Source organism: Homalodisca vitripennis, unplaced genomic scaffold (genome assembly GCF_021130785.1).
Source record: "Homalodisca vitripennis isolate AUS2020 unplaced genomic scaffold, UT_GWSS_2.1 ScUCBcl_906;HRSCAF=3843, whole genome shotgun sequence".
NCBI lineage: Eukaryota > Metazoa > Arthropoda > Insecta > Hemiptera > Cicadellidae > Homalodisca > Homalodisca vitripennis.
Window position 1 is genome coordinate 1 of NW_025777031.1, and position 114,527 is coordinate 114,527.

At 35.3% G+C, this 114,527-nt stretch overlaps 2 protein-coding genes across 2 annotated transcripts; one reads left to right on the top strand and one right to left on the bottom strand.

Moving 5' to 3' along the window:
- Positions 1-37,770: 37,770 nt before the first annotated feature.
- Positions 37,771-108,174, bottom strand: LOC124371077 (secretory carrier-associated membrane protein 1-like). Its single transcript, XM_046829389.1, is given in 12 exon segments — positions 37,771-38,924; positions 46,103-46,285; positions 51,863-51,889; positions 51,891-51,993; positions 52,789-52,890; positions 77,169-77,325; positions 86,173-86,307; positions 90,893-90,971; positions 93,847-93,858; positions 94,662-94,808; positions 102,872-102,973; positions 107,974-108,174. Coding segments are annotated over 11 exon segments (1,101 nt in total). The 5' UTR covers positions 108,031-108,174; the 3' UTR covers positions 37,771-38,924; positions 46,103-46,105.
- A 2,033-nt stretch (positions 108,175-110,207) lies between these two features.
- Positions 110,208-111,001, top strand: LOC124371076 (the record flags this gene model as incomplete). Its single annotated transcript, XM_046829388.1, has 2 exons — positions 110,208-110,739; positions 110,891-111,001. Coding segments are annotated over exons 1-2 (478 nt in total), but the record flags the coding sequence as incomplete, so codon positions are not given.
- Between the last annotated feature and the right edge of the window lie 3,526 nt (positions 111,002-114,527).

Below are 114,527 nucleotides of genomic sequence, written 5' to 3' on the forward strand. Positions count from 1 at the left end.
TTCCATTGCTTTTAACAATTACTTTGTGAGTGTCTTCGTGATTAATTTAAATGTAACCACTGATAAGGATTTATCATATAGATCGCCATAGAATTAGTAAATCAATTTTCTCAAAGTCAAAATAGGGTCTGTAAAGTTTTTGAGTGGCATAAAATTATACCCACTGATGTTATTAAGTATGTTAACAGTAAAGTTTAAGTATGTCTTGCAGTGAAGATTGTTATGATTTATCTAATAGAGTCATGAAGGAAATTATTTATATGTACTAATGGAAACCATTAACATTTCTTTTTAATATGATGTCTAGAACAAGGTACAGTGGCATAGCAAAGGAGGGCCAGCGGGTGGGCCGCACCGGGTGACACCCAACCGGTCTCTCAACTGAATAATGTACAAATAAAAAAATAAATCGTTCCTGATTGGGAGACTTGATTTTTTAAAGTTTATTGTAGAATGGGATTTTACAGAATCTCTTCCAAATCTTATGATTGGACTGAAATTATTCATGACGCTTCATGTGAGAGGAGTTTCAGTAAATTAAAATTAATAAAAACCTATTTGCAGGCAACAGTGACCCAATCGATTACGAATCTTGGTATATTAGCCATCGAACACGAGGCAATACAAAATATAAATTTCCATGAAATTATTGCTTAGTTTGCAGCTGTCAAAGCTAGAAAGAAGGAATTGTAATTGTATAAACAATTCCTTTTCTGTCTTAGTTATTATTGTTTTAATATTTCTTCTATATTTAATATAATAAATGGTCCATAATCTTTATCATATAAAATTTATTGCTTTTTACTTTCGATGGGGTGACACCACCAAACTCCTGCACCGGGTGCCACCCAAGGTAGCTACGCCTCTGACAAGGTATATACCATAAAGTAACAAAGGTGACTCCAGATCACAAAAAAACGTGAAAAATTAAATGAATCTACCGGCCAATTTCTTTAGTCCCTATAGTAAGTAAAATATTTGAATCATGTGTAAAGGAACAGTTAAAATACATTTCTTATTGCTAATAATCTTTTTGTGCTGAATAGTTTGGATTTGTACCCAGTAAAAATACAATTAAAGCAGTAGAAAATATGGTCAATGAAATACTAATAAACTTTGAAAATAAACTGTCATCCTCTGCCTTTATTAATTTATGTAACAAAAGCCTTTGATTGCATTTGTCACAAGCTTTTGTTTAAATAATTGTTTGTCTATGGTATTAGGGACAGAGAGCTAAGGCTTCTGCAGTCATTACTTGAACTAATAGAGATCAAATGGTTGTCCAGAGGAATGACAGATCTAGTTTAAAAAAGATAGAAAGTGGTGTTCCACAAGGATCTGTCCTTGGCTCCCTATTTTTTATAATTGCTGTCAATGATTTGGCTTCTAACGTTCCTTGCACAACAATACTGTATGCAAATGATACTACACTTCTCAAAAGTAATCACCATTTGGATATATTATTAAGAGAAGAAAGCCAAGCTTTTGAAAGAGCTTTAATGCCGGGTCCACACCAAACCAACAAAACAAAAACTCCAACAAATCAGCAACACAACAAAACTGCAAGTTTTCGAAAACAGGAACTAATTGTCCAACTGCTGTCCACATTATGAAAACAAAAATCAGTCAACTTTGTGATCCCGATAGAAAATGTGGCGAGCTCGAAATTTGGAATTACAAAGGAACAATGAATTTATTTATTATGGCAGCTGGTTTTCTATTCCTAAACCAAAAAAAGAAAAAACGTTTTTGGGTTAGGCCGAGCTTGAAGAACCGACAAAAAAACTATGTTGAGGAACTATTGGAAGATTTAAGAAAAGACGATAGAGAGTATTAGTGGAGAAATGCGATGCAGCTTCAAAAACTTTTTAAGAATGACCAGTACTGATCTTGAAAATTCTAATAGAAATCATTGGACCCTCGATACAGAAGAAAAATACAAATTTTCGAAATGCCATTAGTGTAAACAGAACGTTTAGTGATTACTTTAAGATTTTTGGCAACTGGGGAGTATTACCCAGTAGTCTGATGTATCTTTTCAAAGTATCCAAACAGGCAATATCAGTAATAATTCCAGAAACCTGCGATGCTCTCATAAGTGCCCTAAATACATATGTCAAGGTAAAATTTTAACATTATTAATAGGTAGCTGTTAAAAAATAAACTGATTTTTTTAAAATAACTTTTATTTGGAATGTATCTGAAAATTACATGTATGACTGAGCTGATTCATTTGTTGTTATCCGCGTAGCTGGCCAGGATTCATCAATCTGAGGTGGTATGTTGATTCGATGAGCAAGACGGACTAGTCAGTATCTCGTAGGTTTGAACGCTGGGTGGGTTTGAATAAGGTTGTATGCCGCCTGGATTTGAGTAGGTTCCAACGCTAAGGGTACTTGCGCAAGACCGAATGCTATCTGGACTCATATAATTGTGGTTGTTATGTATCTGTAGAACTAGTGTGAACTGCAATTGGAGATCGAAAATGAAGGAACGGTGTCAATTGCTCTTGAGTTTCTGTGTTTTTTTTGGTTGGTCATATTCTCCTATTTCTGCTTTGTAGAGAAGATCATTGATCAAATGCTGCACAGTAGCTTGCGCATAAGGAGTACGAAGTTTTCGCACTTTTCTAGCAACTACTCACCAAATATATCAAAATCATCGGGTTGTACAGATGTTCCTTGCTGATTTTTTTTATATACTTCTTGTAGCATTCCATAAAACTTCTGCATTTTTGCTTCTCACTAGTGGTTAGAACTCTTTTCTTTGGTGTGGTAGATTTTGCTTTGCTTTTAAGCTTTGGTGTTTTTATCAGTAATTTCCTTTTGAGCCTGCAAATCTTCGTAGCTTTCTTGTAATTCTCCCATATTACTTGTACTCTGCTGACGCTAGCGGTATCATCGTCATTTGTTTCGGATTCTTTTGCCTCTTCATCACTGTCTGAATCATCACTTTCCTGTAAAAGTAAAGAATGTATGTTATTAAAAACTGCATAAAAATATATTAAAAAAATGTATATTAAAAAAAATATATAATAAGAACTTTCAATTAAATTTAATTTGTATTTTATTTCAGACTCCTAAAAGTGAAGAGGAATGGGAAAAAGTTAGCGATGATTTCAACAAGATTTGGCACTTTCCACATTGCATAGGCGCAATGGACGGAAAGCACATTGTAATCGAGGCACCTACATTCAGTGGCAGTGAATTTTTTAACTAATAAAGGAACATTCAGTGTAGTTCTTTTTGCTGTTGTTGACGCAAATTAATAATTTTCTGTATGCAAACGTTGGTTGTCAAGGACGAATCTCTGACGGAGGTGTTTTTAAAAATACGCCATTTTACAAACTATTGGTTGAAGGAAAACTAAATTTGCCACAAAAACGTGTTCTTCTTGGAAGGGACAAAAGAAAGTCCTTATGTTTTAGTCGCAGATGATGCTTTCCCCCTTAAACCATGCATTATGAAACCATATAGCGGCCATCAAGATAAGGGGTCAATAGAACGTGTCTTCAATTACCGAATTTCACGTGCTCGAAGAATAGTTGAAAATGTGTTTGGCATTTTAGCGTCTGTGTTTCGAGTGTTTCGCAAACCAATGCTGTTACAACCAGAAAAGGTAGAAAAAGTGACTTTGGCATGCATTTGTTTGCATAATTATCTAAGGTGTGTCTTGTCGAAAAATAAATATAATCCACCAAACAGCTTTGATGTAGAACATATTGATAGTGGTACACTAGAAGATGGCGCATGGAGAAAAGATCAACAAACTTTACAGTCGTTTTTTAATCTACAACAGACTGCAAGAAAATCATCTGTAGAAGCTATGGAAATAAGAAAAGAATTTGCTGAATATTTTATGTCTGAGCAAGGTCAAGTTCCATGGCAGTTAAAATTTTGTTAATCTATTGAGCAAAAGTACTGATTTTTTAGGGGAAAATGATTTTTTAATTGATTTAATGATTTATTATTCTAATTATTAATAACTAATAACAAGTTCCATGGCAGTTAAAATTTTGTTAATCTATTGAGCAAAAGTACTGATTTTTAAGGATAAAATGATAGAATGTATAATGAATAAATATAAGTAAATAAATAATGCATAAATATATGTAAATTTTATATCTAATAAATAAAAATAAATAAATAAATATCTACCTGTGTATTCGATAATCCGCCTATATTCCCACTTGGTCTTGGCTTGTTTTTATCTTTTAAGAAACTTAATAGTGAATAACCAAACCACTTCGAAACGAAAGTTTTACCAGCTCCGGATTTTTTCAATAACTGATAATTTCTGTATTCTCTTTGGTACTGGGTATTGATGTTTTTTATCTTTCTGTCTACTTCCTCTGAAGAAACATTACACAATATTCCTATTTCCTTTAAGGCGTCTGCCTTTTTATAACGATTTTTATAATCAGGGTGTCGGGCATCCCATAACAATTTACTTTCTCTATAAAGTTCGATTAATTTACATGTATTTTCAACACTCCATTTTATTGCTTTTTCCCGATGAAGTCATTTTGCACACAGCACGAGACAAACTGAACCACAAATTTTAAGTTTTGTTTTCTTCCTGTGGAAAGCGTACACACTAGACCAACAAAGTTGCCAGAAACACAAACAAAACAGCAACAGTTTGATCTTTACCGCCAGGCGACGGGAAAACAAAAAGTTGTTGAAAACACGAACAAAACAAAATTGTTGCCGAAATGTTTCGCTTTTGTTTCAAAAATGTTGGGAAACATTGAGTTGCTGTTTTGTTTTTCTTTTGTTGGTTTGGTGTGGACCCGGCATAAAATGATTTGATAAAAATTGTTGTATAGTAAATGACCAAAAAATAGAAAAAAATTTTCATTAAACCATACAGTTTACTAACATATGAAACCAGTTAAGTTAGTATTAGTTATACATCTTGACAGTAGGTTAAGTTGGGATTGCCACGTGGAGCAACTTTGTAAAAATTTGTGTTTATTCTTAGGAAACTAAGAAACTGCATATAAGTTGTTAACTGATTAATATGCATTTTTCAATTCCCACATAAAATATGGAATAACTATATGGGACAACTGCTGTAGTACAGAAAATGCTTTCACATGGCAAAAAAATGATTAAGAGCAATCAAGAATGTTTCTGATAGGGAGTCATGTTTATCAATTTTCAAAGAATTAAAAAAAGACTCTTCCAAACTTGTATATTTATTGCTGCTTGATTGACGTTAAGGAATCTTTAAATACCCTTCCTACAAGAAACAAACTCATGATTATTTTACTAGGAAAAACCATCTTCTTGACTTAGCATTAGTAAGATTAGAAAAACCAGAAGTAGTCATATATATATATATATATAGATCTTCATATATATGAAGATTAAATTATTCAATAAACTGCCTACGACTGCACAGGATGTGCCCTTGAAACAGTTCAAAAAAGATATAGATAATGGTTGAAGGATAATGTTTTTACTCCATTGACAAATTTTTTGGCCTGTGATATTAGTACATTCAGTTTTTAACGTCTGAATTTTAATAATATGTGTCTCATTTTAATTCCTATTGTATGTCTTTGTTGCTATTGTAAATTTTATTTTTAGTATTAGTATTCTAATATAAAACCACATGGTTCTCTTTGCTAAATGAGATAAATCTATAAAACAAGATTTATCTCATTTTATTGTTATTGTTAATATATGATTATATTGTCTATTAAACAATATATAATTGTAATTGTTAGTAAATATGAACAAAATAATTATAAACCTATGACTTTTTAATTACACTGTTTGTGTTTAAAGGACAATAAAAAAATTCTTGATTCTCTGGAGCTAAAGAGCTGATGCCCTGGCAACTTGGATTCAGCGTCCTATATGATGGGACCTCAGCCATCCTGTGGTACCTATCTCTAAATAAGAATCCTATAGGGCTGTCTCGAAATGGTTTCGCGATGAACATGAGAGAAGGTGGAGACCAGGTTTGAGAATGAGCAGAATAGTCCTACAGTCGCCTTCCACCAGGGTTGCGTCTGACCTTCTCTCACTAAGTAGATCTGTGTCTTCTCAGGTTATGGGTCTGATTACGGGACATGGTTACCTGAGGAAGTATCTTCACAGAGTTGGCATCCTTCAGGAGGATCCGCTCTGTAGAATGTGTGATGACCAGGATGAAACTGCCGAACACTTGCTCTTAGATTGTCCTACAATAGCAAGGGAGCGGTATTCTATCTTTGGTAGTATGGAAAAAGTTGGTGAAATTTCCCAGGAGGACCTGATTGGTTTTTTTACGGCGGTTTGCAGAACTGACAATGAGGGATTGCATCTGTTGTTGTCCGTTTCTTTCACTGTTTACTACATTCCATAGGGCTGTGCTTTTGTTGTTAGTAGATTCAATAAAGTATGCATTTGCATTTCGTCGTAGTACTCTTAAGTTTCTTGTTATAGTCCTTTTTTCCTTTCAATCATAACTGACAGTTGCTTTCTAAATAAATATCAATGTTTATAGATACGTATTTTCTGCTTAGTCTAATACTCGTGTGATATCCCACATTCTAGGCCTTTAAGACAGATAACAATATTACAAGTAAATTAATTAAGACTAGAGTGGCTTCGGACCTTCTCTCATTGAACAGATCAATGTCTTCCATGGTCATTGGTCTCATTACGGGGCATGGTCACCTGAGGAAGCATCTTCACAGAGTCGGCATCCTTCAGGAGGATCCGCTCTGTGGAAGGTGTAATGAGCAGGAGGATACTGCTGAGCACCTGCTCTTTGATTGCCCTGCAATAGCAAGAGAGCGGTATGCCATCTTTGGTAGTTTGTACAGGGGTGGTGAATTTTCCCAGGAGGACTTGAGAGGTTGTTTTCGGCGGCTTGATGAACTGCTGAAGTTGTAGACTGGTGGGCCTCATGGTGTTTTTCCGGGGTGCGCAAAAAGCCCTTAAGGCTTAAGTGCATGGCAGTAGGCCGTCCCAAGGGGGAAAAAAATTAGACTATTCCCTATCCAGAAATATTTTTAGAACAGTGCTAAAAATAGAATTGGATTAATTATGTATAAAATATTATCTCTGGTGATTTTGTAGTACTGGATTGTTTTGTACTTTCAACATATGGTGACAGATCTATACGGACTGTGGCTTTTTGCCTGTGTGTACAACAGAACTTGTGTACAATGTAGAAATACTGATAATTTTCCCAAGGGAACTGACAGTCAGCTATTTTTTTTTTAAGAGGAATTTCCACTAAGAGAGAAATTTGTGTTTACCTGATGTTACAGTGAGAATGCCTCTTCACCTAGATTGCACTACTTTTTGTAGTCTGGGTGTCTCTGATCAATCAATCAATCCATCAATCAGTAGGCTTTATTCGTGAACATCAAGTACATAATAAGGGTCAACAATCGATAAAACAAATCAAATTAAAAAAAATTAAATCTAAGTAATACATAAGGTTATGTCTCTCCTTGGGATGTTCTAGAGCAAGTCACAAATTCTTCCAGGCTGTAGATTGATTCTCTCAGCAACCAGGTCTTCAGTCTTCGCTTGAGAATTTTAGGATTGTGTTCTTTCAGCTTAGGTGGTAGCAGATTATAGAGTTTTGCTCCTGCATATGATGGTTTTTTGGAAAATAGAGATGTCCTGTGTATTGCCAGACTGAAGTCTTGAGCATGTCTTGTTTGCAGGCCATGAAGATCACCATTCGTAGTAAGTCCTTGTTTTGGAGGCATGTACAATGACTTCAATTGTATAAATAGCCACAACTGTCAATATTCTTAGTGTTTTAAATACCTCTCTACAACTATCTTGATGTTCGAGGGAAGCCATGATTCTTACTGCTTGCTTTTGAATGAGTAGGATCCGCTGAAGGTTCTTTGAGGACGAGCTGCCCCATAGAATCTTGATACTGTAGAGCGAGTGATAGACTGTCTTTGTAGTCAATTCTGTACTCACTGCCTTGGTTCTTCTCAGTACATACAAAGCGGTGTTGAGTTTTAAGCAAAGAGAATCAATGTGCCTGTCCCATGAAAGTTTGTCGTCAAGAATCATTCCAAGGTGCTTCGTTTGTTCAACAGTTGCAATCTTGGATTTTCCAGAGACTTTGTTCTTGTGTTTACCAAAAGTCATCTGTGTTGTCTTCTCTTCGTTAAAGACCAAGTCGTTTGCTATACAGTAGTCATGAGCCATGCTGACAGATATGTATGAGGCTATTTTCAAAGCCTCAGCTGTTTTGTTGTTGGATGGCAGCACAGTGTCATCAGCATACATGATTGTCTGAGTGTAAGGTTCCATGAATGTGGAGAGGTCACAAGTGAACAGAACGAACAAGACTAGTCCCAACACAGACCCTTGGGGGACTCCTCTTTTTACTTCTCGTGAAGCAGATTTTGTATTTACTGTTCTTCCATTAATAGTCTGTTTCAGTTCTACTATTTGTCTTCGTTCACTTAGACGGGTATGAAACCATTGAAGTGCAGTGTCTTTAATTATTAGAATGTCAAGTTTTGTTAAAATTATACTGTGGTCAAGGCAATCAAATGCTTTGCTAAGCTCCAAAAATGTGCTATTAACCTTATTTCCAGCTTCAATGCAGTCAATATTTTTTTCTACAATTTCTGTAAGAGCTGTCAATGTTGATTTTTCTGGTAAAAAGCCATGCTGTCCAGCAGGTAAAAGATTATTCAGATGTAGGTGATGAAAAAGTCGTATTAATACAACTTTCTCAATAACTTTTGAGGCTGTAGGTAATAAGGAAATTGGCCTGAAGTTTTTCATTTCACGTTTCTCTCCTTAGTTGTGTAGTGGATATGTTTTGGAAATTCTGAGCTCATCTGGGAAAATTCCTTGAGATAGAGATTTATTTACGTCTGTTAGAGGATGAATTAATTCAGAAGCACAGAATTTGAAAAGTTGTGAAGTGATGTCATCAATTCCAGCTGCAGATGAGGTCTTCATTGAGTTGATTATCTTGAGAATTTCTTCTCCATTAGTAGGCTGAAACGTTGAAAGAGGGTGGCCAGGTTGCGCTAGATGTAGAGCATAAGAGGAAGACTCTTCAGTTGTCCCTCCTTCAGTATTTATCTTCCACTTCATTTCACCAATATCTTTTCTTGACACTCTGTCACTGTTCACAAATTTCCATATAGCTTTGGTTTTGCTCGTTGATTGGGCTACAAAGCACTCATTAGCTTGCCTAGTTGTGCTGCGAAGTTTCAAGTCGTAGGTCTTCTTTTGTTGTATTCGTATCATCTCAAGCCGATCAGCCTCAATTCAATTCAATTCAATTCAATTCGTTTATTGCCGTTAAATAACATATGTTACAATAGGCTTTGTCACATTAGTCAATTAAATGGTAGCACAATGATACAAATAAAATAGCAGACATTTGACTTCAGTGAAAATTTGATGTAAGATAGCTTGTTGTTTGTCAATGTGTCTTAAGTCTTAATCTAAATATAACAATTAACAATATATAACAATTAACAATATATAACAATGAACAAATATAACAATTAACAAACATAACAATTAATAAAATTAACAATCAATAAATACAACAAATAATACAAAATATGAGAATAAATTATGATTTATAAATATTACACCTAAAATATTATGTCATCTAATGAAACATTGTAGCATTCGTCTAAACTATAAAAAGCTTTTTTTTTTTAAAAACCATTTCTTAATAACTAATTTAAAACTATTTACAGACAAAGACTTTACATTTAGAGGTAATTTGTTAAAAAGCTTTATGCCAATATGTATGTAATTACTTTTTGTCTTACTTAGACGTACAAATTCTTCATCAATAAGGTTTTTATTTCTGGTGTTATATACATGTTTACTGCTTCGTAAATTAAATTCTGCATAATGGTCTTTAACATACATAATTGATTGAAACATGAACACACAGGGTAACGTTAGAATACTCAGATCAATAAAATGCGGTCTACATGATTTAGTGCCCCCAATTCCCACTATACATCTAATCGCCTTCTTTTGCCATATAAAAACCTGTTGAGCCCCAGAGGAGTTTCCCCAAAGAGTTGTACCGTATAATATGTGACAGTGAAAAAAAGAGTAGTAAGCATTTAAAATAAGTTCCCTACTGGTACATGTTTTTAGTTTCCTTAATAAGAAAAGAACTTTAGCCAATTTTTTACACAATTGATTTGTATGTTCATTCCAACTAAGCTTGCAGTCTAGATTTATTCCTAGGAGTTTAACAGATCTATTTTCAGTGTTTTTAAGCCCAAAAACAATTCTTTCAGTCTTATTTTTATTAAGTAATAATTTATTATTTTCAAGCCATATGCAAGACTTTTTAAATGTGGTTTCACTGTCTTCGAGTAATATATTAAGATCTTTTCCTGCATTTAACAATGTTGTGTCATCAGCATATAAAGCACAATTACTGGATAAGAAACTTGGGAGGTCATTAGTAAAAATAATAAAAAGAAATGGCCCAAGTACTGAGCCCTGGGGAACCCCGTTTAATACTTTTTGCAGGCTTGATTGTTGTTCACCAGTTTTAACCATTTGATATCTATCCATCAAGTACGACCTTAATAGATTTAGCTCATTTTGCACAATACCGTAAAATTCAAGTTTTGTCATAAGAATATCGTGAGACACAATGTCAAATGCTTTACTTAGGTCCAACAAGGTTGCATGAGTATAATTTTTTTTCTTCGAATCCTTGAAATACATAGGACACTATATTTTCTATAGCATTGATGGTAGAAAGACCTTTCCTAAAACCATATTGACTTGATGATAGAAATCTATTTATTTCAAAGTACTTATTGAGTTGTTCCTTAATTATAGCTTCTACAACTTTTGACATAACTGGGACTAGTGATATTGGACGATAATTACTTTGAGAGTAAATATCTCCTTTCTTAAAAACAGGTATTGTAATGGTAATTTTCAGACACTTAGGATAGATACCCTCAAAAAACATCCAGTTTATCAAATAGGCCAGAGGACATAGCAAACCACTGTAACATTGCTTTAATACATAGTTTGATAAACCATAAAAATCTTCGGACTTTGAACTACTGAGTTTTTTAATACATCTTTCTACATCAAGTACAGTTACATCATTCCATTAAAAATTATTTACAATGTTAACATGTGTTGTTTCTAGCATTTTGTCTACATTTACAATATTGGCTGGGTTTGAATTTGGTATAATATCATTACAAATATTTACAAAGTAATCGTTAAAATTTTCAGCGGAGAAAGGAAAACTATGATTTTTGTTGCTGCTCTCCCTCCCCATTTCTGAATTTATGACCTTCCAAGCTGCCTTACACTTGTTGTCAGAAGTAGTTATAAAATTATCATTGGCTCTCAACTTTGCTATTCTAATTTCATACCTATACATTTTTTTTAATCTAGCATAAGCTCCTTTGTACACTGTGTTGGTTTTAGATTTGTCAAAATAAAGTAAAAGTAGATTTTTTATATGTTTTAATTTTGGAGTGTACCAGTTTTTAACAGACCGAAAATCTCTAGGTTTTGATTGTTTTTTATTTTTTATAGGACAGAATTGATTATAAAGATCAGAGACAGCCTCCAAGAAAAATTGAAAAGCCTGTTCAACAGAACAAAACTTTGACATTCATTCCCATTTAAAACATACAGTTCTCTTGAGCTTCAATAAACTGTTTTCTTAATTCTACAGCTTCAAGATTGAGCCTCTCTGGTTTAGGAGTTCTTAAAGGTCTATTGCGTGATGATACAGGAGGACAGGCTATATTTAAAGCAGCTGCTAATATGTCGCTAAAGTATTTGTATGCAGTTTGGGCATGAACAGCTTGAAATACCATTTCCCAAGTTTGAGCATCCAGTATTTGTTTGAGGTTTGTCAGGTTTCTTGTATTAAAATATCTGTGAATTGAAGTTGATGGCTTTTTAATTTTAGAATTAATTGAAATGGTAGTTAGCTGCTCAGTATGGTCAAATATGCAAGTATTCACCACATCAACTTTGACACTGTCCATATTAGTATTGATGCAGACTACATCAATGGAAGAAATTGAGGTTGGGGTCACTCTTGTGGGTGGCAGTTCAAGCCTACGGATGTCGTATGATGTTAAAAATTCTTGCAACCTTATTGTATCGTTATTTGTTGGGTCCAAGCTGTTAGCATTTAGGTCACCAACAATAACTACAACACTACTGTCACCACAAAGAATTGTGTCAAGCTCATTCCCGATCAGTGCCAGAGCATCAAGTATAGGAGTGCTGGGCGGATGATAAATTCCAAGAATAAGAAGAGGTAAATCTTTATCGGAAAGAAGTTTTATCCCAGTCATCTCACAGATAAGTTCTTCACTGTGTTCTTCTATGTCAAGACTTTCTACATGGTTATCAAGTTTTCTCACTCTTGTAAATTGCAACTCTGCCCTTTTGGTAGTTAATGCCTCCCATATGCTGTTACAAGGTTGTAGTCCATAAGTTTAGTAACTTTATTGTGGTTGGATCAAGTCCATGCCCAGTTAAGACTAGAATATCAGGGTGAGTCATGTTTAAAAGATGATTAAGTCGGTCAACTTTTTTACCTATCCGATCTACATTCTGGTGGAAGATCCTTGTAGGTCTCACTATAGGTGTTTTATTTTCTTTAGTTTTACTCTTAAAAAAGAGTGGTCATTTTCAGGAGAAAACCCACTAGATCCTCTTCCAGTAACTTCTTCCAAGTGTTCTTTTTGAGTAATTTTGCTGTAAATGGTGGGCTGTTTTGAACTGGGTAAGTGCCAAACTCTTTAATTGTTTTCAACACCGATTTCTACAAGAGGAGTATTTAGGCTTTTCTTTAAATTTAGTTTGTATTTACTTTTAGCCACTTGTAGAGAAACACTAAATTTGTTTTTCCTGTTTGTTCTGGTTGGGGATTTATTTACTTTCTGAGTTAAGGGTATATTATGTGTCTGTAGTTGGGTCTTAGCATGAGTGGAGTGCAGGATGGTTTTTTTGAGGCAGTTTTTTGGTTTGTTTATTTGCCAATGGGGTCATTAGGGCTTCTTCACAGAGTAACATACCTTTTGCTACTTCAGCTTTTAAGGTTTTAATGTCTTCCTCCAGAAGATGTTGTTTTGACTTCACTTCCGCTATCTCAATAAAAACGGTTGTTTTGTCAGGCACATGAGTTCCTGAGTTTGTATAGCTTGTAGATTTGTTGTCTGTTGTTATATGTTCTTTTAGGTTTCTTTGTAAAACATCTATGCTTTTCTACAAGGTGTTGCTGATGTGGAAACGATGCGGGGGTTTCGTTTTGAGCTTCTTCATCGTGACTGTTTTTGGATCCCTTCAGATGAACATGACTTCAGATTTTAGGAGTCAAGTCTGCAGCAGCATCAGATTTCAGATATTGCACATAAGAGGAAGGTCAACTGAAGGTAAACTCAACATTCTCCTTTTTAATTAAGTAATTATATTTAATTATATAATTAAGTATAACTCTAAAGGGCAAATGTTGTAGTGCAAAAAATGCTTTCACATTGCAAAAAAGGCTTTAAAATGACCATCAAAAATGTTTCTGATGGAGTCATGATAGAGAGAATCATTGTTTAAAATTTAAAATAAAGACTCTTCCAAACCTGTATATTTATTGCTGCTTGATCGATGTTATGGAATCTTTAAATACCCTTCCTACAAGAAAACAAACTCATGATTATTTTACTGGGGAAAACCATGTTCTTGACTTAGTATTAGTAAGATTAGAAAAACCAGAATTAGTCATATATGTATGAAGATTAAATCATTCAATAAACTGCCTACGACTGCACGGGATGTGCCCTTGAAACAGTTGAAAAAAGTAATATAGATGGTTTAAGGATAATATTTTTTTACTCCATTGACCAATTTTTTGCCTGCGATATTAGTAAATTTAGTTTTTTACATCTGAATTATAATGATGTGTGTCTCATTTTAATTCCTAATTTTTGTCTTTGTTGATATTGTAAATTTTATTTTAGTATTAGTATTCTAATATAACACATTGACACGTTGTTATCTTTTCTAATAATGTGTTATCTATAGAACAAAATTTATCTCATTTTATTGTTATTGTTAATTTATGATTATATTGTCTGTTAAACAATATATAATTGTAATTGTTAGTAAATATGAACAAAATAATTATAAACCTATGACTTTTTAATTACACTGTTTGTGTTTAAAGACAATACAAAATTCTTGATTGTCTAGGAGAAAAAGATCTGATGCCTTAGCCAACTTGGATTCAGTGTCCTATATGATGGGACCTCAGCCATTCTGTGGTATCTCTAAATGTGAATCCTATAGGGCTGTCTCGAAATGGGTTCGCGCTGAACATGAGAGAAGGTGGAGACCAGGTTTGAGAATGAGCAGAATGGTCCTACAGTCGCCTTCCACCAGGGTTTGCATCTGACCTTCTCTCACTAAACTAGATCTGTGTCTTCTCAGGTTATGGGTCTTCCTTCAGGAGGATCAGCTCTGTAGAATGTGTGATGACCAGGATGAAACTGCCGAACACTTGCTGTTTGATTGTCCTACAATAGCAAGGGAGCGGTATTCTATCTTTGGTAGTATGGAAAAAGTTGGTGAAATTTCCCAGGAGGACCTGATTGGTTTTTTACGGTGGTTTGCAGAACTGACAATGAGGGATTGCATCTGTTGTTGTTGTCCGTTTCTTTCACTGTTTACTACATTCCATAGGGCTGTGCTTTTGTTGTCAGTAGATTCAATAAAGTATGCATTTGCACTTCGTCGTAGTACTCTTAAGTTTCTTGTTGTAGTCTTTTTTCCTTTTAATCATAACTGACAGTTGCTTTCTAAATAAATATCAATGTTTATAGATACGTATTTTCTGCTTAGTCTAATACTCGTGTGATATCCCACATTCTAGGCCTTTAAGACAGATAACAATATTACAAGTAAATTAGACTAGAGTGGCTTCGGACCTTCTCTCATTAAACAGATCAAAGTCTTCCATGGTCATTGGTCTCATTACGGGGCATGGTCACCTGAGGAAGCATCTTCACAGAGTCGGCATCCTTCAGGAGGATCCGCTCTGTGGAAGGTGTAATGAGCAGGAGGATACTGCTGAGCACCTGCTCTTTGATTGCCCTGCAATAGCAAGAGAGCGGTATGCCATCTTTGGTAGTTTGTACAGGGGTGGTGAATTTTCCCAGGAGGACTTGAGAGGTTGTTTTCGGCGGCTCGATGAACTGCTGAAGTTGTAGACTGGTGGGCCTCATGGTGTTTTTTCCGGGGTGCGCAAAAAGCCCTTGAGGCTTAAGTGCATGGCAGTAGGCCGCCCCAAGGGGGAAAAAATTAGACTATTCCCTATCCAGAAATATTTTTAGAACAGTGCTAACAATAGAATTGGATTAATTATGTATAAAATATTATCTCTGGTGATTTCGTAGTACTGGATTGTTTTGTACTTTCAACATATGGTGACAGATCTATACGGACTGTGGCTTTTGCCTGTGTGTACAACAGAACTTGTGTACAATGTAGAAATACTGATAATTTCCCAAGGGAACTGACAATCAGCTATTTTTTTGTCAAGAGGAATTTCCACTAAGAGAGAAATTTGTGTTCACCTGATGTTACAGTGAGAATGCCTCTTTACCTAGATTGCACTACTTTTTGTAATCTGGGTGTTTCTGATCAATAAATCAATCAGTAGGCTTTATTCGTGAACATCAAGTACAGAATAAGGGTCAACAATCGATAAAACAAATCAAGTAAAAAAAAATTAAATCTATATAATACATAAGGTTATGTGTCTCCTTGGGATGTTCTAGAGCAAGTCACAAATTCTTCCAGGCTGTAGATTGATTCTCTCGGTAACCAGGTCTTCAGTCTTCGCTTGAGAATTTCAGGATTGTGTTCTTTCAGCTTGGGTGGGAGCAGATTATAGAGTTTCGCTCCTGCATATGATGGTTTTTTGGAAAATAGAGATGTCCTGTGTATTGCCAGACTGAAGTCTTGAGCATGTCTTGTTTGCAGGCCATGAAGATCACCATTTCTAGTAAGTCCTTGTTTGGAAGCATGTACAATGACTTCAATTATATAAATAGCCACAACTGTCAATATTCTTAGTGTTTTAAATACCTCTCTACAACTATCTTGATGTTTGAGGGAAGCCATGATTCTTACTGCTTGCTTTTGAATGAGTAGGAGGCATGTATGAGGCTATTTTCAAAGCCTCAGCTGTTTTGTTGTTGGATAGCAGCACAGTGTCATCAGCATACATGATTGTCTGAGTGTAAGGTTCCATGAATGTGGAGAGGTTGCAAGTGAACAGAACGAACAAGACTGGTCCCAACACAGACCCTTGGGGGACTCCTCTTTTTACTTCTCGTGAAGCAGATTTTGTATTTACTGTTCTTCCATTAATAGTCTGTTTCAGTTCTACTATTTGTCTTCGTTCACTTAGATAGCTATGAAACCATTGAAGTGCAGTGTCTTTGATTCCTAGCCTGTCAAGTTTTGTTAAAATTAAGCTGTAGTCAAGGCAATCAAATGCTTTGCTAAGGTCCAAAAATGTGCTATTAATCTTATTTCCAGCTTCAATGCAGTCAATAATGTTTTCTACAAGTTCTGTAAGAGCAGTCAATTTTGATTTTTCTGGTAAAAAGTCATGTTGTACAGCAGGTAAAAGATTATTCAGTTGTAGGTGATGAAAAAGTCGTATTAATACAACTTTCTCAATAACTTTTGAGGCTGTAGGTAATAAGGAAATTGGCCTGAAGATTTTCATTTCATGTTTCTCTCCTTAGTTGTGTAGTGGATATGTTTTGGAAATTTTGAGCTCATCTGGGAAAATTCCTTGAGATAGAGATTTATTTACAACATCTGTTAGAGGATGAGTTAATTCAGAAGCACATAATTTGAAAAGTTGTGAAGTGATGTCATAAATTCCAGCTGCAGATGAGGTCTTCATTGAGTTGATTATCTTGAGAATTTCTTCCCCAGTAGTAGGCTGAAACGTTGAAAGAGGGTGGTCAGGTTGAGCTAGATGTAGAGCATAAGAGGAAGACTCTTCAGTTGTCCCTCCTTCAGTATTTATCTTCCACTTCATTTCACCAATATCTTTTCTTGACACTCTCTCACTGTTCACAAATTTCCATATAGCTTTGGTTTTGCTCGTTGATTGGGCTACAAAGCACTCATTAGCTTGCCTTCTTAAGCTGTGAAGTTTCAAGTCATAGGTCTTCTTTCGTTTTACTCGTATCATCTCAAGCCGATCAGCCTCATTCCCATTTAAAACATACAGTTCTTGAGCTTCAATAAACTGTTTTCTTAATTCTTCAGCTTCAAGATTGAACCTCTCTGATTTAGGAGTTCTTAAAGGTCTGTTGCGTGATGATACAGGAGGACAGGCTGTATTTAAAGCATCTGCTAACATGTCGCTAAAGTATTTGTATACAGTTTGGGCATGAACAGCTTGAAATACCATTTCCCAAGTTTGAGCATCCAGTATTTGTTTGAGGTTTGTCAGATTTCTTGTATTAAAATGTCTGCGAATTGAAGTTGATGGCTTTTTAATTTTGGAATTAATTGAAATGGTAGTTAGCTGCCCAGTATATAGTATTGATGCAGACTACATCAATGGAAAAAAATTGAGGTTGGGGTTACTCTTGTGGGTGGCAGTTCAAGCCTATGGATGTTGTATGATGTTAAAAATTCTTGCAATCTTATTGTATCGTTATTTGTTGGGTCCAAGCTGTTAGCATTTAGGTCACCAACAATAACTACAACACTACTGTCACCACAAAGAATTGTGTCAAGCCCATTCCCGATCAGTGCCAGAGCATCAAGTATAGGAGTGCTGGGCGGACGATAAATTCAAAGAATAAGAAGAGGTAAATCCTTATCGGAAAGAAGTTTTATCCCAGTCATCTCACAGATAAGTTCTTCACTGTGTTCTTCTATGTCAAGACTTTCTACATGGTTATCAAGTTTCTCACTCTTGTAAATTGCAACTCCGCCCTTTTGATGGTAATCCCTCCCATATGCCATTACAAGGTTGTAGTCCATAAGTTTAGTACTTTTTATTGTGGTTGGATCAAGTCCATGCTCAGTTAAGACTACAATATCAGGGTGAGTCATGTTTAAAAGATGATTAAGTCGGTCCACTTTTTTACCTATCCGATCTACATTCTGGTGGAAGATCCTTGTAGCTCTCACTATAGGTGTTTTATTTTCTTTAGTTTTACTCCTAAAAAAGAGTGGCAATTTTCAGGAGAAAAACCACTACATCCTCTTCCAGTAACTTCTTCCAAGTGTTTATTTAAAAGATCTTCGTATGTTTGATTCTTTTTGAGTAATTTTGCTGTAAATGGTGGGCTGTTTTGAACTGGGTAAGTGCCAAACTCTTTAATTGTTTCACCGATTTCTACAAGAGGAGTATTTAGGCTTTTCTTTGAATTTTGTTTGTATTTACTTTTAGCCATTTGTAGAGAAACACTAAATTTGATTTTCCTGTTTGTTCTGGTTGGGGATTTATTTACTTTCTGAGTTAAGGGTATATTATGTGTCTGTAGTTGGGTCTTAGCATGAGTGGAGTGCGGGATGGTTTTTTTGAGGCAGTTTTTTGGTTTGTTTATTTGCCAATGGGGTCATTAGGGCTTCTTCACAGAGTAAAATACCTTTTGCTACTTCAGCTTTTAAGGTTTTAATGTCTTCCTCCAGAAGATGTTGTTTTGACTTCACTTCCGCTATCTCAATAAAAACAGTTGTGTTGTCAGGCATATGAGTTCCTGAGTTTGTATAGCTTGTAGATTTGTTGTCTGTTGTTATATGTTCTTTTAGGTTTCTTTGTAAAACATTTATGTTTTTCTCCAAGGTGTCGCTGATGTATGCTGATGTGGAAACGATGTGGGGGTTTCGTTTTGAGCTTCTTCATCGTGACTGTTTTTGGATCCCTTCAGATGAACATGACTTCAGATTTTAGGAGTCAAGTCTGCAGCAGCATCAGATTTCAGATATTGCACATAAGAGGAAGGTCAACTGAAGGTAAACTCAACATTCTCCTTTTTAATTAAGTAATTATATTTAATTACATAATTAAGTATAACTCTAAAGGGCAAATGTTGTAGTGCAAAAAATGCTTTCACATTGCAAAAAAGGCTTTAAAAATGAGCATCAAAAATGTTTCTGATGGAGTCATAAGAGAGAGAATCAATGTTTAAAATTTAAAATAAAGACTCTTCCAAACCTGTATATTTATTGCTGCTTGATCGATGTTATGGAATCTTTAAATACCCTTCCTACAAGAAAACAAACTCATGATTATTTTACTGGGGAAAACCATGTTCTTGACTTAGTATTAGTAAGATTAGAAAACCCAGAATTAGTCATATATGTATGAAGATTAAATCATTCAATAAACTGCCTACGACTGCACGGAATGTGCCCTTGAAACAGTTAAAAAAAGTAATAGATAGATGGTTGAAGGACAACATTTTTTACTCCATTGACCAATTTTTTGCCTGCGATATTAGTAAATTTAGTTTTTTACATCTGAATTATAATGATGTGTGTCTCATTTTAATTCCTAATTTTTGTCTTTGTTGATATTGTAAATTTTATTTTAGTATTAGTATTCTAATATAACACATTGTCACGTTGTTGTCTTTTCTAATAATGTGTTATCTATAGAACAAAATTTATCTCATTTTATTGTTATTGTTAATTTATGATTATATTGTCTGTTAAACAATATAATAATTGTAATTGTTAGTAAATATGAACAAAATAATTATAAACCTATGAGTTTTTAATTACACTGTTTGTGTTTAAAGACAATACAAAATTCTTGATTGTCTATGAGAAAAAGATCTGATGCCTTAGCCAACTTGGATTCAGTGTCCTATATGATGGGACCTCAGCCATTCTGTGGTATCTCTAAATGTGAATCCTATAGGGCTGTCTCGAAATGGGTTCGCGCTGAACATGAGAGAAGGTGGAGACCAGGTTTGAGAATGAGCAGAATGGTCCTACAGTCGCCTTCCACCAGGGTTGCGTCTGACCTTCTCTCACTAAACTAGATCTGTGTCTTCTCAGGTTATGGGTCTGATTACGGGACACGGTTACCTGAGGAAGCATCTCCACAGAGTTGGCATCCTTCAGGAGTATCAGCTCTGTAGAATGTGTGATGACCAGGATGAAACTGCCGAACACTTGCTCTTTGATTGTCCTACAATAGCAAGGGAGCGGTATTCTATCTTTGGTAGTATGGAAAAAGTTGGTGAAATTTCCCAGGAGGACCTGATTGGTGTTTTACGGTGGTTTGCAGAACTGACAATGAGGGATTGCATCTGTTGTTGTTGTCCGTTTCTTTCACTGTTTACTACATTCCATAGGGCTGTGCTTTTGTTGTCAGTAGATTCAATAAAGTATGCATTTGCACTTTGTCGTAGTACTCTTAAGTTTCTTGTTGTAGTCCTTTTTCCTTTCAATCATAACTGACAGTTGCTTTCTAAATAAATATCAATGTTTATAGATACGTATTTTCTGCTTAGTCTAATACTCGTGTGATATCCTACATTCTGGGCCTTTAAGACAGATAACAATATTACAAGTAAATTAATTAAGACTAGAGTGGCTTCGGACCTTCTCTCATTAAACAGATCAAAGTCTTCCATGGTCATTGGTCTCATTACGGGGCATGGTCACCTGAGGAAGCATCTTCACAGAGTCGGCATCCTTCAGGAGGATCCGCTCTGTGGAAGGTGTAATGAGCAGGAGGATACTGCTGAGCACCTGCTCTTTGATTGCCCTGCAATAGCAAGAGAGCGGTATGCCATCTTTGGTAGTTTGTACAGGGGTGGTGAATTTTCCCAGGAGGACTTGAGAGGTTGTTTTCGGCGGCTCGATGAACTGCTGAAGTTGTAGACTGGTGGGCCTCATGGTGTTTTTCCGGGGTGCGCAAAAAGCCCTTGAGGCTTAAGTGCATGGCAGTAGGCCGCCCCAAGGGGGAAAAAAATTAGACTATTCCCTATCCAGAAATATTTTTAGAACAGTGCTAACAATAGAATTGGATTAATTATGTATAAAATATTATCTCTGGTGATTTCGTAGTACTGGATTGTTTTGTACTTTCAACATATGGTGACAGATCTATACGGACTGTGGCTTTTGCCTGTGTGTACAACTTTTTTTTTTTTTTTATTACAAACTGTGTACATTATCATAGAGAAAAGTACATGAGTCATATTAATATGTGTCTTCCTCCTTGAAGTTGGGCTTGTTGTCCCGTCCCCGTCATGGTGCGTAGATCTCATTGTCTTGTAGGGGTTCTCTTCTCCACTTCTCAAATTCTTCTATGGAGTAGAAGGGTCTTTCTAGGAGCCATTTGACTAGCAAGTTCCGCATCTCCTTGGTACAGTTAGTGTTTTTTATTTTTTCGGGCAGGATGTTCAAGAATTTGGTCCCTTTATAAGTTGGCTGCCTTTCAAAGAGTGCCAATCTGTGTTGTGGTAGGGTATAGTGGCTGGCTGTTCTTGTGTTGTGAGTGTGCACATTGTAACCTCTTTCAAGTTCTTGCTTGATGGAATACATTACTGTTTCTATTATGTATAGAGAAATGACAGTTAGTATTTTATTTTGCTTGAAAGCTCTGCGACAGTGGTCTCTTGGATTGAGTCCAGCCAGTATACGGACTGCTTTCTTTTGTAGAATTAAGACTCTTTGCATGTTTGATTTTGAGGTGGCACCCCATACTGCTATCCCATATCTTAAGTGTGCTTCGAGAAGTGCGAAGTAGGCTGTCCTGACTGTGTCATCACCACTTATTTGTTTCAACCTTCTTAGTACGTATAGAGCTGAGCTCAGCTTCCCACATAGCTCGTTTACGTGAGGTGTCCATGATAATTTGTTGTCAATGGTTATACCTAGGTACTTAGCCTCTTCAGCCCTCAAGAGTTCTGGCAGTGGGACTACTTCATCTTTTCTTCGTCCAAAGATAATCTGTTGGCTTTTCTTCCTGTTGAGGACAAGGTCATTTTGTTGACAGTATTTTTCTGTTTTGTTAAATACATCAAAAGACTCAGCTTCCAGACGGTCAGGTTCACAGTTTCTGTTCAAGAGCACAGTGTCATCTGCATACATCAGTGTTTTATAGAGTTCGTCTAAGAAGGAAGGGAAGTCACTGACAAATAGAATATACAGGATAGGTCCTAAGACCGATCCTTGCGGGACTCCTCTTTGTACGCTTTGGTGGTTTGAAATTATTGTTTGGGTTGTCCCATTACAGGTTGTTCTGATTGCTACAGCTTGGGTTCTGTGTTTTAGGTAGCTTGCAAACCACGTCAGTGATGTTCCCTTTATTCCCAGTTGTTGTAATTTTCTGATTAGCATTTCATGGCTTATGCTGTCAAAAGCTTTACTAAAGTCAAGAAACACTGCTGTTGCTGTGTCCCCAGCTTCTATTGCTTGTATCAGATATTCAACCAGGTTTATTGTGGCAGTAGTTGTTGAGCGGCCTTTTATGAAACCATGTTGATCCTCTGGTAGTAGGCTGTTTCTGATGAGGTGGTCCAGCAATCTGACTAGCACAATTTTTTCAATTACCTTGGAAAAAGTTGAGAGCAGCGATATTGGTCTATAGTTTTCTTCTTTTGTTTTACTTCCCTGTTTGTGTTTAGGGTATATTTTAGCTTGTTTTAGTTTTGTGGGAAAAATGCCTTGAGAGAGAGATTTGTTTATTATATGTACTAGTGGCTTTGTCATTTCCAGTTCACACATTTTTAATATTTTTGAGGATATGTCATCCAGACCAGCAGAGTTCTTTGACTTTAATGATTTGATGATTTTTCTTACTTCTGACGGATTTGTTGGCCAGAGTACTAAGTTCTCAGGTGTGATCTGGGGGTCTAGTAGTACCTCAGTGCTTCTGTGGTTGTTTGACTGAGAGGTCAGTGTTTTGTTTGCTATATTTACAAAAAAAGTGTTTAGTTGGTTTGCAATAGCTTCAGAATCTGTTATTATATTACCGTTTATTTCCAATTTAGAAAGTTCTGCTGTTTTGGTCCTGTTGTTCTTCTCTTGATTTATTGATTTCCAGATAGCTTTTGCCTTGTTGTCAGAGTTCCTGATGAAGTTGTCAGTTTGATGCTTCCTAGATTGTTTAATGTGCAGGTCATAGTCTCTTTTCTTAACGGCTGCGTCAGTTTTTAGTTCAGCTCCACCTGTTCTTAGGTATGCTTCTTGTGCTTTAATGAATCTTTCTTTCTTTATTTTTAATTCAGGGTCCACTGGTATACAGGTTTTATTCTGGTTCTTTTTTCTAGTCTTGATGTATGGGCACGCTCTGTTCAGGTTGTAGGTAATTGTTTCAATAAAGTTGTCATAAGCTGCATCTGCATTGTCCCACAGTAGAACATCCTCCCAGTTTTCTCTCCCAATCAGGTTTTTAAAAAGTCTTAGGTTTCTGTCATTCAGGTGTCTTTGTAGAGTAATCGTTCTTACATTTTCTTGCCTTGTGATATTTAAGGTACAAAGTTGTCCTGTGTGGTCAGAGATATGTGCATGAAGAACTTCTGCCTTGAGGTTGTCATTCGGTATATTTGAGCAGACCATGTCTATAGATGTAGCACTGTGGGGAGTTATTCTTGTTGGTGGAAGAGCAGTCCTTGTTATGTTGTACTCTGCTAGTAGTTCATCGAGTTTCTGTTGCTTTGTGTTGAGTGTTAAACAGTCTACATTGATATCACCCATAACAACCACAGTGCTATTCCATTCAGGAATTGTATTCAGGACATTTCCAATTATTTCTGTTGCAATTTCAAAACTGTTCTCTGGTCTGTATATTCCAATAATATAGTAGTCCTTCTGCAAGATAGTTATTTTAATATCAGCTAGTTCACATACTAGTTCAAGGCTGTAGTGTGAGACTTCTAAACATGTTGCTTCCTTTTCAAGCTTCTCGTTTACGTATATAGCAACACCTCCTTTAATATGGTTTTGTCTACAGTAGTTTGAAGTTAATGTGTAGCCTTGAAGCTTGGTGTTTTCCAAATTGCCTTTCATTAGGCCATGCTCTGTAATAATGACTACATCTGGGGTGATTTCTGTAATAAGTTCATTTAGGATATCTATTTTATTTGAGAGCCGGTCTGCGTTTTGATGAAATATTGTTAGTTTTTTTTGTGGGATTTGAGAGTTACTGCAGCCGATGAGTGTTTCTGTTAAGTGGTTTGTTGGTGTTCCTGAGTTTTCTCTAAAAAATTATTTTCAGTGGTGTGAGGCTTTCCATTGAGGTGTATAAAAAATGTTATGTTTTTATTGTAGAAATCCTGTATACTCTGATCTTCTGGACGTTTCATTGCAGTTATCGGAGGTTTTCTTGTCTTAACTGGTTCGTTAGTTGTTTTATCTGGCTGGCATCTCTCTACTAGAAAATGGTGGTTTCTTTGAGGATTCAGTGGAAGTGTGGTTGTGTTTAGTGCTTTCGAGCAGTTAGGTTGCACTTCGTTGGTAGTGTTTGCTTGGAGTTCTACATATTCAGGATATGAGGGAGGCATTTTCTTTCTTCCATTGTTCTGTATTGGTTTTTCCAGCCAGATGGTGTCCATCTCGTCGATAGGGTACAGTAGTGTTAGAAACTGTAGTCGTAGTGCGTTGGTGACATTTGGCTACTTGAAGGGAAACGCTGTACATGCTATTTTTATATACAGATTTTTTACACTCTCCTTTGGTTGTTTTAACGGGTTCATTTTTATAATTATTATGCATCCTTGTGTTTTTTTCATTTGTGGAGATGTTATTTGTTAGCTGTTGTTGGGGTAGACAATCAATTAGCGATTTAAGAGAGAGTTCCATATTTTCTTGTTTTATTTTTATTTCAGTCAGCATTTTTATTAATGGGGAATCTCTGTTATATTCATTTTCTTCTATGGGAACCGTTTGTGTTTCCATGTTCTTGCAGTGTTTTGTGTCTCGTGGTTTGTCTGTTAGTAGGTCCTGTTTTATGCATTTAATTTCGTTGCGAAGGGTTTTAGTATCTAGTTCAAGTTTCTTTATTATGCTTTCTTTATCATTATCGTATTGTTCAAAGTTACTTACAAGTTCATGTCTGTATTGTTTTTCTTTATTTAATTGCTTTTCTGCTTCGCTTAGCCGTTCAACTAGGGTATTGTTTGTGCTTATTAAGATTTGTTTTTCATTTAATAACTCTTCCATTTGTTCTTCCAGACATGTTAAGTCCTGTTTTTCAGAGTTCTTTATCTTAAGAGCAAGATTTGAGTTAGTGAGAGTTAGTTTGTTTATTTTCTCTCTTAGTGCATTGTTTTCCATGAGGAGTGTGTTTCCCACTTCAGCAGCCAGTGTGAGGGAGGTTTCAAGGTCTAAGTCCTCCGTGTTGTAGTTTATTAGTTTTGAGTTAATATCCTCAATAGTAGTAATAGTAGGAGTTTGAGGTGTATTTTCCCCATCAATTGTAGGTATCTGAGTATAATCATCAATTTTTTCTGTGCCTTGTATGTTATTGCAGCAGCCTGAACATTGCCAAGACTCAATCTCGATTTTGGAGAGATTTTTTAGCTTTTTATCTGTCCAGTTTAAACATTTTGAGTGGTACCATTTGTTGCAGCCTCCTGTACACAGTATTCCCCTGTGTGTCTGACTCCAATTGTGCAAATACCACATGGATATTTAGACATTTTAGTCAGTAAAATAATTAATTGTTAATATAATTTCTGTGGTCAAGGTATTTGAGTTAGCAAGTAATTGTAGTATGTTACTGGTAGTGGTTAAAAATGGTAGTCAGTGAGAGATTTTTTAAGTTTTAGTTAAATGTAAAAGAAAAATATTCCATTGCAATAGCTCTAGGGAGTATATAGAAGAACTACTGCAGAGTCAATCAGTAGAAATGTAAACAATACTGCAATGTAAACATCAGCAGACAGCAGGATGGAGCAGAGAACCCAATCAGCTGGTTGACCTTGACCTGTCTCTGCACTTGTTGGAGAGTAATCTGCCTGTCACTGCTGGAGTCAAAACCGCAGTACCTCACTTCCTGTCGTCTTACTTTGGTCAAAATGAGTCAAAAAAAGAAATAAAGATTTCTTTGTTTATTCTTAAAATTTACTTTTCAAAAATTCAAGTTGATTGTGTAAAGTGAGTGTCTTATCGAGTATTGAGATGTAGGCAGTCCCAATATCACTCAAAACTCATGTGCAAGTCTCACTGAAAAACATGTGGTTTCAGCTCTTATCAGAGTGAGTATATTTTTATTGGTTTTTATCTTAAAAATAGGTTACCGATAGTTGAGTTTTATGGCTCAGTTGGGTCTCTGTTTCTTGTGTTGCAGATTATGTTTCACTTTATGCCAAGTAATCAGTCACTATGAGCACTGAGCTCCAAATATCAGTCCCACACTCACCACTCATTAACACTTAGCATTCAGTGTCCTAAGTGAACTTGTGTACAATGTAGAAATACTGATAATTTCCCAAGGGAACTGACAATCAGCTATTTTTTTGTCAAGAGGAATTTCCACTAAGAGAGAAATTTGTGTTCACCTGATGTTACAGTGAGAATGCCTCTTTACCTAGATTGCACTACTTTTTGTAATCTGGGTGTTTCTGATCAATAAATCAATCAGTAGGCTTTATTCGTGAACATCAAGTACAGAATAAGGGTCAACAATCGATAAAACAAATCAAGTAAAAAAAAATTAAATCTATGTAATATATAAGGTTATGTCTCTCCTTGGGATGTTCTAGAGCAAGTCACAAATACTTCCAGGCTGTAGATTGATTCTCTCAGTAACCAGGTCTTCAGTCTTCGTTTGAGAATTTCAGGATTGTCTTCCGTTCAGCTTAGGTGGGAGCAGATTATAGTTTCGCTCCTGCATATGATGGTTTTTTGGAAAATAGAGATGTCCTGTGTATTGCCAGACTGAAGTCTTGAGCATGTCTTGTTTGCAGGCCATGAAGATCACCATTTCTAGTAAGTCCTTGTTTGGAAGCATGTACAATGACTTCAATTATATAAATAGCCACAACTGTCAATATTCTTAGTGTTTTAAATACCTCTCTACAACTATCTTGATGTTTGAGGGAAGCCATGATTCTTACTGCTTGCTTTTGAATGAGTAGGAGGCATGTATGAGGCTATTTTCAAAGCCTCAGCTGTTTTGTTGTTGGATAGCAGCACAGTGTCATCAGCATACATGATTGTCTGAGTGTAAGGTTCCATGAATGTGGAGAGGTTGCAAGTGAACAGAACGAACAAGACTGGTCCCAACACAGACCCTTGGGGGACTCCTCTTTTTACTTCTCGTGAAGCAGATTTTGTATTTACTGTTCTTCAATTAATAGTCTGTTTCAGTTCTACTATTTGTCTTCGTTCACTTAGATAGCTATGAAACCATTGAAGTGCAGTGTCTTTGATTCCTGGTGTCTTTGACCATTGTCAAGTTTTGTTAAAATTAAGCTGTAGTCAAGGCAATCAAATGCTTTGCTAAGGTCCAAAAATGTGCTATTAACCTTATTTCCAGCTTCAATGCAGTCAATAATGTTTTCTACAAGTTCTGTAAGAGCAGTCAATTTTGATTTTTCTGGTAAAAAGTCATGTTGTACAGCAGGTAAAAGATTATTCAGTTGTAGGTGATGAAAAAGTCGTATTAATACAACTGTAGGTAATAAGGAAATTGGCCTGAAGATTTTCATTTCATGTTTCTCTCCTTAGTTGTGTAGTGGATATGTTTTGGAAATTTTGAGCTCATCTGGGAAAATTCCTTGAGATAGAGATTTATTTACAACATCTGTTAGAGGATGAGTTAATTCAGAAGCACATAATTTGAAAAGTTGTGAAGTGATGTCATAAATTCCAGCTGCAGATGAGGTCTTCATTGAGTTGATTATCTTGAGAATTTCTTCCCCAGTAGTAGGCTGAAACGTTGAAAGAGGGTGGTCAGGTTGAGCTAGATGTAGAGCATAAGAGGAAGACTCTTCAGTTGTCCCTCCTTCAGTATTTATCTTCCACTTCATTTCACCAATATCTTTTCTTGACACTCTCTCACTGTTCACAAATTTCCATATAGCTTTGGTTTTGCTCGTTGATTGGGCTACAAAGCACTCATTAGCTTGCCTACTTAAGCTGTGAAGTTTCAAGTCATAGGTCTTCTTTCGTTTTACTCGTATCATCTCAAGCCGATCAGCCTCATTCCCATTTAAAACATACAGTTCTTGAGCTTCAATAAACTGTTTTCTTAATTCTTCAGCTTCAAGATTGAACCTCTCTGATTTAGGAGTTCTTAAAGGTCTGTTGCGTGATGATACAGGAGGACAGGCTGTATTTAAAGCATCTGCTAACATGTCGCTAAAGTATTTGTATACAGTTTGGGCATGAACAGCTTGAAATACCATTTCCCAAGTTTGAGCATCCAGTATTTGTTTGAGGTTTGTCAGATTTCTTGTATTAAAATGTCTGCGAATTGAAGTTGATGGCTTTTTAATTTTGGAATTAATTGAAATGGTAGTTAGCTGCCCAGTATATAGTATTGATGCAGACTACATCAATGGAAAAAAATTGAGGTTGGGGTTACTCTTGTGGGTGGCAGTTCAAGCCTATGGATGTTTTATGATGTTAAAAATTCTTGCAATCTTATTGTATTGTTATTTGTTGGGTCCAAGCTGTTAGCATTTAGGTCACCAACAATAACTACAACACTACTGTCACCACAAAGAATTGTGTCAAGCCCATTCCCGATCAGTGCCAGAGCATCAAGTATAGGAGTGCTGGGCGGACGATAAATTCCAAGAATAAGAAGAGGTAAATCCTTATCGGAAAGAAGTTTTATCCCAGTCATCTCACAGATAAGTTCTTCACTGTGTTCTTCTATGTCAAGACTTTCTACATGGTTATCAAGTTTCTCACTCTTGTAAATTGCAACTCCGCCCTTTTGGTGGTAATCCCTCCCATATGCCATTACAAGGTTGTAGTCCATAAGTTTAGTACTTTTTATTGTGGTTGGATCAAGTCCATGCTCAGTTAAGACTATAATATCAGGGTGAGTCATGTTTAAAAGATGATTAAGCCTGTCCACTTTTTTACCTATCCGATCTACATTCTGGTGGAAGATCCTTGTAGCTCTCACTATAGGTGTTTTATTTTCTTTAGTTTTACTCCTAAAAAAGAGTGGCAATTTTCAGGAGAAAAACCACTACATCCTCTTCCAGTAACTTCTTCCAAGTGTTTATTTAAAAGATCTTCGTATGTTTGATTCTTTTTGAGTAATTTTGCTGTAAATGGTGGGCTGTTTTGAACTAGGTAAGTGCCAAACTCTTTAATTGTTTCACACCAATTTCTACAAGAGGAGTATTTAGGCTTTTCTTTGAATTTTGTTTGTATTTACTTTTAGCCACTTGTAGAGAAATACTAAATTTGTTTTTCGTGTTTGTTCTGGTTGGGGATTTATTTAATTTCTGAGTTAAGGGTATATTATGTGTCTGTAGTTGGGTCTTAGCATGGGTTTGTGAGGGATTGCGGGATGGTTTTATTGAGACAGTTTGTTTATTTGCCAATGGGGTCATTGGGGCTTCAAGATTCAAGATATTTTATTGTCATTAAGCACAATACATATTATGCAATAGACAAAGTCAACATATCATATAGCCTACTTTAATCTAATCTTTAATCTAGGCACAGTTATAGGACAAAATACAGTATTGCCAGCTAGAACTAAATAACAATAATATAAATGTGAATAAAAACAATAAAATTACAATTAAATAATTAAAAAATCTATACAATATGTGCTAACAATCCTAATCTTAAAATTAACAATGGATTACAAACTTAATGAGCTAATATCACAGGCTAGGTAATCTTCAACAGTGTAAAAAGCTTTATTTTTCAGCCACTTTGCAATGGTAACTTTAAAATTATTAAGTGTAAAATTTCATGCTTTCTCTGGTAATTTATTAAATAATTTTATACTGAAAAATATCTGGCTGTTTTTGGTCTTTTCGAGTCTGACTGGGGGTAGATCGAGTAAATACTTTTTTCTTGTGCAATGTGTATGAACATCTTGTCTATTTATGAAACTATTCAAAATTTCTTTTACATCAAGTAATGAGCAGTAAATGTATAAACTTGGCAAGGTCATAATTTGAAGTTCTTTGAAAAAAGGTGAACAAGATTCTTGCTTAGAAACATTTTTTAAAATCCTAATAGCTTTTTTTGCCATAAAAATATTTTTTTGGCACTGGAACTGTTTCCCCAAAAAGTCACACCATACCTCAAGTGTGAGTGGAAAAATGCATAATAAGCAGTTATCAACATCTCTTGAGTAACAGTATCCTTAGTTTACATAATACAGGTATATAACTCTAGATAGTTTAGTACATAAATAATTAACATGATGTTGCCAGATTAATTTACTATCTAGGATAACACCCAATAACTTAACAGAATCATTACTGTATTTAGTATTATTGTGTAGAGATAATGTTAAATATTCAGTTTTATTATGATTCACTGCCAACCCATTTGCTTGAAACCATTCTAGAGCTAATTTAAATGAACGTTCTTGATCAGATTTTAAGATTTGTGAGTCTTTATTACAGTTTAAAAGAGTAGTATCATCCGCGTACAAAACAGAATTACAAGGTAGGCTAGATGAAAAATCATTGATTGCAACAATAAACAGAAAAGGTCCCAAAACAGAGCCTTGCGGAACTCCCAATTTCACTGTTCTGAAATTGGACTTGTTCTCTCCCCCTGGACAACCATCTGTTTCCTGTCAGATAAATAAGATGACAATAATTGTAATGCTTTATGTTTTATGCCATAACTAAACAACTTTTTTAACAACAACTCATGATTAATACAGTCAAACGCTTTACTTAAATCTATCAATGTTGCAGATGATATAATCTTTTTCTCAAAATTATTTAAAATGTTTTCCACAATTTTTCCTATTGCTTTCACAGTGTTTGATTTTTTTATAAATCCATATTGTTCTTTACAGAGCAAATTGTTTTGAGAAAAGAAATCATACAATTGGACTTTTAAACAACACTAAAAAATCTTACTCAGTATGGGAACCAAAGAAATGGGACGGTAACTAGCAGGATCTGCCTTGCTGCCCTTCTTATATACTGGTACTACTTTGGAACATTTCAGTGCTTTAGGAAAAATCCCCTCAGATAACATCCAGTTGAATAGAAAAGTCAATGGTTTTACTATGTAGGATATAATATACTTGATGATTTTATTAGAAAACCCAAAATAATCTTCGCTTTTTGATCCACTCAACTTAGATACATATTTTATAATTTCAAATTCAGTTATTACATTTAATTGGAATGTTTTACTAGCATTATTAAATCTAGATAAATAATTACTCAAAAGCTCAATAGCAGTGTCAAAATTATTTTTCTTCAAATGTGTAGTACTAACTATATTTATAAAATAATCATTAAAGTCATCAGGCTTTATTAATTCTTCAACGCTTTCTTTCTTACAATGAATTTCCTTTTTTATTATACTCCAAGCAGCTTTACATTTATTTGGAGCTCTCATAATATATCTGTCAGTGGCTAATCGTTTTTCTTCCTTAATTCTATTTTTATACATCTTTTTTATTTCTATATACATTTTTTTGTGTTCAGCTTCATTTTCTGTGCCCTTACTTATCTTGAATCTATCATAAAACACTGTTACTATATTTCTAAGTTTATATAGTTCAGTTGTAAACCAGTCAACCTTTGGTCTATTTCTACTTTTGATTTTGACATCTTTAACAGGACAGCATTCTTTAAGTGAACTTGTTAATATTTGTATAAAAAAATCAAAAGCATCGTCAACAGTTTGAAAAAAGTAAGCTGCCACCAGTCAGTCTGATTCAGTCTATGTTTCAAACCTTCAATGGCACCAAAAGACAGATCTCTCACTTTTCTTTTAATATTTCTTTAAGAATATTTTTGTCTGGTACTGTATTTGAAAAATGCAACTCATAAAACTCTGTGTATATACCAGCATGATCAGATACATTTGGTTCGATAACTTGACATTTTACTTTGTTTTTGCTTAAATTACTAACAACATTGTCAAGACAAGCATCTTCTCTAGTTGTATCAAAATTATGACAATACATATTAAATGATCTTAATAAATTCAAAAAAGTAAATTTTTCAGAAGAATCTTTTCTTACATCTACATTAAAATCACCTGTTACTATCACAGTTGCAAAATTTTTATTTAAAAATATCATTAAAGACTCCAAATAATCAAAGAAACTAAAAATATTACTCTTTGGAGTACGGTAGATGGTAACTATAACAACATCAATCTCCTTTAAATATATAGCTGTTGCTTCCAAAACAAAGACAACACAAAAACTACTAATATCTACAGTTTTATATTGGATTTTCGACTTTACAAAGATTGAGCTGCCGCCCCTACAGAGTGGTTTCTCTCTACAGTAAATACTTGCTAATTGATAACCATTTGGTATATAAAAATCAGATTCTTCATAAAATAATCAGTGTTCATTAAGAGTTAGGATATCATAGTCATAGCTATCTAAAAATAAGTCTAAAACATCTACCTTATTTTTTATAGATTGAATGTTGAGATGAAAAAGAGTTACGGGGTTTGGATGAGTGCTGTCTGTTTGTTCTTCTATTCGATGACCGTGAAGAGGAGGCTGTACATTTCCCGTCAAGGTTTCGACAGTAGGTTGTAACATGTCTTCCGTACTGGGTTCTCCTGCGCTGCTCGGGTCCATGGCCGAAGGAGGTCGAGTGCTGTAACTTTTCACGGCCTCATCAATTTTACCAGCCAGCCAGTCCTTACCTTTGGCATTGAAATGCATACCGTGCTTCGTTTGCATGTCCTTTGTAGCAACACTTGCTTCCACCAAAGACACATTGCCAAAACCATTGCTCAGTTCTTTAAGCACTTCTTCACAGAGTAACTTACCTTTTACTACTTCAGGTTTTAATGTCTTCCTCCAGAAGATGTTTTGACTTCACTTCCGCTAGCTCAATAAAAACGGTTGTGTTTTCACGCATATGAGTTGGAATACTCATGTTTTGGTCAGTTTGAGTTCCCGAGTTTGTATAGCTTGTAGATTTGTTGTCTGTTGTTATATGTTCTTTAAGGTTTCTTTGTAAAACATTTACGCTTTTCTCCAAGGTGTTGCTGATGTCGAAACAACGCGGGGGTTTCGTTTTGAGCTTCTTCATCGTGACTGTTTTTGGATCCCTTCAGTCGAACATGACTTCAGATTTTAGGAGTCAAGTCTGCAGCAGCATCAGATTTCAGATATTGCACACAAGAGGAAGGTTAAGGTAAACTCAATATTCATCTTTTTAATTAAGTAGGTATATTGCATGTAGTGTCTCCCTGGTAAACAAAATAATTCTTTGTGCTGACTGATATAAATATTATATTTTCTAATTTTTCATTTTATAAGTTCAGTAAATCTTGCCATATCAGGCCTAATGTGGTGACATGGTAGACAACTGGATATGGAATTTTAATATGAAAATTGTGTGTTACTTAAAGCAAATGCTATTGTTCTGGAACTGGTTCCTGTTAAGTTTTAAAAGCATGATACAGCAAATACTTATTGAATTTGAAACTTTTAAACTAAATTAATGCACTGGGTATTTTTAGTTTTTGTAGTTATGTACATTAAATAAACCACAACTCAAAAGGGTATAAATACAGTTTTATTCAACACGTCCCAATGCACATTTAAAAACTGATACACCAGCACTGATATTAAAGTTTTGGAAATTAGTTAATTTATAAAAATAGTGTAGCTAATGCCACTGTAAGGAAAACAATTTTGTATTAAAAAATATCATTTTAATTTTTTTGATTTTGAATTTCACATTAAAATTGTAATTTGTTTTGTTTTACTTGTCTATTTTTCTACACATTAATCTAAAATATAAATTTGCTTAGGGGTAACTTTAAAATCCTCTCAGGATTGTTGGGGTTTTCCCAGGGATCCCACGTCCACCCCTGACTATAGGCATCTTTGGCCTCAGGTAACGTTTCAAGGATCTGCCCTCAGGGATTATATCCTAAATGATAAGATGCAACACAGTTCACAGATGCTTGGATAGTTCACTTCCCAGAACGCATGTTCAAGTTGTGGTATGTAAGTGATGCGGGTGACATGGTTGGAGGTGCTATGTATTAATATGTTGCTTATATCTGCTACAGCAGTTCTTCTTGTGTGATCTGCTGTATTTAATATCATTGAGATATACGTTTAAGATGTAGACCAAGTATTTATACGTGCAGTACATACATGCTCACAGCCTGTTCCAAAACTGCCAAGCCTTCGACCAGAGGCATGTCTACTCCCAAGCCTATTGAAGACATTTTGCAGTGATTTACTTAAAAATGCTTTGTTGTTTTCTTAACACATTCACTGCAGGTAAAGAGCAGGCTTGTTATGCAAAAAATGGTGCGCCGGGCGGTGGATGAGCGAGCTCGGCATACGGCAGCTGCTTTCATATTGTCTCAGTGCAAGCAGTTGCCTGGCAAGGCTTAACACTCATAGCGAGGTGAGTCAGTTGGTGTGATTCGTCGCCGGTTCGCCGTTTTCGTTTGTTGTGTATGCTTTTGCTACCAAGAAGGCAAGCGTAAGGAAACAGTGTACTATTGTGCAGTGTGCCCTGACGAACCAGGTCTGTGTGAACTCAGTTGCTTTGATAAGTATCACGAGGACAAATAAGTAGTTTTTAGTGTTTGGCGGTGGGTGGGGATGTATATAGTTTTTTTCTAATTTTTACTCGGGGAGGGGGGAGTGGTAACTGTTTATGATGTTGTATATTTTTCAAACTAATATGTAATATATACGTGTAATTGATGTACTATCTACGTGTCATTCATGTACTATATACGTGTAATTCACGAGTGTTTGTGCAGATACCTAGTGCGCTGCAAGCACATACAACACGGGGACCGACACCTGGTGCGGATGACGAGCAGACTCGGCACGGACATGACATCACCCGTTCCGGCCAACGAAGCTTCCAGGATACCTTGGACAACCCATTCGGCTATCCTGACTCCGTTTTGGGTAAGTAAAAATCAAAACAAAAATTCCCGCATTTTCTGTCGCCGGTAATTTTGTCATCCGCAGTGAATGTGTTAAGTGTTAGAAATAGGTTTAATACTTTGGAATTTTTAATTTTATTTCGTTTAGTTTATTATGACTTGATACTTAATATATTACAGATTTTTACAGATTTAATGAAGTATTGGAAATCGTGTAATTCATTAATACAAATACGCAACTCACATAAACAAAATAATTTTTTTTTTAAGTCCAGCCTTCCGTAGCCTATTTATTAACTTAAAATGCACTAGTCAAACTTAAACAAAATATCAAAACATTACAGTGTATTTATAAATTATAAACGATTTTACAACTCAGACTTTTTTATCATTCATAAACAAATATACAACACTCACAAAAATATAAAAAGTATGTGTTATGTTTGAAAAATAATGAATGAAAAGTCATTACATTTACAGAACACTAAGAAAATTCAAACTATTAACCCTTCCCACGCGGCAAACGGATATATCTGTTATGCCTAATTTTGACCGAAACGCGGTAAACGGATATATCCTTCAAAGTCTATTTTGTGTTATTTAATAAATTGTAGTTGCCGTGGAATCCGCTAGAGTTCAAGGGAGTGTTGAATACTTGTTCCGAAAAGAAGATGTTACAGTTTGAACCTCATTGGCGCGTCGCAGTGGTGGGAGGGCTTGGCTTTGTCCCTCGTGGCGTGATTCTGTCCCCCGTCTGCGGCGAACCATTACGCGGTAAACGGATATATCCCGGCACTGCATATTTTAGTGTTTAACGCTGTTTTGCCATATTTCCTTATTTACTGTTCGTGTTCCTGTTGTATTTAGCATTATATTATCTTTTTATCTTTTTATTTTGTTATTACTTTATTTATTGTGTCGTTATAGGCCTATATTGTTCTATGCAATGGCGAAACCTGACGATATTTTGTAAAATTTGAAAAATTTTTTAAAAATATATGGGTCAGATTATTTTGTGACACTGTATTATTTTTCATTCCTAATAGCCACCACTAACTAAAAAGAAAATTAGAGTTGGTAAAATGTATAAAAGAAATTTTAAGTTAATTACGCGTGGGAAGGGTTAACATTTTAAGAAGTCAGAATTCCAACCATTTAGTGAGAGTGAAAAAAGTAACACTTCTATACTTGATTCACACTTAAAAAGATTTGTAAAGTGACTTTTAATGTATTTTATAATTATTTTTGTAAAAGTCGGAGTTCCTGGACTTAGCAATGAGAGGGTTAAACAAAGAAATGCTGATAGTTAATATCAGAAAACTATTTACAGTACCGCTAAAATTAATTGGAACACCAGGTAAACGACTACAATTGTTAAATGAAAGACAATTTATTGATCAAAAAAATTACAAACAGCTCCCTAATAATTAATATGTCCTCCTTTGTGTTTATAACCTCTTCACAGCGTTTTGGCATTGATTCTATGAGTTTTTTGCATATATATTTTTTATTTCTTCATCGAGGAACCATATTTTGATTACAGCATTAATCATGGATGTTTTTGTAGTACAATCTTCTTTAGAAATCCTTTTTTTAGTAATAGCCCATAGATTTTCGATTGGGTTTAAATCGGGTGAATTGCCAGGCCATTCCAGAACCGTTATTTTGTTCTCAGAAAAAAAATTCGTGCATTTTTTAGATGTATGGCATGGAGCCGAGTCTTGTTGAAAAATTCCATTGCTTTCTGGAAACATTTGCAAAAGGAGTGGAACTACTCTTCTTTCTAATAAAGCAATATATTTGTCTGAGTTCATCATACCTTCTATGGGAACTAATGGACCTGGACCATTATAGGACATCAGCCCCAAAACATTTTTTTTGGGTGGATGTTTTGGTTGTTGGATGTGAGCTGATGTCTCAGCTTCATTCGCACTTCTGCGGACAAAGTTAACTTTATGTCCCTGAACCAAAAAATGTGTTTCATCAGAGAAAAGGACATTTTTCCACTGTTCAACAGTGAACTGTTTGTAGGTTTTAGCCCACTGCAAGCGTTTCTTCTTCATTGCTACAGTAAGAAGCTGCTTTTTCTTAGGTCGATAAGCTTTTCGCCCAACTTCAGACAGCCTTCTTTAACAGTACTAACATGAATATTAACCCCATTTTTGTTAATTTCTCATGCCAAATCTACAGCCGACAACCTGGGGTTGATCTTACTAGTCCTAATTAATTGGCGGTCAGTTTGTGGTGTGGTTTTCCTTTAAGACCACAATTTCCTATTCTGTTAACAGAAAAGGAGCCAGTCTCATTAAATTGCTTAACAATTCGGTTAACAGTAGCTAGGCCTACTTTACATTCTTCAGCTATCATCCTCTGAGACATATTTCCATACTGATGTAGTGTAATAATCTTGCTACGTTTTCTAGGTGTGGTATCCATCAGTTGAGTTATTGAAAAACTATAATAGTTTGTTAAACAAACACAAAAACCCGCAACAATAACACAATTCACACAATACTTCACTGAAAATGTGTTCAACACAAAGAATCACATGTGCACTAACTGCTTTTGAGGTTAGGTTGTTAGTTTGTTCAATACAAGTGATGTAGCAGTGATGCCAACTGTCGCATGATAAAAAGAGTGAAATTCCCTGTGTGTTCCAATTAATTTGAGCGGTAATGTACATGTATGAAGAATTGATTTCCGTAGGTGAAAAGACAGGTTTCAATAAAACAAACACTGATTTTTAGCAATATATATTTTATAATAAAAAACACAGTTAGGGTGACAACAAAATAGTCAGTGAAACAGGTGTTTGAACAACCTAAAATAACCTAAATAAATAACAGGTGACTAAGTGTATTTGATTTACAAAAGGCGAAACAGCAAAGCATATCAAAGTGATAGTGAACAGATAGTAACATCGTATATACACAAGTCAGGCGTTGATGTTAATAAAACACACCTTGCGTACGTTTATAATTCTAAACAAGTCCATTCGTTATACAATAACAATTTCACTTAATACATATATGTATATTCGTTTATATAGTGATTGCCAAATTTGTACAGCATTATTATATATTATATATCAAGCTTTGTCAATATTTATACACGTATATTTTCTGTACGAAATGGCACGGATGTGTTTAGAAACGAGGGAAACAATTCGAGGGTGTTACAATTTGCTACTATAGGTTTTCACTATGATTTGTCAGCCTTATTCTTTAATGACTTGCACAAGAGATCATTACTATAAGGAAAGACTAAAAAAAAAAAAATAAATGTAAAATTAAACTAATCCCTCTAAGAGAATTGGAACAAAAATTGATCGCCTATTTAGGTTTCTATGTATCAAAAACATGTTATTTAAAGCTGTCCACATAAAAAGAAACATAGTAAAAAACAAGAGTCATTTAAACATAGTGTCATAAATAAACTAACCATTTTAACAAAGACCTAAAGAAGATAATTTACAAAACAATTTCTTTACCTCAGTCACGTTACACTGTCTTTAAAAGCCAAGCGCAGAATCGTTCATAAGTACATCCCAGCCTAACAATTACGAGTTGTACAATATGTTTAAATTCATCTTTGGATTAATTAATTAAATATGTTACAACAGATTATTCGATAATAATGTACTAAATATAAGAGACTAAAGTCGTACTTGGAACATACTTAATGCTAGGCCTACTAAAAAAATAGAAATAGAAAATATATACTATAGAATTCAAAATAGCATTAAAATTCAAGATTTTTTCCTTTACTCTCAATGAAATAAATCTTTAAAGTGTTTATTGACTAACACATATTAATATTAAGAGCGAAGACCGCGGAGGCCCCGCCCGATCATGTTGACATACTGGACAATAATTTTCAGAGATGTATCGTCTGTAACATAAAACAATTAAAGTAACACAAATTGTAATTCAAAGTTCTATGTGTTTATTAAAGCTGGTTTTGATCAAAATGCAATTACAACAATTCACCAGTTTTACTGAGTAACGTTTATACTTACGTGTTCACTCAACCTAACCTGGACATAGATAACCTAACCCAACCTATATATTACGTCACAGTGCTACACACCTAAACGTTTACTACTGTGTATAATACTATGTTTTGAACACATATTCTACCACTACAACTTTGAACAATTGAACTTAGTAGTATTTCACAAAATAATTAATAGTCAATAAATATGTAAATTAAATGAATACACAAATAATTTTATTCTCTCAATTATGTTATCTGATTCAATGAGTAATCTGTTCTATCAGAAATTTGTAGATAAAGTTTCCTCAGAAAAGACCAGTCAGTACTTGTTAAAAACAGCCACATTTCTATACAGGGTGTTTCAGAACACTTGTAAAATATTTTAGGTAATCGATTTTTTGCATGGTTATAGCAAACTCATTTTTAACTATAGTTGGAGTAGTTTTTTTTATGAGGTGGCCCTGCTTTCGACAGAACCCCAACATCTAGGCTAGTGCCCCGAATGTGCACTCTGCGCGATGACGGCCCTCAGCCAGTCCGGGTATTAGTGTAAGAGCCTGCGACGCCCAGGCATTCGTTTCATAAAAGCTGACAACTTGTCAGTATATGAGTACTATACAGGTATAAACGTACCTCGAGTATGGAGCCTGGGTCGCGGTGGCTTCGACAGGTAACAGGTAGTAAAGGTGAGTGAAATCACAGTTTAAATTCGTAATAGTGTAAAGCTCAGTTTTTATACATTTCAACATTAAACAACGATAGAAAGCTGAATGTGCGATGCCGGACACTTAGTATAGTTCCAATCCCCTGCCAGGCACCCCTAAAGTACGATTAATAAAAATAGTACTTTCGTCATATTATAAAACCTGAAATTTATATATGTTATTAGGGGAACTATAAAAAGGTGTTTTCTCAGTTCCCAGACACTTTCTATGGTTCCTTCATGCAGCCAGGCACCTCAAAAGTTACTCTAGGTGCGAGTGAGATAGTACGTAATGTCTACGACGATCCTTTACTGCGCATCAGCTGTCTTAACCGTTCACATTACTATGTATTCAAACAAACGTTCGGAGTATAAGATAGCTGATGCGCAGTAAAAGATCGCCGTAGACATTAAGTACTATCTCACTCGCACCCGCTTGTATGTATATCTCTCGCGCTCGTGCCTAGAGTAACTTTTGAGATGCCTGGCTGCATGAAGGAACCATAGAAAGTGTCTGGGAACTGAGAAAACATCTTTTTATAGTTCCCCTAATAACATATATAAATTTCAGGTTTTATAATAACGAAAGTACTATTTTTATTAATCGTACTTTAGGGGTGCCTGGCAGGGGGGTTGGACCTATACTGTGTCCGGCATCGCACATTCAGCTTTCTATCGTTGTTTAATGTTGAAATGTATAAAAACTGAGCTTTACGCTATTACGAATTTAAACTGTGATTTCACTCACCTTTACTACCTGTTACCTGTCTAAGCCACCGCGACCCAGGCTCCATACTCGAGGTACGTTTATACCTGTATAGTACTTATATAATGACAAGTTGTCAGCTTTTATGAAATAACAAATGCCTGGGTGTCGTGGGCTCTTGCTCTATATGACCAGTCTAGACTGGTCTGCCTGGAATCTGCACCACGCAAATTTGATTTGACTGAGGGCCCCCAATCCTACGGTGTGAGGTTACCCGTGCCTAAGGGATGCATGGCGCAGGGGTTGTGCGTCGTAAACGGAGCCCTTGGGGGTTGGGCACCCCCCTAAGCGTAAATAGCCTTACCTGGTTATGCGGGGCTCTGGCTGGGCGGACTTTTTATTTCCTTGGTACTCGTGGGACCTTTTATGGATTCTAATAAATACAAAAAACAAACACCAACAGATCTTGATTTGGAAATACTGCAACAGGCAGTTGCATCCGGCAACCAGGCCTTGGATGTATCTGCCTGTTCCTCAAGTGCTACCACCATCGATGATGATTCAGCAGATGATGCAGGCGCAAAGGTTGAGTCCTTGTACACAGACATTGAAGCATGTGAACTGGACTACAACCTCAAATTCCCCTTTAAATTGCACAAGCATTGGGCGATGGAGCAAAAGAAAGCTGATGACACCTGGCTTCTGGATAGTGAATGGAGGAGGCATACGGGCAAAATGTCAGCTAACGAAAGAAGAAAGCTGAAAAAGCAGAGGGAGGCAGCGCCGGAGGGAACTGCAGGCACTGTCTCTCCTCCTATTGGGAAGAGAGGACGCTCTGGCGGAGGACCACACCTCCTGAGCAAGCAGAGCGTGCGATGAATACCAATCCCTCAACGAAGGAGGGAGTGGGTGACACTTTCAGGGAGGTTCTGATATTGTCCCTGAAGGCAAGCTTGTGTCCCTGTGAGCTTTCCTGAGAGACGCCTCTCGGAGAACGAGGCTATGGAGCTGCGGGGGCGCATCCTCGATGAGGTACTCTCAGCAGAGGGTGTGTGTCTGCAGTTCAAGAGGTACTTCCTGGAAAGGGGGTCTCTCGTCATGCTGTGTGGCAATGACGAGACCAGAGATTGGCTGCAGGGTTTGGCTCCAGGGCTGGGGATCGGTGGCCCTGGGGGGATAGGTGTGATCTGTGGGGACTACAAAGAACTCATAAGATCTATCAAGGTCTTCCTCAGAGTTGATGGTCCCATGGCCGGGAAGGACTCTGTGACCATTCTTGGGCCATAAAGAAACAAAATGCTGGGATCTCTGTGTCGGACTGGAGGGTTGTTGGAGACGTCCACACGGGAGATTCCAGAACCTTGGTAATTTTGGTAGATGAGCAGTCTTCAGCTACTCTTAAAGGGAGGAAGTGGAGGGTGTTCATTAGTGTGGAGGAGGTCCAGCTGAGGGCGCGGGGTGGGGCGGCTGATCATGGGGGTCAAGGTCCTTCAGATCAACCTGCAGCACAATAAAGCTGCCTTAGCTGTATTCTGCAGACGCTTCCTGTCGGAAAATTTTCATGTGGCTCTGATACAGGAACCTTGGATCTGCAAGGGAAAAATATCAGGGCTTTCAATGACAGGGGTGAAAATTGTTAGTGTCCAGATTGAAAATGCCAGAGCTTGTATTGTTGTAAGCAACAAGGTGGACAGCATTCCTGTTCTGGAATTTTGTTGCAGGGATCTCGCCACAGTCAGGCTGATGGTGGCTGGGACTGGACGATCCCTGCTGATTGCATCATCATACCTACCGTATGATTATGTGGATTCCACGCCCTCCAGGGAACTGGTTGCCTTGGTGGACTATGTTGGGAGGAGTGGATCAGAACTGGTGGGGGGATGCGACGCCAAACTCGCACGAGGCATGGGGCAGCACCAACACTAACAGAGGTAAGTCGCTTCTGGAATACATAATGTCCCGTAGTGCAAATCCACCTTGCACCTTCTCTCATGCTCCGCGCGAATCCATTTCGAGACAACCCTAGATGATTCACATCTTGGAACACCGCAGAAAGGTTGAGGGCCCGTCATAATTGTCGCTAAGCCCCGGTTGGCCTGAGCATCAGCTCTTTCGTTCCCAGGAACCCCCTCATGACCAGGAACCCAACCAACTGTCACATTGTTGATTCTAGCAAGGGGGAAACGGCCTGATAGCAATCCCAAACCAGTTTGGATTTGATCACGCAAGGGTCCAGCGCCGCCTGACTGTCTGTGAAAATATTAATCGTCTTGCTCCTATATCGCAGACGAAGATTCCACAAGCACATTCCATAATAGCTGCGACCTCCGCTTGAAAAACTGTCGGATACAGACCCATAGGGACCACCGACTGGGTCTGTGAACCATTCAAGCTCCGCTGGTGGAAGAGGTTTCCTTCCCTCTGACCAATCATCCCTAGAGGGTACAACAATCCTAAAGGGTTTGTCAAAGGAAAACTTTTGTAGCATCTGATCAGAGATCATATGCAGAGCATCCTCCTGTATCAGGGTGCTAATTCTACAGTGCCCACCGCTGCAGCCCGACCAGAGTCCCATCTGCTGAAGACAGTGGGCACTCCTCCTGGCCATAGCCCGAATGACAATGTCCAGGAGGGCGAGGTTAAGACAACGGTCCAGAGCCGTGCCTGGCGCACGAGGAGAAGCCCCATTGATAGCAAGGCAGGCCATCCTTTGGATATCCGCCAGATGAGCTACCACCATCTAGCCTCCGTTTTTGGCCACCAGACAACAGCTCCATACATAAGTGCAGGTCTGACCATGGAAAAATAAAGCCAGTACAAGAGCCTCGGCTTCAGTCCCCAGGGCCCACCTATCACATGTCTGCATTGCATTAGAGACCATTTCACCTGGCAATGACCCTTTCTAGATGAGATTCCCAGTTTAGAACCCTATTTAGGATCACGCCCAGGTACTTGACCTCGGACTTCGGCTCAATGGAAGAGCCTCTGAATAGAAAGGGACCAATGCCCTCCATCTGTCGCATCCTGGTAAAGGCAACCACAGCAGCCTTGGTGGGGTTGACAGTGAGGCCAACCTCATCACACCAATTTCCTACCATGTTCAGAGCAGCATTGGTCAGTTCCGTGATTTTTGTGTTGAACTTGCCACTAACAAGAATTACAATATCATCTGCGTACCCCTGAGCAAAGACACCGCTACTATTCAAAGAATTTAGCAGGTCGTACAACCAGGTTCCACAGGAGAGGAGAAAGGACGCCACTCTGCGGGCAGCCCCTCATAGTCTTCGCACTAACACTTGCTCTCATGAGGGTTGTGACAACCACCCTGTCCGTGAGCAAGGCTCTTATCCAGTCACACATCTGACCATCAACACCACGTCTTGAGACTGCATTGATAATCGCCTGAGTGGCTGTGTTGTCAAAGGCTTCGATGTCTAGGAAGCCTACCTCGATGTATGGCTACCTCTTTTGCTGCCAGCGTCTTCTCAATCCTGCATACCAATTGATGCAGGGCCGAACGCATGACCTTCTTGGAGTGTAGGCATGCTGGTTAGGATGTACGTCCAAAAGAGCTCCCCCCCCAAACAAACCTGGCAACAATTTTCTCCATGGTTTTAAGAAGAAAGGAGGACAGGCATATCGGCCTGAAAGACTTCGGCTGATCCATGCCAGCCCTCCCCTGCTTCGGTATGAACACTACTCTGGACATTCTCCAGGATAGTGGAATGTACCTGAGGGCCACAGAGGCTCTGAACAGTCTACACAGCTAGGGAAGGAGAATATCCAGCCCCCGCTTTTATTAACCCTTAAAGCGCCAAACAGTTTCAGCTAAACTCTGGATTAGCGCTCATTTATTATAAAAAATTAAAATTAGATTTTCTCAACGCTAATTTTAATTTCTTTTTTAGGTAACAAAATAAAACAGAAACTGCAAAAAAATATCTTTTATCATATTTATTGCCCAAAATACACATGATTTACTATGTAGCGTTCCAGCTCCTTTATAAATTTTATTCAATGCTTACTGTTTCCTTTTATTATTATGTATATCAATGATGACATTGCGTACTTATATGTACTAGAATAGAACTAGAAAATAAGTATATTACATATTTAATACAAAGTTATAATAAAAAATTAAATTTACATGCCAAAAATTTGAAAACCAAATATTTTCCAAATTCTTAGTCCTCTAACGGGTGTTATTTTTATAATAATTACAAAATGGTTTTCAGATGTTTATAGAAGTAAATAAAATATTGTAACACTTATTGGAGTAAAAACAAGCCTAAATAAAAAAAATAAACATAAATGTAGAATTTCGGAACAAGAGCTAAAATACATAATTATAAATATAAGGAGTAAAAATATTTCTACGAGGAAAAAAGACTTTTATCGCCATTCAAGAAACTGTTTATTTTAAAAGTTTATAAATATATAACTTTCATAAAAAGATGATCATATAACACATAAAACTACACAGTAGTTTACCGATCAACTATTCGCACTGCTTCAACAGGATATGATTTGATTTGATTTGATTTGATTTGATTTGAAGAAGAACACAAGAGCTGCCCGGCGCGCGGCGAGGCAGTGACGTACGCATAAATGCGTTTGCGGCGTTGAGCAATACTACCAAACTTCCAGCTGTTCAACAAAAACCGGTTCAGTATCGATCGTTAAACACAAAGATTGTCACGTGATGTGGCACAGCCCCGCTACACTACTGTAACATACACCCCTCACAGTCTAGCGGACAAACTCTGAACTAACAGTGCAAAATAGTAAAAACAAGTATATTGCGCGTCTACGCGCTTACGGCGTTCAGAGCAAAGTCGATCCTCGCGCGCATATGCGCTTACGGCGCTTTAAGGGTTAAGACATTTTTAAATTTTTTATTAAGACATTTAATTTTAAACCCTTACACAAACAATAACCAAATTTAACATGGATGTTAATACAAGTTTTACATTAACCCATTTCAAGATGGTGGCAATTCCAAATACTTATACTAAAAACAACTTTAAAAACGAACATTTTACACATTTTTAACAAGAATAGTTATTTTTTACAAGATTTTATTAACAATCCAACGGGATATTGTAGTTAATGTAGTGAAAAATAACTGAAGTATTGCAATTTTAGTGAAGATAACTGTTCTGTAGTTATAAAAGCCTCAAAACAATCAAAATTATGTACGTCACAAGACAACTATTAAATGTAGGCTGGTGGCAGTAATCATAGTGTAAACAGAATAAATATACATTTAAAAGGAAAAGTGTTAAATTTTAAAGATGAGACCATCCTACTGCGCTGACGTATACAACTAAGGGACTTAACTGAACCAAGCATGTAAGTGGCTCTTTCCCACAGGCTGACAGCTTTTTGATAATCTACTGCTGTTGCTCTTTCACCTTTATAAGCGGATGTGCATTACCGCCTCTGCCAGAATTGGTCAATCCAAACCAAGCAATAGATAACAACCATCTTATGAATCCTTTGCCCATTTCTTTATTTGGAAGGCACAAGACAATTGATATATAACAAAGTGCATTACATACTAACAGTTTTTTAAATTAATTTTGAACTATACGACAGAAAGGAAAAGCCTAAACTACCCATACCATTTAGTAGTTGATATAGCAATGGCTCGGAATCACTTACCGATTAGTATCTGGAGGAGGGGCTGCGCACCGGCTGCTGTGGATTGTTGAACTGGCTCTGCACAGCTGCACTGACAACGTTGCCGGCTGCGTCTCGCACGTGCTGGTTGCGCATGATCTCTGATGTGAACTCCTGCTGAGCCTTAGCGAAACTTGCTCCTGTTGAGCGATAGATACGGTGCACCTGCATGAGAAAAACACCGATTACATTCTTACCCTCAAAGTTATGCATTTCTCAAAATGATTTTGAATGTTTCTGAAACTGGTAATATTGAATTTCGGAGATGTAACATTAAATGAAGGATCCATACTTCCCATAATCATAAGAACTGTTAGAACAGTAACTTGAGGGTAATATTTATCACCATGGCGAGGGAATGCTTATGGGGTCTCCTCTATCACCCAGAGAGGGGGGAGAGAGAGAGAGACTGTATTTTACAATTATCAAAATTGAAAATAGTGTCATACAATACAAATTGGGTACTTTAATACAGATATTTCATGGGAAGTTGTTTGGCCAGTCCATATACTCTGCTATATTGTAAAAAGGTCTTTGAAGAAGCCAAGCCTGATATGCTCTGAAACTGATTCGGTTGTCTTGATTTCAGCAGGCAGTCTATTATAAAATTTAGCACCAGCGTATGTAGGCTTCTTTTCAAATCTTCCAGTCCTGTGAGCAAGCAGATTGAAGTCATTTGCATGCCTAGTACCATAAGAATTGAAGTGTCCATTCTGTACAAGGCCTTTTGAATTAGCTAGGCATATAGTTTCCAATAGATAAATGCCCACTACAGTTAATATTTTACTTGAAGGTGTCTTTGTAGCTTTCCCTTTTTTCTAGATCATGCAGCAACCTCACAGCCTGCTTCTGCATTATCAGCACTTGCTCAAGGTGGTTGTGTGATGAGGCCCTCCAAAGCACGATGCCATACCTGAAGTGTCCCTCAAAGAGTGCATTATAGCTAGTCTTGGCTGCCTGAGGTGAGGCTATAGCCAACATCCGTCTCAAGACAAAAAGTGAGCTGCTCAGTTTGCTGCATAATTGGTCAATATGATTTGCACAGGAAATATGGTCGTCCAGTATGACACCTAGATGCTTAGTTGACTTAACACATTGTAAATTAGGAAGAGCATGAATGTCATCTCTCTTGCTTCCAAAGTTTAATTTGTACACTTTTGCTTTCATTTAGAGCAAGATCATTGGAGCTGCAACAGTCAAGAGCCATGGAGGTCAAAACTGAAAAGTATGAACATTACCGGGCCCAGGACACACCCCTGGATACAGAAATGTTTTGGCTCTGTTGCTTCACACAATGATGAACATTGAAAATCAGTCCTTTTCATATATAGAATACTGCCAAACCGATTAAAACATTTTGTGTAGAACAGGACATAACGGTTTTTCTTACTTTTACTATAATCTTGATGCTCATATTACCACGGGCAGCCGATGGGGGCAGTGCTCCGCTTATCTGCAGTGAACTTCGTCCGCTAACGTCGTGCCTAATCCTGTCCGGCCCGCTCACTGATTGTGCCGAGTATTTATTCGTATATTTTTAATAAATTGTTCTCAGTGTCATTTTTAAATCGTGGTGTTTGCACAAAATGCCGGGTAAATGTGCCAAGTGTGTTTTGGATTTTGCGTCAACAGACATTGTGGCAAAGTGTACAGACTGTAAATTGGAGTTTCATCCTACTTGTACACGTGTTGGTTCTGCTCAATTCACAAAGTCGAAAAATAAAACGTGGAAATGTGATGTTTGTGTGGACGAATCAACCTCGACAACATCAGTCCGAAGTACAGAAGACGAAGATAAGAAGACAATCCTAGAAGCAATAAAATCCCTAAAATCCTCCATGGAAATTAAAATTGATGAAGTCAGATCTTCAATCCATCTTTTATCAGAAGATATTCGGTCGCTGAAAACCAATGTGGAAAATTTAGACAGACGGCAGAATGAGTTAGAGCAGCGCTGTGTTACTCTCGAACAGAAAAATGGACTGTTGACAGACGAGTCGCGGGTCTTGAGGCTCCAGTTGCAGGATGTGGAGCAACACTCGCGGTCATCTAACTTGGAGATTATCGGCATTCCACAGACGCAGGGGGAGGATGTCTCCGAGATCCTCGGGAAAGTGGCAAGTGTCGTCGGGATCGACTACAACAGAGGAGATGTGTCGATTGCTCACACCGCCTTCGCCTGTACTCTCGTAAGCACACACACCCGCCTCTCATCGTGCAGTTTACGTCGAGGATGGTCAGGGAGATGTGACTGGCTGCCGCACGAGTCAAGAGAAACCTTGTGGCTTCGGATATCGCAGCTTCGTTCCCCGCGACCAGTGTATTTATTAATGAACACCTTACCCCCAGTAACAAGGCGCTGCTTGGAAGGGCCAGAAGACTGCGGCGAGAGGGAAAGCTTCACTACGCTGGTTTTGTCAACGGTAAGGTCCTGATCAAGCCCAGGGAGGAGGATGCTGCCATCAGAGTGCTGGAGATGGAGGAGATGGACAAATACAAGTGACCGCAAGTATTGATACTGTGGTAGTTTGATTGTTTTTTTTTAAGAATAACAGATTAGAGTTATATATTTATTATTATTAATCTTAAATTTTGTTTTGGTTTAATTGAGTACATAGCTTTTTTATCCTCATAAACAGTATTATTTATTATAAATTTAATTAATTAACTATTAAAAATCAATCTAATTCATAGTGCAAGGCAAGTGATGTTCAAAGCGTAAGAAAGATTTCAAGGTTGTTTTTTATTTGTATTATCCTTGATTGTGAATCCCTCAGGATTCATAATCGGGAGTATTATCTATCTGCAATTATTTCACAATGTGCATCTCTGTCTGTCTATAATACGTGCAGTGTCAGCAGTTAGGATTTAAAAGAAAGATTTTTGTTCACTAAAACCATTACTTAAGTAAGTTGACTGTCCTCTGTCTTGTTGTTATTCTTTGTTTGTATGTTTGTTTTTTAAATCCACAAGTAAGTTTTGTTTTAATTACTTAAAAAGCATTTGTGTTCTTTTTGTAAGATATGTTGTGAGAAATATAATATTTAGTTGTTATATATAACTATTATTTAAGTAAATTTTATTGTTTAAATTTAGGAAATGATTTGTTTTTTGTCATTGGTTTTTTAAACTCACAGGGAATGTTTTGTTTAATTATTATAATTTCTTATTATTTATTAAATGTTGTAAATGAAATATCTTTATTTTAGAAAGTATCAAATAATATACAAAATGGTGTAATTAGTACAAATATCTACCGTCATAATAAACATTAACCGTCATAGTAAAAATTATGTATAACATCTAATATCAATAACAACCAATACTCATAAATGTTATTTATTTTTATTTTTTACATTTTTATTTCCCATTATTTGTAATCATTGTGCGACGCATTACACTTTAGTATAAATTCACTAAAATTTAAAATAAGAGGATAAGTGTCTAACTCCGAGTAAATTAAAAAAAAATCATGCTGTTATATTACAAGTAGTATTACACATTTCATGTTACAACTTTTAAATTAAGGCAAAATTGTAAATTTGCTAGTATTAGTAGGCTGGGCAGGTGGGCTGTGCGGAACTTATGACAACCAAAAACGTAGTTGATGATGACGGCACTAACCTTTTTACCATCACTTGTTCAGTTTTGAAGAATATAAATCAGTATGGTGATTTTTTTACGACTAATCTGGAGGATTGCAGCCTAAATATTTTTCACTCCAATATAAGATCATATGCAAAAAAACTTTGATGAATTAGCTATATTTATAGAATCGTTGAGATGTTGGTTGGATGCGATAGTTTTGACAGAGTGTTGGCTGGAGGGTGGGGGAGGGGCGGAGGCTCGACTGGAGGGGTTTGACTGTCACAGAACTGACAGACAACGGAACAAGAACGATGGAGTGGTCGTGTATGTAGGGAAACACTTATCTTCAACTGTAAAACAAGTGGCTTTAGGGGACGTTTACGGTATTGCGTTAGATTTTATATTTTTTAACAAACATTTTAATGTATTAGCTTTATACAGGACTTTTGACAGTGACATGGATATGTTCTTGGAAGGATTACACAATTATTATAAATTTATGGGTAGAAACAAAATGTGCATATTACTAGGAGACATAAACTTGGACTTACTAAAAAATGACGTACACATTGACGAATATAAAAACTGCTGTGTTGAAGCGGGACTTGTACAATGTATTGATAAACCTACCAGAGTAACTGAAAAGAGTCAGTCCAGCATCGACCATATTTTCGTACGATACAGTGACATGACCAAGGCGAAAGCCGCCATTTTCCAGACGGCTTTCACGGACCATTACAGTACTGCCCTTACGATAACAGAAACTGCTACGGACACTGACACTCAACTCCCCCCTCGCACTTACGTAGACCATGCCCTACTCACTGACAACCTCGCCAAGTCCGACTGGGAGGCAGTGCTGAACTGTCTGGAAGTCGATAGTTGTGCTAATATCTTATGCGAAAATATCAAAAACTCAATAGAAAGTTCTAAAAAAGTAGTAAAAAACGAACAGACGAGAAGAAAAAAATTGAAACCATGGATCACATATGAGCTAATCCGAGCAATACGTGAGCGGGATAAATTAAGTAAAGTGGTAAAAAAACAACCATTTAACCCAATTGTCAGAGAAATCTTTCGAGCACATCGCGCAAATGTCAGTAACTTGATCAAGCAAACAAAAAGGAATTATTATAGATCAAAGATTGATCAATCCGGAAAAGATCCAAAAATTCTCTGGGGAATTATTAAAGAATTGGCATGGAGGGATGTACAAAAAGACGTTTTTAAAATCCAAAAATATTGTCCACATATTAATGTAAACAACGATTTGTTTAAAAATGTAACAGACGAATTTAATAACTTCTTTGTGAATGTAGGCGAAATATTAGCAAACAACATTAATCCTAGCGGCGACCCAGTTGTGACTGACGAGGACTACCGACAGAACAGTTGTTTCACACTGCATACTGTCACAGAGGAACACATCTTACGTCATGTATGCGGTCTGCCCCCGGTTGCGATGGCATTTCAGCTGAAGTTCTTAAATTTAATTTAAATATTCTTTGCAAACCTTTACTACACTTAATTAATTTGAGCATTAGTTCTGGTACTTTCCCAAATATTTTTAAAATAGCTAAAGTTATACCGATTCATATTTAAGTATATTCATTAGGTTCTTTGTTTCCTTTTACTGAAAAGGGAATACTTTTCTTTTTGCTTCTATGCCTCTCTTGGGTTGTTTCCCAGAACTGTCAAATCCACCTTGGTAGAATGTGACATAACCTCTCTTGACGTCGATCTATTCAACAGAATGGAGGCTATAAGCCTATTAACTAATACTAATGATTTCAAGGTCATGAGGATGTTCCAGTTTCTGTTAAATGAACCTACAACGCCTCACCTATAACTTCAGTCATACTCCACACTCATTAGCCAGATATACTCCAGAGTAAAATCGTTCCTTTGCTGTGGAGTGAGAGAGTAAATAAAACTAATATACATTTCAAGTGATTTCAATAGGGCATTATGTTCCTGGTACCATTTGAGGACCAATTATCTGTTTCATTGAGGTTCTTTTTTTACCAGAGTCACTGTTACATAATAGTATATAAATATAATCAACATTTTATACAATTCGAAAATTCATTGAGCATGGCTTCTTTGTGCGGAAATAAAACATACTGATTTCTAAGTTAAACCACATTAACATACCTTAGCCAGCAGCAAGAAATCGATGAATGAAAGCTGCGGAACAGAAACCCCCGGCAATCAGCAGCAGGAAGATGCCGATGATGGTGCCGGCGGGGGTGCCGTCAAAAGTGCTTAGTGCCGTGGCTAAGCCGCTGAAACACACATCAATAATACAACATGCCGCCATTGATATAATGTGGTCTGCTGGTTTTCCTGCAAGTTTATCTGAGTGGACTATGGAATATGACTTGGGTTTAGATCGAGATAGTGAAGTTTCGTATCCTGCTGTAGTTTACTTTCAAAAGTCGATCGCTGAAAATATGTATATGTCATACTGAGTACAAAAATATTTTATGTAGCTGAATATAAATGTATCGTTTGTAAAAATCCTAAGTGTGCAGTTTATGTTTCAATATTTTCATTTGGAATGTTTTCATTTTTTAAGATTCTAATATATTTTATTAAAGAAAAGGTACATAGGTCCATTCATAGTCTGGTTGTCCATTTTATAATCTATCAAATAAAAATAAAAATTGAGGTTCCTATTTTCCTAAACCTTTAAAAATCCCTTTGAAACAGTTTGGCATTTTAGCTTGATTTTTGTGTTGTCCAATTCAAAAAGGTTAAACTTCTAAGCACATAGATTATAGTTGAATAAAACATAACAGTACAACGCAATAGCATAATTAACATACAGAATATATGTGACAGATAAATGATACAGAATAGACTGTATATTTAATTTCAGGTTGAGTGACTTGACTCCAGGAATACCACATAATAATATTTGTAAGATCTTGTTTTCTACAATTTCTCATTTATAGGTGTTTCGGCTTATTGAAGATTTTTTATGTACAGAATATCAAGGCCCTAAATTAGAGAATGATGCTGTTTAAACTATTAAAAATACAATGTGGATGGCAAGAAAACTGATTGCTATAGCTTACCAGGTTCCAGCTCCACTCATGCCCAAGGCTTGGAAAATGGTGATGATGAACTGGAAGAAAAATATGAAAAAGAACACCATGAAGTTGAAAGAGCTGTCACTCCTGAAACAGATCACAGATTAGATGTAGGTCATGCTTGTGCTTTAGCTTTCTGAATACTAATCACAATTTATGTGACTGATTTTTCTTATTGAATACTTGAAATTATTGTAGGCAAATTTAATTCAACCCTTTTGATGCTGACCAAATTTTAATTTTCGTTTTTGAGAAATGCCAGTGATTTGTACCTAGGTATTACCAAATTATAATTGACTCATTCTAAGCTGTTTTGCATATTTACCTGTAACTTCCTATTTTTTGGAAAAAATTCAAGGTGATTTTTTATCGTTTAAAAATAAATTCTTTAACATCACAAAATATAGAAACTTAACACAAAACAAATAAAAAACAAAAATTAATAATACATAATGTAATTACCTCAAAATTAAAACAAATTTTCCTTTTTGGTTTAGAAAACATCTTCACAAACTTTTTTTAAGTTTAAAACTTACCTTTCACTGAAGACTACGGCCAAAACTGACCTCAATTTTTAATAAAACTTCGTTTAATTTTAATTTACAATTTTTCACTTTTTTAGTTGCATTTGATATTTATTATGTAGGGCTACTATAGTAATTAAATTGAAAAAGTACAAAACATAAAACCCTTTAAAAATATCTTTTATTTAACAACACCTATTTCAGCAGTTATGCCATGATCACGGTATTATCCTCAAATAACTTGAAGTTAACTAACATAATCATGGTGTAACTACCGAAACACGTGTTGGTAAATTAAAAATATTTACCCTTTTAGTGCCAGGGATCGATTTATTTTAGTTACAAGACGATGTATAAAAAATACGCTTGAGCATCAAAAGTCTAGCTGCAAGACGATTTCTATTTAATTTATGGTACATCAATAACTTATCCAATACTGCTAGTGACTCCAGTGAGCTAGTAATACATAATGCCAATAAGGATAAGGAGAGTCTGAGTCGATCTACGATAGACCCCATCCCAAAGTGTAAAGTTTCAAAGGGGGAAAAGCTGTTAGCAGAGGTAAAATTATTCCAACCTCCACTTCAACAAAAAAAAACTTAGGATGTTGTTACCCTTACAATTGTGGAAACAATATACCCATGTAGGGCTATTTTTGAAAGTGACTCTGATGATTCCGATGATCATGATTCAAACGATTTTAATGGGGACGAAAGTGAAGATGAAACCTGGTACAGCCGACTCTCGATAATTCAAACATTCGATAATTCAAAACTCTTGGTAATTCGAACGAAAAGGCCGGTCCCTTGAAAAACTCTTGCTATTTCGAAATTGTTCAATGCATTTTGATACACTCGGTATTTCGAACTTACCGCAGAGGACAGACTAATTTTGAACACACAGTAATTCGAAGTCTTGTCGGTGGAACTCTCTATAATTCGAAATGACGTAAACGAATTGAGGTTAGGCCGATACAGAACACGCAGTAATTCGAAGTTCACTCGACAGAACTCTTTGTAATTCGAATTGAGAGTCGGCCGGTGGGAAACACGCATTTCAACTTATTCCTGTCATAACAAGAAACTTTGCATCCTGTGTCCCAGAGCATACTCTTTGCAGTGTTGGTTATGTTTGCGCCGTGTTGTGTGGAAGTCGTGTTTGTTGTGTGTAAGAAGTGTTTGTCGTGATGGCTACTAAGCAAAAATATAAATGTCTTTCTCTTTCAGAAAAGAAAGAAGTGATCGCGGCGGCAGAAAGTGGTAAAGCGAAGTCGGAAGTTGCAAAAACATTTCAAATCCCTGTGAGTACCTTGTCTACCATTCTAAAAAATAATCAAAAAATAGTTGAAGTGAGTTCCGTAGCAGGAAGAAAAAGAACGACAAAAGGTGAATATCCTAGATTAGAAGAGTGTTTAGTCACATGTCTTAGACAGTGTAGAGATAAAAATGTTCGTGTTGGAGGTTCGCTTTTAAAAGAAAAGGCAAAGGCATATGCTAAAGAGCTTGGCATCCCCAGCTTTGCAGCAAGCGAAGGCTGGTTGACTAATTTCAAAAAACGTAATTGTATATTTTTTAAAAAGGTTTTTGGGGAAAGCGCTAGCGTTAGCGACAGTGTGTGTTCCGATTGGCGTGCAGAGTTGTCCAGCTTAACAGAAAGTTATGAACCACACAACATTTTTAACACCGACGAGACCGGCTTATTCTTTAAATGCATGCCGGACAAGACATTTACATTTAAAGACGAGAAATGCCATGGAGGGAAACATAGTAAGGAAAGGTTAACTCTTCTGTTGACTGTTAACATGGATGGTTCCGAAAAATTGAAGCCCGTCCTCATCGGGAAAGCAGCAAAACCTAGGTGTTTTAAAGGTATCCAGTCATTTCCTGTAACCTACCGCTCGAACAAAAAGGTGTGGATGACAACGGAGTTGTTTAACGAGTGGTTAAATTCATTGAACAGCGACATGAAAAAACAAAATCGTGAAATCCTCTTATTCCTTGATAACTGTTCAGTTCATAACAACCCTCCAAATCTCTCGAATGTGAAACTTTACTTTTTTCAACCAAATACAACATCCAAGTTGCAGCCTCTAGACCAAGGCATAATTCAAAACTTCAAAGCATTTTACAGACATGAAATAGTCAAGATTGTACTGGATGGAATTGACAGTAATGAAACTCCAAACATCTCTATTCTCACAGCCATGTTGATTGTTGATAAAGCGTAGAAAAGTGTGAGTCAAACGACAATATTTAACTGTTTTCGTAAGTCTGGATTCTGTGTTAACACACCCGATGAAGAACTTCAAGTTGTGCAGCCAACACCTTGGGAATCTCACCCTGTCAATTCAATTCAAAAAGATTTATTTCCAAAAATTTACAAAATAAACTTTACAAACATTCAAGGAAATTGACACCCACATAGGCTGAAGCCTGTGCGTGGGTGCGAGCCGTTAATGTAACATAATATAATATACAATATTGAGGAGGTTCAAATTAAAATGACATTTTTTGGTCTGGTACATTATGACGAGTATGGAGTATTTTCATTGGTAATAATTGGGTGAGAGGAGTTCAAAATTTAATAAAAAAAGGGAAAGTCTGTAATATAAAATAAACAAAAAAATGCATGTTGTGGTTATGGACATAATTCTGCTCTAACGAGAGAGCCAGCCCGACGAGAAACGCGTTCCAGTACGACCGACGACGCACCACATCCGCGAACCGGGCCACCGCCAGCGACCACCGCCCCGGCCCAACGACGACTGCTGTTCATCAACACCAGCGGTCTGTGATTTGGCAAACCGTCCAGCAGCCACCGCCGGGCCCAACAATAGCCACCCGCGAAGGCCCAACCAACAGACAAGGCGCGTCAACCGCCGGAGGATGTGATTAACTGTAAGATAACGGATAGTGGATTGTTTGTCAAGGTCAGTGAAGAGGTCAAGGTAGGCTTATCTGTATCCCGAGACTATGATGCTTTCGGCCGCGTCTTTGCCAATACTAAGTATCCAGCCATGCACTCTCTTTTTATAAGAGCTTACAGAACATCCTCCAGAGTTTCTCAAATAGCTCGGAATATTCCTATATAATATATGCGCAATATAAAATGGACTTGTTGTTGAAAAAGACCTGTTTAGCTGCAGTGGCTGTATTCCTATCGATTCTGCGGTTCGTGTAGAGTATGTATGGGATACATTGTTAAAAATTAATCTCGGTTGTTTGAATATGTAGAGTAAGATGGTTTTTACATAAAGCTGTCTTATGCTGAGAACTTCAAAAATATTAAATAGATCATGTGTCGGAAACCTAGTACCAACTCCAATCGCGGCCTTTAAAATTGATTTTTGGACTATATATAATGGTTCCAAAGTTGTTCTGAGCGCTCCACCCCAAGCAACAATACCCCCCAAAAAGAAAGACATGTAATAGGAGATGTTCCATTTGAAGATTTTGTGCAAGTTGATGACGAAGTTGCAGTATGGGGAACCCTTACTGATGCTGACATCTTGGCCGCTAAAGATGAAGAACAACCTGATGTTGATAACGATGAGGAAGACCAGGAGTTCCCGGCTGTCACACTGAAGGAAGCCAGCACATCCTTAGAAAAGCTGCGCCATCTTTCTCTCCAGGTAAAAGCATCGCAATAAACTACTGTAGTTAGCCTATCAATTTGTTAAACTGATTTAAAAATGCCATATTCTCCATACTGCAATTTATCCATAATTTTTTTACTGAATTTGATGTCCGAAGTAGCGTAGACTTTTTTTAACCTTAGGGTCTTAGGGCTGTAAAATCAGCTGTTTGTTTAGTTTAAAACTTCAATGTAAATACTGTATGTCATAAGTTATTTGGCATAAGGCATTTGTTACGAAATACGCTGTGACAGTTGTTTTCTTTCTTTTCTTTGCAGACAGAAGTTGGGCCGGAAGTGTTCGACGCACTATTTGTGTTAAACAAGGTCATCGATGAGGCACGAATCAACAAGAAAAATCAATCAAAGATAACAGATATTTTCAATTAATCATTAGAAATTAATGTTCTTTAAGTTTTGTTAGTTTGCCGTATGACATTGTGTGTTTAATAAAAAAACTCTTGGTAATTCGAATAGTTTTCTTTTCCTCTCAATAAATCGAAAACTCTCGGTAATTAAAAACTTTCACTAATTCGAATTTTTTTGCATGTCCCGCCAATTTCGAATTATCGAGAGTCGACTGTATGAGGTGGGATCTATTGCCATTGTTCTGAAAGTGTCAGTTCATTTTATGGAGTCCCAAACACGTGCCAAACAAGGATGTTTCTCCTGTTTCATATTTTTCACACCATACCTATCAACTGATGGTCCAAGAGACCAATAGGTATACAACTCAATGTTTTTTGCCAGTAATGTTATCTGAAAACTCGCGTTATGACATACTGGCTGCCAGAGTAGAAACATGGGATTAATAAGCAAACCATCCATCTTCACTTGGTTGTACTACCACACAGTAGTTTTCTTGGATGTCACAAGGAATTGAAATGTTTCACCTTGTTGACAACACTAAGAGTCCAACTAATGATACATATGCAAAATTTGGATAGTTGACGCTATTCTGTATTTATACTGTATGTGTACAATGTATAAGTTCTGACCCAAGAGTTAGTTATATAGTTACGAGGGTAATTTATTTCATTCTCTGATATTACACCATGATGGTCATATACGTGGCAGGTCCGCTGTGTGCGCAGAATTCGAACGCACATCTTCCCTGCTAGAACATTTGTCACCGTCGAGTTCAAGTAGTCAATTTGGGCTGATCTGCTTACATAAACATGGCTGCCTCAATTGATTAACCCGCCAAATGTGAATTAAGGTGTTCCATTCGTTTCCTGCAAGCAGAAGGAAGTAGTGCAGCAGAAATCCATCGGAGAATGTGCCATGATGCCGAGTGATGGTGTTGTACGTGAGTGGTGTAGACAGCCAAAGATGTTGACTAACAGCCACAAAATCTGGTGAATAGCTTCAGCTTTGACATTTCTAGAGTTGATCCTTGAGTTTGACAATTGACCATACCTCTAAGGTTTTGGCACGATACATGCACAACACCATGTTATGTGACTACAGCTCAGCGCAAACTAGCTACTTGAACTCAGCAGTGTGCGACCGACTACTGTGGACCTGCCACGTGACTGGCCGTCATGGCGTGAGATCGGAGGTTGCAACAAATATGGCCCTTGTACATGGGGGCTATAGATGAATATGAATATGAATATTAATTTATTTCCTCTCTCATAGTTACAAAGATCTCAACATACATGCAAAAACAGGAAATGATCTCCACATGGGCATAGCCTGTGTGTGGAGATCGAGACGCGATCAGCAGCATGAATATGTACTCATCAACATAAAAAGTAATGTAAATCTTCGTATGGAAAAACAACGTAATGACAACATGAAATGCATCTTTTGTATGCTCGTAATATAAGAAAAAACAAATACTTCATAGCTACAACAAAGCAAGTGTTTGTCAATAAGATTACAACCAGATAACAACCGCAGAAATGATAATATGATAATGGATGATTCATAAATGATAACAAGAATATAACTGAATTTATCCAAAATACGAGATATCGGTTAATTAGGAGGCTTGGAACCTCTCACACACTTATACACTCACGCCACACATAACCATCATAATCTCTCTCTCTCTCTCTCTCTCTCTCTCTCTCTCTCTCTCTCTCTCTCTCTCTCTCTCTCTCTCTCTCTCTCTCACTCACTCTCTCTCTCCCTCCCCCCTCTCTATCCCCCCCTGCTCCCCTTTACTTTTATCTCCCCCTTCCTGTCCCTATATTTACCACGATCAAAAGACACTCTATCAACACTCAATCCTACACAGTTACAACATCATGACACCAACCCACTGTCAATGCTAGCGATGAACGAACATAGGTTCAACAATTATGCTAATGTGCATACAAAGAAGTTATAAAATATTCTAACTCAACTTTATCTATGTTTAGTAGCCATGAGGTTACTTTCTTTTTATAAGTGACGGATTTGTAAACACTTGGTAACTTAAGACAATCTGGTAATTTAGGAAAAATTATATTTGCAATGTAGTGTGAATTTGTGCAATTGATGGACTTCTCTAATTTTGGGGCAATAATCCCAGAGGACACTGCCAATCTGGTCGAGTAGCTATGGCTTACTTGATTAAAAATATTACTGTGGTTTTTGAACATGTACATTATAATATTTCTAACATATAAATGTCTAACGTTAAAAACCTTAAATTCATCAAATAACAAATCTGAAGGATAAAGACGATTTTTTTTCAAGGCAGCTTTAATAATTGCTTTTTGGACGATTTCTAATGGTAACAGCGAGCTCTTAAATGTCCCACCCCAAGCAATAATTCCGTACTGCAGAATAGACTGTACGAATGCGTAATAAACCATTTTTAGTAAATCAAATGTTAATATATTACAAAGTTTTTTAAAAATAAAAATGTGTTTCCTCAACTTACTTCTTATATATTGGATATGAGCTGTCCATTTCAACCGATTATCAAAAAATACTCCTAAATACTTGTACTCAGATACACGCTCTACACATTCACATGACATACAGCCAGCCACTCCGCCACAAGTGTGAAGCCTCAGGTGTAAATTGTCCGGATCATGACCCGTCCGAAGTGCCACTGCCATGCACTTTGTTTTATTGACGTTGATAGTGAGTCCATTTTGGTCAAACCAGCGCTTTACAGTGTTTAGACCACGCTCAGCCGCCCCATACACCTCTGGCCAGCTGGACCCCTCGAAACACAGAGCTGTGTCATCCGCGTATAAAAATATTTTACCATTTGCCATATTTATTTTACCTAAATTGTTCATATATATCAAGAATAATATAGGACCTAAAGTACTTCCTTGAATTACACCGTACTGTATGGTCTTCCTCGAACTCAGCTCCCCCTGAATTGTGACCACCTGACTTCTGTCTCGGAAGTAGTCTTTAAACCAGTTCAAGGTTGTATCGTGAGCCCCCAAGAAATTTAGTTTCTTAATTAATAAGTTCTGATTAATTGTGTCAAACGCTTTAGCCAAATCAATAAATACCAATAGAGCCTTCCTGTTTTTGCCCACAGCATCATGTAACTCTTTAGTCAACAAATATAAAGCATCATTCAAATTCCTATCGCTCCTAAATCCAAATTGGTTTTGATAAATTATATTGTTGATTTTTAAATAATTCACAAGTTGGTTCTTAACACATTTCTCTAAGATTTTTGCTAGTACACTAGATAAAGTAATAGGCCTATAGCTTACACACTCGTGTTTCGGACCCCCTTAAAAATTGGAATAACTTTACCCACTTTGAAAACATTCGGATAAATCCCTTTTAAAATACTACAGTTAAAAATATGTAACAGTGGTTTTATTAGTTCGGTAATATTGTCTTTGACGATCCTAGCGGGAATCCCGTCAATCCCCGGAGCGGAGCCCCCCCTGAGTTCGGTGACACTCCGAAAAATATCATCCTGAGTGAGGGGAACCAGCCTGAGGGCCGAATCAACTGCGAAGTCACCATCATCAATAACAAGCTCAGTCACTGGAGGGACAGCACTGGCTAGCCCTGCCCCAACACCGACATAATAATCATTGAAAGTGTCCGCAACCTTAATCACGTCACTTTTATCAGGCTCCCTATTCCCTTCCAAAAATGGGCCAATTTTGAAAGCTTCTTTTCGTTTAGTATTACCGGTAATCTCGCTAATACTTTTCCATAGGAATTTCGCGTTATTCTTGTTCACGTTAATATTATTACGAAAATAGTCTTCTTTCGCCGTTTTAATAAGATTACTAAGTACATTCCGGTAGGATTTAAACTGAGCAATAAGAATAGGATTGAAAGGTTGTTTTTTTAATTGTTTGCTAATCTTATCTCTATGTCTGATCGACTTAACCAATCCTCTAGTCATCCACGGTTTTATTTTCATTTCTTTCGCGGGAATGTGTTTATCTTCTGTAGAGTTTTTCAATATTGTCTGTATCTGATGAACAAATAGCTCGCTAGAAGTGTTGACGTCGTCTGTTTCAACTACAGACTCCCAATTAGTTACGGAAATGAGATGTGCTACTTTTTTGAAATCTATAAAAATGTTGTGATATGTTTTACTAAGTTTAGAATTGGTAATATTGTTATTAATTGCAGCAACTGTAAAATAATGATCCGTCATTTCTGCTTTAATTACACCGCATCTTACATCTTTCGTGGTACGTGAGTCGACAAAAATATGATCAATGCAGCTACTTGTATTTGTGGTGACACGAGTGGGTAAGTTAATACCACAGACGTAGCCCGCGCCGTAGAGCACATCCAGGTAACGTTGCGACGTTGGGTTATGTGTATCCGGCAGAATACAGCAGTTCACGTCACCTATCAGCCAGTGTGTCCTGTCCCGCGGCCCTGCTATCACAATACGACTCCAGATTATCAATAAACAGTTCAAGGTCAAGATCAGGTGATGGGCTGCGGTACACAGCCAGGATACTGTGCCGGCCACTACCAGTTACTACGTCTATTTTAATGCTAGTTGCCCCGTGTAGACTTACTTCCTCACTACTCACATTCAGATTTTCCCTTACATACACAATCACTCCATCATTCTGATTCCTACGCTTTTTGTTAACTAAAATATCGTACCCATGCATTCGCTCAAACACGCTACTTTCATCCATCCAAGTCTCCGTTAGAACTATAATATCGAATTTCTGGATATAACTACTTAATATTAACATGAGCTCATCAATATGCTTGTTGTAACTACGAATATTACAATGAAATATTGTCATTAAGTTATCAGAGGCACTGTAAACATCATCATTCTTGAAAAAACAAAAGGAATTTATTCCCTCAAATAATTCGGTATTAATCGCAAAAAAGCCAATTTCTTCGATAAGATTTGGATTCATTAAAAAAGTATATACCCATGGCCGACCCACGCAAAAAAAAACACATACAATGCTTAGAGTAATACTTAATACTAAAAGTCCGTTCACTTATATATAGATGTTAAACGTGATATCTGTAACGGGTATAGGCCTAGCCTGTAACCTAAATCAACTTTTACAATTAATAATAAATTCGGGAATAATATAATACAATAAATAATATTTTTCTATTAATAATAAATCTAAATGAATAGGAATCCAGACCGACAATTTAATTGCTTAGTTAATGTTATCATTCTCATATTTGAGAATAATCAAATTTCAATTCATTATGAAGCTTAGTTGTGCATGGTGACATAGCCCGTCACTGACAGTTTTGTAACCTCAAACATAAATCTCGAATGGTAAAGTGGCCATATTTAATAAAACTCGATAGTTCCTCATCAACATCAAAGAACAAAGGTAAACACGGCAAAACGCGTGCCACGATTGGCTAACGTAAGGATTACTCTCATTGGAGGGTAGCGACCCCGCGGGAACGCAAACTCGTTCTCTGCGCACCGAATTCGAGTGGGTTGTTAGCCAGAGGTAAAAGCGGATCATTTTTCGACCAGAAAAACGGAAAATTTCCGTTTTGAAGGGTATCACTTTTCCCTCTCTGCGCTACTGACTCGGAGTTTGGGAAAGAGAGAGTCTTCTTCCTCGACCTCTTGATGATGTAGTACGTTGTGAAACAGTTTTCAAAATTTTTCAATTATTAATCAGTCTTTTTTCAATGTGATCCAAATTTAAATTTTTCAATTATCTGTGAGGACCGCCGTGTCGCCATCGTGGGATTTGGTGAATATGTTTAAGAGTATTTAAACCTTTTCGATCAACATTTTTAACTAATCAGACTCTAAATTTTAACTGCTAGGGAGTAGGGGTATTTTCTAATTAATTATTTCAAGCTAATTGGATTTTGTGTTGTAGGATGTTATTTTAAGCATAGCCATAATTTCATTTCATCAAAATCATGTTTCATTAGTATTAGTTTTTATTCAATAAAAATAAAATTTGTTTCTATCAAAATTTTATTTTCATTTTACCACACATAGCTGCCCTACGCCGCACCCATTGTAAAACGACCCTGTAAAGACAAAGAGTCTAAAGCTAATATATTTTTCACAAAACCTATCTTTTTACAATTTATTTTAATGTAACGTATCCGTTACAAATGGCACCCAGCAACGTGGGGCAGCTAAAAGTGGTTTAGCTTAATAATTGTGTAGGGGTTTTCTAATTTGAAATAGACTAAATCAAAATTTAAAAATGATGGATCAGAACTTAGAGAATATTGACAATTCGGACAGTAGTAGTGAGATGACGCTCGCGGAACTAGCTAATAGGCCTAGATCAGACAGCTCTTTGGCTAATGCGAATAATGTTGAAAACGATGGTAGGCCTAGATAGAACTGATGCATATCAGCAATTGTTGTTTTTGATGACACAACTCGATGACAAATTTGATGGGTTAAATAACAAGATGGATGAGGTAAAAACCGATATTTATAACAAGATGGATGACCTAAAAACCGATATTTATAGCAAAATGGATGACGTTAAAACGGGCATGACACAAATTGAACAAAAATTAAACACAAAAATTGAGAACATTCAAAGTGAATTGAAGGGAGAGATTAAAGTTGTGGGGGAAGAAGTTGAAACTAAAATTGCTAAAGTCAATCAAAAATTCGATCAAGAGGTTTCACAGATTAGTTCTCGGGTTGATGAGATAGTAAATAAAATCGATACACATGCAACGGAGATACTGAGCATAAAAGATTATGTAGGGATGAGTGAAAATACTAAGGTAGGCCTAAACGGGGAAGAATCTAAATTAAATTTAAAAGAGGAATCAGACCTACTAGTTGAGTCAAACAAAGTTCAGACCACTGTGAAAAGCGTAAAAATGGAGGGTAGCGGTCTTAATCAACAACCGGCTTGTAATATTATGGCGGAACTCTATTTGACCGAGTTTGATGAGGGTAATGATAGGACTCACCCTATGAATTTTTTGAAATTGGCTGAAAAATTTACTAATAGTAATCAAGAACACTGGGAAACAAAACTTTTGTATATTGTAAAATACTTGAAGGGGGAAGCATCTGAGTGGGCTCGGAGAAACATTGACAAATGGGAGAGTTTTGAACAATTTAAAAATGATTTCAAAAAGAGATTCTGGGGCATTACTAAACAAAAAGATTTTGAAAACAAATTGATGGGTAATGGGAATTTTTGTGAAGGTAAAACCGATTTGACAAACTATGTGCTTGGGTATTTTGACATAGCAAAGAAATTGGACAACCAGATGGATAACCTTACGTTTGTTGGCTTTATTTGTCGACATTTGCCGCCACACATAAGTGCCAGTCTGGCAATTCTACAATCCCTTGCTGGTAGGGAAGAACTAGAAGTAGTATTAAATCAGCTCAGTTATGTAAAGCCTTTCAAAAAAGAAAGTTTCAGGGATACATACAACACTAATCATGAAAATGGAAATAGACAAAAAATATACACAGGAAGACCAACACAAAACTTTCATGACAATACCCAAGGACAGCAGTATAGGCCAAATCATGAGAACAGGGCAGTAAATACCACACAATTTTCTCATACCAACAATAGTAGGGCCAATCACACTAATGGGAATCATTTTGAAAGGAATCGGGAAAATAATAGGGGATACAACAGACCCGAGGGTTTCAGAACATTTCGAGGTAGGGGAAATTACAGGGGTGGACCAAATTACCGGGGGGGACACAACTATAGGAACAATTCAGAAAACTTTGATGGGCCTAGGGAAATTGAAAATGGTCAAGATTGACAACCAACAATTCCAGGGGAAATAACTCGGAACTTAAATTTTGACGAAAGACCAAAAATAAACAACTTTGAATTGATAGGCGATAGTCAGTTTTGTAGACTATCAAACAAAATTTTGCAAATGGATACAGTTAAAACCCCTGGTGGTAGAACATCAATAGGACTTTGTGTGGGGGGTCAAACGATTAAACAATTATATGAGCAGGTAAAAATACATTCATCAAGTTTATCTGAAAACCTAATGATTTTTATTGGTACAAATGACATTCTAAAAAATAATTCACTTGAGCAAATGAAAACTGACATGAAAGATTTAGTTGAATACCTAATAAATTGTAATAAGAAATTAATCATTTTGACTCTACCTCCAATTCCGAAAGTTGCTAAAGACATTGATATCAGAGGAAAGGTTAAAGATTTTAACAGGTTCATACGGGCATTAGACAATGGGGATACAATCAAGATTAATCATGTCACACCACACTTTGTTGATCACAATGAGTTAGGGTGTAATTTAAAATATTTTGAACAAAACGTCAACTTTGGGGGAAAAACATTTGCTGATTTGGTTCATCTGAATATTGATGGGTTGAAACTTTTAAAAGAAAGCATTGATGAGTTTTTCAATCAAACAAATGAAGAGTTGAAAGGGGTTGTGCAAAGTAACCAGAATCAAATCATTATGGATCAAAATATAGCGGATGATTTTTTAGATGAAAGCAACTACAATGATGGAGTAATGCGTGATAGGGTTCAATCTTTACCAGAAATTGATATTGGTATTGGAGGGGTTAAATACAAGTGTTTAGTAGATTCAGGTAGTCAAGCATGTATAATGTCAGATGAATTCTATAAGAAAATAAAAAATCAAGTGGGGTACAACATTCCAGAGCTACCTATTAGTAATCTGTCAATTGTAGGTGTTACAGGAGTCAGGTCCAAAAGAATAAATGTTCAAATAAGACTAGAGGTAAATATTGGAGAACAGGTTGTCCCAATAACATTTTTAATTGTTCAAGGACTAAAAATTGAGTTGATACTTGGTTGTGACTTTTTCAGCAATCATAAGGCTGTACTAAACTTTCATACCAATACTTTATGCTATAGACATGACGGGAAATATCTAGAGACTAAATTAGTGTATAGAAATGGTGAAGAATTTGTGGGGGGGTTAAGAATAATACATATTAACAGAATTAACTTGTATAAAGATGAAAATGAAATAGACAATACTTTAGCAAATTTAAAGCCATTTTTTGAACACAGATCAAATCAAGTAGGCCTAGAACAAAAAATTACTAAGATCAAACATGAATCTGAATCAGAAGCAATTGAACAGAGGTTAGTAGACGGAATAAGTGAATTAGAGGCAGATAATGTGAGTATTAAGGATGAGGAACTAGAATTATTAAGAGTAGTACTCTTTGAAAATAAAGAAGTTTTTTCGGATCAACCAGGGTGTGTCAAAGGATACACAGCAAAGCTGAATGTTAAAAGTGAAGTCCCATATATTGGCAAGTCTTATCCGGTTCCGTTCAGTAAAAGAAAATCTGTAGAGGAAGAATTAGAAAGACTGAAACAACAAGATATTATAGAAGAGTCAAATAGTCCTTTTTCTAATCCCTTAGTCTGTGTAGTAAAGAAAGATTTGAGTATAAGATTGTGCTTAGACAGTAGGAAATTAAATTCGTATCTTGTTCCGGATAGACAAAGTACAGAAACAACTGATGATATATTTCAAAAATTTATGGGAGTTAAATATTTTACAACATTAGATTTAACGCAAGGGTTTTTCCAGATCAAACTCGATAAAGAATCTAGAAAATTTGTAGCTTTCACATTCAACGGAAAGAATTTGCAATTTAAGCGATTACCATTTGGTTTGAATGTAAGCACGGCTCATTTTACTAAAGCGATGAATAAAATTTTGGGCCATGAGTTTAGCAATTTCGTAACTTGTTACGTTGATGACATTCTAATTACGTCCAGAACTTTTTTGGAACATTTAGATCATATCGATAGAGTACTGAAAAGACTGCATGAGTGTGGAGTGACTGTTAAACTTAAAAAATCAGATTTTTTGAAACAGGAAGTAAAGTTTTTAGGTTTTGTTCTTAGTAAAGATGGGATAAAGATGGATGAGGATAAAGTTGAAAAGATAAAAAATTTTCCAACCCCAAAGAACTTAAAAGAACTGCAATCGTTTTTAGGTTTATGTAATTATTACAGAAAATTTCAGAAGAACTATTCAGATTTGACGGGTCAGTTTGGTGACATTTTGAGTTCTAAAAGTAAATGGTTTTGGGATAAGACAAAACAAAATCTGTTTGAGAAAATAAAAGAAACATTTTTAGACTCAGTTATGTTACATCATCCAAATTGGAGTAGGGCATTCTATTTAAGTACAGATGCATCAGACATCAGCGTGTCAGCCATTCTTTATCAAGTAAATGATCAGGGGGAACATGAAGTGATAAGTTTTGCAAGTAGGACTCTTTTAGCAACAGAGAAAAATTATAGCATAACAGAAAAAGAATTATTGGCTGTGGTCTTTGCTTGTAGAAAATTCCGATCTTATATTATTGGACATTTTCAAGTAATTGTTCGTTCAGACCACAAGGCATTATCTTTCCTTACAACCTGTAGACTATCTCATGGTAGAATTTTGAGGTGGAGTTTGGCATTACAAGAATACAATCTCACTATTGAGTACATCAGCGGAAGGCAAAATATTCCCGCTGACATTCTTTCAAGAGTAACGGACGAAAATTATAAAAATCCAGTTGAAAGGAATTCGGTAATGGTTTTACAAAATAAAATTGAAATTGAAGTTAGCGATAGGAAGATTAAACCAATGTTCAGAAATATAGAAGAAAAACAAAGGAGTGATGATAAATTTGGGCCTATTTTTACTAAATTGGAGGGTAATGATCAACAAATAAAAGATCAATTTGTTATTCATAATGGAATACTTTTTAAGAAAGATTTAAATGATGGTGATAGTTTTAAAGTCTGTATACCAAAAGCAATTCAATCAGAATTAATTCAATTTACACATTTGAAATATGGTCATTTGGGGGGACATAAAATTTATTTAATACTAAGGGAGTATTGTGTTTTTCCTAGGATGGAACTTTCAGTAAAGAATCAGTTAAAATGGTGTCAATGTGCCAAACACACCACTGTTAAATCAATAGGATTTTTACAACCAATAATTCCTAAAAAATTGAAAGATATAATCTCAGTTGACTTGATAGGAGAATTGCCTGTAGGAAGAGGAGGTGTAAAATACATATTTGTTGTGTTGGATTTGTTTTCTAAATTTGTGAAGTTGTATCCGGTCAAAAGAGCTACTAGCCGAGTATTACTAAATAGATTGATCAATGAATACATACCTGAGGTAGGTGAGATAGGTAGTGTTTTGTCCGATCATGGCTCGCAGTTCACTAGTAATTTATGGTATAATACCCTTAGAGACTTAAACATTAACACTTAGAGTGCTAATCCCGTAATTTTACGGAACGGCGAAACTTCTGAAGAATGCTAATCCCGTAGTTTTACGTGATTGTCATTTCAATTGGTATTATATTACATTGTCCGTATTTAAACGGGTTTTGCCTACTCTACAATGTTATTTGGGTTTTTAGTAACACAATTCACCGCTAGAAAGCGTCAGATGTATTGTATGAGCTTAATAACAAAGCAACTTCAGTCGCGTTGTTTACGTGCCGCTGACGTGACGTTCGTTGCAACCGGCAGTCGATGTCGCAATCATGGCTTCTCGCAGCTTGAACGACGTTGCGATTAGTGATGTATTAGATGAAGATAGTTTTATTGGTGTAGATAGTATTTTTGACGATTCTGACATTGATCCTGGTTTAATGGAAGAAGATTAGACACATACTTCAGGTAAGAATAAGTAAGTCTATTTATCATATAAACATCAGTCTAAAAGTTTGGTTATGTTATTGTTTTCGTGAATCAAACTATAATTTGTATTATAATAAATTAACTTTTTTCAACTAATATTTTATTCTTATGAATAAAATGAAAATATATTCATATTTTACATAGTATATTATTATGTTACAGATGCTGAAAACAGTGCTGACAGCGAAAGTGATGCCGACGCATCAATATGACGGCATAGTTTTTTGTCAAAAAACTACAAAACATAAAAACATGATTTGTATTATTCAAAGGACAGTTTATATTTGTAAATGGGTCATTGTAAATAATTGTATATATGCTTAGTTTAGTAAGTTAGATAAAAAAACTGTCTCAAAAAATAATTTTTTTTTCCAAAAAATATATGTTTTTAAAAAACATTTTTTATGTGTAGTTTTTTAAAAAATCACTAACAATCTCACGTTAAAAGAAAGACGAAAGTAAGCTGAATTAAGGCATGTAAATATTTTTTTCATACCTTAAATACTTTTTTTTTAATAAATTTTTGAAAACCACCAAAAACGCCCAGCATTCTACAGAGTTACATGTCATTTAGGGCCAGCACTCAAAGTGTTAAAACTATTCATAGTTCTGTTTGGCATCCAGCCTCAAATCCAGTTGAAAGGGCTAATAAGGAAATTACTAAAATATGCAGGATATACTGCCATGAGAAACATACTAAATGGCCATTAGTACTAAATTTCATTGAAAAGTGTTTAAATCATTCCGTGCATGAGACCACGGAAGAAATCCCGTTTGAACTAATGTTTGGTAGGAAAGATAGGAATTTTTTACAGGATATGGTTCAATTTCCCAAAGAGAAAAGAATGTTAGCTGACTATCCAGGTAAAATAAGATTAGTCAAAGATAGACTAGTTTCAAAAGGGGAAAAAAGGAAAAGAAAATTTGATAATAAGGTCAAACCAATTAGATTTAGTATAGGAGATGAAGTTCTAGTAAAAACACATTATCTGTCTGACAAACTTGACAAGAAAATTAAGAAGTTCTTTCTGCTTTATGAGGGCCCGTATAGGGTGTCACAAATAAAATTGGAAAACGCATATGTTGTGGTCAACGAAGATGGTGGTGTGATAGGAACATTTAATGTAACACAATTAAAAAAGTTTTATCGAAATTTGGTTTAGTTCAAACAAAGATGGAGGGTTAAAACAATATGGGTTTCGTGATTTTTATTATTCCTTTGTAGCTTTTTCCCTTCGAAAGATAAAAAAGTCTTACAAAACAGAATAAAATGGCATGGCTGGATTTTGTACGATTTGACGGCCATGGGACAAATAAATGTCAAAAACCACATGTCACACACAGTTAGGTTTCTGGGTGGTTAACACAAAAAACATACTTGAAATATGATTTCAAGATAACAGTACAAGGTACACGATCACACACAGTTTATTGTTTCTGGGTTTGTAAATAGTTAAAAGTGTAAGATTCATAACAAATTATTAAATATGGTTGGATTGAATAGGAGAATAACATTCAAGTAAGGAAACACAGTTTATTTAAATTGAAACTACAGTAAATTCTAAAGAAAAGAAAGAAGAAGAGAAAAGTAAAAGCACAAAAAGACTAATTAAAATATTCATTATTGAAATAATGTATTGTTTTTCTGATGAGTTAGTTTATTTTGTTGTACGGATAAAATAATAATAATAATGAAGTAACATGGGGGATACTGAGATGATAATAATAATAAAGCAAACTGGGGGGGTATACTGGTATAAAAGTAATTATTCTTAAAGTAAAATGTTAGAGGTAGGTCAAGTAGGCCTGTTTAATAGTTAATATGATAATGATAGATAGAGGGGTAGTGTAAAATACACTGAACAAAGGCTAAAGGTGAAGGATATATTGTGAATGGAGTGGATAAATAATAGTAGAGAATAGGAGTGGAAATTGAGAGGTTGGGAACAATTTAAAAGTGGAATGGAAAGTAGGAGTTACAGGATAATGTATGAAATAGAATTGAGCCAATAAAATAAATTCAAAAGTCAGTACTAAATTAATTAATTCAGAGGGGGGATGAATAAAAAGGAAATATATTAGGCTAGTAAATATTTGGTTTAATAATCATTTAATCAACTTTATAATAATGAAGTGCAATGACACTTAAAAGGGATTTTACTGTGCGAAATGGGTATTTTATGGTATGAGGAAGTTAGGAGAATATTGTATTAAATGAATACAAATAAATGAGTGAGAAGAAAAAAATTCAGCTAATATAAAAAAAAAAAATAAAACTCAAAACAAAGGGACAAAATTGTATTATTATGACTTGGGGGGTTGCAAAGGAATTTCATTAGTTAAAAAATTGGTAATTAATTAATAAAAGGTGATAACTATTAGATAGTGCGTTGAAGTAAAATAGTACAACAAATAGGTAACAAGGAGGGTAAATAAAAATAAAATAATTATTATAACCTCGATTAAAATAAACAAAACAAAAATATTTAAATTATGCAAGATTATTACAAAGGATAAATAATTAAATACATTTTTACCATTTATTGTGTATAATTTCTAAAAAAAAAAGGAGAAACAAATTTTATAAACTGTGTGGAGAGATTGTTAGTTAATTATGAATGAATTTGTAAGATGAAAAATGCTGAGAATGAATTTTTATCTAGTAACAATAGTAGTAATAATTTATTTGAAAAAATAATGGTTCATATTTATGTTATGTTGATTGTTTTTTGACTTAGTTGTAAGAATGTTTAATAAATAATGTAAGTACTATTTGTGAAAAACTTTAATTTTAAATATTAGGAAATGTTTAGTGTAAGATGTGAAAGTGAGTGCGCGAATATCACAGGCAAATCACAACAAATTAAATGTTTTTTATGAATCTACCACAAGTATGGACACTTTGAAGTCATGGTGTGCTTTTCTTTATGTCTGAAAATAAGTCTAAGGACACATAAGTTTGAAGAAGTTTTTGTCAGTGAAGATGAGAATAGTGTTTAAAATGGAACATTTTAAAAGCATTGGATGTGAGAAAAGTCAAAAACGTTTGGATCAATTCACTGCAATAATACAATTCACTTTGGAAACAAGTGATGAAATAAAAACTGTTCTCACAGAAGGAAATAGAAATGTGGAAAGGCAAGAACTTTTAATCAAATTCAACTTCCAAAGGTGATGTTAAATGAAGTAAATGTGGAAAGGCAAGAACTTTTAATCAAATTCAACTTCCAAAGGTGATGTTAAATGAAGTCAGACAGATAAAGCGCTGGGCCAATAAGTATAGAAGCTGTGATAACTCACCATGACTGTAAGTCTATGAACTAAGAGAGTAAACTGTGATAACTTAGCCTGTAGACAATAGCAAAACTTAAACTTCACAAAATTTTAACTTTAAGTAAAAAATTTGTTCGTCAAGAAGCATGAAGAAAAATTTGTAAAATTAGATTTAATTGACAGTTGTTTATTCTTTGTTCTTCAATTTATTTGTTTTGTAGTTAGGATTGTTTAATATGTATATCTTTGTTATTTTAAATCATTCACTGTAAAAGTTTTAATGAGTAAAATTTTGTAATGAAAATTTTCAATTTTACCACAAAATTTGGGGGGTATCTGTAACGGGTATAGGCCTAGCCTGTAACCTAAATCAACTTTTACAATTAATAATAAATTCGGGAATAATATAATACAATAAATAATATTTTTCTATTAATAATAAATCTAAATGAATAGGAATCCAGACCGACAATTTAATTGCTTAGTTAATGTTATCATTCTCATATTTGAGAATAATCAAATTTCAATTCATTATGAAGCTTAGTTGTGCATGGTGACATAGCCCGTCACTGACAGTTTTGTAACCTCAAACATAAATCTCGAATGGTAAAGTGGCCATATTTAATAAAACTCGATAGTTCCTCATCAACATCAAAGAACAAAGGTAAACACGGCAAAACGCGTGCCACGATTGGCTAACGTAAGGATTACTCTCATTGGAGGGTAGCGACCCCGCGGGAACGCAAACTCGTTCTCTGCGCACCGAATTCGAGTGGGTTGTTAGCCAGAGGTAAAAGCGGATCATTTTTCGACCAGAAAAACGGAAAATTTCCGTTTTGAAGGGTATCACTTTTCCCTCTCTGCGCTACTGACTCGGAGTTTGGGAAAGAGAGAGTCTTCTTCCTCGACCTCTTGATGATGTAGTACGTTGTGAAACAGTTTTCAAAATTTTTCAATTATTAATCAGTCTTTTTTCAATGTGATCCAAATTTAAATTTTTCAATTATCTGTGAGGACCGCCGTGTCGCCATCGTGGGATTTGGTGAATATGTTTAAGAGTATTTAAACCTTTTCGATCAACATTTTTAACTAATCAGACTCTAAATTTTAACTGCTAGGGAGTAGGGGTATTTTCTAATTAATTATTTCAAGCTAATTGGATTTTGTGTTGTAGGATGTTATTTTAAGCATAGCCATAATTTCATTTCATCAAAATCATGTTTCATTAGTATTAGTTTTTATTCAATAAAAATAAAATTTGTTTCTATCAAAATTTTATTTTCATTTTACCACACATAGCTGCCCTACGCCGCACCCATTGTAAAACGACCCTGTAAAGACAAAGAGTCTAAAGCTAATATATTTTTCACAAAACCTATCTTTTTACAATTTATTTTAATGTAACGTATCCGTTACATAGTACAGTACAACCATATGGAAAACTGGATTTAATAATACACTAAGTATGTGCCTTATATTCATTTAACTTATTTTATAATTTAGGTTTCTGAAAATGTAAAAATTACAGATACATTATTGTTATTTCACTGAAGCTTTAAAATTGTATTTACAATGAAATGTATTTGTGTCAAAATTGTGGTCAATTAAAACAAATACTATTAGCAATAAGTACCGGTTTTGATTAATTAAAAAATAAACTATTAACTTATCATTGGAGTAAATTGATTAGACTATGGATAAATGTACAAGATAATCAAGACAAAAAAACGTGATACCTAGAACCATAAAGCACTTTTAAGAGTAATGAAATGAAACAGATGTATCCTGTACTTAAACTAAAACCACATACAGAACAATGCACAGATAGTACATAAACAATTTATAATTGAAACCAAAAACTTTTCAATATATTTTATTGTACAAAATAACTAAAAAGGAGAATTATTTTTGAACTATTGGCTATCTTTTAAAGCACAATTGTTATAGCCAATAGTAAACTAATACATATATAAGTAAAGAATAGTATTAACATGTAATGAAAACTTAAAATAAAATTGTTTAAGTTAAAATAGTTATACTGCAATGACACATTAAAAAAAAATCTTTCGTGGGCATAAACGAAACCCTTACATACCACACTATCATTTAATAATACGTATGATATCAGCGTATTACTTAGTGAATAATAAACATCCTATTATATCTTGTACAGTAGTAAAATCTAAATTTGGTCCATACACATTTATGATTACATGTTTAAGTAATTATATTTTAGAAAAATATATTGGCAAACATTATGTTATTCTTCTGTTAGATCAATACACAACTCTTTATTATCTCTAGCAAAAATTGAATACTAAATCAACAAGGTGTCGATACCAACAACATATGCAACTACAGAAAAACCCGCCAATTTGGATTTATGAAATTTGATATAAAAATTGAATAATATGGTGAATACTTACATGGTTAACTACATTTAATAGACATAGACATAGCAACTAAACAGACTAATTTTACAGTTAATAAAAAACAATATTGTTCTTTAAAACGTAATTGTATGACGGAAAAAAACTGTATGGTCGATTATATTGGCCAGATACAATACTAAGTTGTAGGTGACATACTTGGTAGGATGAACAGCAGTCTCCCCTAATTCTCACTGCGAGTGCAGTCTATGTCCTGACTGACGTCTCCCATTATCCTGTCCACGTCCCGAGGGCACCACACTCTAGTAGCAGCGGCATTTTCACACTTCCGCACAGTGATCCTGCCATCCCTGGACCACGCAGCGAGCAGCCTCCCATCCTTGACCGCTGACTTGACGTATCCGAGGAGCTTGCGGTTGTTTGGCGTCAAGTGTTCATTTATATAGACAGGTGCAGGGCTTAGTGACGAAGCCAGGTCCGTGGTCTGCAACCTCCTCTTCTTAGCAGCAAAAAGCCATTGGTTCCTCATCGAGCGAGACAAGAACTGCACTATAATATTTGGTGAGAAGCGGCGATCTTTCGGCGGTGACAGGCGATGTGCGATAGAAATGCCATCCCTTAAAAAGTCAACTCCAATGGCCCTGGCAATTGACGCCAATATACTATACACATCCTCATTTGTAGTGACAGGAATTCCTCGAATTTCTAAATTGTGGCTCCGGGAATACTGTTTCAAATCCTCCAAACTATTGTTCAAATCGCTGATTTGGCTCTCCAAACACAAATTATTTTCTTTCAGTTGAGTGCACTCACATTTCAATATATTATTTTCCTGCTCCAAAGTAACCAGTCTAGCCTTGACGTCACCAAGAGAGCTCTCAATGCTCTCCATAGTTTTCTTGAGATCCGCGAAGTTTTCACTGTTGGCCTTGCTATTCCTACCCATTTCCAACTGAATATTTTTAAGTAGTTCGACGATAGACAGGTCCTCAGTGTCGGAACGGCTGCTGACTGACACCGCATCGCTAGCGCACGCATCACATCGCCACACAGTCTTGGCTGCGATTAATCTCGCTAATTTTGCCGCGGTTCTGATGCGACAACAACCAGCGTGGTATTCTAGTTTACATTCTGAACACTTAGCCACTTCGTCTGCACAAGAAAAGTCCAAACCACACTTATTGCACACCATATTTATTTATGGTACGAACCAAAGTTAATAATACACAGGTAGAAAAATAAAATAAAATACACCAGTGTGAAAAAGAAAAACAAAAGATTAATTCTTTGAAAATATTTTAAGTACTAATTAATAAATGTTAGGCACACAGGACAACACATGTGGGTAGGCCGGGTAAAAACCAAGGCTGACTGCGGAAGGTTGTGTTCGCTTTGATAAGATCGCTGTAGTGCAGGTCTTCATTTTAGTAAGATGCAGCAGACATGCTGTTGTATGTTACATGGATGTAGTGGATGATGAATTTTGGAGGAAGGAGGGTTATGCAATTTTTGGTGGTTAACACTTATATCTTGTACCAGGAAAACATTGGACCTACTGTACGGCCAGCACAGAAACCGATGTCTCGGTATAAGTTCACGGAAACAATCAACAATGACATAGGTAAGGATTGGTTGCCTTACAAGTCACAAGATGAAGAATTTCAGGAGCAGCAGCAGCAGCAGATGCCACATGGAGTCAAGCGACTAACAGGAGACAAGACGCACAAGAGTTATGTGTGCTCCAATGACACAATCACCAAACACATTTTGTGTGTATTGCTTGTGAGAAAAGACTGAATCCTCAATGTGTGATGCAGATTTCGATTTTATCAAAACCATTGTTAACTTGGTCATACAATCAAATTTTTTGAGAAAGGTAAATCGGTTATGTTTTGAGTTTCATTTTAGTAAGTAATGTTTTATATGGTAAAATTATTAAGTTAAGCCCATCACCGTCAAGAAATAGATAGTAGTAGCTTTTAGATTAATGCTAACGTTTTAGAAGAAAAGACTATAATAGTACTGAATTATTTTTTTCAAATTTGGTTTATGGTATAAATATTAGGTTATTAAACATGATTTTGTATTGTTTTTAAATGGTTGAAATCTCAAAATAATTGTTTTTTATAAAAGTTATTTTTTCACCCCGAACTGGATTGTTTTGTTTTTGATTGAAATGTTGCTGAATTAAGTGTTTTTTTTAATTAAAAAGTCTGATTTTCACAAATTATAAAGGAGCTACTTATGATGATTAACAAATGTTAGGTAAATTATATTCTAAAACTAAGTAACAGTAATAAAATTAACGTAACACTACTCAACTATGTAATGAGTGAATGCAGTAAAAATATGAAAATAGTAAACAAAATTGCTTTTCACAAATTTAACCTTTGAACTAGTTTCATCAAATTAATGTTTAAAACATTAAAAATATTTTTTAGCCTAACCTGAAAGCTTTGTAGACAGGACGATACCAGCAGACAAAGGAGAATGGGGTGAAGAGGATGGCGTAGATCACACCAACACCGAACGTGCCAAACTGGTGGGTGTGCAGGAACAGCAGCAGGCCACCAAACACATTCAGGACCATCAGGCTGGAGTGGACTGGAACATACAAAACTGAAGTTATAGACAGGTCAATAGAGGATGTGGTGAACAGACCGATATAACTACACATGTCGTATTCGTGGGTGAGCAGGAACAGCAGCAGGCCTCCTAGCACATTGAGGGCGATAACAGATTTCATAATCATGGTTCAAAATTCATGTAAAAACGTTAATATAACATAGTTTGATCATCATTGGCCACTGAAATATATTAACACATTCACTACTACCTGTAAAAAAACATTTTACATCATCCCCTTGCTGAAAATTTTTTATAAAATAAATCTTACCTTTATACTGCAATTAGACGTCTGCGATGGATAAAAGCAGCTTCCAATGTTGTATTTTGACTTTTGGGGCAGTTCAAAATGGGGACACTCCTGAGTGCCCCCAGCACCGTGCACCTTTCACCATGGTTGGCACTGCGGAGTGCCTCATGCACTTTGAATATTTCTTGTCTCCGATGTAGAAGGGCCGTTTGCTGCCATTATTATAGTCACTGATTATCACTAAACATAGGTAATAACACCACAGTACGTCCACAACCACGCGAACACACAACGCGACAATATTGTGCAATATGGCACTCATGAGTGCCGTGCCGCACCGTGTGAACCAGACCGTCCACAGAGTCGCCACAGATGTTCTAAACACGCACACAATACTAACACTGCCTCAACTGACCGTCAGATCGATACTGACGGTCCCAGTTTAGTTTGGTCACGCAGCACTCTTGAGGCCTGGCAGCACTGTACAGGCTTGCGGCGCGGGCACTCATGAGTGCCGCCAGCAGTGAATGTGTTAATAATACTTCCAAGTAACAACTGATCTAGGGCTTCTTACAAAAAACCCACACCAGCACATTGATACTGCATCATAATTTTATTTTCTTGTATCTAGCTTGTAGTAAAGCATATTTCTCAGAGCGTTGTTTATCTCGTACTGTGTTGTTGTTTGAGGTTACGTTCTGAAGTGAAGTTGTTAATATTTCGTTGGTAAATCGTGTTTGGTAAATATTTTGTTGGGAGTCTAGCTCAGATAGTTGAGCCGTTCAGACGTGTTCTGCTACGTGTTACGTCAATTTCATTTACTTGGTATTTTCTGTCTACCCATAACTTTACACGTACAGAAGATTTACATTAATAGTTAATGTTACTAATTTTTTAAATCATGGTCGCTAATTGTGGTGTTTACAACCTAGTCTGTACTACTGACGGAAGTGAGGTTAGGTGTACTGCTTCACAATGTGATAGTATCTTCCATGCTAATTGTGTTAAAGATAGCCAGAAGAAGCTAAAACCCGATCTCAACTACAGACATGGAAATGTAAGAAATGTAAGGAAAGCACTACATCGAAAAAAGGTAATACTACCAGTCCAATTAATGAAGGAATAACAAAAGACTTCCTAACACAAGCCTTAAATAACCTACAAACACAAGTGTTTAACGCACTGGCCAAATCGAGTAGTGAAATGGTTGAGCTTACTAACTCCATGCAGTTTATGTCAGATAAAATGGACACAGCTAACTCTCTAATGCTTAAACTTAATAAAGAGTTTGCCGAAATTAAGAAAGAGAATGCTGAACTCCGTGCTGAAAACACCAAGCTTAAATCTGAGGTTATCGATCTTAAAGAGACAGTTAGGTCTCTTGAACAGTACTCCAGGAGGTGCAACATCGAAATAAGTGGCATTCCAGTAACCCCAAATGAAGATGCAACAACTATCGTAAAGGATGTCGGAGCAGTCCTAGGCCTAGAAGTGGGAGATGCCGATATTGCAGCTGCCCATAGGATTCCATCCTTCAAGAGGGACCGACCTTCATCACTGATTGTCCATTTTCTGAAGAAGAATGTGAAGGACACTTGGTTAACCAAGGCTAGAGCAATCAAACCCTTGACAGCTGATAAGGTAAATAATGCTCTTCCTCAACAGACTGTCTATTTAAATGATCACCTGTCTCCGAAGAATCAAATATTTCTTGCTGATCTCAAAAAGAAAAGTAAGGAGTTAGGCTTTGCTTATGCTTGGAATAGGGATGGAAAATTCTTTGTCAAGAGGGCTGATGGCGATAAGTGTATTAAAATTAATACCTATGAGGATATTCTTAACCTGGGTCCTAGGTAAATGCACATATATGGGAGCTAAATAATATAAATACTCTGTAAGTTTTCATATGTCCTTTTTTATTAAGCATATACTCAAGTTAATATTTCCTGTAACATTGATAAGTGGTTTTAGTTTTGATATTCTAAATAGGCCTAAGCATAAATTCCTTGACTTTATACTTTGAATTTCTATAAGTCTGCTATAACTTACCTGAACGAATATAATGGATAAAAATAGTCAAGCACTCAGCCCAGACATTACACTCACAAGTTTTTTTGATTCCCAAGGGTCCGAGCATTGTTATAGTTTAATTTATGCTAATATTAGAAGTATACGAAAAAAATTTTGATAGTTTTATTTTAGAATTAAGTAAGATTAAAAAAAGGTGTTCGTTTATTGTTCTGAGTGAAATTTGGATAAGTTCCGATGAATTAGAATTATACAGTCTTCCTGATTACAACATGTTTGGATGCTGTAACAATAACTATAGAGCTGGTGGCGTTATGTGCTTTGTTGATAAAAGTATTACTTCCTGCCAAATAGAAACTGCATTGATATCGGCTGATGTACTTCTTTTAAATATTAAGATTAATAATCTATTATTTTTTAACCTACTATGCATATATAAACAAAATAACTCTTCTGAGAAGGTCTATGTGGATAAATTTGTCTCATATTTTAACTAACTTAAACAATAGCATATTGTATATAGGTGATATAAACTTAGACATTCTAGAAGATAACAGCTCAACTCGAAACTATCTCAGTACTATGAATAATAGTGGATTAACTTCACTTGTTAATGTTCAGACTAGAATTACTACTCATTCTAATACCTGTTTGGATCATGTATTTGTTAGGAATAGACATTTAAATAATTTCAATGTTCCAGTTTTTGATATTGGGCTAACTGATCATTGTTTAATAGGCCTCAAGATTTATTCAAATAACACGATAAATATTAACGATCGTGTTATGAATATGTCTTCTCTGAATAAGTTTGTTATTGATTACGAAATGGTAAGGTATAAATTGAGAGACATAGATAATGAAGATTTCTTTCAAACTGAAAACGTCAATTTAGCTTATGATAAATTTCATGAGTACCTTACTGAAATTGTTGATGGCAGCAGATTGGACTCAACTAATAACAAAAAAATCAATAAGGCAAAAATACTTAGTCCATGGATTAATAAAAAACTTATACTACTTATCTCAAAGAGAACAAAATTATACAAAATTGCTAAAAAGCGACCATACGATATACATTTTACAGCTTATTATAAACGTTTTTGTAAAAATTTGCAATTAGAGAGATAAAACCAAAAATTAATTTTTCGCAAAGAAAATTAGTAATTGCAATGGAGATGTATTACAACAATGGAAAGTAATCAATGGTCTATTTGGTGAGCTTCAAATAAATGGTTAACAAAATAGAGCTGTGTGATGGGTCAGTATCTTAGAACCAAGGGAGATTGCCGAAGAGATAAGTAAGTACCTGATAAGAGTACAGACTGATCTAGTGAAAGAGAGCCGACCTTGTACAGTCACAGCACCAAATACAACAACCTTTAACACACCCAACTCATTTTTCCTGATACCTACTACTGTTTTCGAGGTAATTGGAATTGTAACAAAAAATTAAAAATAAAAAGTCCGCTGGTATTGATGGCTTTAGTGTAGAATTGATTAGAAATGTCATTGATTTGATTGCTCCTGCATTGGTGTACATAATCAATTTGAGCTTCCAAAATGGAGTGCTTCCAAAATACTCAAACAGAGCATTGTATTACCAATTCTTAAAAAATAAAATTCAATAAAATTAGACAATTTAAGACCGATAACCGTTCTTTCAGTTTTCTCTAAAATTATTGAAAAGATTCTAATAATTCGTCTAGTCTCCTTTCTAAATAATAAAAGATTTTTCAGTACAGACCAGTTTGGGTTTACAAAAGGGAAATCAACAGAGGACGCTCTCATTGACGTAACTAACTTGATATACATGAGCCTAAACAATAGTAAATTAACAACTGGTTTTTTTGTTGACTTTAAAAAGGCTTTTGACTTGGTAAATCACAAAATACTCCTAAATAAACTTGAGACAGCCGGTGTCAGGGGTTTCGCCTTAAGCTGGTTCAATAGCTATTTAACTGGGAGAAAGCAACAAGTGAGAATAGGTCACCACCTTAGTACTCCCTCAATAATTAGGACAGGAGTGCCCCAGGGTTCGGTTATCTCTGCAACTTTATTCTTAATTTTTATAAATGATTTTGTTACAAACTAATTTTAAAGGAAAAGTATTTGCATTTGCTGATGATTTGGCTTTATTTTACTCTCATTCTGATGCAAATTGCTTGGGAGATATTATGGCTCATGATATCGCAAAATTACAAAATTGGTGTGAAGCTAACAGAATGATAGTTAATGTTGACAAAACAAAGTATATTAATTTTAGCCTTCCAGATTACAACATTCCGTTCACTTTAAAATTTCATGATTATAATTGTAGTTATATTGATTGCAACTGTCAACATATAGAAAAGATCAATAACATTAAATATTTGGGTATAGTGGTATAGTCTTTGACAATAGGTTAACATGGGAAAACCATATAAGCGACCTTCATAAGAAATTACACATGTCAATAAGAAAGTTCTATTTTTTGAAAAACTGTTGTGATAAAGAACTATTAAGAACATTATATTAAGCACTAATCCATTCACGGATGCAGTATGGAATAAATTGTTGGGGTGGGACATTTAAATATCTAATTGAAAAATTAAGAGTTACGCAAAACTACTTCCTCAGAATAATTTTAAGTAAACAAAAAACTGACAGTTAATTTCCACTTTATGTTGATTTAAAAATATTGCCGATTCAACATCTGTTTGTATACAAGGTGTTAAGAACCTTCTTTATGAAAAGCGGGAAAATAATGGGAACCAACATTTATTTTACTCTACCCGTAATGTACAACAGGGTACAATAAGAATTCCTAAAGTGAACAAAGAAATGTTTAGGCATTCCTTCCATTACCTTGCTCCTAAATATTTTAATCAAATACCAATTTCTTTTAGGACTTGTAATTCATTTAAAACAAATTGTGCTAAATTGTTCAACTGGCTTTTGTTGCAGGAAGACGTTAAATTTTTAAATTATGTCCTCAGATAAAATGTAGTTCAGTTAGTTTAACATGAACATGGATTTGTGTATTTACATATTATTATATTTATATATTTGTTATTTCATTATTTATTTGTTACATGTGTTAAATGATATTTTGTTGATTTGGTACGGTTATTGTTATTGTTAAGATTTTATTATTGTTATTGATGTGTTACTATTAGTTTAATTGCTGTTATTCTGTGTTGAGTTATTAATTATAATGAATACTGACATATATATTGTATATTATGATCTACAGTAAAATAAGTTAGTGCACTCAGTAACAAGAAGGAAGGAAAAGTTAGAATTGGATTAGCTTACCCAGATAGAGGTTAGTTACACACAACACAATACTTGTATCACTTGTATTAATTACCACACAATCACAACTATTAGTTTTCACAACACAGCCGCTTGTGGCAGTTTCAACAAAATATAGGAAAACACAATGTGGATAGGATAGTAAATTGTAAATGGATAGTTTAGTATTTATTTCTGATGAATTGTGTCACTGAGTATCCAGAGTGATGCCGGCTAATGCATGACCGAGTCTGGCACATTTTGGACAAACCTCTGTCAGAGAGCAAAACTGAACTCTGCTCTCTGAACAGGTTGGGCAACCAATGAAAATAAAATCACTGTTGGCCGGCGATATTCAACAATATTTGGATATTCATAAAAACCTATCAGCTCTGGTTCACGTCGATAGTATTACAAAATAAATAAAATAAAAAGAAAACACTACAATTGGAGGCTCAATTTTAAATAACTATTTAAGTTGCTGGACTATAGATTAAGTGTCTTAATATTATTATTAAATTATATCACTGGCCACACTACTGGTAATAGTGGTCAGTAAATTCTGAAAAAAGTTATTGTGAATTATACTTTGTAAATTATTGATGGAATAAACAAAATTATTATTATATTAAATATTATATTATTTTAGTCTAGAGAATAGTTTGTCATCTTGTTTGTACAATTATGGATCGCTCAAGGTCCCCTTTAAGTGAGAATACCATAAGGAGAGTTGAAGAAGAATACCTTGACGAAAGTTTTGTGACCGATGTAATTGTTTCTGAAGACGATAGTAGTGACAGTTGTTTATTTGGGGATGATATTGACCACGATCCCGATTATGACCCTACTGCTGACTTAGACCAAACTGGGTCAAGTAATCAATTACCTATTAGGCCTATGCAACAACCAGTTTTTGTAAATCCTGACTCGTCAGATGAGGAGTCTAGCCCTAGCATTAGTTACTTAACCCTTATAACGTCACAGACGCCGTATGGCGCATAGACAAACTATCTCCAAACGGCAAAGACGCGGTACGGCGCATCGACACAAAACTGCGTCTATAGCAAATTTAAGTTCCTTTTAAATCCGATAAATGTCACTAACGGTATGCGTCAACCATGTGTGTGGGTTATTGACATATGTCAAGCGTCAAAATATAGCTGTCGCGTTACATTGTTTGAAACAATAGACGCGGTGTCTAGACACTCTCCCCACCACACGGCACAGACGCCGTACAGCGCGCGCGCTTTTGTTTGCAGTTTGGCTTCAGGTAGTGCGTGTCTAACCATCGCTGAGTCGGTTTCCTTCGTCTTGTTTTCTGTTTATATGGTTTTTATTTATTTGTTAAACAGTATTGATATCTTAGTTTTAGTATTCATTTAGTGTTTTTAGTGTCATTTTAGTGTTTAGTGTCACATATTTAGTGTTCAGGTACTTTGGGATTATACCGAACACACCTGTATGAAGAACACAAAAATATAAATTTATAGCTAAACAAACATGATAGAACGAAAAAACAACTCTTTAATTACAAAATTACAAGCATTTCCAGGCATTGTAATCGGTATTGTTGTCGCTGTTATCTTATCTTTCTCGAGAATTCCGATTACGACAGGCCACGCGGCATCACATGATTTGCGCGGTAAATAATTGCCTTTCCATTACAATTCAATTTATATTTCTGATCAGATCCTCTAGAATTTGATATTTTACTGATAGGTACTATCTCGAGGGATGTTTTTCTTTCGTTGACATCAGCGAGAAGGCATGGCACTCGCATTTTGGGTGGCGGCGTATGATCAAGAATAAAAAACAAGTTTTGAGTGTTTTTTCAATAAAGAGTTTAGTTTTAGTTTGATCATGTTTGTTTTTATTGAATTTTTGAGTTTGGAGAAATGTAGAGGTAAAACACGGAAGTACAACAAAGCGACGCACCAGCTGAACGGGCGGCGAGACTCTGCAATCACGTTATCTACTAGACCGCTCGACTTTGACCTCTGTCTGAGGATGGGGAGGGGTTTGCGATAAGACAATTCCTGTTTTATATTGACAAAATATTGTTCTAGTTCTACGCTAATCTAGTAATCAGTAGAAGCAAAATGTCAAATAACGATTCATGTCTGGGTGTGGTCGGTATAATTCCAAAGTACCGTGTTCATTATTAGTGATAAATAACATGTAACATTGACGATCCTGAGTACAGTGACTTTATAATTTTAAAATTTTTACTTTTTTATACTTACCATAATTATAGAAAGTAAAAATAAAAATGAACTTAACACATTTAATTTTTTTTTTTTTTTTTTTAATATTGTGCCGTTTGCTGGAAGTCGTGAAAAGATATACTGACGTTATAAGGGTTAAAAGTTGTATAAATCACTCATTATTAAAGATAATGATATGAATATTTTTGGTAATGATAATTTGGTTGAAAAATGAAATTTATAAATAAATTCTGGAGTTTTTTAGGTAAGTGCATTTTTGATATTCATGAATTTAATTTTATAGTAACTTTTTTATTCTATGTTAATTAGGCAGAGTTTTCAAAGAAAAAAAAAAAATATGTTGATAGGTTATTAAATAATCAAAGTGTGAATTTTTTACTGAAACCTTGCAAAATGCCTTCAAAAGGGCTGGCACTTTTCAGTACACCCACTCAATAAATACTTGGCACTCAAAGGGTTAAATTACATCTGTGATATGTAGAAAGGAGCAGCGAACAACTATTTGAAAAGAGTACTCATACAACAGAATAGCAACCTGAGATGCCTGGCAGGACTTCGATTTCAGGAGAGTTGCAAATAATTTTTTTTTTAAATCCTCCTCATCCTCATTTTTTTATCCCTTCATATCCCAAATGTGATCTACCATGAAATCAGCTCAGAACAGACATAGAGATCTACATTTACACAACACCTGTAATGTCTGAAATTTCAACTTGATCCCTCCATCATCTAAAAAAAGTCTTAAAAAACCCAGCAAATAAAGGAACACTTTACTTTAACCACCTTAGTGGCTACTAGGACCTTCCTGAACTGAAAAAGAATGCCCAAACTGATGAAAAAGACATAATACATTAATATATTTTTCTTATCAAACTGAATCCTCCAAGATCATGTCAATATAGAATATTTGTCTGTTGTCACTCACACAGTTTACACTTATTCTTCATTCATATTCAAACCTACTGCGGAGACGTTTCTGTGTGCTTGAACAAAACCTGGCTTTTCGAATATTGTCTGGAAATGTATAAGCTATGGCACGATACTCACACATCCATAGGTAGTAGAGGTTACGCACGATGCCTTGAAACTCTGGCGGAATCTCCACATTGATGTCTTGATAGAAGCAAGGCTGGAGACCAAATATGTTGTTCTCCGGTAGAGGAGGCCAGTTGTTTCTTCTTACTGCAACAATTAAACCGATTATTATCAAAAACATTTTTTGGTGATCAAAGAGGGACAAAAATATTTTACCTCAGTGAGAAAAATTAATAGAATTAACATGTTCTCCTACTTTTATGCATAATTTCACATGGAAACTCAATGATCAGGAGATACTCAATGAGAAATCTTAGTATCCTGATCAATTATTTGCAATATTTATAAAAGACAGGAAGTAGGTTCACGATCATACCCTAAGCTTTCTAGAATTATGCACTTCATAGCAAAATTCTTGGCATTTGAAGCAAATATTTTAAATGCATTAAACAATTTATAGAATAAAATAAAATCACAAGAGCAACAGATAAACTGTCTACCCTACAGGCTCGTTTCTTTCTACAGTAGAGTCCTGCCAATCCGAACTAATTGGGAGGCCGAACCTTGTTCGGATTGACGGGAAATTCGGACTAGGCGGATTTTGTTAAATAGTACCATTTATCAACTTTCAAGTGCAATTTACGTGGTTTTAAAACAATTAAATGCATACAATAATCAAATGCAATAAACAATAGTAAGTACGTATTAAACGTAATAATAATATTACAGCTTCCTGTCTTTGTACGGTAACATCGCGTGGTCGAAACTGAGTGCCATTGTTTGTGCGTAATGAATCTAGTAGAAGCCACCTGTCTGTGGTGGGCGGGGCGAGTTGGTCGGTGACCTTGAAACAGTGTGGCGCGCAAAACTATTGGACTGCCACTACCTCACCCCTATCCCCTCCACCACCCACCCCGGTGACGAGTGGCGAGACGACAGTTTAGTGCAATCTTCCATACGCGCAGCAACGTGCTCTTACTGTGTATTCTGTAGTTTGTGGTTTGCAGTTTTGTTTGTTCTTTGCTCTGCTCTGTGCGTATATCCGATATCATTATGGCTAGTAAACGTAAAACACAACTCGTGTACGTTAAAAAGAAAAAACTCGAAGTTCTCAAAAGACTAGACAATGGTGAAAGTGCTACTCAACTTTCAATTGAATTTGGTGTCGGTTAAAGCGACGATCAGTGACTGGAAAAAGAAGCGGGCAAAAATCGAACAATTTTGCTCTGTTACAAGTGAAAACACTCTAGAAAAACGTCAAACTACTACTGTGTCATCGTATGACAAACTCGATGAAGCACTTTACTTGTGGTTTTCTCAAGAGAGACAAAAAGGCATTCCCATTACCGGCCCTCTTATTAAAGAAAAGGCGCTTCTACTAAACATCCTTATGGGAGGCGATCCGTCATTTTTCGGCTAGTTGCGGTTTTTTAGATCGGTGGAAAAAAAGGCACGGTATCAGGCAACTGACTGTAACTGGCGAAAAAGATGTCTGCAGACAGCAACGCAGCTGCAGAGTATCTTCAGGAGTTCAAAGAAATTACATCCTCCTACTTACCCCAGCAAGTGTACAACGCTGACTGATGAAACGGGGCTAAATTTCAAAGCGTTGCCAACAAAGAGCCTAGCTTCAAGAGAAGAAAAGTCCGCTCCAGGATTTAAAATGGATAAGCAACGACTAACCGTATTAGCATGCAGCAAACGCTTCCGCCACCAATAAGATACCTTTGATGGTTATCGGTAAAATCCAAAAAACCTCGATGTTTTAAAAAACATGAATATGAACGCTCTGCCGGTTTACTATAAAAACCAAAAGAAAGCTTGGATGGATCGTGCTTTGTTTCAAGAATGGTTTGAGAAACAATTTGTGCCCAACGTGGAGAGCCTACAATGAAGAAAATGGACTGCCTGATAGAGCGTTGTTACTCATAGATAACGCTCCGTCCCATCCGGATGACTTAGAGCTGGTTATTGGTGATATAAAAGCCATTTTTCTACCACCGAACGTTACTTCGATCATACAACCAATGGACCAAGGAGTTCTACAAGCGTTGAAGCAAAATTATCGGAAAAAAAGCTGCTCCAAAGCCTGCTTGAGGAAAATGAAGACCTCACAATTCTCCAAAAAGCTTAAGAAAATCAACGATCAAAGATGTAATTTTCTGGGTGGCAGAGGCTTGGGAGAACACAAGCGTAGGAGCTCTGCAGAAATCTTGGAAAAATCTTTGGCCTGATCTGCAGTTTGTTGAAGAGGTTGTTCCACCGGTAAATGAATGCGAACTTCTTCCTCTTGTAAAAAAAATACCGGGATGCGAAAATGTAGAGAAGGAGTGTGTTGATGAGTGGACGGCTGTAGATGACAAAGGCTTCGAGGAGTACACAGACGAAGACATCGTGTCACAGGTGCAAGGAGTCCCAGCTGATGACTCATGTAGCAGTGAGGATGAGGGAGACGCCCAAACTACCGATATTGTTCCACACAGCGCAGCTGCAAGTGCCTTTGACCTCACTCTACGCTACGTCGAGCAACATGCCGCTGCTACTCCCAATGACGTAATGTTCATTCGGCGTTGGCGAAAACATTGCATCGTCCAGTCGTTTTAGTGTGTTGCGTCAAAAGAAGATCACTGACTTTAGGTCTTAAGAAAGTGTTGGGTTTTGCAGTGTTTTGTTATTTACGTTTTTATCCCTTATTGTGTCCAAGTTAAAGTACAAATTATTTGCTAAGCCTTGCGTAGGGGTTTGTACATTATAAATACAGTACAGTACAGTACTATGTTTCATTTATTAACAGTATAAATTCCGTACAATGTATGTATCATCTAAACGTTTCAAATGTAATTTCAGTTTCTATATGTCAGTAAGTAAATGCTTTGAGAAATAAAACTTACGTTTTTACTATAATAATAACTGGTTTTAATTTATTTTCCTGCCTTTTTTTAGCAATTTTATATTTTCTCCTAGCCGTGTTCGGATTAGGCGGATTTTCGGATTGGCGGGGTTCGGATCGGCGGGACTCTACTGTATTTCACAGTATAATAATATCAGTGTTCAGAACAAAGTCAAAGGCTGTTAAGTCTCAAGACTTCCATTCCGCAGTGAAGTTTTAAGTTTTAAATTTTGTTTTATAGTTTGGAGATTTTATGTTTTAACCACCAGATTTACACATTTTAAATATTTATATTGCTACATTTTTCATTGGGTTTTAATTGTATACAAGGTGGCGCAAAAGTCACTAGACAGTTGGTTAAAACAAGACTAGATTTATTTGAAATTATTTTTGATTACAAACAATACTTACAGTTATTTTTTCTATTCAAATTGTTTTCCGTCTTCATTAATACATCTTTGAAGTCTTTCTGGAATACTGTTACATACTCTACGGCATAGTGTGGGATCATTGTCCAAATCATAAAATGCGTCATGTATGTAGTCTTTCAGTTCGTCAATAGTATGAGGCTTTCGAGAATAAACAGAGTCCTTGATTACTCCCCATAGGAAAAAATTCATTGGTGTGATATCTGGTGAACGTGGGGGCATGTCAATATCTGCCCCTCGACCAATAACTTTTCTTTGGAAACGTTCGTTTAAATTATCGCGAACGGCAGTGGCGTAATGTGGTGGAGCACCATCGTGTTGAAAGTAAAGTTCTTGAAAGTTTTCTGCAAACGTCATGAGTCCTGGTACCGCGTAATTCTGAATAATATCCAAATATTTATCTCCTGTCACTGTTCCTTCAAAAAAATATGGTCCAAGTACGCCAAATGATTATGCTGTTATTTTTTTCTTCTTTTAACCAACTGTCCAGTGACTTTTACGCCACCCTGTATGTTATTTGTGTTTCTTGTTCAATCTGTGTTTTTTTATTTATTTTACCCTACAATGCTTTCTTATTTATTAAATAATTTTATACAACCAATCTCTATTTATACCAGTTATTAGTTTCGTAAGTTCTTATGAAAGAAAAAAAAAAAAAGAAAAAAAAAGAAAGATCGCAATGTTCCTTTTAATTTTAAAATAAGTCTCCAAGTCTAAAATTGTTATTTTTTTAAGTATTACTGCCCAATAGTTTGACGAAGTCTATTGTAACTTATTATGTTGCTTAATGACTAATAAAGACATCTTGAATCTTGAAGTACTCTATTACCTAACTACCAGTATATCCACAACGAAGCAAACAAATTTGTCTATACATAACATAGCTACGTTGGGAAGGGTAGATTTAATGTGAATATTGAGTTTAGCTCCATTTCAACTACCGTTCAATGCAGTGTGTTTTGGGATCATATCTAAAACATCGTAGTGCACTCAACTGTGCACCAGATGAGACAATGAGGATAACTCTTCATCTAGATTACACTGATTGCTGCTGAGTGTCTCTGATGCCAAAATGATGCAAGGAGTTCGTTTTGGATGTTTTCGTCACAAATAATTTTGGATTTCTTCTGACCAACGTTGTCCCAGATTTCAGATATCAAGTCTGCGACAGTGGCAGATGCTGCACTAAGCAGAAGGTAGAATGGGGCTAAACTCAAAATTCACAGGCTGAGAAGGTTACAAATTTTCTATTGAACAATATTCTTCTAAAACATGGAACAATATTTTTTTTTCTTTTTTATTGTGATGGGAGGATCTGACAGGACTCCAAATCCTTTCAAGATGGCCAAATTAAAAAGTACTCCTTTTGCTCTACATCCTCAACTACTCCGAAGGTGTCAGAACTTGTACTTACCGTTGTAGGGTGCATTTCTGAGCTCCTCTTCTCTCCTGGCCAGCTCCGCAGCTTTCCTCTCCAGCTCCTCCTGCCTGCGCTGTACAATCACAACACATCAATCACACTGAATACATGCAGACACTGATACCACGATTATTTCAAGATTCATTTATTTATGTCTAATTTTCCATTACTTAAAAAAAAAAAACAAGAAATATTAATTCTGTCAACCAAAACAAAAGGGGACCAGCCATAAACAATTTTTTGGTTAACACAATTACATCTAAAACTAATCTACGAGGGGGTACCCAACAGTTCCTGGAATAGCTCTTCTGTGGGCGGGGCTTGTGCAGTACAAATTTCTGCCACTAGGTGTCGGTAGCACAACTCATCGAAATATCAGTGCCGTCTGGATTGTCGATCTGGCTTGTTCCGTTCTTCTGAAGTGAGTTTTTTTTGTTGCTTTGTGCTATTTTCCTTTTTTATGATGGCAAGTTTGAGTGAACAGTGTGCAGCAGTGAAATTTTGTTTCCTGCTCAGTAAAATGAAGTTGAAACTGTTGACAAATAACATTATAAAAAAGGAAAATAGCACAAAACAACAATTACAAAAACTGTCAGTACAGAAGAACAGAACAAGCCAGGTCAAGTGGCACTGAAATGGTGATGAGTTGCGCTACTGACACCTAGTGGCAAAAATTTGTACTGCACAAGCCCCGCCCACAGAAGAACTATTCCAGGAACTGTTGGGTACCTCCTCATGTTAGAATAGGTGTATAAGGGATATGAATTATGTGAAAATTTTCTGTAAGTTATACTTTCGAAATGGTAACAGGAGTGGGGAAGATGACCAATAGCGGTGGCATGATTAGGCAGGTACAGCATTGCACGGTGCATCAGCGGTTGATGAGGGAGGAAGAGATAAACTCACCTCAAGAACACGTTATTTGCGCAGCTATTTGCTACAACAATGCGTTACGCATGTGTATAAACTATTTTGCTTGGTTATTTATATACACATTATCATTGTTGGAACCATTTCGGTTGACCCAGGTTTCGGTAGACCCAGCTTTTGGTTGACCCAAGTTCTGTTAACTGGGGTTTAACTGTAATCCAATTCCACTTGACACCCAGATTTAACTTAAAAACACTGAATGGTGAGTGGTCTCTAGAATAACATTAACACACGCCAATGCTTTTCAAAATTATGAGGATATTATACATATATATTATATATATCTTTATACAGCCGAAATAGAGCTAGAGTTACCTTATAGTCAGTTTGAAAGAAAAAAATTGGATGAAACATCAAGTTCTTCACTTACTATTATTAAACAAAACCATAAATTCTGTACGAAGATTATTAGTAGATTCAACCTCAGTAACATGCTTTCTTTAGACATTGTAATAAGAAATATTTGTTCTGCCAAAATCTTTCTTTGTCTTTTCCAGTGATACTGTATGTCATTGCAGTGCAACAATAACACTACAATATTATAAGGACCAGCTAATGCAAGGATTAGAGTATGACTGACCACATTAATCAATATTTCCTGATTTGACTATAACCATCTGTGTCAAGACAACATATGACTCACTGTTTGGTGAGTTAATATTGGAGTACTTTGTACAGTAGACCTGCATTAGGTACAGATTTCATGATCCATAAAAATGTTCCAAATTCCTTGACCAATGAAAACTAATTTAATCATTAAAGATAAATAAATTCCTTGTACTCCTCGCAAAATATAAAAGCTTTTGTATAAGAGTAAAATGACTTAGCTGATTTAAAATTCCACTCAATGAGCAACATTACATTTTGTTCTTTTGTATCGGATTTAGCACAATAATCACGACAACGTATGTATGAAAGTATATACAGCAAATACTTTTACAAAACTGAAAAGGATTACAAAACTGAAATGTTATACATTGTATAAACAATTTCTCATAGTATCACAGTCCCCGAACAAAACCTTAAAGTGTAACAAAGCTAAGCAGAATATTATAACTCTTCAGAATATTATAACATTTCATTTTTATAACTCTTTTAATTCTCTCATAGTACGACCTCCACCAAAACTAACATGGCTGGTGATCTATATCTTCCTTAAGAAAATTTGCTATAATAAATTTCAGGAAAACCAGGTTGCATGCTTATACAACGCACGTTGGCTCTCAACTCTTGCAAATACTTAAAGAGTATTTTATGCAAACATCAAAATGCACTTTGGGAAGTATTTAGTGGAAAAATCAGTCTTTCATCAGTTTAAATCAAAGTTTTACATGATGTAAATTTAGAGCATTCTTGGCTACTATGAACTTAATAATTAATCATGTCTTAATACGGTTAAAATCAAAACCTACTTAGTATTATTGTTATCACAACCAGATGATGATAACAGAAAAGCCATTTTGTGGTTGCAACTTTCCAGATTTGTAATCCATTGTTTCAGAGATTAAATGTTGATAAGTACTATCTAAATTACACATAACGTAGAAGTATCAAATTTTATACAATTAAATTTAAAATCTTAGTTTGTAAAGGTCACTATAGTTAGTCATTAATTTAGAATGATTTTTAAATTCTTTACATTTTCCTAGATCAAAGTCATACCTTACACATACGCACTTAATTTTAATCCCCCATGTCTACCCTAGATAATAAAGAACACATCTGTTAAGAAGTAGCTCTAATTTTTGCTACCAGGAATAGGTTTATCATGCTGTTACTTAACATAAATTTAATTAAAAGTAACTCAAAAGTTCCTCTCAAATTGTTTCATAAACATTACATTAAGACTGGTAGCAACGAATTTAACCATGGTTTGGCAAGAATAGTACGGTATTGACTTAGTTTGAATTGATCATTTATGGACAATTTAAAAGAAAATGATAAAAAATTTGTGGTAATAGATTAAACTGCCTTGAGTTTGTAATACTCAAGAGAATACTTAATCTATGAATACTTACGTCCAACTCAGCCTAGTGAAGCATGAAAACAAAATCAGTGCATTAGATTATTATGTACATAGTGAAATATTTACTTATAAAAATAATTAAATATTTTCATAAGTAAATATGAAACAACATCTGGCTTAAAGTAATATATTTTGAAAAATTATAACTTTTTCTTATGAGCAGACAATAAATCAACTCTACAGGAATATAATCTTTATTTTGCATACATCAGAATTCTAAACATTTATTATTAAAACTGAGTCACCTTTTTACTAGGATAACCTGTTATTGCAAAGATAAGTTTAAATTTGTTGTTGAAAACCTAATGTCTGCATTTTTTGTCAATATTTTAGAAGCCCTCCTGAAATTCTGTGCCAAAACATGTGTGAGATATGAAATTTTGTTTGGTTTTATAATCAGAGATAGTGCTTTTGTTTTTAAGAAAAAGTTGCATGGAGAATCTTGAGAAAAAGATATTGTTGGTATCACTAGGAGGGTTGAGGGTTTGGTTTTGAACAGTAAATATAAACAAAAACAATTTATGGAAACATGTCCGGCATAAAAAGGTAATGCAAAATCATATAACACCAAATTTACAATTAGAAAAATAAAGTTCTAACATAAGAGATCCAGTTTATAGCACCTGAAAAGTCAACTTCGTGATCAAATCAACAAACTTGCTGCTTGTATTTGGGCAACACACAAAAATCTGTGATCTCCAAGTTCAATTGATAGCCTTATTACAGACTATACTTCACTTGGTGTCTAGTTTTAATTTGAGACTTATTGTAATGTAAGTTTGACAGAAGCATAATGTAACAATCTACCTGGAACTCGGCAGCCGACAGCTGCTGCGGCTGTGTCTGCTGTGCGGTCTTGGTGTACGATGGCGGGGGGTTGATCTCCTGTGTGGGCTGCATGATGGCGGGCTGCGACGAGGGCTGGTAGGGCGGGTTGGCCGCACCTCTCACCGGCTGTAAATAACACCTCTGTTATCTACCGTAAACAGCAGGATATATACCAGGCAGTGCTGTGGATTCCGTTAACAGTGGTAGAATGTTCCCTCAGATTTGTGGTGATTTAATTAATACCAAAGTTTTGTTGAAAAAATAACATATAGAAAATGTCCATAATAAACACTTTTGGTAATTCTAAGCAATATATGGGTCAACCTCGATTTTTCTCATATTACAATATAATATCCCAATAGTCAATTAGAAAAGGAAATGACTAGAATTTCTTGCCGGAAAGCAGTTATAGGGAGCAGGCAACTCATATTACAATATAATGTTCCAATAGTCAATTAGAAAAGGAAATGACTAGAATTTCTTGCTGGAAAGCAGTTATAGGGAGCAGGCAACCGCGAGAATTACCTATTAGTGATCAGAGGCACTGACGTGATCTGGGCTTCAAATTTGGAACTACTCGAGTTAATTTTTTTTCTAAAAGAGCAAGCAGCGCGAAGCGCTGCGCAGCGGGCAAGCAACGTGCGTGATCTTCGTATATACTGAATTGATTCAGGCCAAAGGAATGACACAGATTCCTTTATCAGATTTTTACGGAGATTTTGTATTGGGCGGATTATATTGGTTTACTTTGCTTTCCAGCATGTAATTATGTGTTTAAAATTATTTTACATACATTACCTACATTATATTGTAATATGTAATAACAATTTATCAGAAATTTTTAATAAAAAAAAGGATCACGCACGATGCCTGCCCGCTGCGCAGCGCTTCGCGCTGCTTGCTCTTTTGGAAAAAAAAAATTAACTCAAGTAGTTCCATAATTGAAGCCCAGATCATGTTAGTGCCCCTGATCACTAATAGGTAACTCTAAGCAATATATGACCGTCTGGCGGTTGCCTGCTCCCTATAACTGCTTTCCGGCAAGAAATTCTAGTCATTTCCTTTTCTAATTGACTATTGGAACATTATATTGTAATATGAGAAAAATCGAGGTTGACCCATATATTGCTTAGAATTACCACACTTTTTTTGTCATCCACTAAATTCATTACAATAAACCAAAGTCCAACCGCTTTACTCAAGTGAAGATATTCATGACTGTGTTTGATCACTTTCTTTACATAGAATTATGATGATGTTTATAAAGTGACTCATCATTTGAATGACCACCTCACTTGTAGAAATGATCTTCAGTCTGACCTCATTTCAAGTATAAAAAGCTGCACCAACGGTGTAACTAGGGCTTGGTTTGGGAGGGAGGGGTGAATTAGATTTAGTAGCACACCACACCGGATGGTAAGGAACAAATATGCATAAATCTAAACCGAAATAAATTTTAGATCCAATTAAATCATTTAATTGATGTAGTTTAAAACAAGTTAGATTTCAGTTACACACATTGTTTAGGGATTTTGGGCATTTCTGCCCCCCCCCCCCCCCTTAGCTGTCACTGAGCTGCACTACCTGTATTGTTATGGAAGTAGGCTATCAGAATCAGAACTATCTTTACTCAAGCATTTCACACAATGAATATGGATTGTGTCATGGTATGAAAACACAAGTTAATTAGGTATAAAACTGTGAAAACATGGCAATATATTAACTTAATATGTTTTTAAGAAAACTAAAACCTACACAGCAGGACTCACTGTAAAACAATCTATTTATATAAATGTATACATATTTAAATATTAGAGAAAAAAACAAGCTGTAACTCCTGTTTGAACACAATTTGTTTCATAAAATTCAGAGAAGAAATACAGTGGTAAATTTATTAAATTATCTTTGGGTTTTAGTTTGAATATTTTATAGTTTTCTATTGACTTTAAACAATTTGGTAATGTATTATAAAACTGGGGTCTCATGCATTTTATTTTTTATTTTTTTTAAGACTTACTAATTATTTTCAGTTACAGCCATATTATTTTGATTTCTTGTGTTATATTGATGAATATTACTATTTAGTTCAATATAAATCACTCAAATCTTTACAGATATTATTGTTTCATAAATATATGCACCATAAAATGTAATGATTCTTAATTCTGGAAATTTATTTTTCACAGAATCATTTATAGAAGAATGTTTAGTTTTAGAAGAAAACGGATTGTTTTTTTTTTCTGGATATCCAATATTGAGTTTAGATTTTTGGATGTGTGAGAAATACAGTGATATGAGAACATAAAATTTACAGAGTTTTGAAATTCTGTTTAGAGCATATAAACCAGAATTTAACTTTGAAATTGTGAAGTTTGTATGTTTGTTCCAATAGAGTAAACTGTCTAAAGTAAGACCCAACAATTTTACTTCTATTGTTTTATTGGGACTTGGTCCACTTGTAGGTTAGGGTGAATTTTATATCTGCATTGTCTAGTTTTTGATCTCAATGTAATTGGTTTTATTTGGGTTTAATATTAAGTTGTTATTTTGGAAATGGTGTTTTAAATTTGATAAGCTGAACCAAGCAGACACTTCAATTTCATCTGTGGTTGATACACTATCTCTCAAAATTGCATCATCAGCATATAAGCATAATATTTCTGGTACTAGGATGTATTTTAAATAAAATATGAACAAAAATGGTCCTTATATGGATCCCTGAGGAACCCCAAAAGAAACTTCTTTTATTGTTGATGTATACTTAATATTGTTGCTATTTAAATAAACTATTTCAACAAATTGCTGTCTATTTTTTAAATGTGATTTAAACTAATATTATTTCTTCCCATGGACTCTAATAGAAGATAACTTATCTAGAAACCTAAAATGGCATACACTATCGAAAGCTCTGTGCAAATTCATAAATACTCCTATTATTTTTTCACTATTATCAATAGAGTTAATCACAGATCAAGGAATCCAGTGACAGCAATTATGATGGATTTAGTTCTCCTAAAACCATGGTGATTATTGTCAGGTAAGTTATTAATTTATAAATAATTAATTGTCTGACCAGACATTGCATGGTCATATATTTTTGAAATTATTAGAATCAGAGATATCGCATGATAATTTCATGGATCCAAAATCATTACCCTTTTGTAAAAAGGGGCTTAATTTTTGTTAACTATAATTTTTTTAGGAAATATTCCAGATAAGAACAGCGAATTTATCAAGAGCAGAAATGGTTCAACTCTCACCTTTTGGCAAAGGTAAATCTTCACTGGGCAGTCACTTATGACACAGTTTAAATGCTATATAATAAGAAGGAGCAGAGGAGTAAGTTATACAATTTAATTAAAAGTATTATTTTTCCAAACATTAGCTCATACTGCCAAGAGGTACATACACCCAACAGGTGATATAACTTTTTGATCATATCCAACTTCAGTAGAAGTTGTTGTATATCAAATATAAAAAAGAGAGTTTCCCATTCCAATTCAATACATTTAACCCCAAATTCTTCACAAACTACAGCTATAAAACCTAAGTTATTCACATTTAGATATCAAAATACATAAGAAACCAGAAAATATACCACTTAATTTCACTTCCCAGGAAAGTACAGTTTAGTATTTTAGTTCACTCTTTGTCCAGGAACTGTACTGAAATCTTTTGCTACCTGTAAACTCGAAAAAAAAGTGTTTTCTGACCCATGTTTATATAATAATGATATTTTTTCACTATTTTTAATAGCGGAATATGCAGTACAAGTTGGGGGAGAACTTCATGAATCATCCAGTACATTGATTTCATTACAATTCCATAAAGAACCCCAAAATATTCTATATATAAACTGTTGTCTACAAATAGACAATAAAGAGGGTCACCAAACGTTGAATATTAAATAAAATGACAGAAATTTTAATATTTTGTTAACAGGTAATTCATTTTAACAGTCTCTTTATTGTTCAGTTTACAACATATTATTTCTGTAATTTATTTAGTATTCGACACTGCATCACTTCAAGAAACATGTCAGTTACTTCTATCACAATTTGACAATGAAAAGTTTAGATATAGTTTCTGCATGGTTTTGTCTAAAGTTGTATAGAAAAATCAAAATGTATTCATTTTTATAATTTCTGGTGACCCATGACACTAGTGACTAAGTTGTTTTATCTACTTGTTACTCATTCTTGGCTACAAAGTCACACTTCGGCTCTCAACTTAAATGTTTAATGTGGAGATAGGCTATCAGTTAGTTCTCAATTTAGACTGTAACAACAAACAACTATCCTTTCACAAGTTTTGTAGCAACTGACAGAGTACATTGTTAACCAACCAACACTGAACAATAATCATAAAAATACTAAATACGAATGACAAAAAAATAGTTCATATAAACATCTGTATACTGTGAAATTAACAGAAATGTTTATACATTAGGCTATCCAATAAATTAAGAGTAACAGTTTAGCTCCAAAGATCAGTTCACAAAGTAGTGCTCTTATCTTATCACACCATAATTCTGACAGTTTTGCTATCAACTTGCCGCTTTGCTGTTTGATATTCAATGCCAAATTCACTGCGGCACAATGAAGCGAACTGACTTTAATTTTTGGCTGTTATTAACCAGGGTAACAATTCACAGTTCCAGAATTACTCCAAGTCAGATCTGACGGATAATTGTTTAGGCATTGTTGCGGGGCACAATAACAATATACTTGTCACTTCTGAAGCCCCCTGATCACCAGAAGAGTAATGCCCTCATTGCTGTAGTACCCAGTAAAACAATCACTGAAATCAACTGATGAAGGGGGAGGCTGAAGGTTATGACATCACTGTAGTTAAAATACTCCTCTGAAGGGAACATGCGTTCTTTTACTGAAGGCAGTAATTTGAAAGTAAAATTAAACCAGGGCAGAGAAGTGCCTTACTAAACAACTTGGTGAACAATAGTGTTCCAAGTTGACTCATAAGTGTCCAAAAAAAACACTAAAATTCTCATGTTTTCAGAGTTTTTAAGTAAATCTTTTAAAAGTTTATGGTCAAATTGATTGATATGCCTTTACAACTTTACTACTATTCGACTGAATAAAAAGTTACTATACAATTGTAAACTAGTCTGTTAAGAAATTCAATAAGTACATAAGTCTTAAGGATATCTTGTGAACTTGTCTTAATTTTACAAATTTTGTAAAAATTAGAAAATGATTGAAAGAGTGAAATGATTTATATTTTTAAACTATCACAAAGAATGAGCTAAGTGAACCTGTCTCAATTTGCAATGTTTAGATAAGGATTGAAAAAGTAAAATGATTGATATTTTTAAAACTACCATACAAAATGAGCTAACAATTCAAAATGCTCTGTGAATTGAAACATCAGTGGAACAAAACTAGAATATTGCCACCAAAAATTTGAGTAATTAATTTGATATGTCACTTTTTCCTACTGAAGAAAAGAACTGTACAACAATAAAAACAGATAAGTAGGCTATAAAGATTGTTGTTACATAATATACATTGCAGTCGTTGGCATTTTTATTGCAGTAAACATGTTTACTGTAAAACGAACATTTTTCAGAATTAATTTGTTATGAATTGTTTAATGGCTACTCATATAACTTATTAAAATACCAAATTTATTTTCAAAACAACAATAAATGGTACCACTGCATGATTACTATCTACAGTCTGTGTTTTATAAGCACAAATGTTTCAACTGCTAAAGTATGTCTGGAACTTGGAAAGAGGGCACAAAATTAATTGTTTTATGATGTAATTAAATATTCTAGATGGAAATGTGAAATAAAGTCTTTCACAGCCATCCCTATTTTGGGTGAGATATGAGAATAAAAGTCTACAACAAGCGCCTTAAAGACAGGCATTTTTCTGTTGTGAAGCATAGGTTTAGTTCAGCTCTCTTACACGAATAGCTTATCCAACATTGTCGAACATAACGATGTTGAGCAATTATCATTTAGTGCCATAAGTCGGATGAAAAACCTTTTGTTTTTGAAAATATTATAAAATTAATTCCATAAGTAAATAATCTAAAATTTGTTTATATTTTACTATAGAACAAAAATAATTTGTATGTTAAATTAAAAAAGATTGTTTATCTGGTGTTTATCAAGGTCAGACGTTCTAATTCTTTAAAAGCACATTTACGTGACTGTCTCAACTGCAGTTTTTAATTATTCTTATGAACTTTTTTGTAAGACAAAATTTTAAAGTTTGATTTATTTTATGAAATATTTACCATTGATTTATAGCACTTTTACACACGATAAACTTTGTTCACTTTTTAGATAAATGTTCAAACAAATTTTAAGTGACTATCTTTTGTAGAAATAAGATAGTGTTAATGTAAAGGTTGACGCTGCATCTAACTTGTAGGACAACTTAACAACATGTGCACTGTACAAGAAAACCTATGTGTGTGAAGTCATATGTCCTGGTCATGTATATTTGATAGCAATATATTTAGTGTTTCCCAAAGCTACAAGGAGCTTTAATTATATAATATTTGAAACAATTATAAACCAACTAATTAGCAGTTAGCAGATGCCTATTAAGGCCATCAGCCTTCGAAAGATTAAACTATCAACACCATTTATTTTCAAAATCTATCTACATAGTGGCTTAAATAAAATAAAATTATTGGAAATAATTTGTCCACAGACTGTCAAAACTATGCCTCAGTTCTTCATATTAGACAATAATACCAGTTGCAAATGTCAAGATTACAATTATGTGATTATCTGCTAATTAATTTATGACTAATTAATTAAAAAGAGTAATTAACTGGTAGACGGTTGACTTCACATTTCTATTTGTGTCAAAATTGAATAAAGAATAGTTCTTGAAAGTATCTGTTCTCTTTTGCTTTTACATAAATTTTCTGCACTAAATATTCACTCATGACTTAACATTGGCAATTTCATTCTTCACGCCACATGTACATTTGTCTAGCAATCTCTAAAAGTTCTAACCATTTCTTCACTATTCCATCATTCTTCTTTTTCTCCACAAACTCAGATGGTCTAGGAAATTCAGTCACTTATACACCAGACACTAGGAACAATTACAGCATTTAAATGAAAGTCGGGGGATTATCAATTGGCATCGTCATTTTAACTCTTGAACCTACAGTTGATTTTCTCTAATTATAAAAACTCTTTTGCATATTTAAAAATCTCTGTTTACTGTAAACCTACCTATAACTGACATTATTTTCCACAGTGAAATAGAGAATACTATGATGTATATATAACAACATCCATAGTTTAAATATAAAATTGTTTTGTAGTTAACTCTTTTAGTGCCAGGAATTTTTTGAAATATATATTTTCTTAAAAACGTTCCGCTACCCAGACGTTGGCACTTAAAGGGTTACAGTTATAAAAACTGGTTGTAAAAATTTAAAAAACGGTGATGATGTACTTATGAGAATGTTGTAATGTCAGTAAATTAAAAATTCCATGAAACATCTTAAATTTTGTGTAGTTTCTCAAAATGTGTAGATATACATGGTGATAGAATTTCAGTTTCCTTTATTGGCAACACTGATAATTAAACAGCTGTAAATTTTTGTGTTTCTAATACATCAAATAATGTCAGATTAAGGCAACATATTTACAAAATGGATACAACACTGGTCAATGTTAAAATTATTTACATTAACAGAAATAACTATTCACTATGAACTGTGAATCAAAATTTGAGTGAGGAAAAAAGCCAATTTAACTGTCCTACTGAGCAAACAACGCACAACATAGTGAATAAATTTGAGTAACTGGAAGCATTGGAGAGAGAATAAAGCCTGTATATATTTATTTTTTTGTAAATGTGCAAACATACGTTCATTATCATCATTTTAAGTCGTGTTAATAATAAGCTATTTATATCATTTTTTTCAGTTGTTATATTCCTTTCAAATACTTTCTATATATCTCTCTAATACGATAATTTGTATTAACGTTAAATGGAAGAGAGGACTTCATGGTCTTAACTTCATATACAATAATGCTGTTCCATTTCATTTCAGGCTACATACCTGTCCAAAGTCTACAGGTGGAACTGTCGGTAACTAAATGTCACTAGCCTCATGACAGTAGAAGTTTTAATGCAGCCGAAGATGAACTATTTAAGACCTAATATTGTGTATGCGTTAAGACTCACCCCAGCATTGCGTTGTGGTGCCTGGTCTGCGAAGGGGTTGTAATCTTCAAGCCCCTTGTGGGCATTGGTAGTCTGTTTTGTGACTTGCGTGACGCTGGGGTCCTGGAAACAAGAGAACTTTTAGCCCACAGAGTGACAAAACGAGAACTTCAAAATACATACATACAATTATGTACCTAAAGAGTTAAACGACAATGTCCTTACATCACAACATCACAGAATGCTGATGTCAGAAATTAACTTCTGTAATCCACACAGGGCCACGGCCCAGGGATACAAGAGGCTTAAGATCTTTTAGGGTGATAAGAGATTATATTTATGGTGTGGTGTAAATAATAAATAAGAGTGCAGGTGGATTTATAAAATCCGAACCCTGATTTTATAAATGTATCAATCAAATCAAATCAAAATGTCTTTATTACGTGAACATTAAGTACAATTTGTCAAAATATAATACATAATGCAAAGTTTAGATAATTACAGTTTAATAGTGTCATCATTGTGAGTTTAGGAGGTTTATGCTTCAATTTTTTAAAATCACGTGGTTCCAGTGTTAGCAGATTCCAGGAAACTCTTCAATGGTGTATACAGGTCTCTTCAGCAAAAAACTCTCGAAGTAGGTTCTTTAGTCTGTTTCCTGTCAGGCTGCGGAGGTAGTCTGGTAGAAAGTTTTTTTAAATTTCCGGCCAATGTATGAAGGTTTCTTCTCGTATAAAGCTGTTCTGTGTTGAGGTAGGGTGAGCCTTGAGGCATGGCGTGTGGGGGTAATTATGGAAAATGTAAAAATTAACACTGAAAACTCCCTATAAAACCTCAAGCCTCTTCCGAACCTCCCATTTACAAACATAGGTCTGGTAATAACATCAAGAAAAAAAAATCATCATAAAAAATCTAGTAATACATTAATAATTATAAATGGTAATATATTTTACAAACAAAGAGGCCATATTCAAAATTCCCTCTTGACAGAAATATCCTCTACAACTTACTTTCTGCCAGAGGACATATTCTAAATGCCCTTTTCTGAAGCACAAAATCTATTGACTACTATCTATTCAGTGGTTGTACCCCCATAACGTGACACCATAGCTGAGAATATAATAAATGTGTCTAAAATATATCATTTTAAAATTTTAAGTAAGAGTGGTTAATTATAAGTAATTGAATTATAGAGTGCTCCGCCAAGCCTTATGCAAATATAATTGACTTGAGAATACCTTCTTACATCAGAATCAATTATAATACACAAGAAATACGGGAGAAACCCAATTTTAGTTAAATACCTTATTCACCAGGTACAATTTGAATTTCAAATTGGAAATTATTGACTCAAAACAACAAATCAAGTTGGTCCAAGATGCTTCGTACAATCCTTGAAAGATCTACCAGACAGCGTGAGTGCAACACAACACAAATCATCAGTGTACTGGACAAGATGACCCTCAATGCGATTTCCACGTTTATTGGTCCTCTTATGTGTGCAATTCCCTTATGTATGCTGACGACACAATACTTCTTCTTGGGAGAGACCTAATGTAGAACAATTGGAGGTTGACAGCTTCATTGCACTGAATATGGCAGTTCAGTACTGCCAGAACAATGACCTTGCTGTAAACGAAAACAAAACAAAACAGCTAATACTGGGAGGACAAAGAGAACATAACGGAAGGCTGCCCGGTCTAGAAGAAATCACAAACGCTAAATATCTGGGTGTCACACTGGACGATAGACTCTCATGGACAGCACATGTAGACTCCCTCTGCAGTAAATTAAGTACAGGACTTTTTTTTTAAGGCGAATTAAGAACACATGTGACTTGACGACAGCAAAAGTAGCCTACCATGCCCTCTTTGAGTCACATCTTAGATACGGAATTGCTGTATGGGGTGGTACTACCGCAGGAAACCTACGTGTCCTTGTACTCCAAAAGCGAGCTATTAGAATTCTAAAAGACTTACGATCGAGAGACACCTACAGGGAAGCCTTTCAAGAACTCAAGTTCTCACAGTTATTGGCTTGTGCATCTTAGAAGCAACAACTCATGTTTACATCAAGATGCCAGACCTGGCAAAAAAGGGAACACAACAACACCAATATAACACCAGGCACGCCTCCAACTACTGTCTACCAATACACAAGCTAAAATCTGAAACGGTTGTGCCATTGTTGTGGATTACTTGAACTACTGCTTCCTTTTATTTAAATAAATAAGAAGCAATCCATTTATGTGCTATACCTCTGGGTGTGTTACTAAGTAAAGTCTATGATTTGCTATGTCAAATGCTTTCTCAAGGTCACAAAATATGCTGATCATGTTCACTTTCTTGTCAAGAGTATGACACTAAAGGTCCATAGCATTACAAGGCATTTTACATTAAAAAAAACTGTACTGAAGTACTAAAATACAGTACACATGATTTTACTTCCTTTAAGTTAAGTAATTTTTTACAATATTGTTATACAATACAATAAAAACAGCTGCAATAATGATTTGGCGACAGAAAGTAGGACTCATCAGGCATTTTTTTTCAATTCATTATGAAACACAGAAAGCACTAATAACATACAATGAAGTTTATTTTCGTCTCTGATAAGAAAACTCATAAAAAAACAGTGGCCTCTGGATAATACTAAAGTACCATTTGGTCTTTCCAAAATTATACAGGCTGCAGTACATAATAAGTGCCCAAAACTTGAATAATCATATTCAGGATTATCGAATTGATATTCATCCGTAACGAATCCGCGATATAACTACTTAAACCACATTACGTTTTAATTATTCCAAATTAAACTACAGTTTGAATGTTTTTATATCTTAAAAATGAACAATTTTATGAAGAATCAAAAATTATCTAAGCTATTTGGCATTCTCATAACGACTTTCTGGTACTAGATTATTGAGTAACCGGGTAACAGCCGAGGAAAATTTAAGCAAGCAATAAGGAATGGAAATATTATCATGAAATGTTATTACACAACATAATTAGGTTATCGTACATATATTATTAGTAGTACCAAAGTTAAAGATAACCTTTACAAGCGCTTATGTGATCTTAGCTTGAAATTGGTTACTATCTCAAGGGATGTGTTTTTTTGCCAGAAATGTGGGGTGGTTCAGAAGCACTGATGGTCAGGGTCAATTTTATTCAGTACTTTCCCAGCTCAAATTACGTTCCAGATCGTCCAACTTCTTCAACGTCAGATCACGTTGGACGATCTGAGGACGGGAAAGTACCAATTGGAAATGCCCTTGGTATCAGTCCAGGCTTTAGTTGCACCTTCTTCTTCTATGGGGCGGCCTATTGCCATGCACTTAAGCCTCAAGGGTCTTTTGCGCACCCCGGAAACAGTCCATGAGGCCTACCAGTCTATGATTTCAGCAGTTCCACAATTAGACGCCACCCCGCACTTCTAGCAAAAAAAGAAGACATCCCTCAAGATAACAATATAACGTTTCAATGGCTAAACATGACAAATAACGAAACTTCAAACTATGGAACATTAAAAGGGGAACTACTTTTCTCATGTGGAGTAATATCCCATTGTTCTAAGGGAAACACATGGTTTTATTATGATCATAAGTCAACCTAATATTGGTTGCTGCTGATGTTAGTCATGAAGCCATCTTTGGATATCTAAAATAAAAACAATGCTGAAATCAGGGGAATTTGACTCAAATAAAAGTTGTCATATTAGCATGACACAAGTGCCTCTGGCTCTGCATCGACGTCAGATCACGTTGATCTACAATGTGATTTGAGGCAAGGAAAATACCGATCAGAAATGCCCCTAGCCATCAGTTCAGGTCTCGGTGGCGCCTTTGGCGCCACTCCGTACTTTTAGAGGAATAAGAAAACCATCCTTCGAGACAGTACCCAAATCATGTGAGCGCATGTTTAACTTTAGTACTACTAGTAACATATTTACGATAACCTAATCTAAACCTACTTGTATTACATAATAACATTCCATATTGTAATATTTTCATTCCCAGCCTCATTGCTTCCATGAAATGGCCTCGGCTGTTACTGGTTACTGAGTAACCTAAAACCAGACAATCGTTAGGAGAACACTAAATCATTCAGCCCAGCTGTTAAGCTGTTACTGAAATGACAGTATCCTGGTAATAGGTTACCACTGAATTACCTGTTACTGACTTTAATACTGCCCATCTGTAATGGCAGCAAGTACAATAATTATGTGCATGTATTATTTTAGTCAGACACGTTTATCCTTTAAAATAGTAAAAAGTAAGTAAATGTTATACTGTTTCATTTGCTATATTTCATAAATACAAATAGCCCATATTATTTTTTACACAACATAACATTATTACTTTTTATTCTGAAATTTGAAATAACAATCACGTAATTTTGTTTAAGTAGGTTATATCGAGGATCCTTTACTCATGAATATTGATAATTGGATATTATTGTTGGATGCTTATTATACTGCAGCCTTCAGGAGGATGAGCAGAATACGATAAAACATTGAAATTTTGATTGGTTACTCTGGCTGTTTACCACACTGATAAACATTTTTCAATTCACTAGGCCTATTACCAGTTAGCCTACCATATATGTCCAAACTGATACCATATAGGTATTATATTTAATAGGTTAGTGTTATTAGATGTTGTTATTATTTATAACTGAAGTTCAAAAATGTCAGTGTCTGAATTACTTTTTTCTCTATAGACCAAGACAACATGCTGACTAAAGCCCATTAATCTTTCATTGGTAAAAAAAAGTAAAAGGACACAACACAAAACCTTGAAGTGGCATAATATGATGTGTATTTACAATAAATATTGCTTATGAGTAATAAAATAAAGAATAGGCTTGTAACTATGAGAAAATATTCACTGACTGAACTACTCAGAATGACTCATCTTGTTGTAAGGTGAAATATTTTAAAGTTGCCCTATGGAGATAAAAAGATTTTTATAAACGAAAGTTGGTTACAATACGGAAAGCTGCGTAAATATGTGTTTATTAATCAATAAATTGTTACAAAATCAGTAAAAATTACACAATGTAATTTTCATCGCCGGAAAATGAATTATTGAGTGCTTACGCTCTTAACCTCTTTAGACTTACCGCAAAAGGATTGTCGACTGTTGGTTCACCAAAAGGATTTTCGTCGAATCCAGACATTGTAAATTTATTATATCCAAAATATTAATAAAATAACTCAAATAACAGCATGAAAATGTCGATAATTTGCCAACATCAATAACATTACACAAAAAACATCTGGATCCCTGACAGCTCTAAGCAAACCGATCACGTAACGTAATATCTTGGCCATGTTAACCAACTTACAACATGAAATTAACAATTCGTTTTATGACTAGTAGGAAAAAGCATATACTTTCGTTTGCAACACATTATGTCAAATTTTGTACCGTAATGATAAATATATTCAGAAATGTGTTTTATGAAATAATCCAATTAGAATAAAAATAATAGTGGCTAGAGATGGGCGTTATTTAACATAACAGGATAAATAACAGTGTTGCCGCGCGGCAACAGTTATCCCCGCAACGTGTTATCAGAAACTCCCTGTTATAACAGGATGACAACGAACAATGAATTCATTCGTTTCGTTGCCGGCAACGGTAAGCCTGTGCTGGTAACAGTCAATAGCGGCAGACTGGAAACTCTTCACCTGTTATTTGAGCAACGGTGTTATGACAAACAACAGAGTTGTAGGATGACAATTATTTCATTGCCGGGAATCTATCTACGGCTTGACAATGACAACAGCAGCTTGATCTGTTATTACAACACCACCCGTAACGATAATATAGTAAAGTAAAATAATCAAAATACTGGAGACGCGACATTGCGGCTTGGGGGAGGGGGATGGTGCGCCTGTTCGGGACATGAAAACCTGACCTGAATATTCACTTTGTTTATTCTATTATGAGATCCTAGCATTCCCACACCCGCAGTACAATTGTTTTAATTTGTTCAAGAGCAACATACAGTGTAATCTCTGCCTTATTAAACTATATGTGGTTTAAATTTTTATTTAAAATAACTATATTTCTTAATGTTTTCTTTAAAAATAATTCTTGACAAATAATTGTAGAGTGATTAAGTTATGTGAAATAACACGTTTTAATTTGTGTTTACTGTTTTTATTATTTATAAATATCTACATTGTAATTAATTTATATTAAAAATGAGTGGTAACAAGAAGCAAAAAAACCAGTTACTTGTGGACATACTATACTGTGGTTGACGCTGACATAAAAACTGCTAAGTGCGATTTATGTGGGCAAGTATTAAAAATTATAAGTCAACTATAAACTAATCTTAGACACCACATTGAAAAGCGCCATCCTACTGTAAATTTACCAAAAAAAGATAAAACTTCAACTAACTTGCCAAGCCCTACGACAGCTTTAATTTCTACTAAAAACTCTACAATAGGCTCTACATCAATTTTACGTAATGAACCCGAACAACCAAGTTCAGAAGCGCTAACCAATTCAAATCCACTAAGTGCATATTTTTCATCTTCTAGTGACGGTAACCAGTCAAGTATTAGATCATTTTTACCCCAATCTAAAAAGCTGAGTGAGACTCAACGTAAAAAACTCGATAAACTTCTCTTACAGTTGTTTATTACTGACTTTCAGCCATTTTCAATTGTCGAAGACAGAGGTTTTGTTAACTTTGTGTCGGCTTTGAATCCCGCATATAAAATTGCCAAGTAGAAAAACAATTTCCAATAGTATGATTCCAGCTGAACATGAGAGATGCTTGAATTTTGTTCGGAATGAGTTAAACTCAGTACAAAGTGTATGTCTAACCACTGATACCTGGACTTCTACAAATGTTGAAAGTTATTTGGGTGTAACTGTCCATTACATTTCAGAAAATTATGAAATAAAGTCGATATTGTTGGAATGTTCTAAAATGTCTGATTCTCACACAAGTGCTAATCTAGCAAAAGAGATCAAAACTATTGTTGACAAATTTCATTTATTTGATAAGATTTTAGTCGTAGTATCAGACAATGCCAGTAACATCAAAGGGGCGGTACAAAAGGACTTGAAATTGAAGCACTTTGGTTGTTTTGCCCATACCTTAAACTTGATTCTTCAGGATGCGTTAAAGCTGGTAAAAATGTTAATTGACAAAATAAAATTGATAGTGACTTTTTTTAAAAGGAGCACAAATGCAACTGAAAAAACTGTTGATATCCCAGAAAAATATGGGCCTTGAGCCAAAAAAACTTATTCAAGAGGTTTCAACGAGATGGAACTCTACATTTTATATGGTTTCCAGATTTGTAGAGCTGCAGGACGCGGTAAAAAACTACTATCGCTTTAATAAATAAAAATTTACCTGTTTTGTCAGAGGAAGAGTGGGGATTATGCAAAGAGCTAAGCACAATCTTACGTCCTTTTGAGGAGGTCACTTCACAGATTAGTGGGGAACGCTACGTGACAGGTAGCCAAGTGATACCCCTAACAAGAGGCCTGATGTCCGTGTGTAAAAAAATGCAAAAGGAGCCATTCAAACCAGTTATTCAAAATATTATTAATGAACTGCTGCATGGTCTCGAGAAACGCATGGAAAATGTTGAACACAGCAAAACAATAGCACTTGCTACTCTTTTAGATCCCAGATTCAAACTTGCTGTCTTCAAAGACGAAACTGCAAAGCAATTGATCAAAAAAACATGTACAGAACTTTTAGCTGCAATCTGGACAGAGACACATGGCAAACCTTGCACAGCAGATGATGAAGAAATTGGTAACACTCAAAACAAAGATGGCAACGTAGATTCCGCAAAATTTTCCGTCTGGGAGGACGTTGACAACATAATTGCCAAGGAGAAACCTACAGGTAACCGCTTTAAAATTTTATTCATAAATTTAGAATTTTCAATAAATTAAAATTAGGGTTTTTACTTGTAACTACACGTATTTACTTTTTGTTTAACTTTAACGCGTTGTAAGCTTTTTGGAGTTCACTGCTATGAAGGAATTGGTTTCAGGTACGAAGACCTCCGCTGCAATTGTCGAGTTGAACCGGTACTTAGATGACAGCTATCTAGGACGGAAAAAAAGATCCTATGGGCTGGTGGAAAGAGAAAGAGAATCAACATGTATACCCTATTATGAGCAAATTGGTGAAATTAAAATTTAACGTCATGGCTACATCCGTCCCATGTGAACGACTTTTTTCTAAAGCAGGAAATTTTTTGACAGAACGCCGATCAAGACTGAGTTCAAAAACGAGCAGAGCAGTTGCTGTTTTTGAATGGAAATCTAAATCTTCTACAGTAAATAGAAATCAAAAAATTTAAGTTATATATAAGTTCTGCAAGTTAAATATATGAAATTATGTAATTCATTTTCTTGCAATTAATCTTATATGAAGCCATAGTGTACAGTTTGGTTATATTGCCCATTTTTATTTTCTAAATATGCTTAATTGTGTCTTTGAATCTCCATACATTCGTGTATCTTCATTTAATCTAAAGTACAATATTTGACAGTGTAATTGTAATGTACATTTGAACAATATGTTTATGTATGTATATATTTGTAATTTATAAAGTGTTCCTATATGATTTAATTAGAAATAGCAGTGTTAACCATTTTGTTTATATTGTGATAAATAGTTTTTTATGTATACATTTTGCAATTATAAACGTCATTTGTGTTACTATTTGTTGTAGTTAAATATAAGTTATCAGTTAAATATGTATGATATACATCACAGCAGTACATTTTTATAGCTAAATATCACTGTCCAACGTTTTTACTTTACACTTACAAAATCTTACTTAAGTTGTAGGCTATAATTATTTCAATATATTTTATAATCAAATATGTATTTCACATTCGTAATAATTATATTTTAGATGTAATGTATCCATTTAATGTATTCTTCATTTACATACTAGTAGTGTAACTAACACGTATTTAACGGTTTTATTTTACTGTCAATTTTCCGTGTAAATACCAATTTGGGCAATTAAAACACGTTATTTTTTAAGATAAATGTATTTTAAAGAACTTTTAGTCTTGTATATAAATTACTTTTATAAAAAAAGCCTAGGGTGTGTTCATTTAATATAATAATATTTACAGAAAACGTTTTATTTGGTTTGTATTTATTTTGTCTATAGCTTTTATAAAGTAATCCCTAGTGTAAATTATATTTAATACACTAAAATATTTCATTTTTCAGTTTGAATATTTTAATGTTTATCTATAGTGTAAATGTACAATGCGCTGTGAAATGTTTACATTCAAACAATAAAAACCCGATTCTGTATTTTGTAACTTAATTGAACCAAAAGATACTTTTAATTATCTCAAAATAAATTATAGTAACTAGACTAAGCAGCTAAATGACGAATTTTTGTACACTTAATAATAGTAACAAAGTCCGTTAACTGAATGGTGGTCCATGTTTTAGTAACGGTATTTCAGTAACGTTCTATAGGTAACAGCCACTGGATAAACGTTATTGAACCAACGTTGCGCAATGGATAGACGAGGCGCAACGGTCAGCCGATAACAGTTGCTAAAATAACACGTTGCCGCAACCTGTTATCGGTTGGCAGAATAACGTCGCAACGCGTTGCAGCTAAACAACGACATTTTCCATCTCTAATAGTGGCATGTAAATTATCATAAAAGCCTCTTATAGTCTTTTTTTTATTTATTTATTAACGGACAAACCATTTTACAATAAATTACACAATAGCTGATACAAGCGATAAGGCAACAAAAATACAAAAAAAGAATAAGTGTATAAATCGAGAGAATGCGATACAATAACATTATGAAGCTTATTAAACAACAAGATGTAAACAAAAATATAAACTATTGAAGCATAACACAATGAAACTGCAAGATGTGTTCTGCAAATACAGCAAATTAATTAACAAAAATCAGATACTAACAACAATACAATATATATATATAATAATAAATCACCAACAATAATTAAAACTATATAAAAGTGCAATAACAGGAATAAATAAAATATAATAAATATATAAAAGCAATGAGAACTAATATTAACAGCTAATAAACTATGTAATTTAGCAATAACAAGAATACCATATATTAGTATTAAAAATGAGTAATTGAACGTTATTGAACCAACGTTGCGCAATGGATAGACGAGGCGCAACGGTCAGCCGATAACAGTTGCTAAAATAACACGTTGCCGCAACCTGTTATCGGTTGGCAGAATAACGTCGCAACGCGTTGCAGCTAAACAACGACATTTTCCATCTCTAATAGTGGCATGTAAAATTATCATAAAAGCCTCTTATAGTCTTTTTTTTATTTATTTATTAACGGACAAACCATTTTACAATAAATTACACAATAGCTGATACAAGCGATAAGGCAACAAAAATACAAAAAAAGAATAAGTGTATAAATCGAGAGAATGCGATACAAATAACATTATGAAGCTTATAAACAACAAGATGTAAACAAAAATATAAACTATTGAAGCATAAACAATGAAACTGCAAGATGTGTTCTGCAAATACAGGCAATTAATTAACAAAAATCAGATACTAAACAACAATACAATATATATATATAATAATAAATACCAACAATAATAAACTATATAAAAGTGCAATAACAGGAATAAATAAAATATAATAAATATATATAAAAGCAATGAGAACTAATATTAACAGCTAATAAACTATGTAATTTAGCAATAACAAGAATACCATATATTAGTATTAAAAATGAGTAATATAATAAATAGCTAGGAAATAAATTATTATATAAAATTGCAGTACACGACACTCCGTAGAGGCGCTTCCAATCACTCTTGAGCTGCGATAAGTGAGGTGTCCTTCCTCCTGAACAGCTGGCCACTGCTGTATAATCAGTAGCTTAATTGGTGAGAACTTCCACTCCCCCGCGCGATGGTCCGCGCCTGCACAACCCCAGCAGAAAAGAAGAGAGAAGGCCTGCCGGCGAACCTGGTGAAGTCCATCGAAGAACAGGTCACACCCAGACGCAACCCGATTTCCCAGGCGAATAAACCTTGCGAAAGGACTGTTGAAAGTCGAAAGTTGGTTGAGTGGTATCTTCGACCCAGCAGATCTCGAGATCTTGTGTTTGCCGGAACTCTGAGGTCGATTTCAGCTAGGAGATCTGGACAGTTCATGCGACCATTCACTATCTTCCAGAGAAGGACAACATCAGCCACGTCACGTCGCAGGGCAAGAGGTGACAAGTTCAGATTGCTGGACAGTTCCTCCACAGGCACATCAAGATAGGCAAAAACCCAGCCGGACACCAATCAAGCGAAGAAAACGCCTTTGTAGAGCCTCCAGTCTCGTCCTATTGCCAACAGTCGGTCAAAAATGTATATATCGGTCAAAAAGCATATTTTTCCCTTATAGTCTACTTTCCAATTTAAAATATTTATGATGGTAGTTGATTTTGGGGATTATGTCCGATCAATAAAATATTTTATACACATATGCAGATATCAGAAGACTATTCTACTTTGTTTAAAAACCGTCTACATTTAAGCCTCAGCGTCAGCTATGCCGGCTTCGAAGTGCACTGGTTCTTTATTAAAGTACAAAGTACATGATTGGACCTTCACCGGATTTGAACCCGTGATCTCTCGGT